General features: G+C 38.4%; 4 protein-coding genes and 2 pseudogenes across 4 annotated transcripts; all 6 read right to left on the bottom strand.

Moving 5' to 3' along the window:
- LOC131989473 (zinc finger protein 721-like) overlaps nucleotides 1-53,495 on the bottom strand; it is a 56,115-nt pseudogene extending 2,620 nt beyond the window's left edge.
- An 8,963-nt stretch (nucleotides 53,496-62,458) lies between these two features.
- On the bottom strand, nucleotides 62,459-74,546 carry LOC131990121 (zinc finger protein OZF-like). The gene is made up of 4 exons (XM_059355522.1): nucleotides 74,355-74,546; nucleotides 68,293-68,347; nucleotides 65,829-65,998; nucleotides 62,459-64,289 (listed from the first exon to the last, which is right to left on the bottom strand). The coding sequence occupies exons 1-4, from the start codon at nucleotides 74,544-74,546 to the stop codon at nucleotides 63,423-63,425; spliced, it is 1,284 nt and encodes a 427-aa protein (XP_059211505.1). The 3' UTR covers nucleotides 62,459-63,422.
- Nucleotides 74,547-76,004: 1,458 nt separating this feature from the next.
- LOC131990120 (zinc finger protein 239-like) lies at nucleotides 76,005-88,177 on the bottom strand. Its single transcript, XM_059355521.1, has 4 exons — nucleotides 88,109-88,177; nucleotides 82,013-82,106; nucleotides 80,971-81,146; nucleotides 76,005-76,737 (listed from the first exon to the last, which is right to left on the bottom strand). The coding sequence occupies exons 1-4, from the start codon at nucleotides 88,175-88,177 to the stop codon at nucleotides 76,123-76,125; spliced, it is 954 nt and encodes a 317-aa protein (XP_059211504.1). The 3' UTR covers nucleotides 76,005-76,122.
- Nucleotides 88,178-92,304: 4,127 nt separating this feature from the next.
- On the bottom strand, nucleotides 92,305-97,152 carry LOC131990119 (zinc finger protein OZF-like). Its single transcript, XM_059355520.1, has 4 exons — nucleotides 97,084-97,152; nucleotides 96,490-96,493; nucleotides 95,274-95,443; nucleotides 92,305-93,678 (listed from the first exon to the last, which is right to left on the bottom strand). The coding sequence occupies exons 1-4, from the start codon at nucleotides 97,150-97,152 to the stop codon at nucleotides 92,728-92,730; spliced, it is 1,194 nt and encodes a 397-aa protein (XP_059211503.1). The 3' UTR covers nucleotides 92,305-92,727.
- A 2,127-nt stretch (nucleotides 97,153-99,279) lies between these two features.
- On the bottom strand, nucleotides 99,280-105,858 carry LOC131990118 (zinc finger protein 239-like). Its single transcript, XM_059355518.1, has 2 exons — nucleotides 105,667-105,858; nucleotides 99,280-100,225 (listed from the first exon to the last, which is right to left on the bottom strand). Exons 1-2 carry the CDS (start codon nucleotides 105,856-105,858, stop codon nucleotides 99,695-99,697), a joined length of 723 nt encoding a protein of 240 aa, XP_059211501.1. The 3' UTR covers nucleotides 99,280-99,694.
- Nucleotides 105,859-107,016: 1,158 nt separating this feature from the next.
- LOC131990117 (zinc finger protein 271-like) lies at nucleotides 107,017-124,885 on the bottom strand (annotated as a pseudogene).
- Nucleotides 124,886-144,179: the final 19,294 nt, after the last annotated feature.

The following is a 144,179-nucleotide window of genomic DNA, read 5'->3' as shown; positions in this document are numbered from 1 at the left end:
CTCACAGCAAAAATTGATTTCAAAGTGATTACTTAAAATATTCAAAAATCTCAATAATAAAATGATTATAAACTACTGAATGTCTTACCATGATATCCTAACTGCCTGTGTTGAATGAAGCTGTAGCTGGGTATTAAACTTGAAGGTTTTGGAGAAGGAGACGTGAGAGTTGTCTGGCCAAGAAACTCTTCTGCAATGCCAGGCTTCAGGCCTCAGCTGTGACTCTCCCCTCTGGCCAGAGTTGGAGCGATCCTGGACTGGTCCCTGGGTCCTGGCTTCAGTGTGGACTTGGAAAGAAGACTTCTTTAATCGATCATCGACTGGCGTTGGTCTGGTCACCCTCCTTCTCACTCGTCTCTCGTCTTCACCGGTCAGATTGGAATCTTCTTTCTTGATGTGGATGTCCTCACTCTGTCTTCTTCTTGATTGTAGAACTGGAGTCTTTTTCCCCCGATGTGGTCGATCAGGCGTCGTCTTCAGCTCTTGAGAGTCGGTTGAAGAGTCTTGCAGCTCCCCGGGAAGGATGACCAGGATTATTTCTTATGTTACAGCTTCTATACTCTGCTGCTCATCCTTTCAGATCACTTCCTCCTTGCCACTCCTCACCAGTCCTCTCATTGGTTACATCTCTCTTCTGGTTTCCACTGCCGCCATCTCTCGGACCGTCCCTCTCCCCTCCTCTTCACCTGTCTCCTTCGGCCCAACACGTTCCACACGTACACCATGTCTTGGCCCAATCCTTCCTCTTTGGAGTTCCCCTTTGTCTACTAGCTTCGCCCTGTCTCAATCACCTTATTACCAAATCTCCAACGATCAATCCGGTTACCACACGTTCTGATACTGACCTTACTGCATTCATTACACAGTTTTTCCATCAAGTCACATCAACCTTTTACACTCATCATTTTACATACAATCATCATCAACTTTTCATTAGCATCTTTTTCACAATAATCATACTAAATCAACATCAATCATTACAGTGCCATTTATGCATCACCCCTGATTTCCACAGCTTTATTCTGCTTAGCTGGTGTGTGGCGAGTAGATCTCAACTCACTTGACAATATATATATAGATATATATATATAGCTTGGTCTGCATGAATGCTGCACCCATATTATATATGTGTGTGTGTATTTTTTTTTTTTTGCCTGACCTACTGCTAACAGATTTCATAGTTTGATCTGAAGTGTGTTCATTGTTGCGAAATAGTAGAAACATTTCTTTTGTTAATTATTTGCATTATTTGCTATCACTGGCTCGTTTCAATCATCTATCATTATGATATTCCATGAAAAGGGTTGCACTTTTTTACTTACTTAACAAGTCAACTGAGAACCACAGACTGCCCTTGATTACCTGGACAAGTCCCAAAATACACTCCACACAAACAGGCACATACAGTAACAAAGGCTATGACACATCAATACAGGACATGACGCTGTATAGGTGAGAAGTGGTTAAAAAAGTTTTCCAAGGTATGTTTTTTAGACTGATGCAGACCTACATCATTGGAAGATATGACAATTATATAATGCTTTCTTTGATTGTTGTACAGTCTGCTGATTGATGATGCCTACATGATCATTTATGTAGCCTATAAAATAATCACTCACTTCTCTGCATTTTGCTGCTTTCAGGTTTCCGTTAATGACATAAACAATGACAAACCTATTTATTAATAGCAAAAAACACAAAATGTCGCTGCAAAAGACATTACAAAGACAGTTTTTATGTTCACTAAAGTTTTATTAAAATTTTAGATCAATCTTCAGTCAAATAGTCGTTTAGTAAATGTAAAGCAGTAGGGAAAATACTCCATCCAGGCGCTGTTTCTACCGAGTATCCGAAATCCCGACTGTCCCTGAACTAACCACGATGACGTAGTGCACTCTAGGCAGAGCTTGGCGTGTGACGTGCTGTCATGGGCGGGGCTTGACCGTCCAGCCAGTCAAGCCCCGCCTCCCGCCGCACACGTTAGAACTTGTTTTTATCTGCAGGGAGCAGAGAAGAGTCTGATTCTGATAAAGTTACACAGAGAAGGAGAAGCTCAATAAACTACTTTTGATTTAACGGGAAAAGAAACTAAAGCTGGAGCTTTTTAGAGCTGATTGATCTGAATCTGATCAGAACAGAGACCCCCCTCCCCCTCCCCCTCCCGAATACACAAAGAAGCGGCGGGAAAATATCGCGGAAAACAAAGTATTTAATGTTTCCCACTCATTTGTACATGAAGCCAGAAAACACGGAGACTACAGAATAAAGTCTGACCTGAACATCGGTGCTATCAGAGCCTGCTGCTGGTCTACTGGAGTCCTCCGGGTCCTGGTTCTGCTCCATTCCGCTGTGTGCTGCCGGTCCTGGTCCTGGTTTCCGTTTGAAGAGGACTCTGTTGTGTTGCAGTCTGACTCTATGCCCCGCCCCCCGCAGCTTCTCATTGGCTGAGCAATGAAACGCTGATCATCCAATCAGAGCAAACTTTTTCTATTTAATGTTATTTTTAACCCTTTGGAGTTTGGGGCTGTTTTGACACTATTTTTGTATATTTTTTTAAAAACAACCTCACCTATATGACCTGATCATTTTTTCATTTTGACTTACTGGATCAACATTTTGAAAACACACAAAAACACACACAAAAAACAAATACATACACCAAAAAACCCCACACAAATATACTATTTTTTTTTTTTTTACAAAAGACATAAAAAGACACAAAACACACCGAAAACACGTATGTTTTTGTTTTTTTACAAGAAACACACAAAAAATGAAAGAAAAACTAACACGTACCAAAAACACATAAAAAAACACATAAAAATACACAAAAACCAACAAAAAAAACTTAAACATAAAAGAATACATGAAATCAATATATATCAATAATAAAATGCTGAAGAATTTGAAAATATCTAGAAAAAAGGGAAAATAACACTTTTTTTTTTTTTTTTACCATTGCTGAAAAAGTGTTAATGCATTAAATTGGACATGGAAACTTGTGGAGAAGCCAAAACTTTAGAGTTCAGCTGACAGCAGGGAAACATGCTGCTGAACGTTTTTAGGTTCTGACGTCATGAAGAAGTCGTGCTCCGGCGCTTTTGGTGGATCCAGAGGGTTAACTCTAATGGAAAAGTGTTTCTACATTCCTTAATTATTAATATCATCATTATTATTACTGTATTTCGGGGCGTCCAGGTGGCTCACACTGGTAGATTGCTTACCATTAAGGCTGGGTCCTTGCTGCGGCGGAGCCGGGTTCGAATCCGGCCTGAGCTCCCTTTGCCGCATGTCTTCCCCTCTATCACCTGCTTTCTATCTATCACTTTCAATAAAAAAGCAAAAATGTCAAAAAAATTATCTTAAAAAAATAAAAATGATTACTTCATTTCGAAACTTTTATTTCAATACTAATTTAAAGCCTAATATAATATCCAAATATAATATATAATAATATCACCTTCCAAATATTTCTAAAATACGATCTATGCTAACTTTTAAAGACACAGAGACCATTTTACATGCTTTTATCTCATCACGCTTGGATTACTGCAACAGCCTTTTTACCTGCCTGAAGCAAAAATCCATTCATAGACTCCAGATTGTCCAGAATTCAGCTGTTTTAGTTTTAATTTCGTTTTCATTTTTTTGTTTTCAAATTCAGTTAGTTTTAGTTAATTTTTAGAGTGAGTTTGCTAGTTTTAGTTTAGTTTTTATTAGTTTTAGTGTTAGTTTTAGTTTTTTTGTAGTGTGCTATGTGTTTGGTACCAGATTCAATGAGGTCATAATACATTTTGCCTTTATTTCCTTTGGCTTATCCATCTTAGCCCCAGTAGAGTTATTAACTCTTGCAGTTCTGGGTGTATTGAATTTTGGTTTGAGTATAGACATCCCAGTCTCAATAAACATATTTACCAATGTGTTGCATGTTCTAATAGAAACACTGAATTATGTATGAAAAAAGTTGACAAAGACGTAAACGAAGGACATTTTCAATGTAATTTAGTTACTTTTGTAACCACACAATAGATTTTCAGTAAGTGATTATGTTATTTTAAAACTCTTCATTATAAAGAGTGAAGGATAGGGTCATTTAGCTTAGCTTAGCTGTAACTGTGTTATAACTATTATTTGTTAAAACTTCAGTGGCTTTGCAGAAGAGCTGTTCAACAAACATTTAAGGCTCCCTTCCTCTATTGAGCTGCAGGTCAAGAGAGCACATCGTGTCCTCATACTGAACCTTTCCACTAAACCAGTCAGAACTAGATCAGGGTTCAGCTGTTTCACTAAATGAAATACGGTGGGTTCTGCTCATTTTCTAGAAGAAAATAAACATCTAAGAAAATCAGGTTTATAGAGCTTCATGCTCCAAATGTCACTGTGTGATTATTAAATTCAATATATAGAAGCATTATTTAGTGTACAGACTGTTATTTCAATGTATTCCATTAAATTAATGGTTTTTTAGATGTATTTTTATGGCATGTTTGATCATTTTGAAAGTTGATGATGATGGTGTGAAACAGAGTTGGGAGAAAATTGATATGAAAACATAATTCAACGTGTTAATGAGACTTAATTTTATTTTTAACCAGTACATGATGATATCGGTATAATACACAAAAACAAATGCTTTAGACATTGTAACAATTTACGCCGACACAGTGAATTAACGTTACCACTAAAAAATGAAGGAGTGACCGTTCAGTTATAAAAGTACAAAGGCTAGAGATTTTTGATAGCAACAAAATGTTTATTTATAAATAAGGGCGATCCCGAAATTACGGCATGTACAAAAGAACAGAAAAAGGCCTTAATATAGGCTGAAGAGTCACAGTTCACCTTTACGAAAAATATAATCCCCAACGAAAAAAGGTAATCCACAAGTGAAAAAAAATAGAAAAAGGTAATCCACCAAAAAATATATAATCCACAAAAGGAAAGAAGGCAGCACTCCAACCAGGGAAAAGTTTCAATCTAGTCTTAATAAGACAAACAAAAAGAAGGGTGAGGGCCTTTACTCCCCCAAAGGGAAAAAACAATTCAGCCACTTACAGCCCTGCAGCTAGCAACTATGTGTCCACAGGCAGTAAGTCGATGACCGTCTCAACAAATCCAAATGGGCTTTTTAGCCAGTGTGTTGAGTCTGTCTCTGTGTTCTTTCTGTGTTCTTCTGTCTTCTCCCTCTGTGTTCACACTGATTTCTCTCCTTGTTCTGCTCACCTGGCCTTGCATTTGTTAATTCCCAATCACCCCTCCCCCGCAGCACACTTGAGCTCACTCTCCTGCAGCAGCAGATCACCAGACTCTGCAGGCAGCAGGTTCACACACACGGACGCACAGGATTCACTTAATTGGGTGGCAATGTCACAACATGCATGAGTTGGTGTTTCATCTCCTCTCTTGGTTCATTAGTTCAGGACAAAGAACAATTTGAGGGATGATGTGGTTTCCAGCTGGACATTTTCCGTTTAATTCAACGGTAAAAATGTTCAATTCAGCATAAAAAGTTTCACATAAAACATTGAGCCTATCCCAAAGAGTTTCCTACCTGTGACAGTGAGGGAGTCGCAGGAGGCTTTAAGAGAACAGACCAACACCAGGAACTTTAATCAGACAGCACAATGAGCAATCTGTTTTTATTGAAGGCTTAAAACAGTTTTATGATGTGGATATTAAAGATGAAGATGAAGAAGAAAAGAGGCTACTAATAATGCTCCAACAACTTTTATTTTTTCTAAAAAACCACTCAGAGAAAAAGTTTTCCTGCCTTCGTCTCACCACTAGGGTTTCTCTCCAGTGTGAACCCGTTGGTGAGTTTTAAGGTGAGAACTCTGAGAAAAGGTTTTCCCACATTGGTCACACCAGTACGGCTTCTCTCCAGTGTGGATGCGTCGGTGGTATTCAAGGTTACAACTGTGAGAAAAGGTTTTCCCACATTGGTCACACCAGTACGGCTTCTCTCCAGTGTGGAGGCGTCGGTGGTATTCAAGGTTACAACTGTGAGAAAAAGTTTTTCCACATTGGTCACAGCTGTAAGGTTTCTCTCCAGTGTGGATGCGTTGATGACTTCTCAGGCTATCTAGTCGACTGAAAGCATTCCCACACTGGTCACAGCTGTAAGGTTTCTCTCCAGTGTGGATGCGTTGATGACTTCTCAGGCTATCTAGTCGACTGAAAGCATTCCCACACTTGTCACAGCTGTAAGGTTTCTCTCCAGTGTGGATGCGTTGATGACTTCTCAGGTGCTGTATTTGACTGAAAGCATTCCCACAATGGTCACAGCTGTAAGGTTTCTCTCCAGTGTGGATGCGTTGATGTTTTCTCAGGTGCTGTATTTGACTGAAAGCATTCCCACAATGGTCACAGCTGTAAGGTTTCTCTCCAGTGTGGATGCGTTGATGTTTTCTCAGGTGCTGTATTTGACTGAAAGCATTCCCACACTGGTCACAGCTGTAAGGTCTCTCTCCAGTGTGGATACGTTGATGATTTCTCAAGCTCTGTTTTTCATTGAAAGAATTCCCACGTTGGTCACAGCTGTAAGGTTTCTCTCCACTGTGGATGCGTTGATGACTTCTCAGGTGCTGTAGTTGACTGAAAGCATTCCCACATTGGTCACAGCTGTAAGGTCTCTCTCCAGTATGGATGCGGAGATGAACCTTCAAACTTCCAGCTGTTGAGTAGGTTTTGTCACAGAGCTGACAGTGGTGCCGTTTGAGTCTCTCTCGTCCTTCCTGTTTCAACAGACAGACAGAAAGAGAGACACGGTGGTGAGATGCTATGGTGGAGTAAGCGATTTATAACCATAAATAATATTTAGAGCACGTCTGTACAACATAACCCTTAATGTTCAAGAGTGAACAGGTGTTACCACCTGCAGGGTTAGACTCCACACAGAAAATGTGTTTGTTATAGCAGTGGCAGAGTGAATTGTTGGCCATATATATATATATATATATATATATATATATATATATATATATATATATATATATATATATATATATAAATAGCTTGGTCTGCATGAATGCTGCACCCATATTATATATGTGTGTGTGTATTTATTTTTTTTGCCCGACCTACTGCTAACAGATTTCATAGTTTGATCTGAAGTGTGTTCATTGTTGCGAAATAGTAGAAACATTTCTTTTGTTAATTATTTGCTATCACTGCCTTTTTTAAATCATCTATCATTATGCACTTTTTTACTTACTTAACAAGTCAACTGAGAACCACAGACTGCCCTTGATTACCTGGACCAAGTCCCAAAATACACTCCACACAAACAGGCACATACAGTAACAAAGGCTATGACACATCAATACAGGACATGACGCTGTATAGGTGAGAAGTGGTTAAAAAAAGTTTTCCAAGGTATGTTTTTTAGACTGATGCAGACCTACATCATTGGAAGATATGACAATTATATAATGCTTTCTTTGATTGTTGTACAGTCTGCTGATTGATGATGCCTACATGATCATTTATGTAGCCTATAAAATAATCACTCACTTCTCTGCATTTTGCTGTTTTCAGGTTTCCGTTAATGACAAACAATGACAAACCTATTTATTAATAGCAAAAAACACAATATGTCGCTGCAAAAGACATTGCAAAGACAGTTTTTATGTTCACTAAAGTTTTATTAAAATTTTAGATCAATCTTCAGTCAAATAGTCGTTTTGTAAATGTACAGCAGTAGGGAAAAATACTCCATCCAGGCGCTGTTTCTACCGAGTATCCGAAATCCCGACTGTCCCTGAACTAACCACGATGACGTAGTGCACTCTAGGCAGAGCTTGGCGTGTGACGTGCTGTCATGGGCGGGGCTTGACCGTCCAGCCAGTCAAGCCCCGCCTCCCGCCGCACACGTTAGTATTGAAGCCGGCCGCAGCCGTTAGTACTTGTTTTTATCTGCAGGGAGCAGAGAAGAGTCTGATTCTGATAAAGTTACACAGAGAAGGAGAAGCTCAATAAACTACTTTTGATTTAACGGAAAAGAAACTAAAGCTGGAGCTTTTTAGAGCTGATTGATCTGAATCTGATCAGAACAGAGACCCCCCTCCCCCTCCCCCTCCCGAATACACAAAGAAGCGGCGGGAAAATATCTCGGAAAACAAAGTATTTAATGTGTCCCACTCATTTGTACATGAAGCCAGAAAACACGGAGACAACAGAATAAAGTCTGACCTGAACATCGGTGCTATCAGAGCCTGCTGCTGGTCTACTGGAGTCCTCCGGGTCCTGGATCTGCTCCATTCCGCTGTGTGCTGCCGGTCCTGGTCCTGGTTTCCGTTTGAAGAGGACTCTGTTGTGTTGCTGGGTGACTATATGCCCCGCCCCCCGCAGCTTCTCATTGGCTGAGCCATGAAACGCTGATCATCCAATCAGAGCAAGCTATTTCTATTTCATGGACTTTTAACTCTTTGGAGTTTGGGGCTATTTTGACACTATTTATGTCTATTTTTCCAGCACAACCTCACCTATATGACTTACTGGATCAACATTTTGAAAACACGCAAAAAACATAGAAAACAACAAAACAAATAAAGAAACAAATAAAAACACAAAAAACACACAAACCCCCCCAACCTTTGTTTTTAAAACGACATAAAAAGACACAAAAACACACCAAAAAATTACAATAAACAAATAAAACATACACAAAATAATTAAAAAATAAACACATATAAAAAAACACATAAAAAACACAAAAAATACAAAAACACAAAAATTAAAAACACATACAATAAATACTAAAACACACTTTACACTTGGTCAAGGTGTTTTTTTTTTTTTTTACCATTGCTGAAAAAGGGTTGATGCATTAAATTGGACATGGAAACTTGTGGAAAAGCCAAAACTTTAGAGAAAAGCTGACAGCAGGGAAACATGCTGCTGAACGTTTTTAGGTAAAAAAAAATCCTTCCATAGACTCCAGATTGTCCAGAATTCAGCTGCCAGACTTTTAACCACAACCAAGAAATATGATCACATCACTCCTGTTTTAGTGTCCTTACACTGGCTCCCAGTATGTTTTAGAATTGATTTTAAGATTTTACTGATTACTTTTAAGGCCCTTCATGGCCTCACTCCCTGCTACATATCTGACCTCTTAACACCTACACACCAGTCTGTACTTTGAGACCCTCAGAGGTCTCCTGACTGTTCCAGAGGCTGAAAACAAAGGGGGACAGAGTGTTGGCAGTCAGGGCCCCGAGGCTCTGGAACAACCCGAGGTTATAATAGTTTGGGATTTTTCATTACTTTTAGTTTTAATTTTGATGTGATTTTTTGTTTTCAAATTCATTTAGTTTTAGTTAGTTTATAGAGTGAGGTTGCTAGTTTTAGTTTAGTTTTTATTAGTTTTAGTGTTAGTTTTAGTTTTTTTGTAGTGTGCTATGTGTTGGGTGGCAGATTCAAAGAGGTCATAATAAATGTTGCCTTTCTTTCCTTTGGCTTATCCATCTTAGCCCCAATAAAGTTATTAAGTCTTACAGTTCTAGGTGTATTGAATTCAGGTTTGAGTATAGACATCACAGTCTAAATAAACATATTTACCAATGTGTTGCATGTTCTAATAGAAACACTGAATAATGTATGAAACTGTATTGTATGTAACCATACAATACAGTTTCAGTTAGTTATTGTTTTTTTTGTTTGTTTTTTTCAGTTTACAAAAATGTTTTTTCAACTCTACTTTTCATTATTTCGTTAGTTGTCGTTAACTATAATAACCTTGGAACAACCTGCCTGAGGAAATCAGGTCGGCTGAGTCAGTGATCTCTTTTAAATCTCTTCTTAAAACAGACTTTTATCAGAGAGCCTTTCCTGGTTTGACCTGAACTTTACCTTCCCTTGAACTGTCTTTTAACTGCACAGAACTATGTCATTCTCTAACATTATCTTTGTTTTTTGTTTCATGTCTGTTTATAACTTGTGTTTGTAAAGAACTATGTAGAATGTGTTGTGAAAAGTTGTTGTTGTTATTGTTGTTGTGATGATGATGATGATGATGATGAGGATGATGAGGATGATGAGGATGATGTGATCATAGACATATATTCATAGACTCCGCATTGAGTGCTGAAGCGTACGTCGACGTCGCCGCCATCTTGGATGTGGCAAAGTGGAGAAGCGGAGACAGCGAGAAGATGCCTCATTCATGTGCTGCATGGAAATGTACCAACAGATTTACAGTACAAACCCGATCGCATGGCCTTACCTTTCACAGGTAAGAATCAAAAAATACTTTTGATTGTATCTGGCTATTATAACGTCATTTTACGAACAGAATTTGCTGATTTTGGCTAATACTATGAAGTCCCGCGCATAACACTAATAAGATAGAATACTTTATTCATCCCCAAAGGGAAATTCGGTTGTCACAGCAGTCCGGTATTCAAGTACAATAAAATACAATAGAATAAAATAAAATACTGAGGTAGCATGAATTAAAAACAACAATAGAAAAAACACTGGATAGAACAAGGACACTTAAGAAGTTAAAAAAGCAGATCAGTTGGTAGATAGATAGATAGATAGATAGATAGATAGATAGATAGATAGATAGATAGATAGATAGATAGATATACTTTATTTATCCCAAGCTGGGAAATTACAGTGTAGATTGGCAAGATGATGGTAATTATAATTATACTGATGATATGATGGCAGCAATGCTATAGTGACTAGACGGTATATAATTACAGTACAGTATATAATATAAAATATATGTAATAATAAATAGTAAAAATATAAAATAAAATAATTATTTTTGTTAATCTTGACCAACAACTTAACACTTTTATTTGGCAGAATAAACCAGCCCGTGTTAAGAAAAACATTCTTCAACTTCCTAAACCTGAAGGAGGGCTAGCATTGCCAAACTTTCGCTACTATTTTTGGGCCTGCAACATTAATAAACTTATATACTGGCTCCATGGGGAAGGTGCAGACACCTGTCCACCCTGGGCTCACACTGAGATATCATCTTCTTCTTGTTCTCTACATTCGACGATCTGTTCACAGCTTCCCATAAGTGCCCGTGATGTTTCACCTAATCCGGTGGTCACCAATACAATTAAAATTTGGATCCAGTTCAGAAAGCAGCACGGTTTTCATAGGGCTTCGACTCTTGCCCCAGTTTTGAATAATTATGCATTTTTCCCTTCCCGCTCGGACCCTACATTTCGCATTTGGTCGGATAAGGGCCTCAGAACACTTAAGGACCTGTATGAAGACGGTGTTTTCACATCCTTTGCATCTCTGTCAGATAGATACAACCTGCCTAATAGCCATTTTTTTCGGTATCTTCAAATGAGACATTTTATCCAAAAACAGTTCCCACATTTCCCAAACCGCCCCCCCGAAGCTGAAATAGACCAATTGCTGCCTCTCGACCTGCGACAAAAGCGACTGATATCTGTTATTTATAATAAGATTGCACTTCTGAGCCCAGTCCTCACTATATTGCTAAAAAATGCATGGGAGAAGGATTTGGGGATAGACATTACTGATATCCAGTGGAGAGACATGTTAAAACTGACCCATACTTCGTCTATTTGTGCCAGGCATGCTCTATTACAGTGGAAGGTGCTTCACAGAGCCCATTTCACCAACGCTAAATTGGCAGAAATATATCCAAGTCACAGTGATGCCTGTAACCGTTGTAAACAGTCCCCAGCCGACCATGTGCACATGTTCTGGTCATGTCCGAGGCTGACCAACTTTTGGTCCAGTATATTCCAAACTCTCAAACAGGCTTTCAATGTAAATTTAGAACCAAATTCCCTGACTGCTCTTTTTGGTCTTCCTCTGTCTAAGAATCTCCCTGTTTCTGTACAGCGTGTCATGGCCTTTACCACCCTGCTGGCCAGGCGTGCCATTCTACTCAAATGGCAGCATGTTTCTCCACCGACCCATAACAGTTGGATACGGGAAATTTTACAATGTCTAAAGTTAGAGAAGTTAAGGTTCTCACAGAAGGGATCTCTGACAGCATTCCATAAAACTTGGGACCCACTGCTGGCCTATATTAGCAACAGTCTTATTGTGACTCCTGATGATGCCGAGGACGCTTCTTAATTCTTGGAAAGAGAGAGTGCCCCCCCCCCCCCCCCCCCCCCCCCCCCCCATATTTTTTTTTTTTTTTTTTTTTTTTTTTTTTTGTTTGTTTATTTTATTGATTTATTTTTTTGTCTTAACCATACTTCAGTATTTACTTATGTTGCTGTATGTTGTGTAATAATTTAGTTGTGATTACATCTGATGTGGGTTGTTGGGAGGGATAGTGGGATTCATGTTGGGGTTCTCTTTTTGTCTTGTTCTCTTTTATTTTAGTACTTCACTCTAAGGCAGACGCTTTCCAACACAATGTGTAACTGAGATTTTATCCTGTACTGTCTGCAAAAACTCAATAAAGAAATTGGGAAAAAAAATAAATAAATAAAATAAAATAAAATAATTATAAATAAAATAGTATGATATATAATATATAGTATGATATATAATATATAAATATATAATAATAGTAATAGTAATAATAATAAATAAGGCCGGTATAATAATAATAGTAGTATATTACAGTATATAGTAATAATAATAATAGTAATGTCAGCAACAGTACATATAATAATAATAATAATAATAACAAATAAAAATAATAATAATAATAGCAATTGTATAGCTGTATAGATATGTATTCTCATCAATGCCCCCTGTGTAGATATACTGTATATATGTTCATCAATGTGAATATAAAAACGATTAATCAAATCAGTTAAATGTAAACGTTAGTGCTCTTTATTCAGAAAACCCTCATGTCACATCTACATTTCAGGATCTGGTTATTATAGACACAGATTAAATGTTAGATTTCAATATGTAATGTTGCTCCGCTGTTCGATCTGCCCTCTGTCTGCTCTGCTCTCTCTCTCTGTGTGTGTGCGGCGCTGACTCGCCCACTAGGCAGCCTCTTGGTAATTACGTCTCGCAAAGTTGTGTGCAAAGCGCCGGTCAATTTACGTGCACGTGTACTGGTCCTATGAAAAACATTGAACACCGGACATTCTCGTGAATTTATAAAACCCGGCCGGACGCCCCGGACAGGACGTAAAAAGTGGATATGTCCGGGCAAAAGAGGACGCTTGGTCACCCTAAACATAAGGAGTAAACATTTATAATCATCACTTTAAAAGTTACATACTTTGTTTTTGGTGCCTATTTGTTTCCCAGATATATTAGTGTGTGTGTGTGTGTGTGTGTGTGTGTGTGTGTGTGTGAATGGGTGAATAAGAGGCATTAACTTAAAGCACTTTGTAGAAAGGCGCTTTATGAAGTTCAGTCCGTTTCCTTTCATTAGTTTACAGGCAGATCTGCCACATCCAATATGGCGGACGCGCTGACCAACGGACCAACCTGCTCAATGCGGAGTCTATGTATATATGTCTATGGATGTGATGATGATGATGATGATGATGATGATGATGATGATGTGATGATGATGATCATGATGAGATGATGATGATGATGACGATGATGATGATGTGATGATGATGATGATGATGGTGATCATGATGATGATCATGATCATCATCATGATCATGATGAGATGATGATGATGTGATGATGGTGATGATGATGACGATGATGATGATGTGATGATGATGATGATGATGATGTGATGATCATGATGAGATGATGATGATGATGACGATGATGATGATGTGATGATGATGATGATGATGGTGATCATGATGATGATCATGATCATCATCATGATCATGATGAGATGATGATGATGTGATGATGGTGATGATGATGACGATGATGATGATGTGATGATGATGATGATGATGATGTGATAATCATGATGAGATGATGATGATGATGATGATGATGTGATGATGATGATGATGATGATGTGATGATGATGATGATGATGATGATGATGATGATGTGTTGATGATGATGATGATGATGATGTGATGATGATGATGATGATGATGATGATGATCATGATGAGATGATGATGATGATGATGTGATGATGATGATGATGTGATGATGATGATGATGATGATGATGATGATGTGATGATGATGATGTGATGATGATGATGATGATGTGATGATGATGATGATGTGATGATGATGATGATGATGATGATGTGATGATGATGATGATGATGATGATGATGATGATGATGTGATGATGATGATGATGATGATGATGATGATGTGATGATGATGATGATGATGATGATGATGATGATGATGTGATGATGATGATGTGATGATGATGATGAGATGATGATGTGATGATGATGATGATGATGATGATGATGATGATGATGATGATGGATACATACATCATAGTAGAACCCTTAAAGCTCATTCACAGAACGTCTCATTGAGCGTTTTTAGAGCCAAGCTAGTTATTTCTTCATGCCTCCTCTTCATGTAATGTGTTGTTATATTCTGAGCTTCTCTCTGAAACTAAAGACTGACAGCAGTAACTGAGTCTGACTGAGGTGGTTTGATCCAGTGAGGAGGAAGAGGAGATGAATAAACAGAGACACAAAAACACTCCAGAGTTCAAACTCTCACTGAACAAACCTTTATTCTTTAGACATTCTGACAAAATCAAAATATTATTGTAAACATGATTTGATTTAATTCTGTTTTTTATTCAAGTAAAGGTGATTGTTGCTGTTGAACCTGCATCCTGTCAGAGTTGTTGCTTTAATAATCTTCTTTTTTATATTCTCATTAAATGTTTGCAGACAAAGAGAAGCTTTGACTCGTCGTTTCAAACTGTTAATCCTTTAATCAGTGTTTGTTGTCCTGTTGTTATTGTCCTTCTCAGCATCAACATGATTATTATTATTAATTATCTGACACCAGTAAGATAATAAATAACATTAAAGCCCACACTGCCTGTAATCAGTGGTGGAATGTAACTTATTACATTTACTCAAGAACTGTACTTCACTACAATATTAAGGTAGTTTTACTTTACTTGAATATTTCCTTTATATGTCACTTTATACTTGTAATCCACTACATTTTAAATTCAACACAAGTTACTTTCCCGGTTGATATTTAACATGAAAAAAATCAATTCAATGTGTTGATTTGTATTTGGTTCCCTGTCATTTTATTCTATATATAGAAATATAAATGAACTCTGTAACTTCAGTACTTTTGAGTGAAATTCTCCACGTCAGCAGTGTTTGCATTACTGCTGGAAAACCTGTTTATATGTCTGGATCAATACAGATGTTCACATCTGCACTGGCTAACCAAACATGGATCAACACTTGGAGGGACAAAGTGCGTCTCTCTGCAAATAGATATGAGACATAAATATATATAACCTGTTGATACATATTAAAGCATAATATGGCAAGAAATGACAGAGAAACTCCATTTTATGGGATGTCAAAATTCGGGGAAGAAAAATAATGAATACGATAGCATGTCGTATTCTGTCATAAGAAGTCAAATTTTGAGATGCCTAAAAATGACTTCATTATAGTCTGTTGATATATATTAGGGTATACTTTGCACAGAAATGACAGAAAATGTTATGTAATGGGACGTCTAGAAGTTGCACAAAAACAAAAAAGTCATACCTTTTTTGTCAAAAATGGTAAAAATTTAAAATGCCTAACAAATTCTAAAAATGTCTTTATTAAAGTCTGTTGATACATGTAGTAGGGTGGCTTTTTCATAAATGACGATAAAAACACCATATTTTGAGATGTACAAAATTTGACAAAAATAATAATTTATAGTAAGTGGAAAATATATAAATTGACTTTTTTGTGAAGACAGAGAACATGTTTTACACATATTGTCACAACAGCCACATGTTACACTGCTGCATTCAGAGAAACACACACTAGTGAAGGATAGGGTCATTTAGCTTAGCTTAGCTGTAACTGTGTTACAATTATTATTTGATAAAACTTCAGTGACCTTGCAGAAGAGCTGTTCAACAAACATTTAAGGCTCCCTTCTTCTATTGAGCTGCAGGTCAAGAGAGCACATCGTGTCCTCATACTGAACCTTTCCACTAAACCAGTCAGAACTAGATCAGGGTTCAGCTGTTTCACTAAATGAAATACGGTGGGTTCTGCTCATTTTCTAGGAGAAAATAAACATCTAAAAAAAATCAGGTTTATAGAGCTTCATGCTCCAAATGTCACTGTGTGATTATTAAATTCAGTATATATAAGCATTATTTAGTGTGCTGACTGTGTTTTTTCAATGTATTCCATTAAATTAATGTGTTTTTAGATATATTTCTTGGCATGTGTGATCATTTCAGCCTATTATTTCAGCTGCAAGATGATGGTGTGAGGCAGAGTTGGGAGAAAATTGATATAAAAACATAATTCAACGTGTTAATGAGACTTCATTTTAATTTTAACCGGTACATGAGAATATTGGTATAAAAACAGACAAATAATGCTTTAGACATATATGAGCTGCTGTTTCTTCTCCTCTCTTGGTTCATTAATTCAGGACAAAGAACAATTTGAGGGATGATGTGGTTTCCAGCTGGACATTTTCCGTTTAATTCAACTGTAAAAATGTTCATTTCAGCATCAAAAGATTCACATAAAACATTGAGCCTATCCCAAAGAGTTTCCTACCTGTGACAGTGAGGGAGTCGCAGGAGGCTTTAAGAGAACAGACCAACACCAGGAACTTCTGTTTTTATTGAAGGCTTAAAACAATCTTATGATGCGGATATTAAAAAGAAAAAAGGCTACTAATAATGTTCTAACAACTTTTATTTTTTCTTAAAAACTACCACTCAGAGAAAAAGATTTCCTGCCTTAGTTTCACCACTAGGGTTTCTCTCCAGTGTGAACCCATTGGTGTTTTTTAAGGCTAGAACTCTGAGAAAAGGTTTTCCCACATTGGTCACACCAGTACGGTTTCTCTCCAGTGTGAACCCGTTGGTGTCTTTCAAGGTTAGAACTCCTAGAAAAGGTTTTCCCACATTGGTCACACCAGTACGGTTTCTCTCCAGTGTGAACCCGTTGGTGTCTTTCAAGGTGAGAACTCCGAGGATAGGTTTTTCCACATCGGTCACAGCCGTAAGGTCTCTCTCCAGAGTGGATGCGTTGATGCATTTTCAGGCTGTGTAGTCGACTGAAAGCATTCCCACATTGGTCACAGCCGTAGGGTTTCTCTCCAGTGTGGATGCGTTGATGACTTCTCAGGCTCTGTAGTTGACTGAAAGCATTCCCACACTGGTCACAGCTGTAAGGTTTCTCTCCAGTATGGATGCGTTGATGGTTTCTCAGGCTCTGTTTTTCATTGAAAGTCTTCCCACACTGGTCACAGCTGTAAGGTCTCTCTCCAGTATGGATGCGTTGATGGTTTCTCAGGCTCTGTTTTTCATTGAAAGTCTTCCCACATTGGTCACAGCTGTAAGGTCTCTCTCCAGTATGGATGCGGAGATGAACCTTTAAACCTCCAGCTGTTGAGTAGGTTTTGTCACAGAGCTGACAGTGGTGCCGTTTGAGTCTCTCTCTTCCTTCCTGTTTCAACAGACAGACAGAACGAGAGACATGGTGGTGAGATGCCATGGTGGAGTAAGCAATTTATAACCATAAATAATATTTAGAGCACGTCTGTACAACATAACCCTTAATGTTCAAGAGTGAACAGGTGTTACCACCTGCAGGGTTAGACTCCACACAGAAAATGTGTTTGTTATAGCAGTGGCAGAGTGAATTGTTGGCCATCGTCATCATCGTCTCAACTTCTGCTTTTTTCTCTTTCTCACTTCTAATCAAAAAACACCACAACAACGGTTGTTTCATATAAATAAACTTCAGGTCTGTCCCCGCCCATCATGACGTCTTCAAGTTGTGAAATACGTTAACCTGAGGTACTTTATTTTGAAAATATACCGGATGTTTTATTTTGTGTCTGTGCACGACTTCCTGTGCCGAACGATCTGCTCTGTGCTGAATTTATCACGTGGAGGGCTGGAAAATGACCAATCATAAGAGGCCCAGGGTCAGCCTTGGCCCCGCCCCCAATGTGTAAAAAGCCCTCGCTCCGCGCGAGCAGAGCTCCACCACTAGCGAGCACGGGGGAGAATCTGCTTCACTCGGTTGCTGAATATGTGCTCAAAGATCAAAAAAATGCGCGCGGCAGTTGAAATCTGCGCGCGTGAAACAAAATAAATGCGCGTGCAGATGTGTTATCGCTCGCGCAACTTTTGACTCAAATATGACGCCATACGGTAACGGAGATGACACAACTTGGTTATATTCCAACTAAAGCTGGAAATCTTGATTACACATTGAAACAAAGATATTTAAATCTCTCCATATTACTTCATGATGTCCCTGGAAAGTGGCTTTTGTCAGGTGTTTACAGATAAAGTTGGCAATATATAAAAAATATCTGCTATAAATATGTGCTTATTAGTAACACTTTATTTTGAAATTCACATTTCTGGTGGGCAAGCAGCGTTTTAACGTCGACTAAATTACTGCTGCCTTACAATGGACAACATGCATCAGTGCAATGCATTGTGGGAGCAGTGAGCCTCATTGTTCTCTGTGAGGATTCTCCTGAGGACTCATGAAACAACAACAGATGCTGCATCCCAAAGCCCTTAAGTTTCGCCTCCTCTATCCTCTGTCCTCGCTTGAACCGGAAGTTCTTTCGCGGGCGCCATCTTTAAGACCGTCCCAAAGCTCTTATTTGTGATCGGAGGATAGAGGATAGAGGATAGAGGAGGCATTTCGGAGGAGGCACAAGCGAGGATACACGAGAGAATCCTATGCGGAAGTCTTTTAACGGTGGCCCCGCCCCCTGACTTATTGAATAGACGCAGCAGCTGATCGGACTGATGTTATACATCAACATCGCTGTAGTTTGATACCGGAGTGAAGACAGATCACAGATTAAACTAAAGTGTGTCACCACAAGTTTTATATTTTATTTATATGATTCACCATGTAATTAAAATCTGTTTTATTGTGACTCTGAACAACAAAAACACCACAAACATATTTCTACATTTATAATAAATTAAGAGAAACATCGCTCTAGAAGATATTTTCCTTTTTCCTTTTTTTCCTTTTCGTGATCTGTTTTTTCCACCGTACAGATTTATTATGGATATTATTAAAGTAAAAAAAACAAAAACAGTAGAGAGTCTGAGAGTCTGTCAGCAAGAAACACTTTTACATTGTTTGTCATTTTCATCAGTACCACGAGAGGCTGATCATTACTGAGTGACATAATTTACATTTTACCTTCATCATCTAACCTAATAAAATATTGGCCGGTGTTCAGCGGACACAATCATGTTCTGGTATATTAAATAATTAATTTATCACCAGGATCGTCTACTACGACGGCGTATTAGGGCAATATACGAAATAAATAAATAAATAAATAAATAAATAGGAACCCAGGGGAGAGGGACCCAGCCACCATGGCATGATTAAAAACAGATAACATGAGGTGATGTTACGACATCACCACATTTCATTCCTTTCTACCTGCGGGATGTCTCTTCTTCTCCATCACTCGCTCTGTTTAAGGTGTTTTATCAGAGTGATCCGACTGTGATCTGACTGACGCTCCCCTCCTCCTCGCGTTCACACGGAGCGCTGTCTCTCTTTCAGACCTCCTCTGCTCCTTGTTGACAGTTACAGTGTAACGTTCGTCTAAACTTTTTTCACAGCAGCAGGTTTATTGTTCCCAGCCTTCATTCCTCACGGTCATCCTCATGTGATGCGTCTTTACGCTGCCATGGAGCCGGGTTTATGGAATCTTTATTCATCTTTTTGAAGTGTGTGTGTGTGTGTGTGTGTGTTTGTCTGTGTGTGTCTGTGTGTGTATGTGTGTGGCACCGGACGGACCCAGTGAGGCATGGACCAGTTTTACCCCCCCCCCATACTTGGCCCTAATAGTTGTCCTAATACAGCAGCAAATAATAATGAATAAATTATATAAAGGCATTCCCGTGCCCCTGAGCTGGACACAGTTCACAGTATAAATACACAATGGAGGTTTTTATTCATGTGCAGGTGTTTGTTAAACAGAGAAAACACTTATTATTATTATTATTATTATTATTATTATTATTATTATCATCAGTGCATGTCTCCAGCTGTTAAAGCGACTGACAGCTGATCCAGCTGTGATCTGCTGCCGCCGTCATTAGAAACGGACGTCGCTTCACGTGACGCTCCGGACGGAAGGACGTCCCATTTGTCTTAAATCGTTTCTCCTCTCCTCGCTTCCCGAGGAGACGCAAGACGCAAGTGAACGGCGCAAGTGAGGGACGCATAGATGCGAAATAAGGGCTTTGGCACGCAGCCAGAGTCTCATCAGGATGAAACCAGGGGCCCGTTGCACAAAAGTAGGATTAAGACCTCCAGGATAAGTGAGTGAGCTGGGCTCAAAGAATCCAAAACAACAGCGTCCAGGCTCAGTTGGTTGCACAAAGCCCAATCCAGGATGAGCAGACACGGATTCATCAAGCCAGGTGAAACCTATCCTGGATAAGTGCGCGCTCGCGGCTCCCTCAGATAGACCCCGCCACCGATCACAGATTCACTGATTCACCATGGCGAGTAGAGCGGCTCACTTTACCCCGTCGGAGGGAGAAATCCGGATGGAGGCATACGAGGAGGTGAAAGACATTATTAAAAAGAAATGCAACACCGCCACAGTGATAAAGCAAAGAGAAAACACGTGGCAAAGTATTGCTGACTGTCTGAATGCGTAAGTAAACACAACTACACACTCACCGCTCCGCTGAAACCTCACAATTACAATCCAAATAGTTAATTCACATCTCCAAAAACGCAGTTGTACTCTGATTATGAATGAGTTGAATTTTTAATTAAAATGGACTGTAGATATGACTGAAATTGTGTAAATATAACTCCACCAGACTGTATTATTCTTTGATAAATAGATGAGCTAATAAAAGTAATAACTTGTAAGTGAAAGTGTCAGTAAGTGACCCACGGTCACTTCCTGACTTCATTGGATTTCCTTTTGGAATAGATACATTTTCTCTTTTCTTATATTTAGGGTGTATGTGTCTTCATCTGTAAAAAAAAGATAAACAATAGCTACTAATAGGCAACAAATTGCACGCAATATTATTAAATAAATCTAACTACATTACAAGTTGAGTTAATTACTTAACAGGAAGTGCCTGTCAATTAAAAACGGACTAATTCTATTGTGTTGAATTCATTCAAAATTCTCTTGATTTAGAATTACATCCACATAAAGATTATATTTAATGTGATCAAAATAAGTAGATTCTATCTCAAACATTTTTATATTAAAGTTACTTCTTCAACAACTGCCTCAAAATCAAGGACACGTTTATATTTAATACACTTGATCAAATATATTAAGTAAAATGAAATGACTACAGAATAATTTATTACAGTGTCCTTCCCTGGCCACAGAAGACTCTGTGACATCACAGAGGAGTTCTATAGGATTGCAGGTCAGAAAATCTACAAATTACAGGACAACTGTTACCAGTCATAGTAGGATACTCATTACTTTGTGTTACAGGTTTCCCCAATGTCACTGGTGCACTGGACTGCACACACCTCAGCATAAGATCCCCCCCAGGGGCCCATGAGGTGGATTTTGTGAATAGGAAATCATTTCACAGCATTAATGTTCAGGTGAACATAACTTTTTGATATTGTCAATTGATGAACACTGTACATTGCTTGTGATGTGCATTGGTTGGTTTAATAGTCCTCATCTTATGATTTCAGATGGTCTGCTATGCTGACTGTCTGATCAACAGACATGGACTGAGCCAGGCAAAATGGCCTCAGTCCATGACTCCAGAGTCTTTGGGACCTCTGAAATCTCTATCACAAGGTGAGCCACACAACCATTAATAACCACTTGTTACATCATGGCTGTGTCAAGAATGTCACTCTGTTTGAGGTTGTAATGATGAGATTTTGTGTTAACAGGTATTGCCTTAAAGCTCACCAGTGCATAACAGAATTGTCTGGTGTGTTGCTGGGAGACAGGGGGTCTGCCTGCCAGCCTTTTCTCCTGACACCATTCACAGACCCCCAGGAAGCACAGCAGGCCTACAACCATGCCCATGCCAGGACCAGGCCCAGAGTTGAGATGACCTTTGGCCTCCTGAAGGCACACTTTCAGTGTCTTCACTGTCCTCCACAATGTGGCCTGCCTGAGGAAGGAGAGGGCCCCCAGCCATGGACTGGGACAATCCTGCAATCTTCCCTGATGACGACAGTGGTCGGCCAGTGAGGGACCAATATGTGTTAAATTATTTTAGTTAATATGCATGCTTTAAATTTAAGTTAAATATGTCCTGCAGTGGCAGAGGAATTTGTGTGTGTTTTTTTTTTTAATTGATTTGGCCTCTTATGATGATTGTGCTGTATACTGTGTGTACACAAGCTAGCAGGGAGGCTACTGCCTCATTCGTCTGTTCATTCGATGAGTATGGATTTGTCCTGCATTTATTTCAGTGTGCAGACATGCAGGGTGTATTATATTCAGACCTTCGAATGTGTATTTATCCTTGTGTTGTATAATATACTTTGATTCTGTGCTTTCTATCTTGAAGAGTCACTGTGACTTCAGTTTTGAAAGGAGCCGATGGTTTACCTGTTTTGATTTATCCTTATTCAATAAAGGAACATAATGTTACACTTTGTGTATATATTTATTTATATGGGATGTGTATTTTATACGACCGAGTTTTAGGGCCACACTGAGGAAGACAACAAAAGTCATACATTTATGAGACTGATTCTTTCTGCGGAAAAGATGTATTGTCTTGCATCTTTTTAAAGTCCTGATACTTCTTTTTTTAAGATAATTTTTTTGGTATTTTTCATGCTTTATTGAAAGTGACAGATAAAATCATGGCGGCGCCGGCCTTGCGTGCTCGAGCTGCCGGCTCTGCTGGTGCTCGAATAAAACCCGAGGTTTATAAAACAACTGATGGGAAAGTGATTGTGGAGGATGAGCTTCTACACTTCATCTCTGTCAAGATGAGAACAGTGCCACATGATGAAATTGTTTTGTTAGCCGCAAACAATTTCTCCTCCGATTGGATAGAAGAATCCAAGCGGCTTCTGTTCGAACTGTGCCCGACAACGCAACGTTGTGTTAAGCATAAAGGCGCACAGAAAGACGCGAACAATATTAAGGACTGCATGAGACTGCTGAATGAGCGTGGTGAGGACATCCCTAGGTTTGTTTCTTACCACCTGGATGAACTCCCACCTGTCGGCTTTGGCAGCATGGACGCATCGGCGCTACTCAGCAGGCTGGAGCGACTGAGCCAGGAAGTTTCCACTCTGAGAGAGGCGCTCGAAACTCAGGCAAGTGTGAGCATTAACCAGGGAGCGGCTACGGCGGCCCTGGATCGCCGGATGACGGACTTGGAGAGGAGCCATCGCCATGGATCGCCCTGTCGGGCCCATGGGGCTGGTGTTGCTTTATCGGGATCGCAGGAGAGTGAAGTGTTGGGGGCGGCGGAACATGCCCGGCGGCCATCGGGAGTGACGGCGAGCCCCAAACTTCTCTCACCAGCATGGAGTACTGGTGTGGACCAGAAAGGATGGCTGTTCCACAGCAGCAAGGTTCTCTAACTGGCCCTACAGCTGTGGGTGCATGGGAGCAGCAGCCAGGCGGGGACCAACCCAAATAAATGACAGCGATCAATATTGTGTCGTATAATGCGCGTGGACTGCGTGTTGGGCACAGTGCGTCTGACAAAGCGCGCCGCTTTGTAGTTGACAAACTTCTGGAGACTTGTGATGTACTGTGTGTCCAAGAGACCTTTTTACCTAAACAGGACCTAGAGAGACTAAACTCACTGCATCAAGACTTCTATGGGGCGGATGAATCCACTACTGACTTGAGCACCAGGATAATTCATGGTAGAATACCTGGTGGTGTTGCTGCGCTATGGCATAAAAAATATGACCAGCTAGTGAGAGTGGTTAGACTGGGTGTTGATTGGGCCATAGGGATTGAGCTCATGTATGGTGATAAAAACCTAATCATATTGAACATATACACACCATATGAGTGTTCTCTAAATGAGGATGAATATCTTAATAGACTGGCTTGTGTGATGTCCTTCATCCAAGATTATCCTTCTACTTGTATTTATATTGTGGGCGATATGAACGCAGATATTTCCGATGGCAGCTCTTCATTTGCCAAGCACCTAATGCAGTTCTGTTGTGATAGTGGCCTGATCCTCTCAAGTAAGGCGCTTCTGCCTGACAATAGCTACACCTACATTAGTGAGGCTTGGCACTAAACCTCATGGCTTGACCACTGCATCTGCACAGCTGATGCCCATGATTCTGTAGAGGCCATGAGGATTCATTATGAATTTGCCATTTCTGATCATGTGCCTTTTTCCCTTTGTGTAAATCTAGGCAACATACCCACTCTCTTGCCAGTAGATAGCAGTACACATGGGGGGAGAATTGATTGGTGTAACCTCACAGAGGAGGAACTTAATAAATACTATGCCCTGACTGACACCTTGCTGAGTAATATTGAACTACCAAAAGATGTTATTGCATGTTGCAATATCAACTGTAAGAGTCCCCAACATGCTACTGAACTATGCTCTCTGTATGACAATATTGTGAGATCCCTCCTTGTCTCATGCAGGCCTCTGTATAAGACCAAACCACACAAAGCCAAACCAGGCTGGAACGAGTATGTGGGAGAGCTTCATGCTGAGGCTAGGAGGGCTTTCAAGGTATGGGTTGAGTCAGGCAGACAAAAATATGGCCCCTTATTTGATTATAAGAAACAAGCACATGCAAGTTTTAAATATGCTCTACGCTTCATCAAGAGGAATGAAAATACAATGAGGTCTGACTCTCTTGCAAGGAAGCTACAAAACAATAGTCCTAATGATTTCTGGAAAGAAATTAAACAAATGAGTAATTGTAAAACTTCACTACCAACCAATATTGATGGTGTATGCGGCTCAGAGGAAATTTCTCAGTTATGGAGGAAACATTACAATGAGCTTTTCAACTGTGTCAAGAGTAACACCTTCACAGTGGGCAACATTGACACTAAAGAACATGTGTCCATCTCCTCACAAGAAGTATATAATGCAATTATGATGTTAAAAGACAATAAAGCATGTGGTATGGATAAGATATCAGCGGAGCATCTTAAACTTGCAAGCAGAAAACTCTGTCCCCTCATTGCCATGTGTTTTACGGGGTACGGGGTTTTTAGTTCATGGTATTTTACCAGATTCCATTTTATCTGTTCTATTAATGCCTATTATTAAAGACAAATCTGGGAAAATCAACAGTTCGGATAACTACCGGCCCATAGCCCTGGCCAGCATCTTATCCAAGGTTTTGGAGCGGACTATATTGAATAAGCTGGAACAGTTTATCCTGACTTCTGATAACCAGTTTGGTTTTAACATGGCACAGATACGTGCATTTTTGCTCTTAAAGAGATCTTAGATTTGTATAACAGACATAATACCACAATTTTTATGTGTTTTATTGATGCCTCTAAGGCCTTTGATCGGGTGAACCATGAAAAATGATTTCATAAGTTGCAAAATAGAGGGGTCCCCACATCTCTTATAAGAATCCTGGTTTTTTGGTATTCACATCAGTGTATGTATGTTAAATGGGGTGATTCTACATCTGCTCCTTTTAAAGTATGCAATGGAGTTAGGCAGGGGAGCATCCTATCTCCCTTCCTTTTTAATATTTACATGGACGAGCTATCCAACCAGCTAAATAGCTGCAGAACAGGATGTATGGTTGGTGACACCATTGTAAACCATCTGATGTATGCGGATGATCTGGTTATCCTGTGTCCATGTAGTGCTGGCCTCCAGCAGTTACTCAGAGTATGTTCGCAATATGGCTCTGACTTTGATACTAAATACAATGGTAAAAAGAGCAATATTATGATAGTCAGAAGCAAGGAAGACAATAAATTGTCATTTCCTGTCTTCTCTCTCTCAAAAACTGTCCTTAAAACATGTGAAGAGGTCAAATACTTAGGACATCATTTGACTGATGACCTGTCTGATGATAGGGACATTCAAAGACAGTGCCGCATGATGTATGCACATGCCAACATGTTGAAACGTAAATTCTGTATGTGCTCATTGTCTGTGAAGATCACTCTTTTTAAAACTTTCTGCACCCCAATGTATACTGCTCACTTGTGGCGGCACTACAAAAATAGCAGTATCCAGAGACTCAAGGTGGCATTTAATGATGGCTTGAGGATGCTGCTTAATGTACCAAGAGGGAGCAGTGCTAGCCAAATGTTTGTGAGTGCTGGTGTGTCCACATGTCCTGCTGTACTCAGGAACCTCATGTTCAGCTTCATGTGTAGACTTTCTCAGTCACCAAATAGCATCATTTCTGTGCTGGCAAACCCTGCCATGAGTACGGTCAGGCTCACCTCAAGGCTTTGGAAGCACTGGCGTTTTAGCCTATATGTAAATATTTGATATTGAATATCTGTCTGTCTCTCTATCCTTTTTGTTTCTGTCTTGGTGATTTTTTATTTTATTTTTTATCATTGTGTTTTATTCTATTGTTATATGGACCGCCCCTGTGTCCGAAATAAAGTGTTGATTGATTGAAAAAGGGAGTGACAGAGGGGAGGACATGCGGCAAAGGGAGCAGAGGCTGGATTCGAACCCTGCTCCACCGCAGCAAGGACTCAGCCTTAATGGTAACGTTCTGCCAGTGTGAGCCACCGGGACACCCAGAAGTCCTGATACTTGTGACAATGTGATGCTGGCTGATGTGCCAAAAGATGAAGTATCTCCTTGTTGGTGAAACCTATTCTGAAGTACAATTCCACAAAAAGCTCCACGGCCCTCATTTTAACAACTCTCCTCCTCTAAAACAAGTTAAATTAGTAATCTGTCATTTTATATGTAGCCTTATAGTCTATGGGAAACTGTAAATTATCTAATGATTGCAACATCATCTAAAATAATTAATTATCCAAAATGATTGAAATGAATGATCACAAACGTTTAAATAATGACAGTGGGTCTAGTTCTATGTGATAACAATGTGTAAAGGACAGTGAAATAACTATTGGTTTCCGTTTGTGGTGACTGCTGACTGAGATAAGGGATGAGATTAAATAGATCCTGGAACATAACCTGGTCTGGGGCAGGTTTGCGCCACAGACTAAATCTCCATGGTAATTTATACCATAACATATCCTACTGCCCCCTATCCTGCTTTTGTGCAACCGGATCATGGATAAGTTGAGCCAGGATAACCAACATATCCCGGCTTAATCCCTTATCCTAGTTTTGTGCAACAGGCCCCAGGAAACTCTAAATACTCAAAGATTGTTTCAGCATCAAGAAGAAACCTGCAGCGGTTCAAACTGATGATTTTACTCTTTATGGTTTCATTAATATTCACACATGTGTGTGTCTAAGTTCTGTCTGCACCAACTTACATTCACACAAACAAATCACCGTTTTTATCTGCAGGGAGCAGAGAAGAGTCTGATTCTGATAAAGTTACACAGAGAAGGAAAAGTTCAATAAACTACTTTTGATTTAACGGGAAAAGAAACTAAAGCTGGAGCTTTTTAGATCTGATTGATCTGAATCTGATCAGAACAGAGACCCCCCTCCCCCTCCCGAATACACAAAGAAGTGGCGGGAAAATATCGCGGAAAACAAAGTATTTAATGTGTCCCACTCATTTGTACATGAAGCCAGAAAACACGGAGACAACAGAATAAAGTCTGACCTGAACATCGGTGCTATCAGAGCCTGCTGCTGGTCTACTGGAGTCCTCCGGGTCCTGGATCTGCTCCATTCCGCTGTGTGCTGCCGGTCCTGGTCCTGGTTTCCGTTTGAAGAGGACTCTGTTGTGTTGCAGACTGACTCTATGCCCCGCCCCCCGCAGCTTCTCATTGGCTGAGCCATGAAACGCTGATCATCCAATCAGAGCAAACTATTTCTATTTAATGTTATTTTAACTCTTTGGAGGTTGGGGCTGTTTTCACACTATTTTTGGTAATTTTTTCAGCACAACCTCACCTATATGACCTGATCATTTTTTCATTTTGACTTACTGGATCAACATTTTGAAGACACACAAAAACACACACAAAAAAACTAATAAATACACCAAAAAAACCCACACAAATATACTTTTTTTTTCTTTTACAAAAGACATAAAAAGACAGAAAACACACCGAAAACATGTATGTTTTTTTTTTTTTTTTTACAAGAAAAACACAAAAAAATGAAAAAAAAAAACATGTACAAAAACACACGTAAAAACACACAAAAATCACAAAAAAACCTTAAACATAAAAGAATACATGAAATCAATATATTTATCAATAATAAAATGCTGAATGTACACTGCAGAAATTGGACATAGAAACTTGTGGAAAAGCCAAAACTTTAGAGTTCAGCTGACAGCAGGGAAACATGCTGCTGAACGTTTTAGGTTCTGACGTCATGAAGAAGTCGTGCTCCGGCGCTTTTGGTGGATCCAGAGGGTTAACTCTAATGTAAAAGTGTTTCTACATTCCTTAATTATTAATATCATCATTATTATTACTGTATTTCTGGGCGTCCAGGTGGCTCACACTGGTAGATTGCTTACCATTAAGGCTGGGTCCTTGCTGCGGTGGAGCCGGGTTCGAATCCGGCCTGAGCTCCCTTTGCCGCATGTCTTCCCCTCTATCACCTGCTTTCTATCTATCACTTTCAATAAAAAAGCAAAAATGCCAAAAAAAATAATCTTGAAAAAATAAAAATTATTACTGTATTTCGAAACCTTTATTTCAATACTAATATAAAGCCTAATATAATATCCAAATATAATATATAATAATATCACCTTTGAAATATTTCTAAAACACGATCTATGCTAACTTTTAAAGACACAGAGACCATTTTACATGCTTTTATCTCATCACGCTTGGATTACTGCAACAGCCTTTTTACCTGCCTGAAGCAAAAATCCATTCATAGACTCCAGATTGTCCAGAATTCAGCTGTTTTAGTTTTAATTTGGTTGTGATTTTTTTGTTTTCAAATTCAGTTAGTTTTAGTTAATTTTTAGAGTTAGTTTGGTAGTTTTAGTTTAGTTTTTATTAGTTTTAGTGTTAGTTTTAGTTTTTTTGTAGTGTGCTATGTGTTTGGTACCAGATTCAAAGAGGTCATAATACATTTTGCCTTTATTTCCTTTGGCTTATCCATCTTAGCCCCAATAGAGTTATTAACTCTTGCAGTTCTGGGTGTATTGAATTTTGGTTTGAGTATAGACATCACAGTCTAAATAAACATATTTACCAATGTGTTGCATGTTCTAATAGAAACACTGAATTATGTATGAAAAAAGTTGACAAAGACGTAAACGAAGGACATTTTCAATGTAATTTAGTTACTTTTGTAACCACACAATAGATTTTCAGTAAGTGATTATGTTATTTTAAAACTCTTCATTATAAAGAGTGAAGGATAGGGTCATTTAGCTTAGCTTAGCTGTAACTGTGTTAAAACTATTATTTGTTAAAACTTCAGTGACTTTGCAGAAGAGCTGTTCAACAAACATTTAAGGCTCCCTTCCTCTATTGAGCTGCAGGTCAAGAGAGCACATCGTGTCCTCATACTGAACCTTTCCACTAAACCAGTCAGAACTAGATCAGGGTTCAGCTGTTTCACTAAATGAAATACGGTGGGTTCTGCTCATTTTCTAGAAGAAAATAAACATCTAAAAAAAATCAGGCTTATAGAGCTTCATGCTCCAAATGTCACTGTGTGATTGTTAAATTCAATATATAGAAGCATTTTTTAGTGTACAGACTGTTATTTCAATGTATTCCATTAAATTAATGTGTTTTTAGATATATTTCTTGGCATGTTTGATCATTTTGAAAGTTGATGATGATGGTGTGAAAAAGAGTTGGGAGAAAATTGATATGAAAACATAATTCAACGTGTTAATGAGGCTTAATTTTATTTTTAACCAGTACATGATGATATTGGTATAATACACAAAAATAATGCTTTAAACATGCATGAGATGCTGTTTCTTCTCCTCTCTTGGTTCATTAATTCAGGACAAAGAACAATTTGAGGGATGATGTGGTTTCCAGCTGGACATTTTCCGTTTAATTCAACTGTAAACATGTTCAGTTCAGCATCAAAAGATTCACATAAAACATTGAGCCTATCCCAAAGAGTTTCCTACCTGTGACAGTGAGGGAGTCACAGGAGGCTTTAAGAGAACAGACCAACACCAGGAACTTTAGTCAGACAGCACAATGAGCAAACTGTTTTTATTGAAGGCTTAAAACAATCTTATGATGTGGATATTAAAAAGAAAAAAGGCTACTAATAATGCTCTAACAACTTTTATTTTTTCTAAAAAACTACCACTCAGAGACAAAGTTTTCCTTCCTTTGTCTCACCACTAGGGTTTCTCTCCAGTGTGAACCCGTTGGTGAGTTTTAAGGTTAGAACTCTGAGAAAAGGTTTTCCCACATTGGTCACACCAGTACGGCTTCTCTCCAGTGTGAACCCGTTGGTGTCTTTTAAGGTGAGAACTCCGAGAAAAGGTTTTCCCACATTGGTCACACCAGTACGGCTTCTCTCCAGTGTGGATGCGTCGGTGGTATTCAAGGCTAACACTGTGAGAAAAAGTTTTTCCACATTGGTCACAGCTGTAAGGTTTCTCTCCAGTATGGATGCGTTGATGACTTGTCAGGCTGTTTAGTCGACTGAAAGCATTCCCACACTGGTCACAGCTGTAAGGTTTCTCTCCAGTATGGATGCGTTGATGATTTTTCAGGCTCTGTAGTAGACTGAAAGCATTCCCACATTGGTCGCAGCTGTATGGTCTCTCTCCAGTATGGATGCGTTGATGTATTCTCAGGTTCTGTATGTCATTGAAAGTATTCCCACACTGGTCACAGCTGTATGGTCTCTCTCCAGTATGGATACGTTGATGATATCTCAGGTTGTGTTTTTTATTGAAAGCATTCCCACATTGGTCACAGCTGTAAGGTCTCTCTCCAGTATGGATGCGGAGATGAACCTTTAAACTTCCAGCTGTTGAGTAGGTTTTGTCACAGAGCTGACAGTGGTGCCGTTTGAGTCTCTCTCTTCCTTCCTGTTTCAACAGACAGACAGAAAGAAAGAGAGACACGGTGGTGAGATGCCATGGTGGAGTAAGCGATTTATAACCATAAATAATATTTAGAGCACGTCTGTACAACATAACCCTTTATGTTCAACAGTGAACAGGTGTTACCACCTGCAGGGTTAGACTCCACACAGAAAATGTGTTTGTTATAGCAGTGGCAGAGTGAATTGTTGGCCATCGTCATCATCGTCTCAACTTCTGCTTTTTTCTCTTTCTCACTTCTAGGAATAAAACACCACTTTTAATGAGGTAATAACTAATTTCATACACTTATTCATTGATATAATTTGAAGCTGTATACTTTGAAATAGGAAGGGAAACCCTGTCGGCACAATGGTTACTTTCACGCACCGCCACAGAATAGAGACCGACCACAACAAAATGATTGTTTTTTTTCCCTCTCTAGGGGATTAAAAAAAACTGTAATGTCTGTAACGTTAGCCTACGCACAGAAAACACCACATTCACATCAATAAATAAATAAATGTTTTACAATGAACCGGGCCAGTCGGCGCGGCCAAGAGCTCCAGGCTACTAGCTTCCACTAGTTAACGAGGACGACACCAGCTGCGGGGCGCTAAATCGTTAATACACGGGAAGTGTATCCTCAGTGGTAGCTGGAATCTGTACACGGGTTGTGCCAAATGAAGAAATTCCTCTCTGAGTATAAAGGGCAACTTAATTGATATGTAATTAATATATAACTGTTAGGATGATATGACACGGACAACTGCCACACTGACTTGTACCTGAGGACCTGACGGAGTTGTATACATAATAGTTTCCAATAATATCATTCTAATCCATCACTTATATCATGTTAAATGCTTCACATGGAATTGAATGTTAATTGCCTGCTGCTTGTTTAACTTGTTTTTTTAGAGCTTACATTAATGCAGTTTGTGCTGGCAGATTGTCTTGTGATTTCTGAAAATGTCATCTTAAGTGAAAATTATCACTCTAACTTTCGGTAGAGACTCAGGTAGAATAAAGGAAACGACACACAAACAAAAGACGGCACATTTGACGTTGGAGTGTGTGAGGATCTGGAGTTGAGAATTAAAGACTACAAACACAAAGACAAAAACAAGAAACGACAACAGAAAAGGGATTTGGAACTGAAAATCCTAAAATTATTCAAAACAGAAGGTGTGCGTTACAGGAAAAATCTGAGAGAGGCCATAGTGGAATCTAAGAATAACACAAAACGGTTCTCATTCCCTTTTGCACAGAAAATAGACAGGTCACAGAACAGCAATGAAGTTGCAGGAACATATCCATCGCTGGCAGGCGTCATACATTTTGACGGACAATTTGGGTACAGCTTAGAGGAGCCGAATAACCAACAACCACGGGGTAATCAGTCAAGCAACAGAGATCAAACAAGCGACAACCACACACACAACAGCCCTAAAAGGTCAGCAGAGAGCCCAAATGCAACAGAACATTCTCCAGTCAGACGCGCAGACACAATGACATCAGACATTAATTTGGCCACAAACAGAGAGCAACCACAACGCAGTGAGACTACATTTACAACACAAACACGAGTGACACCAATGAGAAATCAGACCTGGCTGCCGAGTCATTGCAGCTCCACCAGACGCAGGGAACAAGTACAGACAAGGCCTATACTAGACTGTTTTACAGACAGGCGGGAGAGTATGGGGAAGCCAGGGAATCAATCACAATCATATTGGGGTGAATTAGATCCAACAAATGTGGATAAAGAGAGACAGGTGAACAGGACTACAATACAAGAGTTAGAGGAGGAGATAGATAAAACACATGGCGATGTGTGTGTGAGACAGGAAATGGATCAGGAAAGGGAGGAGCCAGCACAGCAGAGAGGACACAGAGCTGATAAATCAAAATATCGGCTGGTTCACGACCTGAGAGCTGTAAATGAGGCCATAGAGGATTGGCCAGTTGATGTACCAAACCCTCACACACTTTAGACTAATGTGCCGCCGTTGTAGAAAATCTTTCAAGAAAAACAACTGACGACCAGGTCGATTTGAATAGCAGCCTTGTGCGGGATTTATTTAGCAAGTATCAAAAAACAGATTCAGATGCCAAAGGTGTCAGACGAATCCAAAAGTCAGATCAACACTGAGAGACAACACCCAGTTTCTCTCTTTTTACTTTGCAGGTTGGTGTGTCATTGTTTCTGTGTCACTAAGGTCCAACGTCCTGTCATTTCCTGTTATGAAAAACACTTGATATAAGAGCACACTTGGGATTTCCCAAATCCGAGCTGTTCATATCTCAATCAAGCAGAAGTTTCCTGTAAAGAGACTGTGACTGTTGGTCAGATTTCTGTGTGTTTATCAAAACATATTTGATGCATATTTAAACTGCTATATGTCAGATATTTTAATACATCTTCAAATTAATTCTACGACATATCCACCCTTTAATGGAGATATCCATTAGCAACATCTACAGAAGTTAATTTGGAAGATGTGTGTTTCTAAATAAACATGGGACCTCTAAGGAGATTTAAAAATTAAACAGGAAACATCAGGCAGGTTTGGCTAGTGAGTTTTTCCTTTTGGGTGTTGGGACTTTCCTAGGTCAAACTAAACTAGGTCAGAGCCACACACACACACACACACACACACACACACACACACACAGAACCGGACACACACACAGAACCGGACACACACACACACACACACACACACACACACACACAACAGAAGCCAACTCCCCAACCTGATTTCATTGGCCAGAATGAGGAAGTGAAGACTACATTAAAACCAAGGCCGCCTCCTACCAGGAAAAAGTATCCCCCGAGGGAAAAGAATGAGAGAAAGGAAATAACAACCCAACTGAGATCACCAAGACAACCCCGAGAGTAGATTACTGCCATTGGCTAACGACTCCCATGACAACACAAACAAATCAGAAACAGGAAATAACTGTCCCACCCAGTATAACAAAGGCAGCTTATTGGCAGTGGCCACCACGTCCAGTGACAAGGCCTCCACCACATAAGAAAAAGACACTAAAGACAACTATGGTAACTACAACAGAGGAAGATTTGGACTATTACGACACATATGATGACAACCCGGGATTAGAGCGGGTTTGGAATCAATACTCCCGAGGATCACAATAAATAAAAATGTTATCTGAATGAATTATGTGTATTACAACCAACAGAGATTCATTAATTACAAAAGTGAAATTCTGAAGGCAATCGGTGAGCAGTTGCATGCAACCAGTATAATGGCAATATAGTGGCAAAACAGACAGGTGTTAGAATGGATATTAGCAGAAAAGGGAGGTGTCTGTAAAAGGTTTGGTAAATACTGTTGCACATTTATTCCTAATAACACAGCACCTGATGGATCTTTTACTAAAGCCATGGAAAAATTACAAAATCTAACAACAGAAGTAAATGAGAATGCTGCTCAGGGTGGCCTGTCTCTGGACTGGCTGGACCAACATTTAGGAAAAATTGGAGCCATATTGGCTAAAACAGCAATCATGACTGTAATAGTTCTAATTGTGATTCTCTTTCTGTTGTGTTGCATCACACCTATCCTGAGGAGTTATGGCCTGGGACTGCTGGAGAGCCAGACACTGTTCTTATCTTATGTATCTTATCTAAGGTTCATATTCCATATTATAAGAAAAACTATAAATATTCATATATACACAGATAAACAGATACTGCTTAACATATTCTCACACATATACACATCATATGATTTTTGCTCAATTATCCTTGTGTTTGTTTTCCATATACACTGGTTCACATATAAGCATAGAAACACACATTTACATCTTCATGTGATTTTACCTTTGTGATGGTTTTCAGTTATCTTTGCATTTGTTTTTTAGTTGCAAGTGTGTTTGTCCGAAGTATAGCTTTTGTGTTAAAGCAACATCATCATATGTCTAATATAAACGTATTATCATTAGTATAATCAGTCAGCATATACATTTGTTTTTCAGAAATTTTCATTTTTGTGTTCATTATATTGCTGGAGTAGTGTTGAATCATTAATTAACCACACAAATATAGAGAATATGTAATCAGTTAGGCATGTAAAGATATCATATTCATTTTCCGTGTCTTACCATGTTAGAAAATACACATATCATGTTTGTTGTTTTAAACCATAACAGTAGATTACACACGTATATATTCTGTTTGTCCTCATAGGAAGAGATAAATAGTAGCAGGAGTTGTATAACCAGGTAACATGTATCATCCATGATATGTATTGATGATGATTGATTTGTGATAGACTCTGAATGTAAACATATAATGGTCAGTTATCAGCCTCAGTGATTGTGAGGTGATTGAACACTGTGGGACATAACAGGGAATTACAGGACATTGAACTTTAGCTACACAGAAAAAATGACGCACGAACCTTCAAACTAAAAAGAGAAACACAGGGTGTTGTCTCTCTCAGTGTTGTTCTGCTCTTTGGATTTCTCTGTCACCTTTGGCATCTGTATCTGGTTTTGATACATGAAATAAATCCCACACAAGGCTGCAATTCTAATCTTCCTGGTCGTCAAGTTATTTTCTTTAAAGATTTTCTATGACATAAGCCTCATTGTTCTCTGTGAGGATTCTCCTGAGGACTCATGAAACAACAACAGAGTCTCATCAGGATGAAACCAGGAAACACTAAATACTCAAAGATTGTTTCAGCATCAAGAAGAAACCTGCAGCGGTTCAAACTGATGATTTGACTCTTTATGGTTTCATTAATATTCACACATGTATGTGTCTAAGTTCTGTCTGCACCAACTTACATTCAAACAAACAAATCACCGTTTTTATCTGCAGGGAGCAGAGAAGAGTCTGATTCTGATAAAGTTACACAGAGAAGGAAAAGTTCAATAAACTACTTTTGATTTAACGAGAAAAGAAACTAAACCTGGAGCTTTTTAGAGCTGATCGATCGCGGAAAACAAAGTATTTAATGTGTCCCACTCATTTGTACATGAAGCCAGAAAACACGGAGACAACAGAATAAAGTCTGACCTGAACATCGGTGCTATCAGAGCCTGCTGCTGGTCTACTGGAGTCCTCCGGGTCCTGGTTCTGCTCCATTCCGCTGTGTGCTGCCGGTCCTGGTCCTGGTTTCCGTCTGAAGAGGACTCTGTTGTGTTGCTGGGTGACTCTATGCCCCGCCCCCCGCAGCTTCTCATTGGCTGAGCCATGAACGCTGATCATCCAATCAGAGCAAACTATTTATATTTAATGTTCTTTTAACCCTTTGGAGTTTGGGCTGTTTTGACACTATTTTTGGCTATTTTTTTCAGCACAACCTCACCTATATGACATGGTCATTATTTCATTTTGACTTACTGGATAAACATTTTGAAAACACACATAAAACACACAAAATATATATATATATTTATAAAACACATGAAAAACACAAAAATTACAAAAACACACTAATTAAAAAAACGCACAAAAATACACAAAGAAAATCACAAAAAAACTTAAACATAAAATATTACATGAAATGAATATATATCAATAATAAAATACTGAATGCACACTGCAGAATTTGAAAATAACCACAAATTATGGGAAATAACACTTTACACTAGGTCGAGGTGTTTTTTTTTTTTTTTACCATTGCTGAAAAAGGGTTGATGCATTAAATTGGACATGGAAACTTGTGGAAAAGCTAAAACTTTAGAGAAAAGCTTTAGTTTTTCTGTAATGGGCTATGTGTTGGGTGGCAGATTCAAAGAGGTAATAATACATTGTGACTTTAAGTCCTTTGCTTTATCCATCTTAGCCCCAATAAAGTTATTAAATCTTACAGTTCTAGGTGTATTGAATTTTGGTTTGAGTATAGACATCCCAGTCTCAATAAACATATTTACCAATGTGTTGCATGTTCTAATAGAAACACTGAATTATGTACAAAAAAAGTTGACAAAGATGTTAACGAAGGACATTTTCACTATAATTTTAGTTAGTTTTGTAACCACTCAAGACAGTTTCTGTTAGTTATTAAACATTTTTAAAAAATCAGGTTTATAGAGCTTCATGCTCCAAATGTCACTGTGTGGTTATCAAATTCAATATATAGAAGCATTATTTAGTGTGCAGAGTGTTTTTTGAATGTCTTCCATTAAATTAATGTGTTTTTAGATGTATTTGTATGGCATGTTTGATTATTTTAGCCTATTCTTTCAGCTGCAAGATGATGGTGAGAAACAGAGTTGGGAGAAAATTGACATAAAAACATAATTCAACGTGTTGATGAGACTTCATTTTATTTTTAATCAGTACATGTTGATATTGGTATAAAAACACGCAAATAATGCTTTAGACATGTATGAGCTGCTGTTTCATCTCCTCTCTTGGTTCATTAATTCACGACAAAGAACAATTTGAGGGATGATGTGGTTTCCAGCTGGACATTTTCCGTAAAAATGTTCCGTATAGTATTCAAAGTTTCACATAAAACATTGAGCCTATCCCAAAGAGTTTCCTACCTGTGACAGTGAGGGAGTCGCAGGAGGCTTTAAGAGAACAGACCAACACCAGGAACTTTAATCCGACTGCACAATGAGCAATCTGTTTTCATTGAAGACTTAAAACAATCTTTTGATGTGGATATTAAAAAGAAAAAGGCTACTAATAATGCTCTAACAACTTTTATTTTTTCAAAAAAACTACCACTCAGAGAAAAAGTTTTCCTGCCTTCGTCTCACCACTAGGGTTTCTCTCCAGTGTGAACCCGTTGGTGAGTTTTAAGGTGAGAACTCCGAGAAAAGGTTTTCCCACATTGGTCACACCAGTACGGCTTCTCTCCAGTGTGAATGCGTCGGTGGTCTTCAAGGTGACTACTGTGAGCAAAGGTTTTTCCACATCGGTCACAGCCGTAGGGTTTCTCTCCAGAGTGGATGCGTTGATGATCTCTCAGGCTCTCTAGTCGGCTGAAAGCATTCCCACAATGGTCACAGCTGTAAGGTTTCTCTCCAGTATGGATGCGTTGATGACTTCTCAGGCTCTGTAGTCGGCTGAAAGCATTCCCACAATGGTCACAGCTGTAAGGTTTCTCTCCAGTATGGATGCGTTGATGTTGTCTCAGGCTCTGTTTCTCATTGAAAATATTCCCACATTGGTCACAGCTGTAAGGTCTCTCTCCAGTATGGATGCGGAGATGAACCTTTAAACTTCCAGCTGTTGAGTAGGTTTTGTCACAGAGCTGACAGTGGTGCCGTTTGAGTCTCTCTCTTCCTTCCTGTTTCAACAGACAGACAGAAAGAGAGACACGGTGGTGAGATGCCATGGTGGAGTAAGCGATTTATAACCATAAATAATATTTAGAGCACGTCTGTACAACATAACCCTTAATGTTCAAGAGTGAACAGGTGTTACCACCTGCAGGGTTAGACTCCACACAGAAAATGTGTTTGTTATAGCAGTGGCAGAGTGAATTGTTGGCCATCGCCATCATCGTCTCAACTTCTGCTTTTTTCTCTTTTTCACTTCTAGAAATAAAACACCACTTTTGACTTTTCACTTGACTCTCAACGGAGGCGGTCGCACTCTTTTTCTCTCTCCCTCCCCCTGTGTTTTTCCCTGCTTCGCTCCTCTCGTCTCGTCTTGCCTGCTGTCTTACTGTTTGGAAGACTCTCTCTACACTGCTCTCAAAAACAAAAAACATGGATCTGATCAGCTGATCTCTCAACTGGATCAAACCGGAGACCAGCAGGGACATTTTTACCATCGACAGGATTAGTAGCAGAAATCGCTGCCACTTTCACCCACAGCCCAAATTCCAATCTTATCTGGCTTCCCCAAACAACAGCCTTGGCTTGAAGGCCGTTGCTAATCTCCCCTGCTGAGGAATGTAGCAGCGGGAAAATATCGCGGAAAACAAAGTATTTAATGTGTCCCACTCATTTGTACATGAAGCCAGAAAACACGGAGACAACAGAATAAAGTCTGACCTGAACATCGGTGCTATCAGAGCCTGCTGCTGGTCTACTGGAGTCCTCCGGGTCCTGGTTCTGCTCCATTCCGCTGTGTGCTGCCGGTCCTGGTCCTGGTTTCCGTCTGAAGAGGACTCTGTTGTGTTGCTGGGTGACTCTATGCCCCGCCCCCCGCAGCTTCTCATTGGCTGAGCCATGAAACGCTGATCATCCAATCAGAGCAAACTATTTCTATTTCATGGACTTTTAACCCTTTGGAGTTTGGGGCTATTTTGACACTATTTTTTGCAATTTTTTTCAGCACAACCTCACCTATATGACCTGATCATTATTTCATTTTGACTTACTGGATCAACATTTTGAAAACAAACAAACACACACACACACACAAAAACTAATAAATACACCAAAAAAAACACACAAATATACTTTTTTAATATATATTTTTTTTTTACAAAAGACACAAAACACACCGAAAACACGTATGTTTTTGTTTTTTTACAAGAAACACACAAAAAATAATATCACCTTCGAAATATTTCTAAAATACGATCTATGCTAACTTTTAAAGACACAGAGACCATTTTACATGCTTTTATCTCATCACGCTTGGATTACTGCAACAGCCTTTTTACCTGCCTGAAGCAAAAATCCATTTGGCTTATTCATCTTAGCCCTAATAAAGTTATTAACTCTTACAGTTCTAGGTGTATTGAATTTTGTTTTGAGTATAGACATCACAGTCTAAATAAACATATTTATCAATGTGTTGCATGTTCTCATAGAAACACTGAATAATGTATAAAAAAAACAAAGACGTAAACGAAGGACATTTTCACTATAATTTAATTAGTTTTAGTTTGTTTTGTAACCACACAAGACAGTTTCTGTTAGTTATTGTTGTTGTTTTTTAAAAACTCTTGTTTTTATTTTTACTTCAGTTAATGAAAATTTTTTTTCAACTCTAGTTTTCATTATTTCGTTAGTTGTCGTTAACTATAATAACCTTGGAACAACCTGCCTGAGGAAATCAGGTCGGCTGAGTCAGTGATCTCTTTTAAATCTCTTCTTAAAACAGACTTTTATCAGAGAGCCTTTCCTGGTTTGACCTGAACTTTACCTTCCCTTGAACTGTCTTTTAACTGCACAGAACTATGTCATCCTCTAACATTATCTTTATTTTTTGTTTCATGTCTGTTTATAACTTGTGTTTGTAAAGAACTTTGTCAAATGCGTTTTGAAAAGTTGTTGTTTTTGTTATGATGATGATGATTTAATGATAAATTATGTTTTTTGTCAAGACAGAGAACATGTTTTACACATATTGTCACAACAGCCACATGTTACACTGCTGCATTCAGGGATACACACACTAGTGAAGGATAGGGTCATTTAGCTTAGCTTAGCTGTAAGTGTGTTGAAATTATTATTTGTTAAAACTTCAGTGACTTTGCAGAAGAGCTGTTCAACAAACATTTAAGGCTCCCTTCCTCTATTGAGCTGCAGGTCAAGAGAGCACATCGTGTCCTCATACTGAACCTTTCCACTAAACCAGTCAGAACTAGATCAGGGTTCAGCTGTTTCACTAAATGAAATACGGTGGGTTCTGCTCATTTTCTAGAAGAAAATAAACATCTAAAAAAATCAGGTTTATAGAGCTTCATGCTCCAAATGTCACTGTGTGATTATTAAATTCAATATAAAGAAGCATTATTTAGTGTGCAGACTGTTTTTTCAATGTATTTCATTAAATTAATGTGTTTTTAGATGTATTTTATGGCATGTTTGATCATCATCATCTTTGATCATTTCAAAGATGATGATGGTGTGAAACAGAGTTGGGAGAAAATTGATATAAAAACATAATTCAACGTGTTAATGAGACTTAATTTTATTTTTAACCAGTACATGATAATATTGGTATAATACACAAAAAATGCTTTAGACATGCATGAGCTGGTGTTCCATCTCCTCTCTTAGTTCATTAATTCAGGACAAAGAACAATTTGAGGGATGATGTGGTTTCCAGCTGGACATTTTCCATTTAATTCAACGGTAAAAATGTTCAGTTCAGCATCAAAAGTTTCACATAAAACATTGAGCCTATCCCAAAGAGTTTCCTACCTGTGACAGTGAGGGAGTTGCAGGAGGCTTTAAGAGAACAGAGCAACACCAGGAACTTTAATCCGACTGCACAATGAGCAATCTGTTTTTATTGAAGGCATAAGACAATCTTATGATGTGGATATCAAAAAGAAAAAAGGCTACTAATAATACTCTAACAACTTTTATTTTTTCTAAAAAACTACCACTCAGAGAAAAAGTTTTCCTGCCTCAGTCTCACCACTGGGGTTTCTCTCCAGTGTGAACCCGTTGGTGAGTTTTAAGGTGAGAACTCTGAGAAAAGGTTTTCCCACATTGGTCACACCAGTACGGCTTCTCTCCAGTGTGGATGCGTCGGTGGTATTCAAGGCTGTTACTGTGAGAAAAAGTTTTTCCACATTGGTCACAGCTGTAAGGTTTCTCTCCAGTATGGATGCGTTGATGACTTCTCAGGCTGTTTAGTCGACTGAAAGCATTCCCACACTGGTCACAGCTGTGAGGTTTCTCTCCAGTATGGATGCGGTGATGTTGTCTTAGGCCTTGTAAGCAGGAGAAAGTCTTCCCACATTGGTCACAGCTGTGAGGTTTCTCTCCGGTATGGATGCGTTGATGATCTCTCAGGCTCTGTAGTAGACTGAAAGCATTCCCACATTGGTCACAGCTGTAAGGTCTCTCTCCAGTGTGGATGCGTTGATGACTTCTCAGGCTCTGTACTAGACTGAAAGCATGCCCACATTGGTCACAGCTGTAAGGTTTCTCTCCAGTGTGGATGCGTTGATGTTTTCTCAGGCTCTGTTTTCCATTAAAAGTCTTCCCACATTGGTCACAGCTGTAAGGTCTCTCTCCAGTATGGATGCGGAGATGAACCTTTAAACCTCCAGCTGTTGAGTAGGTTTTGTCACAGAGCTGACAGTGGTGCCGTTTGAGTCTCTCTCTTCCTTCCTGTTTCAACAGACAGACAGAAAGAGAGACACGGTGGTGAGATGCCATGGTGGAGTAAGCGATTTATAACCATAAATAATATTTAGAGCACGTCTGTACAACATAACCCTTAATGTTCAAGTGTGAACAGGTGTTACCACCTGCAGGGTTAGACTCCACACAGAAAACGTGTTTGTTATAGCAGTGGCAGAGTGAATTGTTGGCCATCGTCATCATCGTCTCAACTTCTGCTTTTTGCTCTTTCTCCCTTCTAGAAATAAAACACGACTTTTGATGAGGTAATAACTAATTCCATATACTTATTCATTGATATAATTTGAAGCTGTATACTTTGAAATAGGAAGGGAAACCCTGTCGGCACAATTGTTACCTTCAAGTCAGTAGAGCCTGGTTAATATCCATAAATATGTATATATATATATATATATATATATATATATATATATATATATATATATATATATATATATATATATACATATATATATATATATATATATATACATATATATATATATTATGGCATGCCGTTCAGGAAATTAATCTTTGAATATATTGAATGAATTCCTGAATATATGGAATGAAACTTTGAATATATTGAATGAATTCTTGAATATATGGAATGAACCTTGAATATATATAATGAATTCTTGAATATATGGAATGAAACTTTGAATATATTGAATGAATTCTTGAATATATGGAATGAACCTTGAATATATGGAAAGAACCTTGAATATATGGAATGAAACTTTGAATATATTGAATGAACCTTGAATATATGGAATGAAACTTTGAATATATTGAATGAATTCTCGAATATATGGAATGAACCTTGAATATCAAATCAAATCAAATAGTCTTTATTGTCATTATATAGTTCACTATACAACGAAATTGAAAGTGCCACTGCATAAGGTGCATAGTTATGACAATCATAACACAAAACAACATGAGTAAAAACATTTAAAAAAAAAAAAAAAATACCAAGCTAAACAAGGACAAAAACAAGAACAAGGACATGTGATGTAATAAATAAGTATAAAAATAAATAAATGGATACTTAAAATGCTATGATTCATACATGAGGTAAATTGAGTGTTTTGCACATATCAATTGTATTGCACATGTCCGTTTTATTGCACTTTTTAATTAATTTATCCTGTGTGGGTGTTGAGAGTTCTGGGTGTTAAGAGTTCTGACAGCCCAGGGAAAGAAGCTGTTTTTCATCCTGCTAGTTCTGCATTTAAGGCTTCTGTACCTCCTCCCAGAGGGCAGCAGGCTGAGCAGGTGCTGACCTGGGTGAAGGTGGTCACGGGCGATCTTCCTCGCTCTGGAAAGACATCGGGAGCTGGCGATGTCGTCCAGGGAGGGCAAGGGGCAGCCAATTGTTTTTTCAGCTGACCTAATCACCCTCTGCAGCTTCTTTTTATCAGCTGCTGAGCAGCCTGCAAACCACACAGAGATGGAGAACATTAACACACTCTGGATGGTGGAGCGGTAGAAGGTTACCAGCAGCTTCTCCTCCAGTCTGTTCCTTTTCAGTACTCTCAGGAAGTGGAGTCGCTGCTGGGCCTTCTTCACCACTGCTGACGTGTTGCTTGACCAGGTCAGGTCCTCTGAGATGTGAGTCCCCAGGAATTTGAAGGTGGGGACCCTCTCCACACAGTCTCCATTGATGAGGAGAGGAGCCGTGTCAGATTTTTGCCTCCTGAAGTCTATGACCACCTCCTTGGTTTTTTTGGTGTTGAGGCTCAGGTTGTTTTTCGCACACCACTCTGCTAGATGTTGCACCTCGTCCCTGTAGGCCGACTCATCATCTCCAGTTATGAGCCCCACTATGGTGGTGTCGTCCGCAAATTTGATTATGGTGTTTGTGGGGTGAGTGGGGGTGCAGTCATGGGTGTAGATGGCATACAGGAGAGGGCTCAGCACACAGCCTTGTGGAGAGCCGGTGCTGAGCGTGAGGGTGGAGGAGTTGTGGGCACCAACCTTAACAGTCTGTGGGCGGTTTGAAAGGAAGTCCCTGATCCAGGCACAGGTGGGAGGGGGAAAGTCCAGGGCAGCCAGCTTGTCCACCAGGATGTCAGGAATGATGGTGTTGAAGGCTGAGCTGTAGTCGACGAACAGCATCCTCACCGAGGTCCCCGGGTGCTCCAGGTGGCTCAGAGCACAGTGGAGGGCTGTCGAGATGGCATCGTCTGTGCTCCTGTTGATCCTGTATGCAAACTGGTGTGGGTCAAAGGCAGGGGGGAGGCAGTCCTTAATGTGTTGTGACACCAGTCTCTCAAAACATTTTGCAACTACTGATGTTAGTGCAATTGGTCTGTAGTCATTGAGGTTTTTGACGGTTGAGTTTTTGGGGACAGGGATAATGGAGGCTGACTTGAGACAGGCTGGGACGGTGGCGTGTGACAGAGAGAGATTGAAGATCTTAGTGAAGACAGGCGAGAGTTGGCTAGCACAGGCTTTGAGTACTTCACCAGTAACTCCATCGGGACCAGCAGCTTTCCTCATCTTCACTGATCTGAACACTCTACTCACTTGATGTTCCTGGACAGTGAGTGTGTGTGGGCTGTCAGTCTGTGGGGGCAGTGTGGCTGGGTGGGGGCTCATGGCCTCAAAGCGGGCAAAGAAATGGTTTAACTCCTCTGCCAGCGAGGCGTCACTGCTGATGGTAACTGAGGAGCTGCCTTTATATATAATATATATAATGAAACTTGACTGACGTCATCAAGGCACTGCCATCTTGTATTTTGCTGCCGCAATAAGTGAGCATGAGTCAGTCTGGGAACCTTGTGGCAGCAACACTGACCAATGAGGACATTATCAACTTATTGTCAAGTGCTTGTATGGGCCACAATCCTCCCGATAGTACCCGTACCCAATACAGTTCTCCTGACGAAGAAGTTCGCTCCCTTTTTAATCTTTTTAATTAGTTCCTCACTCATTAATATGACGGCGGACAGACAGGAAAATAAAAGTCCCGTCAAAATAAAAGTAGCGTGCTAACTTATTATCAAGCACAATAAAGAAAAGAAAAAAACACTTATCATCATGCACTAGTATAGGCTATTCTCTTTCTACACCCAGGCATGGTTCACATTTATTTTAGTCAGTCAGTTTAGTCATACATAATTATTATTGATTATTAATTATAATCATAACTAATGCCATGGAAGCTATCGCTATTTTTTTTCAATATAAATGAAGTAGGACATCAAAAGCAGCTGCATCATAATGAATCCCTGGAATATGGGGGAAGCTTGCTCGCAATCGCAGCTCCTTTGATGAGAAGGTGTACAGAGCACAAAGCTCAGAGCCGGACAATAACCGGACAATAAGACCAGTTAACTCCGACCGGGGCAAAAGGTTTTGTTGAGCCGGAACATGAACACAGAGCCTGGTTGAGCCTCCTCCGATCAACTTTTTATGTAATAACTGCGCCAGCCTGTGGCTAAACATCAGCACTGAAGCGATAACTTCACAAATTCTCATTTTCAATTAATATTAACAGTAACACTATTATTATGATTTGAAGCCGTGTCAGTTTTGACTGTGCGTGATGGGGACCTCTGCTTGTGACTTTATAGATGCTCTTTATTTAGGCAGGGAACGTAATTCAAGTGGAAGTTTATTTTAATCAAGTGAAACTATAAGAGCTGGTTCTTTGGGAGAACGTGATACATAATTAGGCTATTATTATTTTAGTGTGTGAATGCACATTGTGCTAGTGACAATGTGTTGCCATGGTGATTAGATAAACAACGTAAAAGTACTTCAGAAGCGATCAGCAGCACCGGCGACCCGTTGCTCTGTATAATATGTGGTCAGATAGCTTTCCCAAATGTCAGGCTCACCCGCCGCCTATTGCTTTAATTAAATGATATGACAATGTTCTGAGTGTGCTTTAGCCTATCTAATCAAAGGGAATCTTTTGATGTCCTACTTCATTTATATTGAAAAAAAAGTTAAGTAAACAAACTCTTTCATAGCGATAGCTTCCATGGCATTAGTTATGATTATAACTAATAATCAAATGTATATTATTTATTTAAATGTCTCTATATTACTTTATGATGTCCCTGGAAAGTGGCTTTTATGAACACTTTCACGTGTTCATATAAAATATAATATCATATATATAAGAAATATCTGCTATAAATATCTGTTTATTAGTAACACTTTATTTTGAAATTCACATTTCTGGTAGGCAAGCAGCGTTTTAACGTCGGCTAAATTACTGCTGCCTTACAATGGACAACATGCATCAGCGCAATGCATTGTGGGAGCAGTGAGCCTCATTGTTCTCTGTGAGGATTCTCCTGAGGACTCATGAAACAACAACAGAGTCTCATCAGGATGAAACCAGGAAACACTAAATACTCAAAGATTGTTTCAGCATCAAGAAGAAACCTGCAGCGGTTCAAACTGATGATCTTACTGTTTATGGTTTCATTAATATTCACACATGTACAGGGCCGCCCCTACCTACACGCAGAACATGCACAGTGAGTAGGGCCCCGCGATCCAATAGGGGCCCCGTTTTACACAAAGGCTGCGCATATGCTCAGCCCTGCGGCGATACTAGATCAGCTGTCAGCGCGAGGCAGGAGAAGAGAGAGAAGAGACCTTTTTCTTTGTAATCTGACACCACACGCGCCGTCACTGCAATGATTGACAGCATTCGATCTGACCAATCACTGGTCAGATGCACAGAGTCAGGAACAAGCAAGAGGGAAAAAAGCAAAACAAGAGGAAACTTGTGCTTCTCTCGAAGGTGGGTATTTGTTGAAGTTAGCAGCACTAGTAAACATCTAAAACTTTGTGGCATAAGCAGCACTAAAGCTCCATGTACAGCTGCTGCTGCTACTCCAGAGGCAGGAGGAGAGATGCTAGCCTCCAGTCCATTCAGCTAGAGTCTAGATGTGACTGTGGTCTGGAGATGAAAGTCATTTTCCAGCGGCCCTTACCATTTATTAAATGTCTTGTTGACACCTTTGTCTGCATATACATTCACCTCTGTTGTAAGGCAGTTGTAAATGTATCAGTTGTTGGTCGTATTTTCGGCTAAAGTTTATAATCTATTTCATCACCACACAAGGATTTGGCTAATGTTATTGTAATGGATGTAAAATGTCGCCATCTGTTGGTGAATTTAATCTATGACAGGCAGCTTTGGAGGAGATATTAGAGATAAATATTGATAGAAATGAGTGTATTTGATACGTCTGTTTGGTGCTGAATTAGTATGTTTTATTAGGATTGTAGTTGTAGCCTATATAATAATAATAATAATGATGATGATAATAATGACAAGAATAGTAATAATAGATAGCAATAGCAATATTTTTTAATGAATATTAGTATAAGTATAGAAGTTGTAGTACTGCCAGTATTAGTGGTTGTAGTTTGCATTATAATCGATTATAGTAGATACTACTAATATAGTATACATATTAGTATTAGCAAGAAGGTTTAAGTGGCCTGGCTATCATAAGCACCAACTCAGAATTGGCACAGCAGCTGTCATATGACGACCTCATTGATGACTTTGCATCCAGAAAATGCAGACGTGTGCATCTGTAAAAGGCACACATGCTTGTGTTGCACTCTTTCAGTGCCTGAAGGACTCAAGGGTCTGACTGTTAGTTTTTTGTAGACACAAGTTGAAGTTACTGTTCATTTTTAATTCTTTGTTACTCAGATTTAGGCATGAAGACATTTTTTTGCTTAGGGCCCCATTTTGGTCAGGGGCAACCCTGCACATGTATGTGTCTAAGTTCTGTCTGCAGCAACTTACATTCACACAAACAAATCACCGTTTTTATCTATATATATATAGTATATAGTAATATATTTAATGTGTCCCACTCATTTGTACATGAAGCCAGAAAACACGGAGACAACAGAATAAAGTCTGACCTGAACATCGGTGCTATCAGAGCCTGCTGCTGGTCTACTGGAGTCCTCCGGGTCCTGGTTCTGCTCCATTCCGCTGTGTGCTGCCGGTCCTGGTCCTGGTTTCCGTTTGAAGAGGACTCTGTTGTGTTGCTGGGTGACTCTATGCCCCGCCCCCCGCAGCTTCTCATTGGCTGAGCCATGAAACGCTGATCATCCAATCAGAGCAAACTATTTCTATTTCATGGCCTTTTAACTCTTTGGAGTTTTGGGGCTATTTTGACATTATTTATGTCTATTTTTTCAGCACAACCTCACCTATATGACTTACTGGATCAACATTTTGAAAACACGCAAAAAACATACAAAACAACAAAACAAATAAAGAAACAAATAAAAACACAAAAAACACACAAACCCCCCCAACTTTTTTTTTTAAAACGACATAAAAAGACACAAAAACACACCAAAAAATTACAATAAACAAATAAAACACACACAGAAAATTAAAAGAAAATACACAAAAATCACAAAAAAACCTGAAACATTAAAGATCACATGAAATCAATATATATCAATAATGAAATGCTGAATGCACACTGCAGAATTTGAAAATTATTTTTAAAAAAAGGGAAAATAACAATTTACACTTACATTTACATTCAGTCATTTAGCAGACGCTTTTATCCAAAGCGACTTACAGGAAGAATAAGACTTGGTTGTTGTTGTTGTTTTTTTTTTTACCATTGCTGAAAAAGGGTTGATGCATTAAATTGGACATGGAAACTTGTGGAAAAGCCAAAACTTTAGAGTTCAGCTGACAGCAGGGAAACATGCTGCTGAACGTTTTTAGGTAAAAAAAAAAAAATCCTTCCATAGACTCCAGATTGTCCAGAATTCAGCTGCCAGACTTTTAACCACAACCAAGAAATATGATCACATCACTCCTGTTTTAGTGTCCTTACACTGGCTCCCAGTATGTTTTAGAATTGATTTTAAGATTTGACTGATTAATTTTAAGGCCCTTCATGGCCTCACTCCCTGCTACATATCTGACCTCTTAACACCTACACACCAGTCTGTACTTTGAGACCCTCAGAGGTCTCCTGACTGTTCCAGAGGCTGAAAACAAAGGGGGACAGAGTGTTGGCAGTCAGGGCCCCGAGGCTCTGGAACAACCCGAGGTTATAATAGTTTTGGATTTTTCATTACTTTTAGTTTTAATTTTGTTGTGATTTTTTGTTTTCAAATTCATTTAGTTTTAGTTAGTTTATAGAGTGAGGTTGCTAGTTTTATTTTAACTTTTATTAGTTTTAGTGTTAGTTTTAGTTTTTTTGTAGTGTGCTATGTGTTGGGTGGCAGATTCAAAGAGGTCATAATAAATGTTGCCTTTCTTTCCTTTGGCTTATCCATCTTAGCCCCAATAAAGTTATTAACTCTTACAGTTCTAGGTGTATTGAATTCAGGTTTGAGTATAGACATCACAGTCTAAATAAACATATTTACCAATGTGTTGCATGTTCTAATAGAAACACTGAATTATGTATGAAACTGTATTGTATGTAACCATACAATACAGTTTCAGTTAGTTATTGTTTTTTTTAAACTCTTGTTTTGTTTTTGTTTTTTTTCAGTTTACGAAAATGTTTTTTCAATTCTACTTTTCATTATTTCGTTAGTTGTCGTTAACTATAATAACCTTGGAACAACCTGCCTGAGGAAATCAGGTCGGCTGAGTCAGTGATCTCTTTTAAATCTCTTCTTAAAACAGACTTTTATCAGAGAGCCTTTCCTGGTTTGACCTGAACTTTACCTTCCCTTGAACTGTCTTTGAACTGCACAGAACTATGTCATTCTCTAACATTATCTTTGTTTTTTGTTTCATGTCTGTTTATAACTTGTGTTTGTAAAGAACTATGTAGAATGTGTTGTGAAAAGTTGTTGTTGTTGTGATGATGATGATGATGATGTGATGATGATGATGATGATGATGATGTGATGATGATGTGATGATGATGATGATGATGATGATGAGATGATGATGATGATGATGATGATGATGATGATGTGATGATGATGATGATGATGATGATGTGATGATGATGATGATGATGATGATGATGATGATGATGATGATGATGAGATGATGTAATGATGATGATGATGATGATGATGATGATGATGATGTGATGATGATGATGATGATGATGATGATGATGATGATGATGATGATGTGATGATGATGATGATGATGATGATGATGATGATGATGTGATGATGATGATGATGATGATGATGTGATGATGATGATGATGATGATGTGATGATGATGATGTGATGATGATGATGAGATGATGATGTGATGATGATGATGATAATGATGATGATGATGATGATGATGATGATGATGATGATGATGATGATGTGATGATGATGATGATGATGATGATGATGATGATGGATACATACATCATAGTAGAACCCTTAAAGCTCATTCACAGAACGTCTCATTGAGCGTTTTTAGAGCCAAGCTAGTTATTTCTTCATGCCTCCTCTTCATGTGCTGTGTTGTTATATTCTGAGCTTCTCTCTGAAACTAAAGACTGACAGCAGTAACTGAGTCTGACTGAGGTGGTTTGATCCAGTGAGGAGGAAGAGGAGATGAATAAACAGAGACACAAAAACGCTCCAGAGTTCAAACTCACACTGAACAAACCTTTATTCTTTAGACATTCTGACAAAATCAAAATATTATTGTAAGCATGATTTGATTTAATTCTGTTTTTTATTCAAGTAAAGGTGATTGTTGCTGTTGAACCTGCATCCTGTCAGAGTTGTTGCTTTAATAATCTTCTTTTTTATATTCTCATTAAATGTTTGCAGACAAAGAGAAGCTTTGACTCGTCGTTTCAAACTGTTAATCCTTTAATCAGTGTTTGTTGACCTGTTGTTATTGTCCTTCTCAGCATCAACATGATTATTATTATTAATTATCTGACACCAGTAAGATAATAAATAACATTAAAGCCCACACTGCCTGTAATCAGTGGTGGAATGTAACTTATTACATTTACTCAAGAACTGTACTTCACTACAATATTAAGGTAGTTTTACTTTACTTGAATATTTCCTTTATATGTCACTTTATACTTGTAATCCACTACATTTTAAATTCAACACAAGTTACTTTCCCGGTTGATATTTAACATGAAAAAAATCAATTCAATGTGTTGATTTGTATTTGGTTTCCTGTCATTTTATTCTATATATAGAAATATAAATGAACTCTGTAACTTCAGTACTTTTGAGTGAAATTCTCCACGTCAGCAGTGTTTGCATTACTGCTGGAAAACCTGTTTATATGTCTGGATCGATACAGATGTTCACATCTGCACTGGCTAACCAAACATGGATCAACACTTGGAGGGACAAAGTGCGTCTCTCTGCAAATAGATATGAGACATAAATATATATAACCTGTTGATACATATTAAAGCATAATATGGCAAGAAATGACAGAGAAACTCCATTTTATGGGATGTCAAAATTCGGGGAAGAAAAATAATGAATACGATAGCATGTCGTATTCTGTCATAAGAAGTCAAATTTTGAAATGCCTAAAATTACTTCATTATAGTCTGTTGATATATATTAGGGTATACTTTGCACAGAAATGACAGAAAATGGGACGTCTAGAAGTTGCACAAAAACAAAAAAGTCATACCTTTTTTGTCAAAAATGGTAAAAATTTAAAATGCCTAAAAATTCTAAAAATGTCTTTATTAAAGTCTGTTGATACATGTAGTAGGGTGGCTTTTTCATAAATGACGAAAAAAACATCATATTTTGAGATGTACAAAATTTGACAAAAATAATAATTTATAGTAAGTGGAAAATATATAAATTGACTTTTTTGTGAAGACAGAGAACATGTTTTACACATATTGTCACAACAGCCACATGTTACACTGCTGCATTCAGAGAAACACACACTAGTGAAGGATAGGGTCATTTAGCTTAGCTTAGCTGTAACTGTGTTACAATTATTATTTGATAAAACTTCAGTGACCTTGCAGAAGAGCTGTTCAACAAACATTTAAGGCTCCCTTCCTCTATTGAGCTGCAGGTCAAGAGAGCACATCGTGTCCTCATACTGAACCTTTCCACTAAACCAGTCAGAACTAGATCAGGGTTCAGCTGTCTCACTAAATGAAATACGGTGGGTTCTGCTCATTTTCTAGGAGAAAATAAACATCTAAAAAAAATCAGGTTTATAGAGCTTCATGCTCCAAATGTCACTGTGTGATTATTAAATTCAGTATACAGAAGCATTATTTAGTGTGCTGACTGTGTTTTTTCAATGTATTCCATTAAATTAATGTGTTTTTAGATATATTTCTTGGCATGTGTGATCATTTCAGCCTATTATTTCAGCTGCAAGATGATGGTGTGAGGCAGAGTTGGGAGAAAATTGATATAAAAACATAATTCAACGTGTTAATGAGACTTCATTTTAATTTTAACCGGTACATGAGAATATTGGTATAAAAACAGACAAATAATGCTTTAGACATATATGAGCTGCTGTTTCTTCTCCTCTCTTGGTTCATTAATTCAGGACAAAGAACAATTTGAGGGATGATGTGGTTTCCAGCTGGACATTTTCCGTTTAATTCAACTGTAAAAATGTTCAGTTCAGCATCAAAAGATTCACATAAAACATTGAGCCTATCCCAAAGAGTTTCCTACCTGTGACAGTGAGGGAGTCGCAGGAGGCTTTAAGAGAACAGACCAACACCAGGAACTTTAACCCGACTGCACAATGAACAATCTATTTTTATTGAAGGCTTAAAACAATCTTATGATGCGGATATTAAAAAGAAAAAAGGCTACTAATAATGTTCTAACAACTTTTATTTTTTCTTAAAAACTACCACTCAGAGAAAAAGATTTCCTGCCTTAGTTTCACCACTAGGGTTTCTCTCCAGTGTGAACCCATTGGTGTTTTTTAAGGCTAGAACTCTGAGAAAAGGTTTTCCCACATTGGTCACACCAGTACGGTTTCTCTCCAGTGTGAACCCGTTGGTGTCTTTCAAGGTTAGAACTCCTAGAAAAGGTTTTCCCACATTGGTCACACCAGTACGGTTTCTCTCCAGTGTGAACCCGTTGGTGTCTTTCAAGGTGAGAACTCCGAGGATAGGTTTTTCCACATCGGTCACAGCCGTAGGGTCTCTCTCCAGAGTGGATGCGTTGATGCATTTTCAGGCTGTGTTGTCGACTGAAAGCATTCCCACATTGGTCACAGCCGTAGGGTTTCTCTCCAGTGTGGATGCGTTGATGACTTCTCAGGCTCTGTAGTTGACTGAAAGCATTCCCACACTGGTCACAGCTGTAAGGTTTCTCTCCAGTATGGATGCGTTGATGGTTTCTCAGGCTCTGTTTTTCATTGAAAGTCTTCCCACACTGGTCACAGCTGTAAGGTCTCTCTCCAGTATGGATGCGTTGATGGTTTCTCAGGCTCTGTTTTTCATTGAAAGTCTTCCCACATTGGTCACAGCTGTAAGGTCTCTCTCCAGTATGGATGCGGAGATGAACCTTTAAACCTCCAGCTGTTGAGTAGGTTTTGTCACAGAGCTTACAGTGGTGCCGTTTGAGTCTCTCTCTTCCTTCCTGTTTCAACAGACAGACAGAACGAGAGACATGGTGGTGAGATGCCATGGTGGAGTAAGCAATTTATAACCATAAATAATATTTAGAGCACGTCTGTACAACATAACCCTTAATGTTCAAGAGTGAACAGGTGTTACCACCTGCAGGGTTAGACTCCACACAGAAAATGTGTTTGTTATAGCAGTGGCAGAGTGAATTGTTGGCAATCAGCATCATCGTCTCAACTTCTGCTTTTTTCTCTTTCTCACTTCTAATCAAAAAACACCACAACAACGGTTGTTTCATATAAATAAACTTCAGGTCTGTCCCCGCCCATCATGACGTCTTCAAGTTGTGAAATACGTTAACCTGAGGTACTTTATTTTGAAAATATACCGGATGTTTTATTTTGTGTCTGTGCACGACTTCCTGTGCCGAACGATCTGCTCTGTGCTGAATTTATCACGTGGAGGGCTGGAAAATGACCAATCATAAGAGGCCCAGGGTCAGCCTTGGCCCCGCCCCCAATGTGTAAAAAGCCCTCGCTCCGCGCGAGCAGAGCTCCACCGTGAGCGAGCACGGAGGAGAATCTGCTTCACTCGGTTGCTGAATATGTGCTCAAAGATCAAAAAAGTGCGCGCGGCAGTTGAAATCTGCGCGTGTGACACGAAATAAATGCGCGTGCAGATGTGTTATCGCTCGCACGACTTTTGACTCAAATATGACGCCATACGGTAACGGAGACGACACAACTTGGTTATATTCCAACTAAAGCGGGAAATCTTGATTACACATTGAAACAAAGATATTTAAATCTCTCCATATTACTTCATGATGTCCCTGGAAAGTGGCTTTTGTCACGTGTTTACAGATAAAGTTGGCAATATATAAAAAATATTTTCTATAAATATGTGCCTATTAGTAACACTTTATATTGAAATTTACATTTCTGGTAGGTGTAGAGTAAATAATGTGGTGAGAGTTAGCTAGTATCTCTTTATGAGGCTGTCTCGAGGGACTACATAGCTATTTGTATGACAAATTGTGATTAAATAATGTAAACCTGAGTGATCTATATGATGTTATATGTATAATCAAAATGCTGCAAAGATTTAACTGAGATGTGGAGAAGTACTGGAAGACAGGAGAAGTAAAATAAGGCCTAGATAAGAATGTTAAGTTTGTGCCAGAAAAAACACCTGTGATCTTTTGCCAGAGATGCTTATTAGAGTGCTTGTCCCGGAGAGCTGATAAGAGCAAGGTTACCCAGCTGGGCAAGAAGCAGCATTAACAGTGCTAAAAACAAGTAGCAGATAATGAGTGAGAAATAAAAAAATAAAAAAGGCTCTGTGCATGGCTAACAGTGCTAAAAACAAGTAGCAGAGGATGAGTGAGAAATAAAAACATAGAAAGACTCTGTGGGAACCTACGAATGACTCAAAATCATAGTGAATAAAGCATAGAAAGGCTCTATGGGAACCTACGAATGACTCAAAATCATAGTGATAAGGTAATGCCACTTATGTTGAGTATTTTCAACCCCTAAACATATTGGTGTCTCACTGCCAGGAGATGAGGTAATGCCACCTGCACCTAGGGGGGCGGATATTAACTGAATAAAATGACGTTTGGAGCAGCCCCTAGGAGGAGAAATCTAAAGAATCAACAAATTTTATTGGAGGAAAGGTCATAATGAATATGTATGATAGGATGGACATATGTGTGTGATTTCTCTATAAAACCTCATGTAAGTGTCATTTCGAGTTAGAGAGCTTATGGACTGCACCTTGTGTGTATTATATTTGTTCTCTCCACTTTTTATCGATAATAAAGTGTTGTCACAACATCTTGGACTCCTGCTTGAAGATTTTTGAGACCTGTTAGAGAGTTTTTTTGAGCTATTTTCCAACTGGGCTTTTGAATAACTGTTAAAGATAGAGAAGTAATTTTTTCCAATTGGACTCCTTTAAAGACTGATTTATGGGCTATTTGACCTACAACTTGGACCAGCAAATTACACGACATAGGCAAGCAGCGTTTTAACGTCATTACTGCTGCCTTACAATGGACAACATGCATCAGTGCAATGCATTGTGGGAGCAGTGAGCCTCATTGTTCTCTGTGAGGATTCTCCTGAGGACTCATGAAACAACAACAGAGTCTCATCAGGATGAAACCAGGAAACACTAAATACTCAAAGATTGTTTCAGCATCAAGAAGAAACCTGCAGCGGTTCAAACTGATGATTTTACTCTTTATGGTTTCATTAATATTCACACATGTATGTGTCTAAGTTCTGTCTGCACCAACTTACATTCACACAAACAAATCACCGTTTTTATCTGCAGGGAGCAGAGAAGAGTCTGATTCTGATAAAGTTACACAGAGAAGGAAAAGTTCAATAAACTACTTTTGATCTAACGGGAAATGAAACTAAAGCTGGAGCTTTTTAGAGCTGATTGATCTGAATCTGATCAGAACAGAGACCCCCCTCCCCCCCCCCCCTCCCGAATACACAAAGAAGCGGCGGGAAAATATCGCGGAAAACAAAGTATTTAATGTGTCCCACTCATTTGTACATGAAGCCAGAAAACACGGAGACAACAGAATAAAGTCTGACCTGAACATCGGTGCTATCAGAGCCTGCTGCTGGTCTACTGGAGTCCTCCGGGTCCTGGTTCTGCTCCATTCCGCTGTGTGCTGCCGGTCCTGGTCCTGGTTTCCGTTTGAAGAGGACTCTGTTGTGTTGCTGGGTGACTATATGCCCCGCCCCCCGTAGCTTCTCATTGGCTGAGCCATGAAACGCTGATCATCCAATCAGAGCAAGCTATTTCTATTTCATGGACTTTTAACTCTTTGGAGTTTGGGGCTATTTTGACACTATTTATGTCTATTTTTCCAGCACAACCTCACCTATATGACTTACTGGATCAACATTTTGAAAACACGCAAAAAACATACAAAACAACAAAACAAATAAAGAAACAAATAAAAACACAAAAAACACACAAACCCCCCCAACTTTGTTTTTAAAACGACATAAAAAGACACAAAAACACACCAAAAAATTACAATGATCAAATAAAACACACACAAAATAATTAAAAAATAAAGACATATAAAAAAACACATAAAAAACACAAAAAATACAAAAACACAAAAATTAAAAAAACATACAATAAATACTAAAAACACACATATAAATACACATAAAATACACAAAAATCACAAAAAACCTTGAACATAAAAGAATACATGAAATCAATATATATCAATAATAAAAGGCTGAATGCACACTGCAGAATTGGAAAATATCTACGAAAAAAATGGAAAATAACACTTTACACTTGGTCAAGGTGTTGTTGTTTTTTTACCATTGCTGAAAAAGGGTTGATGCATTAAATTGGACATGGAAACTTGTGGAAAAGCCAAAACTTTAGAGTTCAGCTGACAGCAGGGAAACATGCTGCTGAACGTTTTTAGGTTTAAAAAAAATCCTTCCATAGACTCCAGATTGTCCAGAATTCAGCTGCCAGACTTTTAACCACAACCAAGAAATATGATCACATCACTCCTGTTTTAGTGTCCTTACACTGGCTCCCAGTATGTTTTAGAATTGATTTTAAGATTTTACTGATTAATTTTAAGGCCCTTCATGGCCTCACTCCCTGCTACATATCTGACCTCTTAACACCTACACACCAGTCTGTACTTTGAGACCCTCAGAGGTCTCCTGACTGTTCCAGAGGCTGAAAACAAAGGGGGACAGAGTGTTGGCAGTCAGGGCCCCGAGGCTCTGGAACAACCCGAGGTTATAATAGTTTGGGATTTTTCATTACTTTTAGTTTTAATTTTGTTGTGATTTTTTGTTTTCAAATTCATTTAGTTTTAGTTAGTTTATAGAGTGAGGTTGCTAGTTTTATTTTAACTTTTATTAGTTTTAGTGTTAGTTTTAGTTTTTTTGTAGTGTGCTATGTGTTGGGTGGCAGATTCAAAGAGGTCATAATAAATGTTGCCTTTCTTTCCTTTGGCTTATCCATCTTAGCCCCAATAAAGTTATTAACTCTTACAGTTCTAGGTGTATTGAATTCAGGTTTGAGTATAGACATCACAGTCTAAATAAACATATTTACCAATGTGTTGCATGTTCTAATAGAAACACTGAATTGTGTATGAAAAAAGTTGACAAAGACGTAAACGAAGGACATTTTCACTATTATTTTAGTTAGTTTTGTAACCACACAATACAGTTTCAGTTAGTTATTGGGTTTTTTTAAACACTTGTTTTTTTTTTGTTTGTTTTTTTCAGTTTACGAAAATGTTTTTTCAACTCTAGTTTTCATTATTTCGTTAGTTGTCGTTAATTATAATAACCTTGGAACAACCTGCCTGAGGAAATCAGGTCGGCTGAGTCAGCGATCTCTTTTAAATCTCTTCTTAAAACAGACTTTTATCAGAGAGCCTTTCCTGGTTTGACCTGAACTTTACCTTCCCTTGAACTGTCTTTGAACTGCACAGAACTATGTCATTCTCTAACATTATCTTTGTTTTTTGTTTCATGTCTGTTTATAACTTGTGTTTGTAAAGAACTATGTAGAATGTGTTGTGAAAAGTTGTTGTTGTGATGATGAGGATGATGAGGATGATGATGATGATGTGATCATAGACATATATACATAGACTCCGCATTGAGTGCTGAAGCGTACGTCGACGTCGCCGCCATCTTGGATGTGGCAAAGTGCAGAAGCGGAGACAGCGAGAAGATGCCTCATTCATGTGCTGCATGGAAATGTACCAACAGATTTACAGTACAAACCCGATCGCATGGCCTTACCTTTCACAGGTAAGAATCAAAAAATACTTTTGATTGTATCTGGCTATTATAACGTCATTTTACGAACAGAATTTGCTGATTTTGGATAATACTATGAAGTCTCGCGCATAATACTAATAAGATAGATTACTTTACTTTATTCATCCCCGAAGGGAAATTCGGTTGTCACAGCAGTCCGGTATTCAAGTACAATAAAATACAATAGAATAAAATAAAATACTGAGGTAGCATTAATTAAAAACAACAATATAAAAAACACTGGATAGAACAAGGACACTTAAGAAGTTAAAAAAGCAGATCAGTTGGTAGGTTGGCAAGATGATGGTAATTATAATTATACTGATGATATGATGGCAGCAATGCTATAGTGACTAGACGGTATATAATTACAGTACAGTATATAATATAAAATATATGTAATAATAAATAGTAAAAATATAAAATAAAATAATTATGAATAAAATAGTATGATATATAATATATAGTATGATATATAATATATAAATATATAATAATAGTAATAGTAATAATAATAAATAAGGACGGAATAATAATAATAGTAGCATATTACAGTATATAGTAATAATAATAATAGTAATGTCAGCAACAGTACATATAATAATAATAATAATAATAATAATAATAATAAATACAAATAATAATAATAATAATAGTAACTTAATAGTAACTTGCACACACACACAGACTGCAATTGTATAGCTGTATAGATATGTATTCTCATCAATGCCCCCTGTGTAGATATACTGTATATATGTTCATTAATGTGAATATAAAAACGATTAATCAAATCAGTTAAATGTAAACGTTAGTGCTCTTTATTCAGAAAACCCTCATGTCACATCTACATTTCAGGATCTGGTTATTATAGACACAGATTAAATGTTAAATTTCAATATGTAATGTTGCTCCGCTGTTCGATCTGCCCTCTGTCTGCTCTGCTCTCTCTCTCTGTCTCTCTGTGTGTGTGCGGCGCTGACTCGCCCACTAGGCAGCCTCTTGGTAATTACGTCTCGCAAAGTTGTGTGCAAAGCGCCGGTCAATTTACGTGCACGTGTACTGGTCCTATGAAAAACATTGAACACCGGACATTCTCGTGAATTTATAAAACCCGGCCGGACGCCCCGGACAGGACGTAAAAAGTGGATATGTCCGGGCAAAAGAGGACGCTTGGTCACCCTAAACATAAGGAGTAAACATTTATAATCATCACTTTAAAAGTTACATACTTTGTTTTTGGTGCCTATTTGTTTCCCAGATATATTAGTGTGTGTGTGTGAATGGGTGAATAAGAGGCATTAACTTAAAGCACTTTGTAGAAAGGCGCTTTATGAAGTTCAGTCCGTTTCCTTTCATTAGTTTACAGGCAGATCTGCCACATCCAATATGGCGGACGCGCTGACCAACGGACCAACCTGCTCAATGCGGAGTCTATGTATATATGTCTATGGATGTGATGATGATGATGATGATGATGATGATGATGTTGATGATGATGTTGATGATGATGATGTTGATGATGATGATGTGATGATGATGATGATGATGATGATGATGATGTTGATGATGATGATGATGATGATGATGTGATGATGATGATGATGATGATGATGATGATGATGATGATGATGATCATGATGAGATGATGATGATGTGATGATGATGATGATGATGATGATGATGTGATGATGATGATGATGATGATGATGATGATGATGATGATGATGATGATGATGATGAGATGATGTGATGATGATGATGATGATGATGATGGATACATACATCATAGTAGAACCCTTAAAGCTCACCAATGCATTCACAGAACGTCTCATTGAGCGTTTTTAGAGCCAAGCTAGTTATTTCTTCATGCCTCCTCTTCATGTGCTGTGTTGTTATATTCTGAGCTTCTCTCTGAAACTAAAGACTGACAGCAGTAACTGAGTCTGACTGAGGTGGTTTGATCCAGTGAGGAGGAAGAGGAGATGAATAAACAGAGACACAAAAACACTCCAGAGTTCAAACTCTCACTGAACAAACCTTTATTCTTTAGACATTCTGACAAAATCAAAATATTATTGTAAGCATGATTTGATTTAATTCTGTTTTTTATTCAAGTAAAGGTGATTGTTGCTGTTGAACCTGCATCCTGTCAGAGTTGTTGCTTTAATAATCTTCTTTTTTATATTCTCATTAAATGTTTGCAGACAAAGAGAAGCTTTGACTCTTCGTTTCAAACTGTTAATCCTTTAATCAGTGTTTGTTGTCCTGTTGTTATTGTCCTTCTCACCATCAACATGATTATTATTATTAATTATCTGACACCAGTAAGATAATAAATAACATTGAAGCCCACACAGCCTGTAATCAGTGGTGGAATGTAACTTATTACATTTACTCAAGAACTGTACTTCACTACAATATTAAGGTAGTTTTACTTTACTTGAATATTTCCTTTATATGTCACTTTATACTTGTAATCCACTACATTTTAAATTCAACGATAGTTACTTTCGCGGTTGATATTTAACATGAAAAAAATCAATTCAATGTGTTGATTTGTATTTGGTTTCCTGTCATTTTAATCTATATCTAGAAATATAAATGAACTCTGTAACTTCAGTACTTTTGAGTTAAATTCTCCACGTCAGCAGTGTTTGCATTACTGCTGGAAAACCTGTTTATATGTCTGGATCGATACAGATGTTCACATCTGCACTGGCTAACCAAACATGGATCAACACTTGGAGGGACAAAGTGCGTCTCTCTGCAAATAGACATGAGACATAAATATATATAACCTGTTGATACATATTAAAGCATAATATGGCAAGAAATGACAGAAAAACTCCATTTTATGGGATGTCAAAATTCGGGGAAGATAAATAATGAATACTATAGCATGTCGTATTCTGTCAAAAGTGTTCGAATTTTAAAATTCCTAAAAATGACTTCATTATAGTCTGTTGATACATATTAGGGTATAGTTTGCACAGAAATGCCAGAAAATGGTATATAATGGGACGTCCAGAAATTGCACAAAAACACAAAAGTCATACCTATTTTGGTCAAAAGTGGTTAAATTTTAAAATGCCTAAAAATGTATTTGTGGCTTTTTCATGAATGACAAAAAAACAGCATATTTTGGGATGTAAAAAATATGAAAAAATAATAATTTATAGTAAGATGAAAAAATATAAAATTACTTTTTGGTGAAGATAGAGAACATGTTTTACACATATTGTCACAACAGCCACATGTTACACTGCTGCATTCAGAGAAACACACACTAGTGAAGGATAGGGTCATTTAGCTTAGCTTAGCTGTAACTGTGTTAAAACTATGAACTGTTAAAACTTCAGTGACTTTGCAGAAGAGCTGTTCAACAAACATTTAAGGCTCCCTTCCTCTATTGAGCTGCAGGTCAAGAGAGCACATCGTGTCCTCATACTGAACCTTTCCACTAAACCAGTCAGAACTAGATCAGGGTTCAGCTGTTTCACTAAATGAAATACGGTGGGTTCTGCTCATTTTCAAGAAGAAAATAAACATCTAAACAAATCAGGTTTATAGAGCGTCATGCTCCAAATATCACTGTGTGATTATTAAATTCAGTATATAGAAGCATTGTTTAGTGTCCAGACTGTGTTTTTTCAATGTATTCCATTAAATTAATGTGTTTTTAGATATATTTCTTGGCATGTTTGATCATTTCAGCCTATCCTTTCAGCTGCAAGATGATGGTGTGTGGCAGAGTTGGGAGAAAATTGATATAAAAACATAATTCAACGTGTTAATGAGACTTAATTTTATTTTTAACCGGTACATGAGGATATTGGTATAAAAACACACAAATAATGCTTTAGACATGCATGAGCTGCTGTTTCTTCTCCTCTCTTGGTTCATTAATTCAGGACAAAGAACAATTTGAGGGATGATGTGGTTTCCAGCTGGACATTTTCTGTTTAATTCAACTGTAAAAATGTTCAGTTCAGCATCAAAAGTTTCACATAAAACATTGAGCCTATCCCAAAGAGTTTCCTACCTGCGACAGTGAGGGAGTCACAGGAGGCTTTAAGAGAACAGACCAACACCAGGAACTTTAATCAGACAGCACAATGAGCAATCTGTTTTTATTGAAGGCTTAAAACAATCTTATGATGTGGATATTAAAAAGAAAAAAGGGTACGAATAATGCTCTAACAACTTTTATTTTTTCTAAAAAACTACCATCCAGAGAAAAAGTTTTCCTGCCTTAGTCACACCACTAGGGTTTCTCTCCAGTGTGAACCCGTTGGTGAGTTTTAAGGTTAGAACTCTGAGAAAAGGTTTTCCCACATTGGTCACACCAGTACGGCCTCTCTCCAGTGTGGATGCGTCGGTGGTATTCAAGGCTAACACTGTGAGAAAAAGTTTTTCCACATTGGTCACAGCTGTAAGGTTTCTCTCCAGTATGGATGCGTTGATGATTTTTCAGGCTCTGTAGTAGACTGAAAGCATTCCCACATTGGTCGCAGCTGTAAGGTTTCTCTCCAGTGTGGATGCGTTGATGAATTCTCAGGCTCTGTAGTCGACTGAAAGCATTCCCACATTGGTCACAGCCATAGGGTTTCTCTCCAGTGTGGATGCGTTGATGTTTTTTCAGGCTCTGTTTTTCATTGAAAGTCTTCCCACACTGGTCACAGCTGTAAGGTCTCTCTCCAGTATGGATGCGGAGATGAACCTTTAAATTTCCAGCTGTTTCAAAAAAACTACCACTCAGAGAAAAAGTTTTCCTGCCTTAGCCTCACCACTAGGGTTTCTCTCCAGTGTGAACCCGTTGGTGAGTTTTAAGGTGAGAACTCTGAGAAAAGGTTTTCCCACATTGGTCACACCAGTACGGCTTCTCTCCAGTGTGGATGCGTCGGTGGAATTCAAGGCTATTATTGTGAGAAAATTTTTTCCCACATTGGTCACACCAGTATGGCTTCTCTCCAGTGTGGATGCGTCGGTGGACTTCAAGGTTAGAACTGTGAGAAAAAGTTTTTCCACACTGGTCACAGCTGTAAGGTTTCTCTACAGTGTGGATGCGTCGATGACTTCTCAGGTTCTGTAGTTGACTGAAAGCATTCCCACACTGGTCACAGCCGTAGGGTTTCTCTCCAGTGTGGATGCGTTGATGACTTCTCAGGCTACCTAGTCGACTGAAAGCATTCCCACACTTGTCACAGCTGTAAGGTTTCTCTCCAGTGTGGATGCGTTGATGATCTCTCAAGCTCTGTATTTGACTGAAAGCATTCCCACATTGGTCACAGCTGTAAGTTTTCTCTCCAGTGTGGATGCGTTGATGACTTCTCAGGTTCTGTAGTCGACTGAAAGCATTCCCACAATGGTCACAGCTGTAGGGTTTCTCTCCAGTGTGGATGCGTTGATGATATCTCAGGTGGTGTTTCTGATTGAAAGTCTTCATACATTGGTCACAGCTGTAAGGTTTCTCTCCAGTGTGGATGTGGAGATGATTTCTCAGGTTCTGTAGTTGACTGAAAGCATTCCCACACTGGTGACAGCTGTAAGGTCTCTCTCCAGTATGGATGCGGAGATGAACCTTTAAACTTCCAGCTGTTGAGTAGGTTTTGTCACAGAGCTGACAGTGGTGCCGTTTGAGTCTCTCTCTTCCTTCCTGTTTCAACAGACAGACAGAAAGAGAGACACGGTGGTGAGATGCCATGGTGGAGTAAGTGATTCATAACCATAAATAATATTTAGAGCACGTCTGTACAACATAACCCTTAATGGTCAAGAGTGAACCTGCAGGGTTAGACTTCACACAGAAAATGTGTTTGTTATAGCAGTGGCAGAGTGAATTGTTGGCCATCGTCATCATCGTCTCAACTTCTGCTTTTTTCTCTTTCTCACTTCTAGAAATAAAACACCACTTTTGATGAGGTAATAACTAATTCCATACACTTATTCATTGATATAATTTGAAGCTGTATACTTTGAAATAGGAAGTTTATAAATAGCTTGGTCTGCATGAATGCTGCACCCATATTATATATGTGTGTGTGTATTTATTTTTTTTTGCCTGACCTACTGCTAACAGATTTCATAGTTTGATCTGAAGTATGTTCATTGTTGCGAAATAGTAGAAACATTTCTTTTGTTAATTATTTGCATTATTTGCTATCACTGGCTTGTTTCAATCATCTATCATGATGATATTCCATGAAAAGGGTTGCACTTTTTTACTTACTTAACAAGTCAACTGAGAACCACTGCCCTTGATTACCTGGACAAGTCCCAAAATACACTCCACACAAACAGGCACATACAGTAACAAAGGCTATGACACATCAATACAGGACATGACGCTGTATAGGTGAGAAGTGGTTAAAAAAGTTTTCCAAGGTATGTTTTTTAGACTGATGCAGACCTACATCATTGGAAGATATGACAATTATATAATGCTTTCTTTGATTGTTGTACAGTCTGCTGATTGATGATGCCTACATGATAATTTATGTAGCCTATAAAATAATCACTCACTTCTCTGCATTTTGCTGTTTTCAGGTTTCCGTTAATGACATAAACAATGATAAACCTATTTATTAATAGCAAAAAACACAATATGTCGCTGCAAGACATTGCAAAGACAGTTTTTATGTTCACTAAAGTTTTATTAAAATTTTAGATCAATCTTCAGTCAAATAGTCGTTTAGTAAATGTACAGCAGTAGGGACAAATACTCCATCCAGGCGCTGTTTCTACCGAGTATCCGAAATGCCGACTGTCCCTGAACTAACCACGATGACGTAGTGCACTCTAGGCAGAGCTTGGCGTGTGACGTACTGTCATGGGCGGGGCTTGACCGTCCAGCCAGTCAAGCCCCGCCTCCCGCCGCACACGTTAGTATTGAAGCCGGCCGCAGCCGTTAGTACTTGTTTTTATCTGCAGGGAGCAGAGAAGAGTCTGATTCTGATAAAGTTACACAGAGAAGGAGAAGCTCAATAAACTACTTTTGATTTGATGGAAAAAGAAACTAAAGCTGGAGCTTTTTAGAGCTGATTGATCTGAATCTGATCAGAACAGAGACCCCCCTCCCCCTCCCGAATACACAAAGAAGCGGCGGGAAAATATCGCGGAAAACAAAGTATTTAATGTGTCCCACTCATTTGTACATGAAGCCAGAAAACACGGAGACAACAGAATAAAGTCTGACCTGAACATCGGTGCTATCAGAGCCTGCTGCTGGTCTACTGGAGTCCTCCGGGTCCTGGTTCTGCTCCATTCCGCTGTGTGCTGCCGGTCCTGGTCCTGGTTTCCGTTTGAAGAGGACTCTGTTGTGTTGCAGGCTGACTCTATGCCCCGCCCCCCGCAGCTTCTCATTGGCTGAGCCATGAAACGCTGATCATCCAATCAGAGCAAACTATTTCTATTTAATGTTATTTTAACTCTTTGGAGTTTGGGGCTGTTTTCACACTATTTTTGGTAATTTTTTCAGCACAACCTCACCTATATGACCTGATCATTTTTTCATTTTGACTTACTGGATCAACATTTTGAAAACACACAAAAACACACACAAAAAAACTAATAAATACACCAAAAAAACTCACACAAATATACTTTTTTTTTCTTTTACAAAAGACATAAAAAGACAGAAAACACACCGAAAACATGTATGTTTTTGTTTTTTTTTTTACAAGAAAAACACAAAAAAATGAAAAAAAAAACATGTACAAAAACACACGTAAAAACACACAAAAATCACAAAAAAACCTTAAACATAAAAGAATACATGAAATCAATATATATATCAATAATAAAATGCTGAATGTACACTGCAGAAATTGGACATAGAAACTTGTGGAAAAGCCAAAACTTTAGAGTTCAGCTGACAGCAGGGAAACATGCTGCTGAACGTTTTTAGGTTCTGACGTCATGAAGAAGTCGTGCTCCGGCGCTTTTGGTGGATCCAGAGGGTTAACTCTTATGTGAAAGTGTTTCTACATTCCTTAATTATTAATATCATCATTATTATTACTGTATTTCGGGGCGTCCAGGTGGCTCACACTGGTAGATTGCTTACCATTAAGGCTGGGTCCTTGCTGCAGCGGAGCCGGGTTCGAATCCGGCCTGAGCTCCCTTTGCCGCATGTCTTCCCCTCTATCACCTGCTTTCTATCTATCACTTTCAATAAAAAAGCAAAAATGCCAAAAAAAATAATCTTGAAAAAATAAAAATTATTACTGTATTTCGAAACCTTTATTTCAATACTAATATAAAGCCTAATATAATATCCAAATATAATATATAATAATATCACCTTTGAAATATTTCTAAAATACGATCTATGCTAACTTTTAAAGACACAGAGACCATTTTACATGCTTTTATCTCATCACGCTTGGATTACTGCAACAGCCTTTTTACCTGCCTGAAGCAAAAATCCATTCATAGACTCCAGATTGTCCAGAATTCAGCTGTTTTAGTTTTAATTTGGTTGTGATTTTTTTGTTTTCAAATTCAGTTAGTTTTAGTTAGTTTATAGAGTTAGTTTGGTAGTTTTAGTTTAGTTTTTATTAGTTTTAGTGTTAGTTTTAGTTTTTTTGTAGTGTGCTATGTGTTTGGTACCAGATTCAAAGAGGTCATAATAAATTTTGCCTTTATTTCCTTTGGCTTATCCATCTTAGCCCCAGTAGAGTTATTAACTCTTGCAGTTCTGGGTGTATTGAATTTTGGTTTGAGTATAGACATCACAGTCTAAATAAACATATTTACCAATGTGTTGCATGTTCTAATAGAAACACTGAATTATGTATGAAAAAAGTTGACAAAGACGTAAACGAAGGACATTTTCAATGTAATTTAGTTACTTTTGTAACCACACAATAGATTTTCAGTAAGTGATTATGTTATTTTAAAACTCTTTGTTATAAAGAGTGAAGGATAGGGTCATTTAGCTTAGCTTAGCTGTAACTGTGTTAAAACTATTATTTGTTAAAACTTCAGTGACTTTGCAGAAGAGCTGTTCAACAAACATTTAAGGCTCCCTTCCTCTATTGAGCTGCAGGTCAAGAGAGCACATCGTGTCCTCATACTGAACCTTTCCACTAAACCAGTCAGAACTAGATCAGGGTTCAGCTGTTTCACTAAATGAAATACGGTGGGTTCTGCTCATTTTCTAGAAGAAAATAAACATCTAAAAAAAATCAGGCTTATAGAGATTCATGCTCCAAATGTCACTGTGTGATTGTTAAATTCAATATATAGAAGCATTTTTTAGTGTACAGACTGTTATTTCAATGTATTCCATTAAATTAATGTGTTTTTAGATATATTTCTTGGCATGTTTGATCATTTTGAAAGTTGATGATGATGGTGTGAAAAAGAGTTGGGAGAAAATTGATATGAAAACATAATTCAACGTGTTAATGAGGCTTAATTTTATTTTTAACCAGTACATGATGATATTGGTATAATACACAAAAATAATGCTTTAAACATGCATGAGATGCTGTTTCTTCTCCTCTCTTGGTTCATTAATTCAGGACAAAGAACAATTTGAGGGATGATGTGGTTTCCAGCTGGACATTTTCCTATTTAATTCAACTGTAAAAATGTTCAGTTCAGCATCAAAAGATTCACATAAAACATTGAGCCTATCCCAAAGAGTTTCCTACCTGTGACAGTGAGGGAGTCACAGGAGGCTTTAAGAGAACAGACCAACACCAGGAACTTTAATCAGACAGCACAATGAGCAAACTGTTTTTATTGAAGGCTTAAAACAATCTTATGATGTGGATATTAAAAAGAAAAAAGGCTACTAATAATGCTCTAACAACTTTTATTTTTTCTAAAAAACTACCACTCAGAGACAAAGTTTTCCTTCCTTTGTCTCACCACTAGGGTTTCTCTCCAGTGTGAACCCGTTGGTGAGTTTTAAGGTTAGAACTCTGAGAAAAGGTTTTCCCACATTGGTCACACCAGTACGGCTTCTCTCCAGTGTGAACCCGTTGGTGTCTTTTAAGGTGAGAACTCCGAGAAAAGGTTTTCCCACATTGGTCACACCAGTACGGCTTCTCTCCAGTGTGGATGCGTCGGTGGTATTCAAGGCTAACACTGTGAGAAAAAGTTTTTCCACATTGGTCACAGCTGTAAGGTTTCTCTCCAGTATGGATGCGTTGATGACTTGTCAGGCTGTTTAGTCGACTGAAAGCATTCCCACACTGGTCACAGCTGTAAGGTTTCTCTCCAGTATGGATGCGTTGATGATTTTTCAGGCTCTGTAGTAGACTGAAAGCATTCCCACATTGGTCGCAGCTGTATGGTCTCTCTCCAGTATGGATGCGTTGATGTATTCTCAGGTTCTGTATGTCATTGAAAGTATTCCCACACTGGTCACAGCTGTATGGTCTCTCTCCAGTATGGATACGTTGATGATATCTCAGGTTGTGTTTTTTATTGAAACCATTCCCACATTGGTCACAGCTGTAAGGTTTCTCTCCAGTATGGATGCGGAGATGAACCTTTAAACCTCCAGCTGTTGAGTAGGTTTTGTCACAGAGCTGACAGTGGTGCCGTTTGAGTCTCTCTCTTCCTTCCTGTTTCAACAGACAGACAGAAAGAAAGAGAGACACGGTGGTGAGATGCCATGGTGGAGTAAGCGATTTATAACCATAAATAATATTTAGAGCACGTCTGTACAACATAACCCTTAATGTTCAAGTGTGAACAGGTGTTACCACCTGCAGGGTTAGACTCCACACAGAAAATGTGTTTGTTATAGCAGTGGCAGAGTGAATTGTTGGCCATCGTCATCATCGTCTCAACTTCTGCTTTTTTCTCTTTCTCACTTCTAGGAATAAAACACCAATTTTAATGAGGTAATAACTAATTTCATACACTTATTCATTGATATAATTTAAAGCTGTATACTTTGAAATAGGAAGGGAAACCCTGTCGGCACAATGGTTACTTTCACGCACAGCCACAGAATAGAGACCGACCGCAACAAAATGATTCTGTTTTTTTCCCTCTCTAGGGGATTAAAAAAAACTGTAATGTCTGTAACATTAGCCTACGCACAGAAAACACCACATTCACATCAATAAATAAATAAATGTTTTACAATGAACCGGGCCAGTCGGCGCGGCCAAGAGCTCCAGGCTACTAGCTTCCACTAGTTAACGAGGACGACACCAGCTGCGGGGCGCTAAATCGTTAATACACGGGAAGTGTATCCTCAGTGGTAGCTGGAATCTGCACACGGGTTGTGCCAAATGAAGAAATTCCTCTCTGAGTATAAAGGGCAACTTAATTGATATGTAATTAATATATAACTGTTAGGATGATATGACACGGACAACTGCCACACTGACTTGTACCTGAGGACCTGACGGAGTTGTATACATAATAGTTTCCAATAATAGCATTCTAATCCATCACTTATATCATGTTAAATGCTTCACATGGAATTGAATGTTAATTGCCTGCTGCTTGTTTAACTTGTTTTTTTAGTGCTTACATTAATGCAGTTTGTGCTGGCAGATTGTCTTGTGATTTCTGAAAATGTCATCTTAAGTGAAAATTATCACTCTAACTTTCGGTAGAGACTCAGGTAGAATAAAGGAAACGACACACAAACAAAAGACGGCACATTTGACGTTGGAGTGTGTGAGGATCTGGAGTTGAGAATTAAAGACTACAAACACAAAGACAAAAACAAGAAACGACAACAGAAAAGGGATTTGGAACTGAAAATCCTAAAATTATTCAAAACAGAAGGTGTGCGTTACAGGAAAAATCTGAGAGAGGCCATAGTGGAATCTAAGAATAACACAAAACGGTTCTCATTCCCTTTTGCACAGAAAATAGACAGGTCACAGAACAGCAATGAAGTTGCAGGAACATATCCATCGCTGGCAGGCGTCATACATTTTGACAGACAATTTGGGTACAGCTTAGAGGAGCCGAATAACCAACAACCACGGGGTAATCAGTCAAGCAACAGAGATCAAACAAGCGACAACCACACACACAACAGCCCTAAAAGGTCAGCAGAGAGCCCAAATGCAACAGAACATTCTCCAGTCAGACGCGCAGACACAATGACATCAGACATTAATTTGGCCACAAACAGAGAGCAACCACAACGCAGTGAGACTACATTTACAACACAAACACGAGTGACACCAATGAGAAATCAGACCTGGCTGCCGAGTCATTGCAGCTCCACCAGACGCAGGGAACAAGTACAGACAAGGCCTATACTAGACTGTTTTACAGACAGGCGGGAGAGTATGGGGAAGCCAGGGAATCCATCACAATCATACTGGGGTGAATTAGATCCAACAAATGTGGATATAGAGAGACAGGTGAAGAGGACTACAATACAAGAGTTAGAGGAGGAGATAGATAAAACACATGGCGATGTGTGTGTGAGACAGGAAATGGATCAGGAAAGGGAGGAGCCAGCACAGCAGAGAGGACACAGAGCTGATAAATCAAAATATCGGCTGGTTCACCACCTGAGAGCTGTAAATGAGGCCATAGAGGATTGGCCAGTTGATGTACCAAACCCTCACACACTTTAGACTAATGTGCCGCCGTTGTAGAAAATCTTTCAAGAAAAACAACTGACGACCAGGTCGATTTGAATAGCAGCCTTGTGCGGGATTTATTTAGCAAGTATCAAAAAACAGATTCAGATGCCAAAGGTGTCAGACGAATCCAAAAGTCAGATCAACACTGAGAGACAACACCCAGTTTCTCTCTTTTTACTTTGCAGGTTGGTGTGTCATTGTTTCTGTGTCACTAAGGTCCAACGTCCTGTCATTTCCTGTTATGAAAAACACTTGATATAAGAGCACACTTGGGATTTCCCAAATCCGAGCTGTTCATATCTCAATCAAGCAGAAGTTTCCTGTAAAGAGACTGTGACTGTTGGTCAGATTTCTGTGTGTTTATCAAAACATATTTGATGCATATTTAAACTGCTATATGTCAGATATTTTAATACATCTTCAAATTAATTCTACGAAATATCCACCCTTTAATGGAGATATCCATTAGCAACATCTACAGAAGTTAATTTGGAAGATGTGTGTTTCTAAATAAACATGGGACCTCTAAGGAGATTTAAAAATTAAACAGGAAACATCAGGCAGGTTTGGCTAGTGAGTTTTTCCTTTTGGGTGTGGGGACTTTCCTGCAAGATATTGCTTTGTGGACAAATAGGAGTTTGATATCCTAGTATCTACATATACATTTTAAAAATGTACAACACATCAACAAAGTAAGACACTTTCTAATGGTTATGAGCAAACCTTCACCAAATACCTTGATTAATTATTATGAGGTACCCAAGTGGATTATAAACAGTGATAAATACTTCTGTATGTTCTGTTTGTAAGATGCGGCTCAGTGTACAGTTGGTGAAAACCTCATACAGGCTGTCATGTTTATGCATGCAAAATCACTAAAGGAAAAATAGCCAACATTTACACTGACTGGGCTTATGCACATGGTGTGTGTCATCTATTTGGAGCTGTGTGGAAACAAAGAGGAACAGCAGGAAATGGTGTATTGTGTGGGAGGGCAATTGGCCATCTGAGAGGAGATTCAGCTTGGGGAGGGGAGGTGTGCAACATCAAAGTCCTGAACACAGACAGAGGGTGGATGGTCCAACTTAACAGAAGAATAGTTCAATTAGGTCACACATATGCTTTAGAAACTAAAGCTACTGATGATGGTGGAAATCAGGTGAGAGAGATCCAATCCTAGTCGGCCCCTATATACATCAATGAGAACTTTAATCCAGGTACAACCCCGAGAGTAGATTACTGCCATTGGCTAACGACTCCCATGACAACACAAACAAATCAGAAACAGGAAATAACTGTCCCACCCAGTATAACAAAGGCAGCTTATTGGCAGTGGCCACCACGTCCAGTGACAAGGCCTCCACCACATAAGAAAAAGACACTAAAGACAACTATGGTAACTACAACAGAGGAAGATTTGGACTATTACGACACATATGATGACAACCCGGGATTAGAGCGGGTTTGGAATCAATACTCCCGTGGATCACAATAAATAAAAATGTTAACTGAATAAATGATGTGTATTACAACCAACAGAGATTCATTAATTACACAAGTGAAATTCTGAAGGCAATCGGTGAGCAGTTGCATGCAACCAGTATAATGGCAATATAGTGGCAAAACAGACAGGTGTTAGAATGGATATTAGCAGAAAAGGGAGGTGTCTGTAAAAGGTTTGGTAAATACTGTTGCACATTTATTCCTAATAACACAGCACCTGATGGATCTTTTACTAAAGCCATGGAAAAATTACAAAATCTAACCACAGAAGTAAATGAGAATGCTGCTCAGGGTGGCCTGTCTCTGGACTGGCTGGACCAACATTTAGGAAAAATTGGAGCCATATTGGCTAAAACAGCAATCATGACTGTAATAGTTCTAATTGTGATTCTCTTTCTGTTGTGTTGCATCACACCTATCCTGAGGAGTTATGGCCTGGGACTGCTGGAGAGCCAGACACTGTTCTTATCTTATGTATCTTATCTAAGGTTCATATTCCATATTATAAGAAAAACTATAAATATTCATATATACACAGATAAACAGATACTGCTTAACATATTCTCACACATATACACATCATATGATTTTTGCTCAATTATCCTTGTGTTTGTTTTCCATATACACTGGTTCACATATAAGCATAGAAACACACATTTACATCTTCATGTGATTTTACCTTTGTGATGGTTTTCAGTTATCTTTGCATTTGTTTTTTAGTTGCAAGTGTGTTTGTCCGAAGTATAGCTTTTGTGTTAAAGCAACATCATCATAAGTCTAATATAAAAGTATCATCATTAGTATAATCAGTCAGCATTTTTTCAGAAATTTTCATTTTTGTGTTCATTATACTGCTGGAGTAGTGTTGAATCATTAATTAACCACACAAATATAGAGAATATGTAATCAGTTAGGCATGTAAAGATATCATATTCATTTTCCGTGTCTTACCATGTTAGAAAATACACATATCATGTTTGTTGTCTTACCATGTTAAAAAAAAACAGATATCATGTTTGTTGTTTTAAACCATAGCAGTAGATTACACACGTATATATTCTGTTTGTCCTCATAGGAAGAGATAAATAGTAGCAGGAGTTGTATAACCAGGTAACATGTATCATCCATGATATGTATTGATGATGATGATTGATTTGTGATATACTCTGAATGTAAACATATAATGGTCAGTTATCAGGCTCAGTGATTGTGAGGTGATTGCACACTGTGGGACATAACAGGGAATTACAGGACATTGAACTTTAGCTACACAGAAAAAATGACGCACGAACCTTCAAACTAAAAAGAGAAACACAGGGTGTTGTCTCTCTCAGTGTTGTTCTGCTCTTTGGATTTCTCTGTCACCTTTGGCATCTGTATCTGGTTTTGATACATGAAATAAATCCCGCACAAGGCTGCAATTCTAATCTTCCTGGTCGTCAAGTGATTTTCTTTAAAGATTTTCTACGACATAAGCCTCATTGTTCTCTGTGAGGATTCTCCTGAGGACTCATGAAACAACAACAGAGTCTCATCAGGATGAAACCAGGAAACACTAAATACTCAAAGATTGTTTCAGCATCAAGAAGAAACCTGCAGTTAAATAAATAATAAATAATAATTAAATAAAGTCTGACCTGAACATCGGTGCTATCAGAGCCTGCTGCTGGTCTACTGGAGTCCTCCGGGTCCTGGTTCTGCTCCATTCCGCTGTGTGCTGCCGGTCCTGGTCCTGGTTTCCGTTTGAAGAGGACTCTGTTGTGTTGCAGGCTGACTCTATGCCCCGCCCCCCGCAGCTTCTCATTGGCTGAGCCATGAACGCTGATCATCCAATCAGAGCAAACTATTTCTATTTCAAGTTTTTTTAAAACCCTTTGGAGAGTTTGGGGCTGTTTTGAGACTATTTTCGGCTGTTTTTTTCAGCACAACCTCACCTATATGACCTGATCATTTTTTCATTTTGACTTACTGGATCAACATTTTGAAAACACACAAAAAACACACAAAAAACAAATAAAAACACTAAAAAACACACCGAAAACACATTTTCTTTTTATTTTATTTTTTTTACAAAAAACACATAAAACACACAAAAAAATGTAAAAAAAAAAATTAAAAAAAAATTAAAAAATATAAAACACATGAAAACACAAATTAAAAAAACGCACAAAAATACACAAAAAAAAATCACAAAAAAACTTAAAATATTACATGAAATCAATATATATCAATAATAAAATACTGAATGCACACTGCAGAATTTGAAAATACCCACAAATTAGGGAAAATAACACTTTACACTTGGTCGAGGTGTTTTTTTAATTTTTTTACCATTGCTGAAAAAGGGTTGATGCATTAAATTGGACATGGAAACTTGTGGAAAAGCCAAAACTTTAGAGAAAAGCTTTAGTTTTAGTTTTTCTGTAATGGATACATTGTGGCTTTAATTCCTTTGGCTTATCCATCTTAGCCCCAATAAAGTTATTAAATCTTACAGTTCTAGGTGTATTGAATTTTGGTTTGAATATATACATCCCAGTCTCAATAAACATATTTACCAATGTGTTCCATGTTCTAATAGAAACACTGAATTATGTACGAAAAAAGTTGACAAAGATGTTAATGAAGGACATTGTCACTATAATTTTAGTTAGTTTTGTAACCACACAAGACAGTTTCTGTTAGTTATTAAACATTTTTTAGGGTTTCTAGAGCTTCATGCCTCAGATGTCACTGTGTGATTATCAAATTCAATATATAGAAGCATTATTTAGTGTGCAGAGTGTTTTTTCAATGTATTCCATTAAATTAATGTGTTTTTAGATGTATTTTTATTGCATGTTTGATAATTTTAGCCTATTCTTTCAGCTGCAAGATGATGGTGAGAAACAGAGTTGGGAGAAAATTGATATAAAAACATCATTCAACGTGCTAATGAGACTTAATTTTATTTTTAATCAGTACATGATGATATTGGTATAAAAACACACAAACAATGCTTTAGACATGCATGAGTTGGTGTTTCATCTCCTCTCTTGGTTCATTAATTCAGGACAAAGAACAATTTGAGGGATGATGTGGTTTCCAGCTGGGCATTTTCCGTTTAATTCAACTGTTAAAATGTTCAGTTTAGCATCAAAAGTTTCACATAAAACATTGAGCCTATCCCAAAGAGTTTCCTACCTGTGACAGTGAGGGAGTCGCAGGAGGCTTTAAGAGAACAGACCAACACCAGGAACTTTAATCCGATTGCACAATGAGCAATCTGTTTTTATTGAAGGCATAAGACAATCTTATGATGTAGATATTAAAAAGAAAAAAGGCTACTAATAATGCTCTAACAACTTTTATTTTTTCTAAAAAAATACCACTCAGAGAAAATTTTTTCCTGCCTTCGTCTCACCACTAGGGTTTCTCTCCAGTGTGAACCCATTGATGAGTTTTAAGGTTAGAACTCTGAGAAAAGGTTTTCCCACATTGGTCACACCAGTACGGCTTCTCTCCAGTGTGGATGCGTCGGTGGTATTCAAGGCTGTTACTGTGAGAAAAAGTTTTTCCACATTGGTCACAGCTGTAAGGTTTCTCTCCAGTATGGATGCGTTGATGACTTCTCAGGCTGTTTAGTCGACTGAAAGCATTCCCACACTGGTCACAGCTGTGAGGTTTCTCTCCAGTATGGATGCGGTGATGTTGTCTTAGGCCTTGTAAGCAGGAGAAAGTCTTCCCACATTGGTCACAGCTGTGAGGTTTCTCTCCGGTATGGATGCGTTGATGATCTCTCAGGCTCTGTAGTAGACTGAAAGCATGCCCACATTGGTCACAGCTGTAAGGTTTCTCTCCAGTGTGGATGCGTTGATGTTTTCTCAGGCTCTGTTTTTCATTAAAAGTCTTCCCACATTGGTCACAGCTGTAAGGTCTCTCTCCAGTATGGATGCGGAGATGAACCTTTAAACCTCCAGCTGTTGAGTAGGTTTTGTCACAGAGCTGACAGTGGTGCCGTTTGAGTCTCTCTCTTCCTTCCTGTTTCAACAGACAGACAGAAAGAGAGACACGGTGGTGAGATGCCATGGTGGAGTAAGTGATTTATAACCATAAATAATATTTAGAGCATGTCTGTACAACATAACCCTTAATGTTCAAGTGTGAACAGGTGTTACCACCTGCAGGGTTAGACTCCACACAGAAAATGTGTTTGTTATAGCAGTGGCAGAGTGAATTGTTGGCCATCATCATCATCGTCTCAACTTCTGCTTTTTGCTCTTTCTCCCTTCTAGAAATAAAACACGACTTTTGATGAGGTAATAACTAATTCCATATACTTATTCATTGATATAATTTGAAGCTGTATACTTTGAAATAGGAAGGGAAACCCTGTCGGCACAATGGTTACCTTCAAGTCAGTAGAGCCTGGTTAATATCCATAAATATGTATATATATATATATATATATATATATATATATATATATATATATATATATATATATATATATTATGGCATGCCGTTCAGGAAATTAATCTTTGAATATATTGAATGAATTCCTGAATATATGGAATGAAACTTTGAATATATTGAATGAATTCTTGAATATATGGAATGAACCTTGAATATATATAATGAATTCTTGAATATATGGAATGAAACTTTGAATATATTGAATGAATTCTTGAATATATGGAATGAACCTTGAATATATGGAAAGAACCTTGAATATATGGAATGAAACTTTGAATATATTGAATGAACCTTGAATATATGGAATGAACCTTGAATATATGGTATGAACCTTGATTATATGGAATGAAACTTGAATATATGGAATGAAACTTTGAATATATTGAATGAATTCTCGAATATATGGAATGAACCTTGAATATATATAATGAAACTTGACTGACGTCATCAAGGCACTGCCATCTTGTATTTTGCTGCCGCAATAAGTGAGCATGAGTCAGTCTGGGAACCTTGTGGCAGCAACACTGACCAATGAGGACATTATCAACTTATTGTCAAGTGCTTGTATGGGCCACAATCCTCCCGATAGTACCCGTGCCCAATACAGTTCTCCTGACGAAGAAGTTCGCTCCCTTTTTAATCTTTTTAATTAGTTCCTCACTCATTAATATGACGGCGGACAGACGGGAAAATAAAAGTCCCGTCAAAATAAAAGTAGCGTGCTAACTTATTATCAAGCACAATAAAGAAAAGAAAAAAACACTTATCATCATGCACTAGTATAGGCTATTCTCTTTGTACACCCAGGCATGGTTCACATTTATTTTAGTCAGTCAGTTTAGTCATACATAATTATTATTGATTATTAATTATAATCATAACTAATGCCATGGAAGCTATCGCTATTTTTTTTCAATATAAATGAAGTAGGACATCAAAAGCAGCTGCATCATAATGAATCCCTGGAATATGGGGGAAGCTTGCTCGCGATCGCAGCTCCTTTGATGAGAAGGTACACAGAGCACAAAGCTCAGAGCCGGACAATAACCGGACAATAAGACCAGTTAACTCCGACCGGGGCAAAAGGTTTTGTTGAGCCGGAACATGAACACAGAGCCTGGTTGAGTCTCCTCCGATCAACTTTTTATGTAATAACTGTGCCAGCCTGTGGCTAAACATCAGCACTGAAGCGATAACTTCACAAATTCTCATTTTCAATTAATATTAACAGTAACACTATTATTATGATTTGAAGCCGTGTCAGTTTTGACTGTGCGTGATGGGGACCTCTGATTGTGACTTTATAGATGCTCTTTATTTAGGCAGGGAACGTAATTCAAGTGGAAGTTTATTTTAATCAAGTGAAACTATAAGAGCTGGTTCTTTGGGAGAACGTGATACATAATTAGGCTATTATTATTTTAGTGTGTGAATGCACATTGTGCTAGTGACAATGTGTTGCCATGGTGATTAGATAAAAGTAATTCAAGTAAAAGTACTTCAGAAGCGATCAGCAGCACCGGCGACCCGTTGCTCTGTATAATATGTGGTCAGATAGCTTTCCCAAACGTCAGGCTCACCCGCCGCCTATTGCTTTAATTAAATGATATGACAATGTTCTGAGTGTGCTTTAGCCTATCTAATCAAAGGGAATCTTTTGATGTCCTACTTCATTTATATTGAAAAAAAAGTTAAGTAAACAAACTCTTTCATAGCGATAGCTTCCATGGCATTAGTTATGATTATAACTAATAATCAAATGTATATTATTTATTTAAATGTCTCTATATTACTTTATGATGTCCCTGGAAAGTGGCTTTTATGAACACTTTCACGTGTTCATATAAAATATAATATCATATATATAAGAAATATCTGCTATAAATATCTGTTTATTAGTAACACTTTATTTTGAAATTCACATTTCTGGTAGGCAAGCAGCGTTTTAACGTCGGCTAAATTACTGCTGCCTTACAATGGACAACATGCATCAGCGCAATGCATTGTGGGAGCAGTGAGCCTCATTGTTCTCTGTGAGGATTCTCCTGAGGACTCATGAAACAACAACAGAGTCTCATCAGGATGAAACCAGGAAACACTAAATACTCAAAGATTGTTTCAGCATCAAGAAGAAACCTGCAGCGGTTCAAACTGATGATCTTACTCTTTATGGTTTCATTAATATTCACACATGTTCAGGGCCGCCCCTACCTACACGCAGAACATGCACAGTGCGTAGGGCCCCGCGATCCAATAGGGGCCCCGTTTTACACAAAGGCTGCGCATATGCTCAGCCCTGCGGCGCTACTAGATCAGCTGTCAGCGCGAGGCAGGAGAACAGAGAGAAGAGACCTTTTTCTTTGTAATCTGACACCACACGCGCCGTCACTGCAATGATTGACAGCATTCGATCTGACCAATCACTGGTCAGATGCACTGAGTCAGGAACAAGCAAGAGGGAAAAAAAGCAAAACAAGAGGAAACTCGTGCTTCTCTCGAAGGTGGGTATTTGTTGAAGTTAGCAGCACTAGTAAACATCTAAAACTTTGTGGCATAAGCAGCACTAAAGCTCCATGTACAGCTGCTGCTGCTACTCCAGAGGTAGGAGGAGAGATGTTAGCCTCCAGTCCATTCAGCTAGAGTCTAGATGTGACTGTGGTCTGGAGATGAAAGTCATTTTCCAGCGGCCCTTACCATTTATTAAATGTCTTGTTGACACCTTTGTCTGCATATACATTCACCTCTGTTGTAAGGCAGTTGTAAATGTATCAGTTGTTGGTCGTATTTTCGGCTAAAGTTTATAATCTATTTCATCACCACACAAGGATTTGGCTAATGTTATTGTAATGGATGTAAAATGTCGCCATCTGTTGGTGAATTTAATCTATGACAGGCAGCTTTGGAGGAGATATTAGAGATAAATATTGATAGAAATGAGTGTATTTGATACATCTGTTTGGTGCTGAATTAGTATGTTTTATTAGGATTGTAGTTGTAGCCTATATAATAATAATAATGATGATGATAATAATGACAATAATAGTAATAATAGATAGCAATAGCAATATTTTTTCAATTAATATTAGTATAAGTATAGAAGTAGTAGTACTGCCAGTATTAGTGGTTGTAGTTTGCATTATAATCGATTATAGTAGATACTACTAATATAGTATACATATTAGTATTAGCAAGAAGGTTTAAGTGGCCTGGCTATCATAAGCACCAACTCAGAATTGGCACAGCAGCTGTCATATGACGACCTCATTGATGACTTTGCATCCAGAAAATGCAGACGTGTGCATCTGTAAAAGGCACACATGCTTGTGTTGCACTCTTTCAGTGCCTGAAGGACTCAAGGGTCTGACTGTTAGTTTTTTGTAGACACAAGTTGAAGTTACTGTTCATTTTTAATTCTTTGTTGGTTGTTTTAGGGCCCCATTTTGGTCAGGGGCAGCCCTGCACATGTATGTGTCTAAGTTCTGTCTGCACCAACTTACATTCACACAAACAAATCACCGTTTTTATCTGCAGGGAGCAGAGAAGAGTCTGATTCTGATAAAGTTACACAGAGAAGGAAAAGCTCAATAAACTACTTTTGATTTAACGGGAAAAGAAACTAAAGCTGGAGCTTTTTAGAGATGATTGATCTGAATCTGATCAGAACAGAGACCCCCCCCCCCCCCCCCCCCAATACACAAAGAAGCGGTGGGAAAATATGCGGAAAACAAAGTATTTAATGTGTCCCACTCATTTGTACATGAAGCCAGAAAACACGGAGACAACAGAATAAAGTCTGACCTGAACATCGGTGCTATCAGAGCCTGCTGCTGGTCTACTGGAGTCCTCCGGGTCCTGGTTCTGCTCCATTCCGCTGTGTGCTGCCGGTCCTGGTCCTGGTCCTGGTTTCCGTTTGAAGAGGACTCTGTTGTGTTGCTGGGTGACTCTATGCCCCGCCCCCCGTAGCTTTTCATTGGCTGAGCCATGAAACGCTGATCATCCAATCAGAGCAAGCTATTTCTATTTCATGGACTTTTAACTCTTTGGAGTTTGGGGCTATTTTGACATTATTTATGTCTATTTTTTCAGCACAACCTCACCTATATGACTTACTGGATCAACATTTTGAAAACACGCAAAAAACATACAAAATAAACAAAACAAATGAAGAAACAAATAAAAACACAAAAAACACACAAACCCCCCCAACTCTTTTTTTTAAAACGACATAAAAAGACACAAAAAGACACCAAAAAATTACAATAAACAAATAAAACACACACAGAAAATTGAAAAAAAATACACAAAAATCACAAAAAAACCTGAAACATTAAAGATCACATGAAATCAATATATATCACACTGCAGAATTTGAAAATTGTTTTTTTTTAAAAAGGGAAAATAACAATTTACACTTACATTTACATTTAGTCATTTAGCAGACGCTTTTATCCAAAGCGACTTACAGGAAGAATAAGACTTGGTTGTTGTTGGTTTTTTTGGGGTTTTTTTTACCATTGCTGAAAAAGGGTTGATGCATTAAATTGGACATGGAAACTTGTGGAAAAGCCAAAACTTTAGAGTTCAGCTGACAGCAGGGAAACATGCTGCTGAACGTTTTTAGGTTTAAAAAAAATCCTTCCATAGACTCCAGATTGTCCAGAATTCAGCTGCCAGACTTTTAACCACAACCAAGAAATATGATCACATCACTCCTGTTTTAGTGTCCTTACACTGGCTCCCAGTATGTTTTAGAATTGATTTTAAGATTTGACTGATTACTTTTAAGGCCCTTCATGGCCTCACTCCCTGCTACATATCTGACCTCTTAACACCTACACACCAGTCTGTACTTTGAGACCCTCAGAGGTCTCCTGACTGTTCCAGAGGCTGAAAACAAAGGGGGACAGAGTGTTGGCAGTCAGGGCCCCGAGGCTCTGGAACAACCCGAGGTTATAATAGTTTGGGATTTTTCATTACTTTTAGTTTTAATTTTGTTGTGATTTTTTGTTTTCAAATTCAGTTCGTTTTAGTTAGTTTATAGAGTGAGGTTGCTAGTTTTAGTTTAGTTTTTATTAGTTTTAGTTTTTTTGTAGTGTGCTATGTGTTGGGTGCCAGATTCAAAGAGGTCATAATAAATGTTGCCTTTCTTTCCTTTGGTTTATCCATCTTAGCCCCAATAAAGTTATTAACTCTTACAGTTCTAGGTGTATTGAATTCAGGTTTGAGTATAGACATCACAATCTAAATAAACATATTTAGCAATGTGTTGCATGTTCTAATAGAAACACAGAGAAGGAAAAGCTCAATAAACTACTTTTGATTTAACGGGAAAATAAACTAAAGCTGGAGCTTTTTAGAGCTGATTGATCTGAATCTGATCAGAACAGAGACCCCCCTCCCCCTCCCGAATACACAAAGAAGCGGTGGGAAAATATTGCGGAAAACAAATTATTTAATTAGTCCCACTCATTTGTACATGAAGCCAGAAAACACGGAGACAACAGAATAAAGTCTGACCTGAACATCGGTGCTATCAGAGCCTGCTGCTTGGATTTTTCATTACTTTTAGTTTTAATTTTGTTGTGATTTTTTGTTTTCAAATTCAGTTAGTTTTAGTTAGTTTATAGAGTGAGGTTGCTAGTTTTAATTTAGTTTTTCTAATAGAAACACTGAATTATGTATGAAATTGTATTGTATGTAACCATACAATACAGTTTCAGTTAGTTATTGATTTTTTTTAAACTCTTTTTTTTTTTTTTTTTTTTCAGTTTACGAAAATGTTTTTTCAACTCTACTTTTCATTATTTCGTTAGTTGTCGTTAACTATAATAACCTTGGAACAACCTGCCTGAGGAAATCAGGTCGGCTGAGTCAGTGATCTCTTTTAAATCTCTTCTTAAAACAGACTTTTATCAGAGAGCCTTTCCTGGTTTGACCTGAACTTTACCTTCCCTTCAACTGTCTTTGAACTGCACAGAACTATGTCATTCTCTAACATTATCTTTGTTTTTTGTTTCATGTCTGTTTATAACTTGTGTTTGTAAAGAACGATGATGATGATGATGATGATGATGATGATGATGATGTGATGTTGATGATGGTGATGATGATGATGATGTGGTGATGATGATGATGATGATGATGATGATGATGATGTGATGATGATGATGATGATAATGATGATGATGTGATGTTGATGATGATGATGATGATGATGATGATGATGTGGTGATGATGATGATGATGATGATGATGTGATGATGATGATGATGTGATGTTGATGATGATGATGATGTGATGATGATGATGATGTGATGATGATGATGATGATGTGATGATGTGATGATGATGATGATGATGATGATGATGATCATGATGATGTGATGTTGATGATGATGATGATGATGATGATGATGATGATGTGATGATGATGATGATGATGATGTTGATGATGATGATGATGATGATGATCATGATGATGATGATGATGATGTGATGTTGATGATGATGATGATGATGATGATGATGATGATGTGATGATGATGATGATGATGATGATGATGTGATGATGATGTGATGATGTGATGTTGATGATGATGATGATGATGATGATGATGATGATGATGATGTGATGATGATGATGATGATGATGATGATGATGATGATGATGATGGATACATACATCATAGTAGAACCCTTAAAGCTCATTCACAGAACGTCTCATTGAGCGTTTTTAGAGCCAAGCTAGTTATTTCTTCATGCCTCCTCTTCATGTGCTGTGTTGTTATATTCTGAGCTTCTCTCTGAAACTAAAGACTGACAGCAGTAACTGAGTCTGACTGAGGTGGTTTGATCCAGTGAGGAGGAAGAGGAGATGAATAAACAGAGACACAAAAACACTCCAGAGTTCAAACTCACACTGAACAAACCTTTATTCTTTAGACATTCTGACAAAATCAAAATATTATTGTAAGCATGATTTGATTTAATTCTGTTTTTTTTTCAAGTAAAGGTGATTGTTGCTGTTGAACCTGCATCCTGTCAGAGTTGTTGCTTTAATAATCTTCTTTTTTATATTCTCATTAAATGTTTGCAGACAAAGAGAAGCTTTGACTCGTCGTTTCAAACTGTTAATCCTTTAATCAGTGTTTGTTGTCCTGTTGTTATTGTCCTTCTCAGCATCAACATGATTATTATTATTAATTATCTGACACCAGTAAGATAATAAATAACATTAAAGCCCACACAGCCTGTAATCAGTGGTGGAATGTAACTTATTACATTTACTCAAGAACTGTACTTCACTACAATATTAAGGTAGTTTTACTTTACTTGAATATTTCCTTTATATGTCACTTTATACTTGTAATCCAATACATTTTAAATTCAACACAAGTTACTTTCGCGGTTGATATTTAACATGAAAAAAATCAATTCAATGTGTTGATTTGTATTTGGTTTCCTGTAATTTTATTCTATATATAGAAATATATATGAACTCTGTAACTTCAGTACTTTTGAGTGAAATTCTCCACGTCAGCAGTGTTTGCATTACTGCTGGAAAACCTGTTTATATGTCTGGATCGATACAGATGTTCACATCTGCACTGGCTAACCAAACATGGATCAACACTTGGAGGGACAAAGTGCGTCTCTCTGCAATAGATATGAGACATAAATATATATAACCTGTTGATACATATTAAAGCATAATATGGCAAGAAATGACAGAGAAACTCCATTTTATGGGATGTCAAAATTCGGGGAAGAAAAATAATGAATACTATAGCATGTCGTAATCTGTCATAAGAAGTCAAATTTTAAAATGCCAAAAAATGATTTTATTATAGTCTGTTGATTCATATTAGGCTATACTTTGCACAGAAATGACAGAAAATGGGATGTCTAGAAATTGCACAAAAACAAAAAAGTCATACCATTTTTGTCAAAAATGGTAAAAATTTAAAATGCCTAAAAATTCTAAAAATGTCTTTATTAAAGTCTGTTGATACATGTAGTAGGGTCTCTTTTTCATAACTGACGAAAAAAACACCATATTTTGAGATGTACAAAATTTGACAAAAATAATCATTCATAGTAAGTGGAAAATATATAAATTGACTTTTTTGTGAAGACAGAGAACATGTTTTACACATATTGTCACAACAGCCACATGTTACACTGGTGCATTCAGAGAAACACACACTAGTGAAGGATAGGGTCATTTAGCTTAGCTTAGCTGTAACTGTGTTACAATTATTATTTGTTAAAACTTCAGTGACTTTGCAGAAGAGCTGTTCAACAAACATTTAAGGCTCCCTTCCTCTATTGAGCTGCAGGTCAAGAGAGCACATCGTGTCCTCATACTGAACCTTTCCACTAAACCAGTCAGAACTAGATCAGGGTTCAGCTGTTTCACTAAATGAAATACGGTGGGTTCTGCTCATTTTCTAGGAGAAAATAAACATCTAAAAAAATCAGGCTTATAGAGCTTCATGCTCCAAATGTCACTGTGTGATTATTAAATTCAATATATAGAAGCATTATTTAGTGTGCAGACTGTTTTTTCATAGCCTGGCTAACACCAGACTAATCTCAAATGAGATCAAAGCGTCTGTAGGTAGCTCTTAGCCAATCAGATCAGTTATACCAGATGACGTAGTAGAGCAACAGAAATTGATGTTTGTTGTGTGTGTGTCTGTAAGAGAGTGTTGTTTGCTGCTTTGCTTCTCCAGTTCTCGCTTTCTGCAAGATTATTTATTTTCACGCTTTATTCCCCCTCATGTCATTCAGCCACACACATCCACTGATTTTATGGGCAACAAACAAGCTGCTGCGGGTCTCTGGGGGCTCCGCTGTCCCCCGGCTCGTAGCGAGATCACCGGCGTTACGGTAGCGGGGCTATTAGCCGCTAGCGGTGCTAATAGCCCCGCTACCGTAACGCCGATGATCTCGCTACGAGCCGCTGAGAGACCTTTCGCCTTTCAACTTTCGCTCTAAACTATTTAAAACACCATCTACAGCTAAAGAGAGTTTCGCGTCTGCAGCAGCCATGTTGGATCCGTAAGAAAACTACAAGCTTCCGCCTGCCGAGTAGTACGCGTCATCGTCTTGCCGTCCCTTCCCGCTCTGTGATTGGATCCAAACAGGGCTAAGAAACCTCTCTGGTTTCCAGACCGCCTGGAGGTTCGAAATGAAATTAAAGCGTGAAAAGCAGTATGGGTATACCCAGGCTAGTTTTTTCAATGTATTCCAATAAATTAATGTGTTTAGATGTATTTTTATGGCATGTTTGATCATTTCAGCCTATTCTTTCAGCTGCAAGATGATGGTGAGAAACAGAGATTGGAGAAAATTGATATAAAAACATAATTCAACGTGTTAATGAGACTTAATTTTATTTTTAATCAGTCATGAGAATATTGGTATAATAAAACAGACAAAAAATGACTTTGACATGCATGAGCTGCTGTTTTTTCTCCTCTCTTGGTTCATTAATTCAGGACAAAGAACAATTTGAGGGATGATGTGGTTTCCAGCTGGACATTTTCAGTTTAATTCAACTGTAAAAATGTTCAGTTCAGCAACAAAAGTTTCACATAAAACATTGAGCCTATCCCAAAGAGTTTTCTATCTGTGACAGTGAGGGAGTCGCAGGAGGCTTTAAGAGAACAGACCAACACCAGGAACTTTAATCCGACTGCACAATGAGCAATCTGTTTTTATTTAAGGCTTAAAACAATCCTATGATGTGGATATTAAAAAGAAAAGAGGCTACTAATAATGCTCTAACAACTTTTATTTTTTCTAAAAAACTACCACTCAGAGAAAAAGTTTTCCTGCCTTAGTCTCACCACTAGGGTTTCTCTCCAGTGTGAATCCGTTGGTGAGTTTTAAGGTTAGAACTCCTAGAAAAGGTTTTCCCACATTGGTCACACCAGTACGTCTTCTCTCCAGTGTGAATGCGTCGGTGGTATTCAAGGTTACTACTGTGAGAAAAGGTTTTTCCACATTGGTCACAGCCGTAGGGTTTCTCTCCAGTGTGGATGCGTTGATTTTGTCTCAGGCTCTGTTTTTCATTGAAAGTATTCCCGCATTGGTCACAGCTGTATGGTCTCTCTCCAGTATGGATGCGGAGATGAACCTTTAAATTTCCAGCTGTTGAGTAGGTTTTGTCACAGAGCTTACAGTGGTGCCGTTTCAGTCTCTCTCTTCCTTCCTGTTTCAACAGACAGAAAGAAAGAAAGAGAGACACGGTGGTGAGATGCCATGGTGGAGTAAGCGATTTATAACCATAAATAATATTTAGAGCACGTCTGTACAACATAACCCTTAATGTTCAAGTGTGAACAGGTGTTACCACCTGCAGGGTTAGACTCCACACAGAAAATGTGTTTGTTATAGCAGTGGCAGAGTGAATTGTTGGCCATCGTCATCATCGTCTCAATTTCTGCTTTTTTCTCTTTCTCCCTTCTAGAAATAAAACACCACTATTAACTTCTGACTTGACTCTCAACGGAGGCGGTCGCACTCTTTTTCTCTCTCCCTCCCCCTGTGTTTTTCCGTGCTTCGCTCCTCTCGTCTCGTCTTGCCTGCTGTCTTACTTTTTGGAAGACTCTCTCTACACTGCTCTCAAAAAAATAAAAACATGGATTTGATCAGCTGGTCTCTCAACTGGATCAAACCGGAGACCAGCAGGGACATTTTTACCATCGACAGGATTAGTAGCAGAAATCGCTGCCACTTTCACCCACAGCCCAAATTCCAATCTTATCTGGCTTCCCCAAACAACAGCCTTGGCTCAAAGGCCGTTGCTAATCTCCCCTGCTGAGGAATGTAGCGGCGGGAAAATATTGCGGAAAACAAAGTATTTAATGTGTCCCACTCATTTGTACATGAAGCCAGAAAACATGGAGACAACAGAATAAAGTCTGACCTGAACATCGGTGCTATCAGAGCCCGCTGCTGGTCTACTGGAGTCCTCCGGGTCCTGGTTCTGCTCCATTCCGCTGTGTGCTGCAGGTCCTGGTCCTGGTTTCCGTTTGAAGAGGACTCTGTTGTGTTGCTAGGTGACTGTATGCCCCGCCCCCCGCAGCTTCTCATTGGCTTAGCCATGAAACGCTGATCATCCAATCAGAGCAAACTATTTAGGGACCGAGCACTAACGGTGCGAGGACCCTATTGAAATTGGTCCGTTTTTTATTATACTTTTTCTTCCGAAAAATGAATCGCCTTTTTGGGGGCTTTATCATATTCAAAAACTCCCCATTTTTGGAATATACATAAATCTCCACTGAAATTTACATATTCTAGTGGTCGTGGGAATGGGCGTGGCAAAATGACTCAACAGCGCCCCTTTGAAAGTCAAGAAAATTCAGCCCCTCGCACAGGAATGTCATAGAGACACGAAATTTGGTAGATAAATGTAACATGGGAAGACGCACCAAAAAGTCTCAAGAACCCATACCCTAAAACGTACAGGAAGTCGGCCATCTTGGATCGAAAATGGCGTTTCCTGCTGTTTTTGCCCATTTCCATGCTGCATACTTTAACGAACTCCTCCTACAGATTTCATCCAATTCTCTTCAAACTTGGTCAGTAGCCTCACAAGGCCTTTGGGATCAAAAGTTGTATAAAGCTTTACCGCCGCTCACACTATGTGGGCGTGGCATGGCGGCAAAATATGGCGTCTCGCCATAACACACGAGACTGTATAACTTGACCATACATTGTCCAATCTGTCCCAAATTTCACACACGTGATTAGGGTCCAGCCCTGAACAAACCCACGTGTCAATATTGACACACAGTCATAGCGCCCCCTGCTGGCTATAGGAAGTCACATGTTATGCACCAACCCCGAGCACAGTGGTAGGAGACATGAAATTTGGTACACATAGGGACTGAGCCAACAGCGCCGCGTCCGACGTGCCCTCCCCCGACGGCACCTCCCCCGACGGCTCCACTCTGCGAGGGCCCGTTCAGTACTGCGCGCAGTCCTAGTTCTATTTAATGTTCTTTTAACCCTCTGGAGTTTGGGGCTGTTTTGAGACTATTTTGATGAATGAACCTTTATTGTCATTGCACAGAGTACAAGTACAAGTACAACGAAATTGAGCCATCAACCCGTCCAGAACGCATAATACACCCACAAACAATATCACAAGGTAGACAGGACAGGAAGACAGGGTGAGAAGAGAAAGAAACACAGCACACATGGGGAGAGGAAAGGAGGAAAAAAGCATGAAAAAAACCTCAGCAACATGGCATGGTACACTTTCACAACATGAATAGACTTATGACGTGCAGGGGGGGGGGGGGGGGGGGGGGGGGGGGGGGGGGCAGCATAGCCAGGCGGTCATATCCGGATCTTGCAGCCGATCAGCGCAGCTCACAGACCCGCCTGTCTCGCTGGGGGTATGAAGCGTCGAAGGCGTGGGTTGGGGGGTGGTTGGGGGAGGGGATGTGTGCATATCAGTATATGTGGAAGTTCGTGTGTAGGCCTGAGACCCGCCTTTGTCAAGCACCAAACAGTTCGTCTCAGTTCGCTGGAATAACAAAAGCGATAAGCCTGGACGTTGCTAAGGAGATGACCTTCCTTCCTGGGCCAGAGCAAAGGCAGACAGTTCAACAGGTGGTAGTGGGAGTCGAGAGGGGGGGAGGATGGGATGGTAGTGTCTCGCTACATTCCTCAGCAGGGAAGATTAGCAACGGCCTTCGAGCCAAGGCATTTGTTTGGGGTAAGCCAGATAAGATTGGAATTTGAGCTGTGGGTGGAAGTGGCAGCGATTTTCTGCTACTAATCCTGTCGATGGTAAAAATGTCCCTGCTGGTCTCCAGATCGATCCCTTTCCAGGGCTGCCACCCTTTCCTGGATGGTATCCACGGCGCGGTTTGTGGCCACAGTCTGAGTTCCGACAGCCCTGGCCATACATTCCATCATCACGGGCAGCTTAATGGGGCCTTTTACAGCTGACACCGTTTCCTTTGTGTTTCGATAAACCAGAGCAAAGCCCAATCCAAACAGCAAAAACCCTGTTATCACGGTTCCGAATAGGTAAACATCTTCAGTGTCCTCCAGAGACAGAGGTGCCAGGCACAAGACACGCCACCTGCTCCAGGCGTCCATCGTGTATCCGGCCACAAAAGTCCTCTCAGGACACTCGGGCTCCCCTGACCCCCGACTTCTCGTTGAGAAGATGGTGTCAATTGCGTTAAGAGACCAGTTGATCAAATCCATGGTTTTTGGTTTTGAGAGCAGTGTAGAGAGAGTCTTCCAAGTTAGACAGTAGACAAGACGAGACGAGACGAGAGGAGCGAAGCAGGGAAAAACACAGTGGGAGGGAGAGAGAAAAAGGTGCGACCGCCTCCGTTGAGAGACAAACGAGAAATTTTGAGACTATTTTGGGCCATTTGTTCAGCACAACCTCACCTATATGACCTGATAATTTTTTTATTTTGACTTACTGGATCAACATTTTGAAAACATACAAAAACACACACAAAAATAACACACAAACAAAAACACTTCATTATTTTGGTTGTTTTACAAAAGACATAAAAAACACACAAAAACACACCGAAAACACATACTTTTTTCATTTATTTTTTTATACAAAAAAACACACAAAACACACACAAAAAAAATGAAAAACACACATAAAAATAAGAAAAAAAAAACGTAAAACACTAAAAAACACACGTACACCCTTTTTTTTAAATAAAAGACACAAAAACACATACACTTTTTTAAAATAAAAAACACACAAAAATAAAAAAACAAAACACACACAAAAAATGAAAAAAAAAAAACATATAAAAACCTAACATAAAAATATATAGTAAACACAAAAAATACAAAAACACAAAAATTAAATAAACGCACGAAAATACACAATAATCACAAAAAAACTTAAACATAATAGAATACATGAAATCAGTATAAATCAATAATAAAATGCTGAATGCACACTGCAGAATTGGAAAATATCTATGAAAAATGGAAAATAACACTTTACACTTGGTCGAGGTGTTTTTTTTTTACCATTGCTGAAAAAGAGTTGACGCATTAAATTGGACATGGAAACTTGTGGAAAAGCCAAAACTTTAGAGTTCAGCTGACAGCAGGGAAACATGCTGCTGAACGTTTTTAGGTTCTGACGTCATGAAGAAGTCGTGCTCCGGCGCTTTTGGTGGATCCAGAGGGTTAACTCTAATGTAAAAGTGTTTCTACATTCCTTAATTATTAATATTATCATTATTATTACTTTATTTCGAAACTTTTCTTTCAATACTAATTTAAAGCCTAATATAATATCCAAATATAAAATATAATAATATTACATTTGAAATATTTCTAAAATATGATCTATGCTAACTTTTAAAGAAACAGAGACCATTTTACATGCTTTTATCTCATCACGCTTGGATTACTGCAACAGCCTTTTTACCTGCCTGAAGCAAAAATCCATTTGGCTTATCCATCTTAGCCCCAATAAAGTTATTAACTCTTACAGTTCTACGTGTATTGAATTTTGTTTTGAGTATAGACATCACAGTCTAAATAAACATTTTTATCAATGTGTTGCATGTTCTCATAGAAACACTGAATAATGTATAAAAAAGTTGACAAAGACGTAAACGAAGGACATTTTCACTATAATTTAATAAGTTTTAGTTCGTTTTGTAAACACACAAGACAGTCTCTGTTAGTTATTGTTGTTGTTCTTTTAAAAACTCTTTTTATTTTTATTTCAGTTAATTAAAATGTTTTTCAATTCTAGTTTTCATTATTTTGTTAGTTTCTGTTAACGATAATGACATACGATGGGTTCTGCTCATTTTCTAGAAGAAAATAAACATCTAAAAAAATCAGGTTTATAGAGCTTCATGCTCCAAATGTCACTGTGTGATTATTAAATTCAATATATAGAAGCATTATTTAGTGTGCAGACTGTGTTTTTTCAATGTATTCCATTAAATTAATGTGTTTTTAGATGTATTTTTATGGCATGTTTGATCATTTTGAAAGTTGATGATGATGGTGTGAAACAGAGTTTGATATAAAAACATAATTCAACGTGTTAATGAGACTTAATTTTATTTTTAACCAGTACATGAGGATATTGGTATAATACACAAAAAAAATGCTTTAGACATGCATGAGCTGCTGTTCCATCTCCTCTCTTGGTTCATTTATTCAGGACAAAGAACAATTTGAGGGATGATGTGGTTTCCAGCTGGACATTTTCCGTTTAATTCAACGGTAAAAATGTTCAGTTCAGCATCAAAAGTTTCACATAAAACATTGAGCCTATCCCAAAGAGTTTCCTACCTGTGACAGTGAGGGAGTCGCATGAGGCTTTAAGAGAACAGACCAACACCGGGAACTTTAATCCGACAGCACAATGAGCAATCTGTTTTTATTGAAGGCATAAGACAATCTTATGATGTGGATATTAAAAAGAAAAAAGGCTACTAATAATGCTCTAACAACTTTTATCTTTTCTAAAAAACTACCACTCAGAGAAAAAATTTTCCTGCCTTCGTCTCACCACTAGGGTTTCTCTCCAGTGTGAACCCGTTGGTGTCTTTTAAGGTGAGAACTCCGAGAAAAGGTTTTCCCGCATTGGTCACACCAGTACGGCTTCTCTCCAGTGTGAATGCGTCGGTGGTCTTCAAGGTGAGAACTCTGAGAAAAGGTTTTCCCACATTGGTCACACCAGTACGGCTTCTCTCCAGTGTGGATGCGTCGGTGGTATTCAAGGCTAACACTGTGAGAAAAAGTTTTTCCACATTGGTCACAGCTGTAAGGTTTCTCTCCAGTATGGATGCGTTGATGACTTCTCAGGCTCTGTAGTCGACTGAAAGCATTCCCGCACTGGTCACAGCTGTAAGGTTTCTCTCCAGTATGGATGCGTTGATGACGTTTCAGGTGGTGTAGTTGACTGAAACCATTCCCACACTTGTCACAGCTGTAAGGTTTCTCTCCAGTGTGGATGCGTTGATGACGTCTCAGGCTCTGTAGTTGACTGAAAGCATTCCCACAGTGGTCACAGCTGTAAGGTTTCTCTCCAGTGTGGATGCGTTGATGACTTCTCAGGCGCTGTAGTTGACTGAAAGCAGTCCCACAGTGGTCACAGCTGTAAGGTTTCTCTCCAGTGTGGATGCGTTGATGACTTCTCAGGCGCTGTAGTTGACTGAAAGCAGTCCCACACTGGTCACAGTTGTAAGGTTTCTCTCCAGTGTGGATGCGTTGATGACTTCTCAGTTTCTGTAGTCGACTGAAAGCATTCCCACACTGGTCACAGCCGTAGGGTTTCTCTCCAGTGTGGATGCGTTGATGATCTCTCAGGTGGTGTTTCTGATGGAAAGTTTTCACACATTGGTCACAGCTGTAAGGTCTCTCTCCAGTATGGATGCGGAGATGAAGTTTTAAACTTCCAGCTGTTGAGTAGGTTTTGTCACAGAGCTGACAGTGGTGCCGTTTGAGTCTCTCTCTTCCTTCCTGTTTCAACAGACAGAAAGAAAGAGAGACACGGTGGTGAGATGCCATGGTGGAGGAAGCAATTTATAACCATAAATAATATTTAGAGCACGTCTGTACAACATAACCCTTAATGTTCAAGAGTGAACAGGTGTTACCACCTGCAGGGTTAGACTCCACACAGAAAATGTGTTTGTTATAGCAGTGGCAGAGTGAATTGTTGGCCATCGTCATCATCGTCTCAACTTCTGCTTTTTTCTCTTTCTCACTTCTCGAAATAAAACACCACTTTTGATGAGGTAATAACTAATTCCATACACTTATTCATTGATATAATTTGAAGCTGTATACTTTGAAATAGGAAGTTTATATATATATATATATATATATATATATATATATATATATATAAATAGCTTGGTCTGCATGAATGCTGCACCCATATTATATATGTGTGTGTATTTATTTTTTTTGCCTGACCTACTGCTAACAGATTTCATAGTTTGATCTGAAGTGTGTTCATTGTTGCGAAATAGTAGAAACATTTCTTTTGTTAATTATTTGCATTATTTGCTTTCACTGGCTTTTTTAAATCATCTATCATTATGATATTCCATGAAAAAGGTTGCACTTTTTTACTTACTTAACCAGTCAACTGAGAACCACTGGACTTGATTACCTGGACAAGTCCCAAAATACACTCCACACAAACAGGCACATACAGTAACAAAGGCTATGACACATCAATACAGGACATGACGCTGTATAGGTGAGAAGTGGTTAAAAAAGTTTTCCAAGGTATGTTTTTTAGACTGATGCAGACCTACATCATTGGAAGATATGACAATTATATAATGCTTTCTTTGATTGTTGTACAGTCTGCTGATTGATGATGCCTACATGATAATTTATGTAGCCTATAAAATAATCACTCACTTCTCTGCATTTTGCTGTTTTCAGGTTTCCGTTAATGACATAAACAATGACAAACCTATTTATTAATAGCAAAAAACACAATATGTTGCTGCAAAAGATATTGCAAAGACAGTTTTTATGTTCACTAAAGTTTTATTAAAATTTTAGATCAATCTTCAGTCAAATAGTCGTTTAGTAAATGTACAGCAGTAGGGAAAATACTCCATCCAGGCGCTGTTTCTACCGAGTTTCCGAAATCCCGACTGTCCCTGAACTAACCACGATGACGTAGAGCACTCTAGGCAGAGCTTGGCGTGTGACGTGCTGTCATGGGCGGGGCTTGACCGTCCAGCCAGTCAAGCCCCGCCTCCCGCCGCACACGTTAGTATTGAAGCCGGCCGCAGCCGTTAGTACTTGTTTTTATCTGCAGGGAGCAGAGAAGAGTCTGATTCTGATAAAGTTACACAGAGAAGGAGAAGCTCAATAAACTACTTTTGATTTAACGGGAAAAGAAACTAAAGCTGGAGCTTTTTAGAGCTGATTGATCTGAATCTGATCAGAACAGAGACCCCCCTCCCCCTCCCCCTCCCGAATACACAAAGAAGCGGCGGGAAAATATCGCGGAAAACAAAGTATTTAATGTGTCCCACTCATTTGTACATGAAGCCAGAAAACACGGAGACAACAGAATAAAGTCTGACCTGAACATCGGTGCTATCAGAGCCTGCTGCTGGTCTACTGGAGTCCTCCGGGTCCTGGTTCTGCTCCATTCCGCTGTGTGCTGCCGGTCCTGGTCCTGGTTTCCGTTTGAAGAGGACTCTGTTGTGTTGCTGGGTGACTCTATGCCCCGCCCCCCGCAGCTTCTCATTGGCTGAGCCATGAAACGCTGATCATCCAATCAGAGCAAACTATTTCTATTTAATGTTATTTTAACTCTTTGGAGTTTGGGGCTGTTTTCACACTATTTTTGGTAATTTTTTCAGCACAACCTCACCTATATGACCTGATCATTTTTTCATTTTGACTTACTGGATCAACATTTTGAAAACACACAAAAACACACACAAAAAAACTAATAAATACACCAAAAAAACACACACAAATATACTTTTTTTTTCTTTTACAAAAGACATAAAAAGACAGAAAACACACCGAAAACATGTATGTTTTTGTTTTTTTTTTTACAAGAAAAACACAAAAAAATGAAAAAAAAAAAACATGTACAAAAACACACGTAAAAACACACAAAAATCACAAAAAAACCTTAAACATAAAAGAATACATGAAATCAATATATATATCAATAATAAAATGCTGAATGTACACTGCAGAAATTGGACATAGAAACTTGTGGAAAAGCCAAAACTTTAGAGTTCAGCTGACAGCAGGGAAACATGCTGCTGAACGTTTTTAGGTTCTGACGTCATGAAGAAGTCGTGCTCCGGCGCTTTTGGTGCATCCAGAGGGTTAACTCTAATGTAAAAGTGTTTCTACATTCCTTAATTATTAATATCATCATTATTATTACTGTATTTCGGGGCGTCCAGGTGGCTCACACTGGTAGATTGCTTACCATTAAGGCTGGGTCCTTGCTGCAGCGGAGCCGGGTTCGAATCCGGCCTGAGCTCCCTTTGCCGCATGTCTTCCCCTCTATCACCTGCTTTCTATCTATCACTTTCAATAAAAAAGCAAAAATGCCCAAAAAAATAATCTTGAAAAAATAAAAATTATTACTGTATTTCGAAACCTTTATTTCAATACTAATATAAAGCCTAATATAATATCCAAATATAATATATAATAATATCACCTTTGAAATATTTCTAAAACACGATCTATGCTAACTTTTAAAGACACAGAGACCATTTTACATGCTTTTATCTCATCACGCTTGGATTACTGCAACAGCCTTTTTACCTGCCTGAAGCAAAAATCCATTCATAGACTCCAGATTGTCCAGAATTCAGCTGTTTTAGTTTTAATTTGGTTGTGATTTTTTTGTTTTCAAATTCAGTTAGTTTTAGTTAATTTTTAGAGTTAGTTTGGTAGTTTTAGTTTAGTTTTTATTAGTTTTAGTGTTAGTTTTAGTTTTTTTGTAGTGTGCTATGTGTTTGGTACCAGATTCAAAGAGGTCATAATACATTTTGCCTTTATTTCCTTTGGCTTATCCATCTTAGCCCCAGTAGAGTTATTAACTCTTGCAGTTCTGGGTGTATTGAATTTTGGTTTGAGTATAGACATCACAGTCTAAATAAACATATTTACCAATGTGTTGCATGTTCTAATAGAAACACTGAATTATGTATGAAAAAAGTTGACAAAGAAGTAAACGAAGGACATTTTCAATGTAATTTAGTTACTTTTGTAACCCCCCCCCCCCCCCTCCCTCCCTGTGGCAGGTCATAAGTCTGTTAATGTTGTGAAAATATCGCAGAAAACAAAGTATTTAATTTGTCCCACTCATTTGTACATGAAGCCAGAAAACACGGAGACAACAGAATAAAGTCTGACCTGAACATCGGTGCTATCAGAGCCTGCTGCTGGTCTACTGGAGTCCTCCGGGTCCTGGTTCTGCTCCATTCCGCTGTGTGCTGCCGGTCCTGGTCCTGGTTTCCATCTGAGGAGGACTCTGTTGTGTTGCAGGCTGACTCTATGCCCCGCCCCCCGCAGCTTCTCATTGGCTGAGCTATGAAACGCTGATCATCCAATCAGAGCAAAATTATGAGCTAGGTTACTCACTGACAGGACTGGGTCATTTCAGGGGTAGGAGAGGTCAGAGGTCAGGGAAGGTATGTGGGGGGAGAAGCAGAATAAGGAGGGAGACAGGATGTGAAAGCTTCAGCAGACAACAAAACACACACATAAAGTCTGAAAGATCAGTGAGATGTTCCATCTCCAGATGCTTGGTTAAGGGGTGGTAACCAATGCATATCACAAACAATCACCCAAACCCAAGAATATATGTAACAATAAGGAAGTTTGTAATCACTCTGTCTTGTGGTGCCATCGGGGTCACATTGCAGAGTCCAGCGCTGAGCATTGCATTGGGCTATGATTCTTTCAATAAATGGTTGACTTTATTCATTTGTTTCTGAGTGTTTTGTGAGACCAAGTTTAGAAAAAATAACCCGGGTGAGAGTTAGAGTCTGTAAAAGGTTTACACTCTAACAAAACACATAAAAAATGACAAAAAACACAAAACACATATTAAAAACAAAACAAGTAAAAACACAAAATAACACACGAAAGCCCTTTTTATATATAAAAGTAAAAAAAGACACAAAAACAGACCAAAAACACATACACATTTTTTTAAATGAAAAAAACACACAAAATAATAAAAAAAATATATAAAACACACACAAAAAATATAAAAAAAGATTAAAAAAACACACATGAAAACACAAAAAATACAAAAACACAAAAATAAAAAAACACAGAAAAATACACAAAAATCACAAAAAACCTTAAACATCACAGAATACATCAAATCAACACGTATCAATAATAAAATGCTGAATGTACACTGCAGAATTTGAAAGTATCGATTAAAAAAGGGAAAATGACACTTTACACTTGGTTGAAGTGTTTTTGTTTTTTTTACCATTGCTGAAAAACGGTTGATGCATTAAATTGGACATGGAAACTTGTGGAAAAGCCAAAACTTTAGAGTTCAGCTGACAGCAGGGAAACATGCTGCTGAACGTTTTTAGGTTCTGACGTCATGAAGAAGTCGTGCTCCGGCGCTAAAGGTGGATCTAGAGGGTTAACTCTAATGTAAAAGTGTTCCTACATTCCTTAATTATTAATATTATCATTATTATTACTTTATTTAAAAACGTTTATTTCAATACTAATATAAAGCCTAATATAAGATCCAAATATAATATATAATAATATCGCCTTTGAAATATTTCTAAAATACGATCTATACTAACTTTTAAAGACACAGAGACCATTTTACATGCTTTTATCTCATCACGCTTGGATTACTGCAACAGCCTTTTTACCTGCCTGAAGCAAAAATCCATTTGGCTTATCCATCTTAGCCCCAATAAAGTTATTAACTCTTACAGTTCTAGATGTATTGAATATTGTTTTGAGTATAAACATCACAGTCTAAATAAACATATTTATCAATGTGTTGCATGTTCTCATAGAAACACTGAATAATGTATAAAAAAGTTGACAAAGACGTAAACGAAGGACATTTTCACTATAATTTAATTAGTTTTAGTTCGTTTTGTAACCACACAAGACAGTTTCTGTTAGTTATTGTTGTTTTTTTTAAAAACTCTTTTTATTTTTATTTCAGTTAATGAAAATGTTTTTCAATTCTAGTTTTCATTATTTTGTTAGTTTTTGTTAACGAAAATGAAATACGGTGGTTCTGGTCATTTTCTAGAAGAAAATAAACATCTAAAAAAATCAGGTTTATAGAGCTTCATGCTCCAAATGTCACTGTGTGATTATTAAATTCAATATATAGAAGCATTATTTAGTGTGCAGACTGTGTTTTTTCAATGTATTCCATTAAATTAATGTGTTTTTAGATGTATTTTTATGGCATGTTTGATCATTTTGAAAGTTGATGATGATGGTGTGAAACAGAGTTGGGAGAAAATTGATATAAAAACATAATTCAACGTGTTAATGAGACTTAATTTTATTTTTAACCAGTACATGATGATATTGGTATAATACACAAAAAAATGCTTTAGACATGCATGAGCTGGTGTTCCATCTCCTCTCTTGGTTCATTAATTCAGGACAAAGAACAATTTGAGGGATGATGTGGTTTCCAGCTGGACATTTTCCGTTTAATTCAACGGTAAAAATGTTCAGTTCAGCATCAAAAGTTTCACATAAAACACTGAGCCTATCCCAAAGAGTTTCCTACCTGTGACAGTGAGGGAGTCGCAGGAGGCTTTAAGAGAACAGACCAACACCAGGAACTTTAATCCGACTGCACAATGAGCAATCTGTTTTTATTGAAGGCATAAGACAATCTTATGATGTGGATATCAAAAAGAAAAAAGGCTACTAATAATGCTCTAACAACTTTTATTTTTTCTAAAAAACTACCACTCAGAGAAAAAGTTTTCCTGCCTTAGTCTCACCACTAGGGTTTCTCTCCAGTGTGAACCCATTGATGAGTTTTAAGGTTAGAACTCTGAGAAAAGGTTTTCCCACATTGGTCACACCAGTATGGCTTCTCTCCAGTGTGGATGCGTCGGTGGTATTCAAGGCTAACACTGTGAGAAAAAGTTTTTCCACATTGGTCACAGCTGTAAGGTTTCTCTCCAGTATGGATGCGTTGATGATTTTTCAGGCTCTGTAGTAGACTGAAAGCATTCCCACATTGGTCGCAGCTGTATGGTCTCTCTCCAGTATGGATGCGTTGATGTATTCTCAGGTTCTGTATGTCATTGAAAGTATTCCCACACTGGTCACAGCTGTATGGTCTCTCTCCAGTATGGATACGTTGATGATATCTCAGGTTGTGTTTTTTATTGAAAGCATTCCCACATTGGTCACAGCTGTAAGGTCTCTCTCCAGTATGGATGCGGAGATGAACCTTTAAATTTCCAGCTGTTGAGTAGGTTTTGTCACAGAGCTGACAGTGGTGCCGTTTGAGTCTCTCTCTTCCTTCCTGTTTCAACAGACAGACAGAAAGAAAGAGAGACACGGTGGTGAGATGCCATGGTGGAGTAAGCGATTTATAACCATAAATAATATTTAGAGCACGTCTGTACAACATAACCCTTAATGTTCAACTGTTAACAGGTGTTACCACCTGCAGGGTTAGACTCCACACAGAAAATGTGTTTGTTATAGCAGTGGCAGAGTGAATTGTTGGCCATCGTCATCATCGTCTCAACTTCTGCTTTTTTCTCTTTCTCACTTCTAGGAATAAAACACCACTTTTAATGAAGTAATAACAAATTTCATACACTTATTCATTGATATAATTTGAAGCTGTATACTTTGAAATAGGAAGGGAAACCCTGTCGGCACAATGGTTACTTTCACGCACCGCCACAGAATGGAGACCGACCACAACAAAATGATTGTTTTTTTCCCTCTCTAGGGGATTAAAAAAAAACTGTAATGTCTGTAACGTTAGCCTACGCACAGAAAACACCACATTCACATCAATAAATAAATAAATGTTTTACAATGAACCGGGCCAGTCGGCGCGGCCAAGAGCTCCAGGCTACTAGCTTCCACTAGTTAACGAGGACGACACCAGCTGCGGGGCGCTAAATCGTTAATACACGGGAAGTGTATCCTCAGTGGTAGCTGGAATCTGCACACGGGTTGTGCCAAATGAAGAAATTCCTCTCTGAGTATTAAGGGCAACTTAATTGATATGTAATTAATATATAACTGTTAGGATGATATGACACGGACAACTGCCACACTGACTTGTACCTGAGGACCTGACGGAGTTGTATACATAATAGTTTCCAATAATAGCATTCTAATCCATCACTTATATCATGTTAAATGCTTCACATGGAATTGAATGTTAATTGCCTGCTGCTTGTTTAACTTGTTTTTTTAGTGCTTACATTAATGCAGTTTGTGCTGGCAGATTGTCTTGTGATTTCTGAAAATGTCATCTTAAGTGAAAATTATCACTCTAACTTTCGGTAGAGACTCAGGTAGAATAAAGGAAACGACACACAAACAAAAGACGGCACATTTGACGTTGGAGTGTGTGAGGATCTGGAGTTGAGAATTAAAGACTACAAACACAAAGACAAAAACAAGAAACGACAACAGAAAAGGGATTTGGAACTGAAAATCCTAAAATTATTCAAAACAGAAGGTGTGCGTTACAGGAAAAATCTGAGAGAGGCCATAGTGGAATCTAAGAATAACACAAAACGGTTCTCATTCCCTTTTGCACAGAAAATAGACAGGTCACAGAACAGCAATGAAGTAGCAGGAACATATCCATCGCTGGCAGGCGTCATACATTTTGACGGACAATTTGGGTACAGCTTAGAGGAGCCGAATAACCAACAACCACGGGGTAATCAGTCAAGCAACAGAGATCAAACAAGCGACAACCACACACACAACAGCCCTAAAAGGTCAGCAGAGAGCCCAAATGCAACAGAACATTCTCCAGTCAGACGCGCAGACACAATGACATCAGACATTAATTTGGCCACAAACAGAGAGCAACCACAACGCAGTGAGACTACATTTACAACACAAACACGAGTGACACCAATGAGAAATCAGACCTGGCTGCCGAGTCATTGCAGCTCCACCAGACGCAGGGAACAAGTACAGACAAGGCCTATACTAGACTGTTTTACAGACAGGCGGGAGAGTATGGGGAAGCCAGGGAATCAATCACAATCATATTGGGGTGAATTAGATCCAACAAATGTGGCTATAGAGAGACAGGTGAAGAGGACTACAATACAAGAGTTAGAGGAGGAGATAGATAAAACACATGGCGATGTGTGTGTGAGACAGGAAATGGATCAGGAAAGGGAGGAGCCAGCACAGCAGAGAGGACACAGAGCTGATAAATCAAAATATCGGCTGGTTCACCACCTGAGAGCTGTAAATGAGGCCATAGAGGATTGGCCAGTTGATGTACCAAACCCTCACACACTTTAGACTAATGTGCCGCCGTTGTAGAAAATCTTTCAAGAAAAACAACTGACGACCAGGTCGATTTGAATAGCAGCCTTGTGCGGGATTTATTTAGCAAGTATCAAAAAACAGATTCAGATGCCAAAGGTGTCAGACGAATCCAAAAGTCAGATCAACACTGAGAGACAACACCCAGTTTCTCTCTTTTTACTTTGCAGGTTGGTGTGTCATTGTTTCTGTGTCACTAAGGTCCAATGTCCTGTCATTTCCTGTTATGAAAAACACTTGATATAAGAGCACACTTGGGATTTCCCAAATCCGAGCTGTTCATATCTCAATCAAGCAGAAGTTTCCTGTAAAGAGACTGTGACTGTTGGTCAGATTTCTGTGTGTTTATCAAAACATATTTGATGCATATTTAAACTGCTATATGTCAGATATTTTAATACATCTTCAAATTAATTCTACGACATATCCACCCTTTAATGGAGATATCCATTAGCAACATCTACAGAAGTTAATTTGGAAGATGTGTGTTTCTAAATAAACATGGGACCTCTAAGGAGATTTAAAAATTAAACAGGAAACATCAGGCAGGTTTGGCTAGTGAGTTTTTCCTTTTGGGTGTGGGGACTTTCCTGCAAGATATTGCTTTGTGGACAAATAGGAGTTTGATATCCTAGTATCTACATATACATTTAAAAAATTTACAACACATCAACAAAGTAAGACACTTTCTAATGGTTATGAGCAAACCTTCACCAAATACCTTGATTAATTATTATGAGGTACCCAAGTGGATTATAAACATTGATAAATACTTCTGTATGTTCTGTTTGTAAGATGCGGCTCAGTGTACAGTTGGTGAAAACCTCATACAGGCTGTCATGTTTATGCATGCAAAATCACTAAAGGAAAAATAGCCAACATTTACACTGACTGGGCTTATGCACATGGTGTGTGTCATCTATTTGGAGCTGTGTGGAAACAAAGAGGAACAGCAGGAAATGGTGTATTGTGTGGGAGGGCAATTGGCCATTTGAGAGGAGATTCAGCTTGGGGAGGGGAGGTGTGCAACATCAAAGTCCTGAACACAGACAGAGGGTGGATGGTCCAACTTAACAGAAGAATAGTTCAATTAGGTCACACATATGCTTTAGAAACTAAAGCTACTGATGATGGTGCAAATCAGGTGAGAGAGATCCAATCCTAGTCAGCCCCTATATACATCAATGAGAACTTTAATCCACATACATTTAACCCTAGCTATGAGGTCACTACACCCAAAATAGATGTGTATATAATTACAACACCAAGGCCAGGTTTGACTACTGCACCACAAACTAGGTCAGAGCCACACACACACACACACACACACACACACACACACACACACACACACAACAGAAGCCAACTCCCCAACCTGATTTCATTGGCCAGAATGAGGAAGTGAAGACTACATTAAAACCAAGGCCGCCTCCTACCAGGAAAAAGTATCCCCCGAGGGAAAAGAATGAGAGAAAGGAAATAACAACCCAACTGAGATCACCAAGACAACCCCGAGAGTAGATTACTGCCATTGGCTAACGACTCCCATGACAACACAAACAAATCAGAAACAGGAAATAACTGTCCCACCCAGTATAACAAAGGCAGCTTATTGGCAGTGGCCACCACGTCCAGTGACAAGGCCTCCACCACATAAGAAAAAGACACTAAAGACAACTATGGTAACTACAACAGAGGAAGATTTGGACTATTACGACACATATGATGACAACCCGGGATTAGAGCGGGTTTGGAATCAATACTCCCGTGGATCACAATAAATAAAAATGTTAACTGAATAAATGATGTGTATTACAACCAACAGAGATTCATTAATTACACAAGTGAAATTCTGAAGGCAATCGGTGAGCAGTTGCATGCAACCAGTATAATGGCAATATAGTGGCAAAACAGACAGGTGTTAGAATGGATATTAGCAGAAAAGGGAGGTGTCTGTAAAAGGTTTGATAAATACTGTTGCACATTTATTCCTAATAACACAGCACCTGATGGATCTTTTACTAAAGCCATGGAAAAATTACAAAATCTAACCACAGAAGTAAATGAGAGTGCTGCTCAGGGTGGCCTGTCTCTGGACTGGCTGGACCAACATTTAGGAAAAATTGGAGCCATATTGGCTAAAACAGCAATCATGACTGTAATAGTTCTAATTGTGATTCTCTTTCTGTTGTGTTGCATCACACCTATCCTGAGGAGTTATGGCCTGGGACTGCTGGAGAGCCAGACACTGTTCTTATCTTATGTATCTTATCTAAGGTTCATATTCCATATTATAAGAAAAACTATAAATATTCATATATACACAGATAAACAGATACTGCTTAACATATTCTCACACATATACACATCATATGATTTTTGCTCAATTATCCTTGTGTTTGTTTTCCATATACACTGGTTCACATATAAGCATAGAAACACACATTTACATCTTCATGTGATTTTACCTTTGTGATGGTTTTCAGTTATCTTTGCATTTGTTTTTTAGTTGCAAGTGTGTTTGTCCGAAGTATAGCTTTTGTGTTAAAGCAGCATCATCATAAGTCTAATATAAAAGTATTATCATTAGTATAATCAGTCAGCATTTTTTCAGAAATTTTCATTTTTGTGTTCATTATACTGCTGGAGTAGTGTTGAATCATTAATTAACCACACAAATATAGAGAATATGTAATCAGTTAGGCATGTAAAGATATCATATTCATTTTCCGTGTCTTACCATGTTAGAAAATACACATATCATGTTTGTTGTCTTACCATGTTAAAAAAAAACAGATATCATGTTTGTTGTTTTAAACCATAACAGTAGATTACACACGTATATATTCTGTTTGTCCTCATAGAAAGAGATAAATAGTAGCAGGAGTTGTATAACCAGGTAACATGTATCATCCATGATATGTATTGATGATGATGATTGATTTGTGATATACTCTGAATGTAAACATATAATGGTCAGTTATCAGGCTCAGTGATTGTGAGGTGATTGAACACTGTGGGACATAACAGGGAATTACAGGACATTGAACTTTAGCTACACAGAAAAAATGACGCACGAACCTTCAAACTAAAAAGAGAAACACAGGGTGTTGTCTCTCTCAGTGTTGTTCTGCTCTTTCGATTTCTCTGTCACCTTTGGCATCTGTATCTGGTTTTGATACATGAAATAAATCCCGCACAAGGCTGCAATTCTAATCTTCCTGGTCGTCAAGTGATTTTCTTTAAAGATTTTCTATGACACAAGCCTCATTGTTCTCTGTGAGGATTCTCCTGAGGACTCATGAAACAACAACAGAGTCTCATCAGGATGAAACCAGGAAACACTAAATACTCAAAGATTGTTTCAGCATCAAGAAGAAACCTGCAGTTAAATAAATAATAAATAATAATTAAATAAAGTCTGACCTGAACATCGGTGCTATCAGAGCCTGCTGCTGGTCTACTGGAGTCCTCCGGGTCCTGGTTCTGCTCCATTCCGCTGTGTGCTGCCGGTCCTGGTCCTGGTTTCCGTTTGAAGAGGACTCTGTTGTGTTGCAGGCTGACTCTATGCCCCGCCCCCCGCAGCTTCTCATTGGCTGAGCCATGAACGCTGATCATCCAATCAGAGCAAACTATTTCTATTTCAAGTTTTTTTAAAACCCTTTGGAGAGTTTGGGGCTGTTTTGAGACTATTTTCGGCTGTTTTTTTCAGCACAACCTCACCTATATGACCTGATCATTTTTTTCATTTTGACTTACTGGATCAACATTTTGAAAACACACAAAAAACACACAAAAAACAAATAAAAACACTAAAAAACACACCGAAAACACATTTTCTTTTTATTTTATTTTTTTTACAAAAAACACATAAAACACACAAAAAAATGTAAAAAAAAAAATTAAAAAAAAATGAAAAAATATAAAACACATGAAAACACAAATTAAAAAAACGCACAAAAATACACAAAAAAAAAATCACAAAAAAACTTAAAATATTACATGAAATCAATATATATCAATAATAAAATACTGAATGCACACTGCAGAATTTGAAAATACCCACAAATTAGGGAAAATAACACTTTACACTTGGTCGAGGTGTTTTTTTAATTTTTTTACCATTGCTGAAAAAGGGTTGATGCATTAAATTGGACATGGAAACTTGTGGAAAAGCCAAAACTTTAGAGAAAAGCTTTAGTTTTAGTTTTTCTGTAATGGATACATTGTGGCTTTAATTCCTTTGGCTTATCCATCTTAGCCCCAATAAAGTTATTAAATCTTACAGTTCTAGGTGTATTGAATTTTGGTTTGAATATATACATCCCAGTCTCAATAAACATATTTACCAATGTGTTCCATGTTCTAATAGAAACACTTAATTATGTACGAAAAAAGTTGACAAAGATGTTAATGAAGGACATTGTCACTATAATTTTAGTTAGTTTTGTAACCACACAAGACAGTTTCTGTTAGTTATTAAACATTTTTTAGGGTTTCTAGAGCTTCATGCCTCAGATGTCACTGTGTGATTATCAAATTCAATATATAGAAGCATTATTTAGTGTGCAGAGTGTTTTTTCAATGTATTCCATTAAATTAATGTGTTTTTAGATGTATTTTTATTGCATGTTTGATAATTTTAGCCTATTCTTTCAGCTGCAAGATGATGGTGAGAAAAAGAGTTGGGAGAAAATTGATATAAAAACATCATTCAACGTGCTAATGAGACTTAATTTTATTTTTAATCAGTACATGATGATATTGGTATAAAAACACACAAACAATGCTTTAGACATGCATGAGTTGGTGTTTCATCTCCTCTCTTGGTTCATTAATTCAGGACAAAGAACAATTTGAGGGATGATGTGGTTTCCAGCTGGGCATTTTCCGTTTAATTCAACTGTTAAAATGTTCAGTTTAGCATCAAAAGTTTCACATAAAACATTGAGCCTATCCCAAAGAGTTTCCTACCTGTGACAGTGAGGGAGTCGCAGGAGGCTTTAAGAGAACAGACCAACACCAGGAACTTTAATCCGACTGCACAATGAGCAATCTGTTTTTATTGAAGGCATAAGACAATCTTATGATGTAGATATTAAAAAGAAAAAAGGCTACTAATAATGCTCTAACAACTTTTATTTTTTCTAAAAAAATACCACTCAGAGAAAATTTTTTCCTGCCTTCGTCTCACCACTAGGGTTTCTCTCCAGTGTGAACCCATTGATGAGTTTTAAGGTTAGAACTCTGAGAAAAGGTTTTCCCACATTGGTCACACCAGTACGGCTTCTCTCCAGTGTGAACCCGTTGGTGTCTTTTAAGGTGAGAACTCTGAGAAAAGGTTTTCCCACATTGGTCACACCAGTACGGCTTCTCTCCAGTGTGGATGCGTCGGTGGTATTCAAGGCTAACACTGTGAGAAAAAGTTTTTCCACATTGGTCACAGCTGTAAGGTTTCTCTCCAGTATGGATGCGTTGATGACTTCTCAGGCTGTTTAGTCGACTGAAAGCATTCCCACACTGGTCACAGCTGTGAGGTTTCTCTCCAGTATGGATGCGGTGATGTTGTCTTAGGCCTTGTAAGCAGGAGAAAGTCTTCCCACATTGGTCACAGCTGTGAGGTTTCTCTCCGGTATGGATGCGTTGATGATCTCTCAGGCTCTGTAGTAGACTGAAAGCATGCCCACATTGGTCACAGCTGTAAGGTTTCTCTCCAGTGTGGATGCGTTGATGTTTTCTCAGGCTCTGTTTTTCATTAAAAGTCTTCCCACATTGGTCACAGCTGTAAGGTCTCTCTCCAGTATGGATGCGGAGATGAACCTTTAAACTTCCAGCTGTTGAGTAGGTTTTGTCACAGAGCTGACAGTGGTGCCGTTTGAGTCTCTCTCTTCCTTCCTGTTTCAACAGACAGACAGAAAGAGAGACACGGTGGTGAGATGCCATGGTGGAGTAAGTGATTTATAACCATAAATAATATTTAGAGCATGTCTGTACAACATAACCCTTAATGTTCAAGTGTGAACAGGTGTTACCACCTGCAGGGTTAGACTCCACACAGAAAATGTGTTTGTTATAGCAGTGGCAGGGTGAATTGTTGGCCATCATCATCATCAACTTCTGCTTTTTGCTCTTTCTCCCTTCTAGAAATAAAACACGACTTTTGATGAGGTAATAACTAATTCCATATACTTATTCATTGATATAATTTGAAGCTGTATACTTTGAAATAGGAAGGGAAACCCTGTCGGCACAATGGTTACCTTCAAGTCAGTAGAGCCTGGTTAATATCCATAAATATGTATAAATATATATATATATATATATATATATATATATATATATATATATATATATATATATATATATATATATATATTATGGCATGCCGTTCAGGAAATTAATCTTTGAATATATTGAATGAATTCCTGAATATATGGAATGAAACTTTGAATATATTGAATGAATTCTTGAATATATGGAATGAACCTTGAATATATATAATGAATTCTTGAATATATGGAATGAAACTTTGAATATATTGAATGAATTCTTGAATATATGGAATGAACCTTGAATATATGGAAAGAACCTTGAATATATGGAATGAAACTTTGAATATATTGAATGAACCTTGAATATATGGAATGAACCTTGAATATATGGTATGAACCTTGATTATATGGAATGAAACTTGAATATATGGAATGAAACTTTGAATATATTGAATGAATTCTCGAATATATGGAATGAACCTTGAATATATATAATGAAACTTGACTGACGTCATCAAGGCACTGCCATCTTGTATTTTGCTGCCGCAATAAGTGAGCATGAGTCAGTCTGGGAACCTTGTGGCAGCAACACTGACCAATGAGGACATTATCAACTTATTGTCAAGTGCTTGTATGGGCCACAATCCTCCCGATAGTACCCGTGCCCAATACAGTTCTCCTGACGAAGAAGTTCGCTCCCTTTTTAATCTTTTTAATTAGTTCCTCACTCATTAATATGACGGCGGACAGACGGGAAAATAAAAGTCCCGTCAAAATAAAAGTAGCGTGCTAACTTATTATCAAGCACAATAAAGAAAAGAAAAAAACACTTATCATCATGCACTAGTATAGGCTATTCTCTTTCTACACCCAGGCATGGTTCACATTTATTTTAGTCAGTCAGTTTAGTCATACATAATTATCATTGATTATTAATTATAATCATAACTAATGCCATGGAAGCTATCGCTATTTTTTTTCAATATAAATGAAGTAGGACATCAAAAGCAGCTGCATCATAATGAATCCCTGGAATATGGGGGAAGCTTGCTCGCGATCGCAGCTCCTTTGATGAGAAGGTACACAGAGCACAAAGCTCAGAGCCGGACAATAACCGGACAATAACACCAGTTAACTCCGACCGGGGCAAAAGGTTTTGTTGAGCCGGAACATGAACACAGAGCCTGGTTGAGTCTCCTCCGATCAACTTTTTATGTAATAACTGCGCCAGCCTGTGGCTAAACATCAGCACTGAAGCGATAACTTCACAAATTCTCATTTTCAATTAATATTAACAGTAACACTATTATTATGATTTGAAGCCGTGTCAGTTTTGACTGTGCGTGATGGGGACCTCTGATTGTGACTTTATAGATGCTCTTTATTTAGGCAGGGAACGTAATTCAAGTGGAAGTTTATTTTAATCAAGTGAAACTATAAGAGCTGGTTCTTTGGGAGAACGTGATACATAATTAGGCTATTATTATTTTAGTGTGTGAATGCACATTGTGCTAGTGACAATGTGTTGCCATGGTGATTAGATAAAAGTAATTCAAGTAAAAGTACTTCAGAAGCGATCAGCAGCACCGGCGACCCGTTGCTCTGTATAATATGTGGTCAGATAGCTTTCCCAAACGTCAGGCTCACCCGCCGCCTATTGCTTTAATTAAATGATATGACAATGTTCTGAGTGTGCTTTAGCCTATCTAATCAAAGGGAATCTTTTGATGTCCTACTTCATTTATATTGAAAAAAAAGTTAAGTAAACAAACTCTTTCATAGCGATAGCTTCCATGGCATTAGTTATGATTATAACTAATAATCAAATGTATATTATTTATTTAAATGTCTCTATATTACTTTATGATGTCCCTGGAAAGTGGCTTTTATGAACACTTTCACGTGTTCATATAAAATATAATATCATATATATAAGAAATATCTGCTATAAATATCTGTTTATTAGTAACACTTTATTTTGAAATTCACATTTCTGGTAGGCAAGCAGCGTTTTAACGTCGGCTAAATTACTGCTGCCTTACAATGGACAACATGCATCAGCGCAATGCATTGTGGGAGCAGTGAGCCTCATTGTTCTCTGTGAGGATTCTCCTGAGGACTCATGAAACAACAACAGAGTCTCATCAGGATGAAACCAGGAAACACTAAATACTCAAAGATTGTTTCAGCATCAAGAAGAAACCTGCAGCGGTTCAAACTGATGATTTTACTCTATATGGTTTCATTAATATTCACACATGTACAGGGCCGCCCTACCTACACGCAGAACATGCACAGTGCGTAGGGCCCCGCGATCCAATAGGGGCCCCGTTTTACACAAAGGCTGCGCATATGCTCAGCCCTGCGGCGCTACTAGATCAGCTGTCAGCGCGAGGCAGGAGAACAGAGAGAAGAGACCTTTTTCTTTGTAATCTGACACCACACGCGCCGTCACTGCAATGATTGACAGCATTCGATCTGACCAATCACTGGTCAGATGCACTGAGTCAGGAACAAGCAAGAGGGAAAAAAAGCAAAACAAGAGGAAACTCGTGCTTCTCTCGAAGGTGGGTATTTGTTGAAGTTAGCAGCACTAGTAAACATCTAAAACTTTGTGGCATAAGCAGCACTAAAGCTCCATGTACAGCTGCTGCTGCTACTCCAGAGGCAGGAGGAGAGATGCTAGCCTCCAGTCCATTCAGCTAGAGTCTAGATGTGACTGTGGTCTGGAGATGAAAGTCATTTTCCAGCGGCCCTTACCATTTATTAAATGTCTTGTTGACACCTTTGTCTGCATATACATTCACCTCTGTTGTAAGGCAGTTGTAAATGTATCAGTTGTTGGTCGTATTTTCGGCTAAAGTTTATAATCTATTTCATCACCACACAAGGATTTGGCTAATGTTATTGTAATGGATGTAAAATGTCGCCATCTGTTGGTGAATTTAATCTATGACAGGCAGCTTTGGAGGAGATATTAGAGATAAATATTGATAGAAATGAGTGTATTTGATACGTCTGTTTGGTGCTGAATTAGTATGTTTTATTAGGATTGTAGTTGTAGCCCATATAATAATAATAATGGTGATGATAATAATGACAATAATAGTAATAATAGATAGCAATAGCAATATTTTTTTAATGAATATTAGTATAAGTATAGAAGTTGTAGTACTGCCAGTATTAGTGGTTGTAGTTTGCATTATAATCGATTATAGTAGATACTACTAATATAGTATACATATTAGTATTAGCAAGAAGGTTTAAGTGGCCTGGCTATCATAAGCACCAACTCAGAATTGGCACAGCAGCTGTCATATGACGACCTCATTGATGACTTTGCATCCAGAAAATGCAGACGTGTGCATCTGTAAAAGGCACACATGCTTGTGTTGCACTCTTTCAGTGCCTGAAAGACTCAAGGGTCTGACTGTTAGTTTTTTGTAGACACAAGTTGAAGTTATTGTTCATTTTTAATTCTTTGTTACTCAGATTTAGGCACGAAGACATTTTTTTGCTTAGGGCCCCATTTTGGTCAGGGGCAACCCTGCACATGTATGTGTCTAAGTTCTGTCTGCAGCAACTTACATTCACACAAAAAAATCACCGTTTTTATCTGCAGGGAGCAGAGAAGAGTCTGATTCTGATAAAGTTACACAGAGAAGGAAAAGCTCAATAAACTACTTTTGATTTAACGGGAAAAGAAACTAAAGCTGGAGCTTTTTAGAGCTGATCGATCGCGGAAAACAAAGTATTTAATGTGTCCCACTCATTTGTACATGAAGCCAGAAAACACGGAGACAACAGAATAAAGTCTGACCTGAACATCGGTGCTATCAGAGCCTGCTGCTGGTCTACTGGAGTCCTCCGGGTCCTGGTTCTGCTCCATTCCGCTGTGTGCTGCCGGTCCTGGTCCTGGTTTCTGTTTGAAGAGGACTCTGTTGTGTTGCAGGCTGACTCTATGCCCCGCCCCCCGCAGCTTCTCATTGGCTGAGCCATGAAACGCTGATCATCCAATCAGAGCAAACTATTTCATGGACTTTTAACTCTTTGGAGTTTGGGGCTATTTTGACATTATTTATGTCTATTTTTTCAGCACAACCTCACCTATATGACTAACTGGATCAACATTTTGAAAACACGCAAAAAACATACAAAACAACAAAACAAATAAAGAAACAAATAAAAACACAAAAAACACACAAACCCCCCAAACTTTTTTTTTTAAAACGACATAAAAAGACACAAAAACACACCAAAAAATTACAATAAACAAATAAAACACACACAGAAAATTAAAAAACAATACACAAAAATCACAAAAAAAACCTGAAACATTAAAGAACACATGAAATCAATACATATCAATAATAAAATGCTGAATGCACACTGCAGAATTTGAAAATTATTTTTTAAAAAAGGGAAAATAACAATTTACACTTACATTTAGTCATTTGGCAGACGCTTTTATCCAAAGCGACTTACAGGAAGAATAAGACTTGGTTGTTGTTGTTTTTTTGTTTTTTTACCATTGCTGAAAAAGGGTTGATGCATTAAATTGGACATGGAAACTTGTGGAAAGGCCAAAACTTTAGAGTTCAGCTGACAGCAGGGAAACATGCTGCTGAAGTTTTTAGGCTAAAAAAAAAATCCTTCCATAGACTCCAGATTGTCCAGAATTCAGCTGCCAGACTTTTAACCATAACCAAGAAATATGATCACATCACTCCTGTTTTAGTGTCCTTACACTGGCTCCCAGTATGTTTTAGAATTGATTTTAAGATTTGACTGATTAATTTTAAGGCCCTTCATGGCCTCACTCCCTGCTACATATCTGACCTCTTAACACCTACACACCAGTCTGTACTTTGAGACCCTCAGAGGTCTCCTGACTGTTCCAGAGGCTGAAAACAAAGGGGGACAGAGTGTTGGCAGTCAGGGCCCCGAGGCTCTGGAACAACCCGAGGTTATAATAGTTTGGGATTTTTCATTACTTTTAGTTTTAATTTTGTTGTGATTTTTTGTTTTCAAATTCATTTAGTTTTAGTTAGTTTATAGAGTGAGGTTGCTAGTTTTATTTTAACTTTTATTAGTTTTAGTGTTAGTTTTAGTTTTTTTGTAGTGTGCTATGTGTTGGGTGGCAGATTCAAAGAGGTCATAATAAATGTTGCCTTTCTTTCCTTTGGTTTATCCATCTTAGCCCCAATAAAGTTATTAAGTCTTACAGTTCTAGGTGTGTTGAATTCAGGTTTGAGTATAGACATCACAGTCTCAATAAACATATTTAGCAATGTGTTGCATGTTCTAATAGAAACACTGAATTATGTATGAAACTGTATTGTATGTAACCATACAATACAGTTTCAGTTAGTTATTGTTTTTTTTAAACTCTTGTTTTGTTTTTGTTTTTTTTCAGTTTACGAAAATGTTTTTTCAATTCTACTTTTCATTATTTCGTTAGTTGTCGTTAACTATAATAACCTTGGAACAACCTGCCTGAGGAAATCAGGTCGGCTGAGTCAGTGATCTCTTTTAAATCTCTTCTTAAAACAGACTTTTATCAGAGAGCCTTTCCTGGTTTGACCTGAACTTTACCTTCCCTTGAACTGTCTTTGAACTGCACAGAACTATGTCATTCTCTAACATTATCTTTGTTTTTTGTTTCATGTCTGTTTTTAACTTGTGTTTGTAAAGAACGATGATGATGATGTGATGATGATGATGATGATGATGATGATGATGATGATGATGATGATGTGATGATGATGATGATGATGATGGATACATACATCATAGTAGAACCCTTAAAGCTCACCAGTGCATTCACAGAACGTCTCATTGAGCGTTTTTAGAGCCAAGCTAGTTATTTCTTCATGCCTCCTCTTCATGTGCTGTGTTGTTATATTCTGAGCTTCTCTCTGAAACTAAAGACTGACAGCAGTAACTGAGTCTGACTGAGGTGGTTTGATCCAGTGAGGAGGAAGAGGAGATGAATAAACAGAGACACAAAAACACTCCAGAGTTCAAACTCTCACTGAACAAACCTTTATTCTTTAGACATTCTGACAAAATCAAAATATTATTGTAAGCATGATTTGATTTAATTATGTTTTTTATTCAAGTAAAGGTGATTGTTGCTGTTGAACCTGCATCCTGTCAGAGTTGTTGCTTTAATAATCTTCTTTTTTATATTCTCATTAAATGTTTGCAGACAAAGAGAAGCTTTGACTCGTCGTTTCAAACTGTTAATCCTTTAATCAGTGTTTGTTGTCCTGTTGTTATTGTCCTTCTCAGCATCAACATGATTATTATTATTAATTATCTGACACCAGTAAGATAATAAATAACATTAAAGCCCACACAGCCTGTAATCAGTGGTGGAATGTAACTTATTACATTTACTCAAGAACTGTACTTCACTACAATATTAAGGTAGTTTTACTTGACTTGAATATTTCCTTTATATGTCACTTTATACTTGTAATCCACTACATTTTAAATTCAACACAAGTTACTTTCCCGGTTGATATTTAACATGAAAAAAATCAATTCAATGTGTTGATTTGTATTTGGTTTCCTGTAATTTTATTCTACATATATAAATATATATGAACTCTGTAACTTCAGTACTTTTGAGTGAAATTCTCCACGTCAGCAGTGTTTGCATTACTGCTGGAAAACCTGTTTATATGTCTGGATCGATACAGATGTTCACATCTGCACTGGCTAACCAAACATGGATCAACACTTGGAGGGACAAAGTGCGTCTCTCTGCAAATAGATATGAGACATAAATATATATAACCTGTTGATATGTATTAAAGGATAATATGGCAAGAAATGACAGAGAAACTCCATTTTATGGGATGTCAAAATTCGGGGAAGAAAAATAATGAATACGATAGCATGTCGTATTCTGTCATAAGAAGTCAAATTTTGAAATGCCTAAAAATGACTTTATTATAGTCTGTTGATATATATTAGGGTATAGTTTGCACAGAAATTACAGAAAATGTTATGTAATGGGACGTCCAGAAATTGCACAAAAACAAAAAAGTCACACCTTTTTTTGTCAAAAATGGTAAAATTTTAAAATGCCTAAAAATACTAAAAATGTATTTGTGGCTTTTTCATGAATGACAAAAAAACAGCATATTTTGGGATGTAAAAAATATGAAAAAAAAAAAAAATGTTTAGTAAGATGAAAAAATATAAATTGACTTTTTTGTGAAGACAGAGAACATGTTTTACACATATTGTCACAACAGCCACATGTTACACTGGTGCATTCAGAGAAACAAACACTAGTGAAGGATAGGGTCATTTAGCTTAGCTGAGCTGTAAGCGTGTTGAAATTATTATTTGTTAAAACTTCAGTGACTTTGCAGAAGAGCTGTTCAACAAACATTTAAGGCTCCCTTCCTCTATTGAGCTGCAGGTCAAGAGAGCACATCGTGTCCTCATACTGAACCTTTCCACTAAACCAGTCAGAACTAGATCAGGGTTCAGCTGTCTCAGTACATGAAATACGGTGGGTTCTGCTCATTTTCTAGAGGAAAATAAACATCTAAACAAATCAGGTTTATAGAGCTTCATGCTCTAAATGTCACTGTGTGATTGTTAAATTCAATATATAGAAGCATTATTTGTCTAAAAAACTACCACTCAGAGAAAAAGTTTCCCTGCCTTAGTCTCACCACTAGGGTTTCTCTCCAGTGTGAACCCGTTGGTGAGTTTTAAGGTGAGAACTCTGAGAAAAGGTTTTCCCACATTGGTCACACCAGTACGGCTTCTCTCCAGTGTGGATGCGTCGGTGGAATTCAAGGCTATTACTGTGAGAAAAAGTTTTTCCACATTGGTCACAGCTGTAAGGTTTCTCTCCAGTGTGGATGCGTTGATGACTTCTCAGGTGCTGTAGTCGACTGAAAGCATTCCCACAATAGTCACAGCTGTAAGGTTTCTCTCCAGTGTGGATGCGTTGATGACTTCTCAGGTGCTGTAGTCGACTGAAAGCATTCCCACAATGGTCACAGCTGTAAGGTTTCTCTCCAGTGTGGATGCGTTGATGACTTCTCAGGTTCTGTAGTCGACTGAAAGCATTCCCACAATGGTCACAGCTGTAAGGTTTCTCTCCAGTGTGGATGCGTTGATGACTTCTCAGGTTCTGTAGTCGACTGAAAGCATTCCCACAATGGTCACAGCCGTAGGGTTTCTCTCCAGTGTGGATGCGTTGATGACTTCTCAGGTGGTGTTTCTGATTGAAAGTTTTCACACATTGGTCACAGCTGTAAGGTTTCTCTCCAGTGTGGATGCGTTGATGACTTCTCAGGTGCTGTAGTTGACTGAAAGCATTCCCACAATGGTCACAGCTGTAAGGTCTCTCTCCAGTATGGATGCGGAGATGAAACTTTAAACCTCCAGCTGTTGAATACGTTTTGTCACAGAGCTGACAGTGGTGCCGTTTGAGTCTCTCTCTTCCTTCCTGTTTCAACAGACAGACAGAGAGACACGGTGGTGAGATGCCATGGTGGAGTAAGTGATTCATAACCATAAATAATATTTAGAGCACGTCTGTACAACATAACCCTTAATGGTCAAGAGTGAACCTGCAGGGTTAGACTCCACACAGAAAATGTGTTTGTTATAGCAGTGGCAGAGTGAATTGTTGGCAATCAGCATCATCGTCTCAACTTCTGCTTTTTTCTCTTTCTCACTTCTAGAAATAAAACACCACTTTTGATGAGGTAATAACTAATGCCATACACTTATTCATTGATATAATTTTAAGCTGTATGCTTTGAAATAGGAAGTTTATTATAGGAAGTATATATATATATATATATATTGTTTGATCCCAGAGATTGCCCTTGTGAAGGGACTTCTGGACCAGCTTCCTGCCAAGAGGTCAGATCCCTTTTTCCTGAGAATATTATCTCAGCAGGTATTTTGGGAACCTATAATTTAAGCTGGTGGTGAGGAGACACGCCTAGCTTCTGACTGCCTTGGTCCTGACACCTATCCTGCTTCCTCCAGCGTGGCACCTGTTGAGAAACCCTGGAATACAGATACCACACTGGCCACGTCCGGTTATGGCAGCTCTCCTCTTGTTGATCTGTGCACTTGGAATTTGCTAGGTTAATTTTAGTGGCTGTGAAAATAAGCCTCAAGGATAGTTAAAATTTATTTGGCTAGGGTAACCAATAAAAACCTAGTTATTACACACCACCCCCTAATACCAAAAGATTAAAAATAAAAAATAAAATATAAGGTCCTTATAATACCAAAAGATTAAAAATAAAAAATAAAATCTAAGGTCCTTTTAATACCCAAAGATTAAAAATAAAAATAAAATCTAAGGTCCTTTTAATACCCAAAGATTAAAAATAAAAAATAAAATCTAAGGTCCACTACTTCACTTTAAATGCAATTGAAAATGTATTGATAGTATAGCAAGATGCAAGCTCACAGCAAAAATTGATTTCAAAGTGATTACTTAAAATATTCAAAAATCTCAATAATAAAATGATTATAAACTACTGAATGTCTTACCATGATATCCTAACTGCCTGTGTTGAATGAAGCTGTAGCTGGGTATTAAACTTGAAGGTTTTGGAGAAGGAGACGTGAGAGTTGTCTGGCCAAGAAACTCTTCTGCAATGCCAGGCTTCAGGCCTCAGCTGTGACTCTCCCCTCTGGCCAGAGTTGGAGCGATCCTGGACTGGTCCCTGGGTCCTGGCTTCAGTGTGGACTTGGAAAGAAGACTTCTTTAATCGATCATCGACTGGCGTTGGAATGGTCACCCTCCTTCTCACTCGTCTCTCGTCTTCACCGGTCAGATTGGAATCTTCTTTCTTGATGTGGATGTCCTCACTCTGTCTTCTTCTTGATTGTAGAACTGGAGTCTTTTTCCCCCGATGTGGTCGATCAGGTGTCGTCCTCAGCTCTTGAGAGTCGGTTGAAGAGTCTTGCAGCTCCCCGGGAAGGATGACCAAGATTATTTCTTATGTTACAGCTTCTATACTCTGCTGCTCATCCTTTCAGATCACTTCCTCCTTGCCACTCCTTGCACCAGTCCTCTCATTGGTTACATCTCTCTTCTGGTTTCCACTGCCGCCATCTCTCGGACCGTCCCTCTCCCCTCCTCTTCACCTGTCTCCTTCGGCCCAACACGTTCCACACGTACACCATGTCTCGGCTCAATCCTTCCTCTTTGGAGTTCCCCTTTGTCTACTAGCTTCGCCCTGTCTCAATCACCTTATTACCAAATCTCCAACGATCAATCCGGTTACCACACGTTCTGATACTGACCTTACTGCATTCATTACACAGTTTTTCCATCAAGTCACATCAACCTTTTACACTCATCATTTTACATACAATCATCATCAACTTTTCATTAGCATCTTTTTCACAATAATCATACTAAATCAACATCAATCATTACAGTGCCATTTATGCATCACATTATTTATTATGAAAGTGTCCAATTGTCCCCCACTGTTGTTACCCTGCTGGAAAGTCCCTGGTCTCCCCAGCCTCTTGCTGCCTAGCTGGTAAGCCCCTGATTTCCACAGCTTTATTCTGCTTAGCTGGTGTGTGGCGAGTAGATCTCAACTCACTTGACAATATATATATAGATATATATATATAGCTTGGTCTGCATGAATGCTGCACCCATATTATATATGTGTGTGTGTATTTTTTTTTTTTTGCCTGACCTACTGCTAACAGATTTCATAGTTTGATCTGAAGTGTGTTCATTGTTGCGAAATAGTAGAAACATTTCTTTTGTTAATTATTTGCATTATTTGCTATCACTGGCTCGTTTCAATCATCTATCATTATGATATTCCATGAAAAGGGTTGCACTTTTTTACTTACTTAACAAGTCAACTGAGAACCACAGACTGCCCTTGATTACCTGGACAAGTCCCAAAATACACTCCACACAAACAGGCACATACAGTAACAAAGGCTATGACACATCAATACAGGACATGACGCTGTATAGGTGAGAAGTGGTTAAAAAAGTTTTCCAAGGTATGTTTTTTAGACTGATGCAGACCTACATCATTGGAAGATAGGACAATTATATAATGCTTTCTTTGATTGTTGTACAGTCTGCTGATTGATGATGCCTACATGATCATTTATGTAGCCTATAAAATAATCACTCACTTCTCTGCATTTTGCTGCTTTCAGGTTTCCGTTAATGACATAAACAATGACAAACCTATTTATTAATAGCAAAAAACACAAAATGTCGCTGCAAAAGACATTACAAAGACAGTTTTTATGTTCACTAAAGTTTTATTAAAATTTTAGATCAATCTTCAGTCAAATAGTCGTTTAGTAAATGTACAGCAGTAGGGACAAATACTCCATCCAGGCGCAGTTTCTACCGAGTTTCCGAAATCCCGACTGTCCCTGAACTAACCACGATGACGTAGTGCACTCTAGGCAGAGCTTGGCGTGTGACGTGCTGTCATGGGCGGGGCTTGACCGTCCAGCCAGTCAAGCCCCGCCTCCCGCCGCACACGTTAGAACTTGTTTTTATCTGCAGGGAGCAGAGAAGAGTCTGATTCTGATAAAGTTACACAGAGAAGGAGAAGCTCAATAAACTACTTTTGATTTGATGGGAAAAGAAACTAAAGCTGGAGCTTTTTAGAGCTGATTGATCTGAATCTGATCAGAACAGAGACCCCCCTCCCCCTCCCCCTCCCGAATACACAAAGAAGCGGCGGGAAAATATCGCGGAAAACAAAGTATTTAATGTGTCCCACTCATTTGTACATGAAGCCAGAAAACACGGAGACAACAGAATAAAGTCTGACCTGAACATCGGTGCTATCAGAGCCTGCTGCTGGTCTACTGGAGTCCTCCGGGTCCTGGTTCTGCTCCATTCCGCTGTGTGCTGCCGGTCCTGGTCCTGGTTTCCGTTTGAAGAGGACTCTGTTGTGTTGCAGTCTGACTCTATGCCCCGCCCCCCGCAGCTTCTCATTGGCTGAGCAATGAAACGCTGATCATCCAATCAGAGCAAACTTTTTCTATTTAATGTTATTTTTAACCCTTTGGAGTTTGGGGCTGTTTTGACACTATTTTTGTATATTTTTTTAAAAACAACCTCACCTATATGACCTGATCATTTTTTCATTTTGACTTACTGGATCAACATTTTGAAAACACACAAAAACACACACAAAAAACAAATACATACACCAAAAAACCCCACACAAATATACTATTTTTTTTTTTTTTTACAAAAGACATAAAAAGACACAAAACACACCGAAAACACGTATGTTTTTGTTTTTTTACAAGAAACACACAAAAAATGAAAGAAAAACTAACACGTACCAAAAACACATAAAAAAACACATAAAAATACACAAAAACCAACAAAAAAAACTTAAACATAAAAGAATACATGAAATCAATATATATCAATAATAAAATGCTGAAGAATTTGAAAATATCTAGAAAAAAGGGAAAATAACACTTTTTTTTTTTTTTTTTACCATTGCTGAAAAAGTGTTAATGCATTAAATTGGACATGGAAACTTGTGGAGAAGCCAAAACTTTAGAGTTCAGCTGACAGCAGGGAAACATGCTGCTGAACGTTTTTAGGTTCTGACGTCATGAAGAAGTCGTGCTCCGGCGCTTTTGGTGGATCCAGAGGGTTAACTCTAATGGAAAAGTGTTTCTACATTCCTTAATTGTTAATATCATCATTATTATTACTGTATTTCGGGGCGTCCAGGTGGCTCACACTGGTAGATTGCTTACCATTAAGGCTGGGTCCTTGCTACGGCGGAGCCGGGTTCGAATCCGGCCTGAGCTCCCTTTGCCGCATGTCTTCCCCTCTATCACCTGCTTTCTATCTATCACTTTCAATAAAAAAGCAAAAATGTCAAAAAAATTATCTTAAAAAAATAAAAATGATTACTTCATTTCGAAACTTTTATTTCAATACTAATTTAAAGCCTAATATAATATCCAAATATAATATATAATAATATCACCTTCCAAATATTTCTAAAATACGATCTATGCTAACTTTTAAAGACACAGAGACCATTTTACATGCTTTTATCTCATCACGCTTGGATTACTGCAACAGCCTTTTTACCTGCCTGAAGCAAAAATCCATTCATAGACTCCAGATTGTCCAGAATTCAGCTGTTTTAGTTTTAATTTGGTTGTGATTTTTTTGTTTTCAAATTCAGTTAGTTTTAGTTAATTTTTAGAGTGAGTTTGCTAGTTTTAGTTTAGTTTTTATTAGTTTTAGTGTTAGTTTTAGTTTTTTTGTAGTGTGCTATGTGTTTGGTACCAGATTCAATGAGGTCATAATACATTTTGCCTTTATTTCCTTTGGCTTATCCATCTTAGCCCCAGTAGAGTTATTAACTCTTGCAGTTCTGGGTGTATTGAATTTTGGTTTGAGTATAGAAATCCCAGTCTCAATAAACATATTTACCAATGTGTTGCATGTTCTAATAGAAACACTGAATTATGTATGAAAAAAGTTGACAAAGACGTAAACGAAGGACATTTTCAATGTAATTTAGTTACTTTTGTAACCACACATTAGATTTTCAGTAAGTGATTATGTTATTTTAAAACTCTTCATTATAAAGAGTGAAGGATAGGGTCATTTAGCTTAGCTTAGCTGTAACTGTGTTATAACTATTATTTGTTAAAACTTCAGTGGCTTTGCAGAAGAGCTGTTCAACAAACATTTAAGGCTCCCTTCCTCTAATGAGCTGCAGGTCAAGAGAGCACATCGTGTCCTCATACTGAACCTTTCCACTAAACCAGTCAGAACTAGATCAGGGTTCAGCTGTTTCACTAAATGAAATACGGTGGGTTCTGCTCATTTTCTAGAAGAAAATAAACATCTAAGAAAATCAGGTTTATAGAGCTTCATGCTCCAAATGTCACTGTGTGATTATTAAATTCAATATATAGAAGCATTATTTAGTGTACAGACTGTTATTTCAATGTATTCCATTAAATTAATGGTTTTTTAGATGTATTTTTATGGCATGTTTGATCATTTTGAAAGTTGATGATGATGGTGTGAAACAGAGTTGGGAGAAAATTGATACGAAAACAAAATTCAACGTGTTAATGAGACTTAATTTTATTTTTAACCAGTACATGATGATATCGGTATAATACACAAAAACAAATGCTTTAGACATTGTAACAATTTACGCCGACACAGTGAATTAACGTTACCACTAAAAAATGAAGGAGTGACCGTTCAGTTATAAAAGTACAAAGGCTAGAGATTTTTGATAGCAACAAAATGTTTATTTATAAATAAGGGCGATCCCGAAATTACGGCATGTACAAAAGAACAGAAAAAGGCCTTAATATAGGCTGAAGAGTCACAGTTCACCTTTACGAAAAATATAATCCCCAACGAAAAAAGGTAATCCACAAGTGAAAAAAAATAGAAAAAGGTAATCCACCAAAAAATATATAATCCACAAAAGGAAAGAAGGCAGCACTCCAACCAGGGAAAAGTTTCAATCTAGTCTTAATAAGACAAACAAAAAGAAGGGTGAGGGCCTTTACTCCCCCAAAGGGAAAAAACAATTCAGCCACTTACAGCCCTGCAGCTAGCAACTATGTGTCCACAGGCAGTAAGTCGATGACCGTCTCAACAAATCCAAATGGGCTTTTTAGCCAGTGTGTTGAGTCTGTCTCTGTGTTCTTTCTGTGTTCTTCTGTCTTCTCCCTCTGTGTTCACACTGATTTCTCTCCTTGTTCTGCTCACCTGGCCTTGCATTTGTTAATTCCCAATCACCCCTCCCCCGCAGCACACTTGAGCTCACTCTCCTGCAGCAGCAGATCACCAGACTCTGCAGGCAGCAGGTTCACACACACAGACGCACAGGATTCACTTAATTGGGTGGCAATGTCACAACATGCATGAGTTGGTGTTTCATCTCCTCTCTTGGTTCATTAGTTCAGGACAAAGAACAATTTGAGGGATGATGTGGTTTCCAGCTGGACATTTTCCGTTTAATTCAACGGTAAAAATGTTCAATTCAGCATAAAAAGTTTCACATAAAACATTGAGCCTATCCCAAAGAGTTTCCTACCTGTGACAGTGAGGGAGTCGCAGGAGGCTTTAAGAGAACAGACCAACACCAGGAACTTTAATCAGACAGCACAATGAGCAATCTGTTTTTATTGAAGGCTTAAAACAGTTTTATGATGTGGATATTAAAGATGAAGATGAAGAAGAAAAGAGGCTACTAATAATGCTCCAACAACTTTTATTTTTTCTAAAAAAACACTCAGAGAAAAAGTTTTCCTGCCTTCGTCTCACCACTAGGGTTTCTCTCCAGTGTGAACCCGTTGGTGAGTTTTAAGGTGAGAACTCTGAGAAAAGGTTTTCCCACATTGGTCACACCAGTACGGCTTCTCTCCAGTGTGGATGCGTCGGTGGTATTCAAGGTTACAACTGTGAGAAAAGGTTTTCCCACATTGGTCACACCAGTACGGCTTCTCTCCAGTGTGGAGGCGTCGGTGGTATTCAAGGTTACAACTGTGAGAAAAAGTTTTTCCACATTGGTCACAGCTGTAAGGTTTCTCTCCAGTGTGGATGCGTTGATGACTTCTCAGGCTATCTAGTCGACTGAAAGCATTCCCACACTGGTCACAGCTGTAAGGTTTCTCTCCAGTGTGGATGCGTTGATGACTTCTCAGGCTATCTAGTCGACTGAAAGCATTCCCACACTTGTCACAGCTGTAAGGTTTCTCTCCAGTGTGGATGCGTTGATGACTTCTCAGGTGCTGTATTTGACTGAAAGCATTCCCACAATGGTCACAGCTGTAAGGTTTCTCTCCAGTGTGGATGCGTTGATGTTTTCTCAGGTGCTGTATTTGACTGAAAGCATTCCCACAATGGTCACAGCTGTAAGGTTTCTCTCCAGTGTGGATGCGTTGATGTTTTCTCAGGTGCTGTATTTGACTGAAAGCATTCCCACAATGGTCACAGCTGTAAGGTTTCTCTCCAGTGTGGATGCGTTGATGTTTTCTCAGGCTCGATTTCTGATTGAAAGCATTCCCACACTGGTCACAGCTGTAAGGTCTCTCTCCAGTGTGGATACGTTGATGATTTCTCAAGCTCTGTTTTTCATTGAAAGAATTCCCACGTTGGTCACAGCTGTAAGGTTTCTCTCCACTGTGGATGCGTTGATGACTTCTCATGTGCTGTAGTTGACTGAAAGCATTCCCACATTGGTCACAGCTGTAAGGTCTCTCTCCAGTATGGATGCGGAGATGAACCTTCAAACTTCCAGCTGTTGAGTAGGTTTTGTCACAGAGCTGACAGTGGTGCCGTTTGAGTCTCTCTCGTCCTTCCTGTTTCAACAGACAGACAGAAAGAGAGACACGGTGGTGAGATGCTATGGTGGAGTAAGCGATTTATAACCATAAATAATATTTAGAGCACGTCTGTACAACATAACCCTTAATGTTCAAGAGTGAACAGGTGTTACCACCTGCAGGGTTAGACTCCACACAGAAAATGTGTTTGTTATAGCAGTGGCAGAGTGAATTGTTGGCCATATATATATATATATATATATATATATATATATATATATATATATATATATATATATATATATATATATATATATATATATATATATATATAAATAGCTTGGTCTGCATGAATGCTGCACCCATATTATATATGTGTGTGTGTATTTATTTTTTTTGCCCGACCTACTGCTAACAGATTTCATAGTTTGATCTGAAGTGTGTTCATTGTTGCGAAATAGTAGAAACATTTCTTTTGTTAATTATTTGCTATCACTGCCTTTTTTAAATCATCTATCATTATGCACTTTTTTACTTACTTAACAAGTCAACTGAGAACCACAGACTGCCCTTGATTACCTGGACCAAGTCCCAAAATACACTCCACACAAACAGGCACATACAGTCACAAAGGCTATGACACATCAATACAGGACATGACGCTGTATAGGTGAGAAGTGGTTAAAAAAGTTTTCCAAGGTATGTTTTTTAGACTGATGCAGACCTACATCATTGGAAGATATGACAATTATATAATGCTTTCTTTGATTGTTGTACAGTCTGCTGATTGATGATGCCTACATGATCATTTATGTAGCCTATAAAATAATCACTCACTTCTCTGCATTTTGCTGTTTTCAGGTTTCCGTTAATGACAAACAATGACAAACCTATTTATTAATAGCAAAAAACACAATATGTCGCTGCAAAAGACATTGCAAAGACAGTTTTTATGTTCACTAAAGTTTTATTAAAATTTTAGATCAATCTTCAGTCAAATAGTCGTTTAGTAAATGTACAGCAGTAGGGAAAAATACTCCATCCAGGCGCTGTTTCTACCGAGTTTCCGAAATCCCGACTGTCCCTGAACTAACCACGATGACGTAAGCACTCTAGGCAGAGCTTGGCGTGTGACGTGCTGTCATGGGCGGGGCTTGACCGTCCAGCCAGTCAAGCCCCGCCTCCCGCCGCACACGTTAGTATTGAAGCCGGCCGCAGCCGTTAGTACTTGTTTTTATCTGCAGGGAGCAGAGAAGAGTCTGATTCTGATAAAGTTACACAGAGAAGGAGAAGCTCAATAAACTACTTTTGATTTGATGGGAAAAGAAACTAAAGCTGGAGCTTTTTAGAGCTGATTGATCTGAATCTGATCAGAACAGAGACCCCCCTCCCCCTCCCCCTCCCGAATACACAAAGAAGCGGCGGGAAAATATCTCGGAAAACAAAGTATTTAATGTGTCCCACTCATTTGTACATGAAGCCAGAAAACACGGAGACAACAGAATAAAGTCTGACCTGAACATCGGTGCTATCAGAGCCTGCTGCTGGTCTACTGGAGTCCTCCGGGTCCTGGATCTGCTCCATTCCGCTGTGTGCTGCCGGTCCTGGTCCTGGTTTCCGTTTGAAGAGGACTCTATTGTGTTGCTGGGTGACTATATGCCCCGCCCCCCGCAGCTTCTCATTGGCTGAGCCATGAAACGCTGATCATCCAATCAGAGCAAACTATTTCTATTTCATGGACTTTTAACTCTTTGGAGTTTGGGGCTATTTTGACACTATTTATGTCTATTTTTCCAGCACAACCTCACCTATATGACTTACTGCATCAACATTTTGAAAACACGCAAAAAACATAGAAAACAACAAAACAAATAAAGAAACAAATAAAAACACAAAAAACACACAAACCCCCCCAACCTTTGTTTTTAAAACGACATAAAAAGACACAAAAACACACCAAAAAATTACAATAAACAAATAAAACATACACAAAATAATTAAAAAATAAACACATATAAAAAAACACATAAAAAACACAAAAAATACAAAAACACAAAAATTAAAAACACATACAATAAATACTAAAACACACTTTACACTTGGTCAAGGTGTTTTTTTTTTTTTTTTACCATTGCTGAAAAAGGGTTGATGCATTAAATTGGACATGGAAACTTGTGGAAAAGCCAAAACTTTAGAGTTCAGCTGACAGCAGGGAAACATGCTGCTGAACGTTTTTAGGTTAAAAAAAAATCCTTCCATAGACTCCAGATTGTCCAGAATTCAGCTGCCAGACTTTTAACCACAACCAAGAAATATGATCACATCACTCCTGTTTTAGTGTCCTTACACTGGCTCCCAGTATGTTTTAGAATTGATTTTAAGATTTGACTGATTAATTTTAAGGCCCTTCATGGCCTCACTCCCTGCTACATATCTGACCTCTTAACACCTACACACCAGTCTGTACTTTGAGACCCTCAGAGGTCTCCTGACTGTTCCAGAGGCTGAAAACAAAGGGGGACAGAGTGTTGGCAGTCAGGGCCCCGAGGCTCTGGAACAACCCGAGGTTATAATAGTTTGGGATTTTTCATTACTTTTAGTTTTAATTTTGATGTGATTTTTTCTTTTCAAATTCATTTAGTTTTAGTTAGTTTATAGAGTGAGGTTGCTAGTTTTAGTTTAGTTTTTATTAGTTTTAGTGTTAGTTTTAGTTTTTTTGTAGTGTGCTATGTGTTGGGTGGCAGATTCAAAGAGGTCATAATAAATGTTGCCTTTCTTTCCTTTGGTTTATCCATCTTAGCCCCAATAAAGTTATTAACTCTTACAGTTCTAGGTGTATTGAATTCAGGTTTGAGTATAGACATCACAGTCTAAATAAACATATTTACCAATGTGTTGCATGTTCTAATAGAAACACTGAATAATGTATGAAACTGTATTGTATGTAACCATACAATACAGTTTCAGTTAGTTATTGTTTTTTTTGTTTGTTTTTTTCAGTTTACAAAAATGTTTTTTCAACTCTACTTTTCATTATTTCGTTAGTTGTCGTTAACTATAATAACCTTGGAACAACCTGCCTGAGGAAATCAGGTCGGCTGAGTCAGTGATCTCTTTTAAATCTCTTCTTAAAACAGACTTTTATCAGAGAGCCTTTCCTGGTTTGACCTGAACTTTACCTTCCCTTGAACTGTCTTTGAACTGCACAGAACTATGTCATTCTCTAACATTATCTTTGTTTTTTGTTTCATGTCTGTTTATAACTTGTGTTTGTAAAGAACTATGTAGAATGTGTTGTGAAAAGTTGTTGTTGTTGTGATGATGATGATGATGATGATGATGATGATGATGATGATGATGATGATGAGGATGATGAGGATGATGTGATCATAGACATATATACATAGACTCCGCATTGAGTGCTGAAGCGTACGTCGACGTCGCCGCCATCTTGGATGTGGCAAAGTGGAGAAGCGGAGACAGCGAGAAGATGCCTCATTCATGTGCTGCATGGAAATGTACCAACAGATTTACAGTACAAACCCGATCGCATGGCCTTACCTTTCACAGGTAAGAATCAAAAAATACTTTTGATTGTATCTGGCTATTATAACGTCATTTTACGAACAGAATTTGCTGATTTTGGCTAATACTATGAAGTCCCGCGCATAACACTAATAAGATAGATTACTTTATTCATCCCCGAAGGGAAATTCGGTTGTCACAGCAGTCCGGTATTCAAGTACAATAAAATACAATAGAATAAAATAAAATACTGAGGTAGCATGAATTAAAAACAACAATAGAAAAAACACTGGATAGAACAAGGACACTTAAGAAGTTAAAAAAGCAGATCAGTTGGTAGATAGATAGATAGATAGATAGATAGATAGATAGATAGATAGATAGATAGATAGATAGATAGATAGATAGATAGATAGATAGATAGATAGATATACTTTATTTATCCCAAGCTGGGAAATTACAGTGTAGATTGGCAAGATGATGGTAATTATAATTATACTGATGATATGATGGCAGCAATGCTATAGTGACTAGACGGTATATAATTACAGTACAGTATATAATATAAAATATATGTAATAATAAATAGTAAAAATATAAAATAAAATAATTATTTTTGTTAATCTTGACCAACAACTTAACACTTTTATTTGGCAGAATAAACCAGCCCGTGTTAAGAAAAACATTCTTCAACTTCCTAAACCTGAAGGAGGGCTAGCATTGCCAAACTTTCGCTACTATTTTTGGGCCTGCAACATTAATAAACTTATATACTGGCTCCATGGGGAAGGTGCAGACACCTGTCCACCCTGGGCTCACACTGAGATATCATCTTCTTCTTGTTCTCTACATTCGACGATCTGTTCACAGCTTCCCATAAGTGCCCGTGATGTTTCACCTAATCCGGTGGTCACCAATACAATTAAAATTTGGATCCAGTTCAGAAAGCAGCACGGTTTTCATAGGGCTTCGACTCTTGCCCCAGTTTAGAATAATTATGCATTTTTCCCTTCCCGCTCGGACCCTACATTTCGCATTTGGTCGGATAAGGGCCTCAGAACACTTAAGGACCTGTATGAAGACGGTGTTTTCACATCCTTTGCATCTCTGTCAGATAGATACAACCTGCCTAATAGCCATTTTTTTCGGTATCTTCAAATGAGACATTTTATCCAAAAACAGTTCCCACATTTCCCAAACCGCCCCCCCGAAGCTGAAATAGACCAATTGCTGTCTCTCGATCTGCGACAAAAGCGACTGATATCTGTTATTTATAATAAGATTGCACTTCTGAGCCCAGTCCTCACTATATTGCTAAAAAATGCATGGGAGAAGGATTTGGGGATAGACATTACTGATATCCAGTGGAGAGACATGTTAAAACTGACCCATACTTCGTCTATTTGTGCCAGGCATGCTCTATTACAGTGGAAGGTGCTTCACAGAGCCCATTTCACCAACGCTAAATTGGCAGAAATATATCCAAGTCACAGTGATGCCTGTAACCGTTGTAAACAGTCCCCAGCCGACCATGTGCACATGTTCTGGTCATGTCCGAGGCTGACCAACTTTTGGTCCAGTATATTCCAAACTCTCAAACAGGCTTTCAATGTAAATTTAGAACCAAATTCCCTGACTGCTCTTTTTGGTCTTCCTCTGTCTAAGAATCTCCCTGTTTCTGTACAGCGTGTCATGGCCTTTACCACCCTGCTGGCCAGGCGTGCCATTCTACTCAAATGGCAGCATGTTTCTCCACCGACCCATAACAGTTGGATACGGGAAATTTTACAATGTCTAAAGTTAGAGAAGTTAAGGTTCTCACAGAAGGGATCTCTGACAGCATTCCATAAAACTTGGGACCCACTGCTGGCCTATATTAGCAACAGTCTTATTGTGACTCCTGATGATGCCGAGGACGCTTCTTAATTCTTGGAAAGAGAGAGTGCCCCCCCCATATTTTTTTTTTTTTTTTTTTTTTTTTTTTTTGTTTGTTTATTTTATTGATTTATTTTTTTGTCTTAACCATACTTCAGTATTTACTTATGTTGCTGTATGTTGTGTAATAATTTAGTTGTGATTACATCTGATGTGGGTTGTTGGGAGGGATAGTGGGATTCATGTTGGGGTTCTCTTTTTGTCTTGTTCTCTTTTATTTTAGTACTTCACTCTAAGGCAGACGCTTTCCAACACAATGTGTAACTGAGATTTTATCCTGTACTGTCTGCAAAAACTCAATAAAGAAATTGGGAAAAATAAAAATAAAATAAAATAAAATAAAATAATTATAAATAAAATAGTATGATATATAATATATAGTATGATATATAATATATAAATATCTAATAATAGTAATAGTAATAATAATAAATAAGGCCGGTATAATAATAATAGTAGTATATTACAGTATATAGTAATAATAATAATAGTAATGTCAGCAACAGTACATATAATAATAATAATAATAATAATAATAACAAATAAAAATAATAATAATAATAGCAATTGTATAGCTGTATAGATATGTATTCTCATCAATGCCCCCTGTGTAGATATACTGTATATATGTTCATCAATGTGAATATAAAAACGATTAATCAAATCAGTTAAATGTAAACGTTAGTGCTCTTTATTCAGAAAACCCTCATGTCACATCTACATTTCAGGATCTGGTTATTATAGACACAGATTAAATGTTAAATTTCAATATGTAATGTTGCTCCGCTGTTCGATCTGCCCTCTGTCTGCTCTGCTCTCTGTCTCTGTGTGTGTGTGTGTGCGGCGCTGACTCGCCCACTAGGCAGCCTCTTGGTAATTACGTCTCGCAAAGTTGTGTGCAAAGCGCCGGTCAATTTACGTGCACGTGTACTGGTCCTATGAAAAACATTGAACACCGGACATTCTGCTGAATTTATAAAACCCGGCCGGACGCCCCGGACAGGACGTAAAAAGTGGATATGTCCGGGCAAAAGAGGACGCTTGGTCACCCTAAACATAAGGAGTAAACATTTATAATCATCACTTTAAAAGTTACATACTTTGTTTTTGGTGCCTATTTGTTTCCCAGATATATTAGTGTGTGTGTGTGTGTGTGTGTGTGTGTGTGTGTGTGTGTGTGTGAATGGGTGAATAAGAGGCATTAACTTAAAGCACTTTGTAGAAAGGCGCTTTATGAAGTTCAGTCCGTTTCCTTTCATTAGTTTACAGGCAGATCTGCCACATCCAATATGGCGGACGCGCTGACCAACGGACCAACCTGCTCAATGCGGAGTCTATGTATATATGTCTATGGATGTGATGATGATGATGATGATGATGATGATGATGATGATGATGATGATGTGATGATGATGATGATGATGTGATGATCATGATGAGATGATGATGATGATGACGATGATGATGATAATGTGATGATGATGATGATGATGGTGATCATGATGATGATCATGATCATCATCATGATCATGATGAGATGATGATGATGTGATGATGGTGATGATGATGACGATGATGATGATGTGATGATGATGATGATGATGATGTGATGATCATGATGAGATGATGATGATGATGACGATGATGATGATGTGATGATGATGATGATGATGGTGATCATGATGATGATCATGATCATCATCATGATCATGATGAGATGATGATGATGTGATGATGATGATGATGATGATGTGATGATGATGATGATGATGATGATGATGATGATGATCATGATGAGATGATGATGATGATGATGTGATGATGATGATGATGTGATGATGATGATGATGATGATGATGTGATGATGATGATGATGATGTGATGATGATGATGATGATGTGATGATGATGATGATGATGATGATGTGATGATGATGATGATGATGATGATGATGATGATGATGATGATGATGTGATGATGATGATGATGATGATGATGATGTGATGATGATGATGATGATGATGATGATGATGATGATGTGATGATGATGATGTGATGATGATGATGAGATGATGATGTGATGATGATGATGATGATGATGATGATGATGATGGATACATACATCATAGTAGAACCCTTAAAGCTCACCAGTGCATTCACAGAACGTCTCATTGAGCGTTTTTAGAGCCAAGCTAGTTATTTATTCATGCCTCCTCTTCATGTGCTGTGTTGTTATATTCTGAGCTTCTCTCTGAAACTAAAGACTGACAGCAGTAACTGAGTCTGACTGAGGTGGTTTGATCCAGTGAGGAGGAAGAGGAGATGAATAAACAGAGACACAAAAACACTCCAGAGTTCAAACTCACACTGAACAAACCTTTATTCTTTAGACATTCTGACAAAATCAAAATATTATTGTAAGCATGATTTGATTTAATTCTGTTTTTTATTCAAGTAAAGGTGATTGTTGCTGTTGAACCTGCATCCTGTCAGAGTTGTTGCTTTAATAATCTTTTTTATATTCTCATTAAATGTTTGCAGACAAAGAGAAGCTTTGACTCGTCGTTTCAAACTGTTAATCCTTTAATCAGTGTTTGTTGTCCTGTTGTTATTGTCCTTCTCAGCATCAACATGATTATTATTATTAATTATCTGACACCAGTAAGATAATAAATAACATTAAAGCCCACACTGCCTGTAATCAGTGGTGGAATGTAACTTATTACATTTACTCAAGAACTGTACTTCACTACAATATTAAGGTAGTTTTACTTTACTTGAATATTTCCTTTATATGTCACTTTATACTTGTAATCCACTACATTTTAAATTCAACACAAGTTACTTTCCCGGTTGATATTTAACATGAAAAAAATCAATTCAATGTGTTGATTTGTATTTGGTTCCCTGTCATTTTATTCTATATATAGAAATATAAATGAACTCTGTAACTTCAGTACTTTTGAGTGAAATTCTCCACGTCAGCAGTGTTTGCATTACTGCTGGAAAACCTGTTTATATGTCTGGATCGATACAGATGTTCACATCTGCACTGGCTAACCAAACATGGATCAACACTTGGAGGGACAAAGTGCGTCTCTCTGCAAATAGATATGAGACATAAATATATATAACCTGTTGATACATATTAAAGCATAATATGGCAAGAAATGACAGAGAAACTCCATTTTATGGGATGTCAAAATTCGGGGAAGAAAAATAATGAATACGATAGCATGTCGTATTCTGTCATAAGAAGTCAAATTTTGAAATGCCTAAAATTACTTCATTATAGTCTGTTGATATATATTAGGGTATACTTTGCACAGAAATGACAGAAAATGTTATGTAATGGGACGTCTAGAAGTTGCACAAAAACAAAAAAGTCATACCTTTTTTGTCAAAAATGGTAAAAATTTAAAATGCCTAAAAATTCTAAAAATGTCTTTATTAAAGTCTGTTGATACATGTAGTAGGGTGGCTTTTTCATAAATGACGATAAAAACACCATATTTTGAGATGTACAAAATTTGACAAAAATAATAATTTATAGTAAGTGGAAAATATATAAATTGACTTTTTTGTGAAGACAGAGAACATGTTTTACAAATATTGTCACAACAGCCACATGTTACACTGCTGCATTCAGAGAAACACACACTAGTGAAGGATAGGGTCATTTAGCTTAGCTTAGCTGTAACTGTGTTACAATTATTATTTGATAAAACTTCAGTGACCTTGCAGAAGAGCTGTTCAACAAACATTTAAGGCTCCCTTCCTCTATTGAGCTGCAGGTCAAGAGAGCACATCGTGTCCTCATACTGAACCTTTCCACTAAACCAGTCAGAACTAGATCAGGGTTCAGCTGTTTCACTAAATGAAATACGGTGGGTTCTGCTCATTTTCTAGGAGAAAATAAACATCTAAAAAAAATCAGGTTTATAGAGCTTCATGCTCCAAATGTCACTGTGTGATTATTAAATTCAGTATATATAAGCATTATTTAGTGTGCTGACTGTGTTTTTTCAATGTATTCCATTAAATTAATGTGTTTTTAGATATATTTCTTGGCATGTGTGATCATTTCAGCCTATTATTTCAGCTGCAAGATGATGGTGTGAGGCAGAGTTGGGAGAAAATTGATATAAAAACATAATTCAACGTGTTAATGAGACTTCATTTTAATTTTAACCGGTACATGAGAATATTGGTATAAAAACAGACAAATAATGCTTTAGACATATATGAGCTGCTGTTTCTTCTCCTCTCTTGGTTCATTAATTCAGGACAAAGAACAATTTGAGGGATGATGTGGTTTCCAGCTGGACATTTTCCGTTTAATTCAACTGTAAAAATGTTCATTTCAGCATCAAAAGATTCACATAAAACATTGAGCCTATCCCAAAGAGTTTCCTACCTGTGACAGTGAGGGAGTCGCAGGAGGCTTTAAGAGAACAGACCAACACCAGGAACTTTAACCCGACTGCACAATGAACAATCTATTTTTATTGAAGGCTTAAAACAATCTTATGATGCGGATATTAAAAAGAAAAAAGGCTACTAATAATGTTCTAACAACTTTTATTTTTTCTTAAAAACTACCACTCAGAGAAAAAGATTTCCTGCCTTAGTTTCACCACTAGGGTTTCTCTCCAGTGTGAACCCATTGGTGTTTTTTAAGGCTAGAACTCTGAGAAAAGGTTTTCCCACATTGGTCACACCAGTACGGTTTCTCTCCAGTGTGAACCCGTTGGTGTCTTTCAAGGTTAGAACTCCTAGAAAAGGTTTTCCCACATTGGTCACACCAGTACGGTTTCTCTCCAGTGTGAACCCGTTGGTGTCTTTCAAGGTGAGAACTCCGAGGATAGGTTTTTCCACATCGGTCACAGCCGTAAGGTCTCTCTCCAGAGTGGATGCGTTGATGCATTTTCAGGCTGTGTAGTCGACTGAAAGCATTCCCACATTGGTCACAGCCGTAGGGTTTCTCTCCAGTGTGGATGCGTTGATGACTTCTCAGGCTCTGTAGTTGACTGAAAGCATTCCCACACTGGTCACAGCTGTAAGGTTTCTCTCCAGTATGGATGCGTTGATGGTTTCTCAGGCTCTGTTTTTCATTGAAAGTCTTCCCACACTGGTCACAGCTGTAAGGTCTCTCTCCAGTATGGATGCGTTGATGGTTTCTCAGGCTCTGTTTTTCATTGAAAGTCTTCCCACATTGGTCACAGCTGTAAGGTCTCTCTCCAGTATGGATGCGGAGATGAACCTTTAAACCTCCAGCTGTTGAGTAGGTTTTGTCACAGAGCTGACAGTGGTGCCGTTTGAGTCTCTCTCTTCCTTCCTGTTTCAACAGACAGACAGAAAGAGAGACACGGTGGTGAGATGCCATGGTGGAGTAAGCAATTTATAACCATAAATAATATTTAGAGCACGTCTGTACAACATAACCCTTAATGTTCAAGAGTGAACAGGTGTTACCACCTGCAGGGTTAGACTCCACACAGAAAATGTGTTTGTTATAGCAGTGGCAGAGTGAATTGTTGGCCATCGTCATCATCATCTCAACTTCTGCTTTTTTCTCTTTCTCACTTCTAATCAAAAAACACCACAACAACGGTTGTTTCATATAAATAAACTTCAGGTCTGTCCCCGCCCATCATGACGTCTTCAAGTTGTGAAATACGTTAACCTGAGGTACTTTATTTTGAAAATATACCGGATGTTTTATTTTGTGTCTGTGCACGACTTCCTGTGCCGAACGATCTGCTCTGTGCTGAATTTATCACGTGGAGGGCTGGAAAATGACCAATCATAAGAGGCCCAGGGTCAGCCTTGGCCCCGCCCCCAATGTGTCAAAAGTCCTCGCTCCGCGCGAGCAGAGCTCCACCGTGAGCGAGCACGGAGGAGAATCTGCTTCACTCGGTTGCTGAATATGTGCTCAAAGATCAAAAAAATGCGCGCGGCAGTTGAAATCTGCGCGCGTGAAACAAAATAAATGCGCGTGCAGATGTGTTATCGCTCGCGCAACTTTTGACTCAAATATGACGCCATACGGTAACGGAGATGACACAACTTGGTTATATTCCAACTAAAGCTGGAAATCTTGATTACACATTGAAACAAAGATATTTAAATCTCTCCATATTACTTCATGATGTCCCTGGAAAGTGGCTTTTGTCAGGTGTTTACAGATAAAGTTGGCAATATATAAAAAATATCTGCTATAAATATGTGCTTATTAGTAACACTTTATTTTGAAATTCACATTTCTGGTGGGCAAGCAGCGTTTTAACGTCGACTAAATTACTGCTGCCTTACAATGGACAACATGCATCAGTGCAATGCATTGTGGGAGCAGTGAGCCTCATTGTTCTCTGTGAGGATTCTCCTGAGGACTCATGAAACAACAACAGATGCTGCATCCCAAAGCCCTTAATTTTCGCCTCCTCTATCCTCTGTCCTCGCTTGAACCGGAAGTTCTTTCGCGGGCGCCATCTTTAAGACCGTCCCAAAGCTCTTATTTGTGATCGGAGGATAGAGGATAGAGGATAGAGGAGGCATTTCGGAGGAGGCACAAGCGAGGATACACGAGAGAATCCTATGCGGAAGTCTTTTAGCGGTGGCCCCGCCCCCTGACTTATTGAATAGACGCAGCAGCTGATCGGACTGATGTTATACATCAACATCGCTGTAGTTTGATACCGGAGTGAAGACAGATCACAGATTAAACTAAAGTGTGTCACCACAAGTTTTATATTTTATTTATATGATTCACCATGTAATTAAAATCTGTTTTATTGTGACTCTGAACAACAAAAACACCACAAACATATTTCTACATTTATAATAAATTAAGAGAAACATCGCTCTAGAAGTTATTTTCCTTTTTCCTTTTTTTCCTTTTCGTGATCTGTTTTTTCCACCGTACAGATTTATTATGGATATTATTAAAGTAAAAAAAAAAAAAACAGTAGAGAGTCTGAGAGTCTGTCAGCAAGAAACACTTTTACATTGTTTGTCATTTTCATCAGTCCCACGCGAGGCTGATCATTACTGAGTGACATAATTTACATTTTACCTTCATCATCTAACCTAATAAAATATTGGCCGGTGTTCAGCGGACACAATCATGTTCTGGTATATTAAATAATTAATTTATCACCAGGATCGTCTACTACGACGGCGTATTAGGGCAATATACGAAATAAATAAATAAATAAATAGGAACCCAGGGGAGAGGGACCCAGCCACCATGGCATGATTAAAAACAGATAACATGAGGTGATGTTCCGACATCACCACATTTCATTCCTTTCTACCTGCGGGATGTCTCTTCTTCTCCATCACTCGCTCTGTTTAAGGTGTTTTATCAGAGTGATCCGACTGACGCTCCCTCCTCCTCGCGTTCACACGGAGCGCTGTCTCTCTTTCAGACCTCCTCTGCTTCTTGTTGACAGTTACAGTGTAACGGTCGTCTAAACTTTTTTCACAGCAGCAGGTTTATTGTTCCCAGCCTTCATTCCTCACGGTCATCCTCATGTGATGCGTCTTTACGCTGCCATGGAGCCGGGTTTATGGAATCTTTATTCATCTTTTTGAAGTGTGTGTGTGTGTGTGTGTGTGTGTTTGTCTGTGTGTGTCTGTGTGTGTATGTGTGTGGCACCGGACGGACCCAGTGAGGCATGGACCAGTATTACCCCCCTCCCCCGGGTCCGTATTTTTTTTTTTCATACTTGGCCCTAATAGTTGTCCTAATACAGCAGCAAATAATAATTAATAAATTATATAAAGACATTCCCGTGCCCCTGAGCTGGACACAGTTCACAGTATAAATACACAATGGAGGTTGTTATTCATGTGCAGGTGTTTGTTAAACACAGAAAACACTTATTATTATTATTATTATTATTATTATTATTATTATTATCATCAGTGCATGTCTCCAGCTGTTAAAGCGACTGACAGCTGATCCAGCTGTGATCTGCTGCCGCCGTCATTAGAAACGGACGTCGCTTCACGTGACGCTCCGGAGGGAAGGACGTCCCATTTGTCTTAAATCGTTTCTCCTCTCCTCGCTTCCCGAGGAGACGCAAGACGCAAGTGAACGGCGCAAGTGAGGGACGCATAGATGCGAAATAAGGGCTTTGGCACGCAGCCAGAGTCTCATCAGGATGAAACCAGGGGCCCGTTGCACAAAAGTAGGATTAAGACCTCCAGGATAAGTGAGTGAGCTGGGCTCAAAGAATCCAAAACAACAGCGTCCAGGCTCAGTTGGTTGCACAAAGCCCAATCCAGGATGAGCAGACACGGATTCATCAAGCCAGGTGAAACCTATCCTGGATAAGTGCGCGCTCGCGGCTCCCTCAGATAGACCCCGCCACCGATCACAGATTCACTGATTCACCATGGCGAGTAGATCGGCTTACTTTACCCCGTCGGAGGGAGAAATCCGGATGGAGGCATACGAGGAGGTGAAAGACATTATTAAAAAGAAATGCAACACCGCCACAGTGATAAAGCAAAGAGAAAACACGTGGCAAAGTATTGCTGACTGTCTGAATGCGTAAGTAAACACAACTACACACTCACCGCTCCGCTGAAACCTCACAATTACAATCCAAATAGTTAATTCACATCTCCAAAAACGCAGTTGTACTCTGATTATGAATGAGTTGAATTTTTAATTAAAATGGACTGTAGATATGACTGAAATTGTGTAAATATAACTCCACCAGACTGTATTATTCTTTGATAAATAGATGAGCTAATAAAAGTAATAACTTGTAGGTGAAAGTGTCAGTAAGTGACCCACGGTCACTTCCTGACTTCATTGGATTTCCTTTTGGAATAGATACATTTTCTCTTTTCTTATATTTAGGGTGTATGAGTCTTCATCTGTAAAAAAAAGATAAACAATAGCTACTAATAGGCAACAAATTGCACGCAATATTATTAAATAAATCTAACTACATTACAAGTTGAGTTAATTACTTAACAGGAAGTGCCTGTCAATTAAAAACGGACTAATTCTATTGTGTTGAATTCATTCAAAATTCTCTTGATTTAGAATTACATCCACATAAAGATTATATTTAATGTGATCAAAATAAGTAGATTCTATCTCAAACATTTTTATATTAAAGTTACTTCTTCAACAACTGCCTCAAAATCAAGGACACGTTTATATTTAATACACTTGATCAAATATATTAAGTAAAATGAAATGACTACAGAATAATTTATTACAGTGTCCTTCCCTGGCCACAGAAGACTCTGTGACATCACAGAGGAGTTCTATAGGATTGCAGGTCAGAAAATCTACAAATTACAGGACAACTGTTACCAGTCATAGTAGGATACTCATTACTTTGTGTTACAGGTTTCCCCAATGTCACTGGTGCACTGGACTGCACACACCTCAGCATAAGATCCCCCCCAGGGGCCCATGAGGTGGATTTTGTGAATAGGAAATCATTTCACAGCATTAATGTTCAGGTGAACATAACTTTTTGATATTGTCAATTGATGAACACTGTACATTGCTTGTGATGTGCATTGGTTGGTTTAATAGTCCTCATCTTATGATTTCAGATGGTCTGCTATGCTGACTGTCTGATCAACAGACATGGACTGAGCCAGGCAAAATGGCCTCAGTCCATGACTCCAGAGTCTTTGGGACCTCTGAAATCTCTATCACAAGGTGAGCCACACAACCATTAATAACCACTTGTTACATCATGGCTGTGTCAAGAATGTCACTCTGTTTGAGGTTGTAATGATGAGATTTTGTGTTAACAGGTATTGCCTTAAAGCTCACCAGTGCATAACAGAATTGTCTGGTGTGTTGCTGGGAGACAGGGGGTCTGCCTGCCAGCCTTTTCTCCTGACACCATTCACAGACCCCCAGGAAGCACAGCAGGCCTACAACCATGCCCATGCCAGGACCAGGCCCAGAGTTGAGATGACCTTTGGCCTCCTGAAGGCACACTTTCAGTGTCTTCACTGTCCTCCACAATGTGGCCTGCCTGAGGAAGGAGAGGGCCCCCAGCCATGGACTGGGACAATCCTGCAATCTTCCCTGATGACGACAGTGGTCGGCCAGTGAGGGACCAATATGTGTTAAATTATTTTAGTTAATATGCATGCTTTAAATTTAAGTTAAATATGTCCTGCAGTGGCAGAGGAATTTGTGTGTGTTTTTTTTTTTAATTGATTTGGCCTCTTATGATGATTGTGCTGTATACTGTGTGTACACAAGCTAGCAGGGAGGCTACTGCCTCATTCGTCTGTTCATTCGATGAGTATGGATTTGTCCTGCATTTATTTCAGTGTGCAGACATGCAGGGTGTATTATATTCAGACCTTTGAATGTGTATTTATCCTTGTGTTGTATAATATACTTTGATTCTGTGCTTTCTATCTTGAAGAGTCACTGTGACTTCAGTTTTGAAAGGAGCCGATGGTTTACCTGTTTTGATTTATCCTTATTCAATAAAGGAACATAATGTTACACTTTGTGTATATATTTATTTATATGGGATGTGTATTTTATACGACCGAGTTTTAGGGCCACACTGAGGAAGACAACAAAAGTCATACATTTATGAGACTGATTCTTTCTGCGGAAAAGATGTATTGTCTTGCATCTTTTTAAAGTCCTGATACTTCTTTTTTTAAGATAATTTTTTTGGTATTTTTCATGCTTTATTGAAAGTGACAGATAAAATCATGGCGGCGCCGGCCTTGCGTGCTCGAGCTGCCGGCTCTGCTGGTGCTCGAATAAAACCCGAGGTTTATAAAACAACTGATGGGAAAGTGATTGTGGAGGATGAGCTTCTACACTTCATCTCTGTCAAGATGAGAACAGTGCCACATGATGAAATTGTTTTGTTAGCCGCAAACAATTTCTCCTCCGATTGGATAGAAGAATCCAAGCGGCTTCTGTTCGAACTGTGCCCGACAACGCAACGTTGTGTTAAGCATAAAGGCGCACAGAAAGACGCGAACAATATTAAGGACTGCATGAGACTGCTGAATGAGCGTGGTGAGGACATCCCTAGGTTTGTTTCTTACCACCTGGATGAACTCCCACCTGTCGGCTTTGGCAGCATGGACGCATCGGCGCTACTCAGCAGGCTGGAGCGACTGAGCCAGGAAGTTTCCACTCTGAGAGAGGCGCTCGAAACTCAGGCAAGTGTGAGCATTAACCAGGGAGCGGCTACGGCGGCCCTGGATCGCCGGATGACGGACTTGGAGAGGAGCCATCGCCATGGATCGCCCTGTCGGGCCCATGGGGCTGGTGTTGCTTTATCGGGATCGCAGGAGAGTGAAGTGTTGGGGGCGGCGGAACATGCCCGGCGGCCATCGGGAGTGACGGCGAGCCCCAAACTTCTCTCACCAGCATGGAGTACTGGTGTGGACCAGAAAGGATGGCTGTTCCACAGCAGCAAGGTTCTCTAACTGGCCCTACAGCTGTGGGTGCATGGGAGCAGCAGCCAGGCGGGGCCCAACCCAAATAAATGACAGCGATCAATATTATGTCGTATAATGCGCGTGGACTGCGTGTTGGGCACAGTGCGTCTGACAAAGCGCGCCGCTTTGTAGTTGACAAACTTCTGGAGACTTGTGATGTACTGTGTGTCCAAGAGACCTTTTTACCTAAACAGGACCTAGAGAGACTAAACTCACTGCATCAAGACTTCTATGGGGCGGATGAATCCACTACTGACTTGAGCACCAGGATAATTCATGGTAGAATACCTGGTGGTGTTGCTGCGCTATGGCATAAAAAATATGACCAGCTAGTGAGAGTGGTTAGACTGGGTGTTGATTGGGCCATAGGGATTGAGCTCATGTATGGTGATAAAAACCTAATCATATTGAACATATACACACCATATGAGTGTTCTCTAAATGAGGATGAATATCTTAATAGACTGGCTTGTGTGATGTCCTTCATCCAAGATTATCCTTCTACTTGTATTTATATTGTGGGCGATATGAACGCAGATATTTCCGATGGCAGCTCTTCATTTGCCAAGCACCTAATGCAGTTCTGTTGTGATAGTGGCCTGATCCTCTCAAGTAAGGCGCTTCTGCCTGACAATAGCTACACCTACATTAGTGAGGCTTGGCACTAAACCTCATGGCTTGACCACTGCATCTGCACAGCTGATGCCCATGATTCTGTAGAGGCCATGAGGATTCATTATGAATTTGCCATTTCTGATCATGTGCCTTTTTCCCTTTGTGTAAATCTAGGCAACATACCCACTCTCTTGCCAGTAGATAGCAGTACACATGGGGGGAGAATTGATTGGTGTAACCTCACAGAGGAGGAACTTAATAAATACTATGCCCTGACTGACACCTTGCTGAGTAATATTGAACTACCAAAAGATGCTATTGCATGTTGCAATATCAACTGTAAGAGTCCCCAACATGCTACTGAACTATGCTCTCTGTATGACAATATTGTGAGATCCCTCCTTGTCTCATGCAGGCCTCTGTATAAGACCAAACCACACAAAGCCAAACCAGGCTGGAACGAGTATGTGGGAGAGCTTCATGCTGAGGCTAGGAGGGCTTTCAAGGTATGGGTTGAGTCAGGCAGACAAAAATATGGCCCCTTATTTGATTATAAGAAACAAGCACATGCAAGTTTTAAATATGCTCTACGCTTCATCAAGAGGAATGAAAATACAATGAGGTCTGACTCTCTTGCAAGGAAGCTACAAAACAATAGTCCTAATGATTTCTGGAAAGAAATTAAACAAATGAGTAATTGTAAAACTTCACTACCAACCAATATTGATGGTGTATGCGGCTCAGAGGAAATTTCTCAGTTATGGAGGAAACATTACAATGAGCTTTTCAACTGTGTCAAGAGTAACACCTTCACAGTGGGCAACATTGACACTAAAGAACATGTGTCCATCTCCTCACAAGAAGTATATAATGCAATTATGATGTTAAAAGACAATAAAGCATGTGGTATGGATAAGATATCAGCGGAGCATCTTAAACTTGCAAGCAGAAAACTCTGTCCCCTCATTGCCACGTGTTTTACGGGGTTTTTAGTTCATGGTATTTTACCAGATTCCATTTTATCTGTTCTATTAATGCCTATTATTAAAGACAAATCTGGGAAAATCAACAGTTCGGATAACTACCGGCCCATAGCCCTGGCCAGCATCTTATCCAAGGTTTTGGAGCGGACTATATTGAATAAGCTGGAACAGTTTATCCTGACTTCTGATAACCAGTTTGGTTTTAAACCTAAACATGGCACAGATACGTGCATTTTTGCTCTTAAAGAGATCTTAGATTTGTATAACAGACATAATACCACAATTTTTATGTGTTTTATTGATGCCTCTAAGGCCTTTGATCGGGTGAACCATGAAAAATTATTTTATAAGTTGCAAAATAGAGGGGTCCCCACATCTCTTATAAGAATCCTGGTTTTTTGGTATTCACATCAGTGTATGTATGTTAAATGGGGTGATTCTACATCTGCTCCTTTTAAAGTATGCAATGGAGTTAGGCAGGGGAGCATCCTATCTCCCTTCCTTTTTAATATTTACATGGACGAGCTATCCAACCAGCTAAATAGCTGCAGAACAGGATGTATGGTTGGTGACACCATTGTAAACCATCTGATGTATGCGGATGATCTGGTTATCCTGTGTCCATGTAGTGCTGGCCTCCAGCAGTTACTCAGAGTATGTTCGCAATATGGCTCTGACTTTGATACTAAATACAATGGTAAAAAGAGCATTATTATGATAGTCAGAAGCAAGGAAGACAATAAATTGTCATTTCCTGTCTTCTCTCTCTCAGACACTGTCCTTAAAACGTGTGAAG

The sequence above is a fragment of the Centropristis striata genome, chromosome 17, assembly GCF_030273125.1.
Source record: "Centropristis striata isolate RG_2023a ecotype Rhode Island chromosome 17, C.striata_1.0, whole genome shotgun sequence".
NCBI classification, from domain to species: Eukaryota; Metazoa; Chordata; class Actinopteri; order Perciformes; family Serranidae; genus Centropristis; species Centropristis striata.
Note: the sequence above shows the minus strand (reverse complement) of the source record. Positions and strands in the feature narration are given on the sequence as shown.

Coding starts and splice junctions, on each gene's coding strand:
- LOC131990121 (XM_059355522.1), bottom strand. CDS start 74,546: ATGATCAGCGTTCATGGCTCAGCCAATGAGAAGCTGCGGGGGGCGGGG. Junction 65,999..68,292: donor TGACTCCCTCACTGTCACAG/GTAGGAAACTCT, acceptor TTCATGGCTCAG/CCAATGAGAAGCTGCGGGGG. Junction 64,290..65,828: donor CTGATAGCACCGATGTTCAG/GTCAGACTTTAT, acceptor CTGTTGAAACAG/GAAGGAAGAGAGAGACTCAA.
- LOC131990120 (XM_059355521.1), bottom strand. CDS start 88,177: ATGGAGCAGAACCAGGACCCGGAGGACTCCAGTAGACCAGCAGCGGGC. Junction 82,107..88,108: donor CTGATAGCACCGATGTTCAG/GTCAGACTTTAT, acceptor GGGTTGTTCCAG/AGCCTCGGGGCCCTGACTGC. Junction 81,147..82,012: donor GGGTCTCAAAGTACAGACTG/GTGTGTAGGTGT, acceptor TTCATGGCTCAG/CCAATGAAAAGCTACGGGGG.
- LOC131990119 (XM_059355520.1), bottom strand. CDS start 97,152: ATGGAGCAGAACCAGGACCCGGAGGACTCCAGTAGACCAGCAGCAGGC. Junction 93,679..95,273: donor CTGATAGCACCGATGTTCAG/GTCAGACTTTAT, acceptor CTGTTGAAACAG/GAAGGAAGAGAGAGACTCAA.
- LOC131990118 (XM_059355518.1), bottom strand. CDS start 105,858: ATGATCAGCGTTCATGGCTCAGCCAATGAGAAGCTGCGGGGGGCGGGG. Junction 100,226..105,666: donor CTGATAGCACCGATGTTCAG/GTCAGACTTTAT, acceptor CTGTTGAAACAG/GAAGGAAGAGAGAGACTCAA.